Raw genomic sequence first — 129,641 nt, 5'->3', positions numbered from 1 at the left:
ATCAAAAATAAAAACTTATTTCATTTGGATCGACGTTTCGGTCCACACACGGACCTTTATCAAGATACATATAAAGTGCAAGTGTAGGCCATTTTATAGACTCACCCACCAGTGAACATGCATCAGAACACGCCCATACATCAAGTGAAAAATTTAACCCCAGAAGACCCAAAAGTCCAGCAGACGTGGATAGTATTAACTTGGTCTGAAAAACAAAGTGCATGGAACAATATAATTCAGTATATTAAACAATTTCATGATCATATATTTAAAATATTGTTAAAAATAATTGACAGTAATATTACGCTTATAAAGTGACAAGTAGTTAATAAAGTGTTAATAGTGTGCTAAAATGTTTTAAAAACAATGTAATAAATACTTGGAAAATCAGTTGTTTGCATATAGACACATTTTCGACATTTTTTGGCAGTACATAGAATAGTATAAATATTATATTTACTCATAAAAAGCAAGTAAACGAACATATTCATTAAGACCTCTGGGGGCAACAGTGTTAAGCGTTTTGATCCAATAAACCTCCTTTTGCAATAACATACGATCCCAATCACCTCCCCTAGAGGGTTCAGGAATTAGATCTATGCCCATGAACTTAAATGTTGGGAGATTGTGACCCATTTTTAGAAAATGTTGGGGTAATGGTAAATCTGATCTTCCGGTTTCAAAGGCTTTTTTAATGGATGACCTATGATTACCCATCCTCTCACGAAGGGTATTCTGCGTTTTCCCAACATATGTCAGACCACATGGGCATGTTATAATATAGATAACATGAGTGGATGTACATGAAATGCGATGTTTAATCATGATCTCTTTTCCAGTATGGGGATGTTTAAAGGATTTACCTGTCATCAACTTTTGGAACTGACATTGAAATTTAATTACTTTCGTTTTGAGAAGCAATATTATTTACATATGTTGGGAAAACGCAGAATACCCTTCGTGAGAGGATGGGTAATCATAGGTCATCCATTAAAAAAGCCTTTGAAACCGGAAGATCAGATTTACCATTACCCCAACATTTTCTAAAAATCGGCCCATTTTCCAGAGGACACCCTACCAACCGACCGGGGACCAGTGGATGTCCGCACCCCAATAAACACCAGGAGCGCCGGCAGAGACGCACGAGGCGCATCAGGAGGGGGAAGAAGCGGCCGAAGTCGTCCTCCAAAGTATCCCAAATAAATCCAATTTATAACTTGTCGCATCACACATTGACGCCAGCGGAGACCTCACTGCTCAATAAAGGTACCTCATTTGTTCCTACTGTACCATTTAACGGTTTTAAATGGGAGGTGGAGTGCTACAAAATGGGAAGGAAATTACGTCTATTAGATCAATTTGGTGAAACAAAACAGCCTGTAATAAGTGCCAAATGGAAGAATAAAAGCTCCTATGATCCAGCATTATCTAATCCTAATATTAATGTTTTCCTCCAAACTGTGTCACATGAAGTCAATACGCTTCCTTTATCCGTTTTTAAAAGCCATCCGAATCTGACGGTCCCTGAGAGACAGGCTTTGAAATCTTTAAGTAATGATAATACAATTATTATCAAACCTGCAGACAAGGGTGGTGGCATAGTCCTTATGGATTATACGGATTACCGTAAAGAAGTAATGAGTCAGCTTAACAATACTGCTGTATATACGCAATTGACCTTTAACCCTGTGAATAAATTCAAATCTGAAATTAATCTGAAGTTAGAGCATGCGGTTGAACGTAATTGGATTACACTTAGTGAGAAACAATTTCTTCTACAAGCACATCCAATCTGCCCTATCCTATATTGTTTGCCTAAAATTCACAAAGATTTGTGTAATCCTCCGGGGAGACCGATTGTCTCATCAAGGGGCAGTCTGTTACATCCCATTGGTCTATATCTGGATCACCACCTGCAGAGCACAGTCCAGGCTTTACCTTATTTTTTAAGAGATACACAGCAGCTTTTGGAGGTTTTATCAAACTTGACACTCCCAGATGCACCTATTGTATTGGCAAGCATGGACGTGTGTAGCTTATACACAATAATCCCTCACCGTGAAGGCATAGAGGCAGTGCATTGGGCGCTTTCCAACTCTACCACATACATGGGTCCCCCTATTGACTTTATTTGCCAACTTTTGGAACTGACATTGAAATTTAATTACTTTCGTTTTGAGAAGCAATATTATTTACAGAAGGAGGGTACGTCGATGGGTGCAGCAATGGCTCCTTCTTATGCCAATTGTTTTATGGCTCAATACGAACAACACAATATTATACCAATGTTTGGAGAATCCTTATTGCTGTACCTACGTTATATAGACGATATACTACTGATTTGGCGGGGGGACGTGAGTGGGTTGTTAAATATGGTTGAATATCTTAATGCCCTTAATCTTCCAGTCAAATTTACTGTCACTCATAATATGCAAAGTATCCAATTTTTGGACGTCGAAATTTTCAGACAGAACAATGGATTAGGGTATAAATTATATCGTAAGCCAACTGATAGGAATACTCTTTTATACTCCACGAGTTTTCATCCTCCTAGCTCTAAAAAAGCAGTTCCATTTTCACAATTTCTACGCACTATGCGAAATAATTCCAATCATGATATCCGAGAAAGGCAAATAGTGGAAACCGCCGATAGATTTAAACAAAGGGGTTACCACCAGCATGTAATTACTAAATCTGTTGAACGTGCCCGCGAACATTTAGCACAGACACAAGATATTCAACACATAACAGACCCGAAGGATCAGAACCGCTTTATTCTAACATCCAGCTTTACTACTGGTTCCAAGGTGGTTAAGAATATAGTTGAAAAAAACTGGCCAATTTTGAAATGTGATAAAAAGCTATCTGAATCGCTCACCCAAAAACCTTTGTGGGGCTACAAACGTGGTCCCAATTTAAGAGATCTATTAATGCAAACAGATCCAACCAGATGCTACGAATCCAGTGGCAACATTGTAAGCAAAATAAGTAAGGGTTGCTACAAATGTGCGGACTGCATTACATGTCGATACATGGTGACAGGTAAATCCTTTAAACATCCCCATACTGGAAAAGAGATCATGATTAAACATCGCATTTCATGTACATCCACTCATGTTATCTATATTATAACATGCCCATGTGGTCTGACATATGTTGGGAAAACGCAGAATACCCTTCGTGAGAGGATGGGTAATCATAGGTCATCCATTAAAAAAGCCTTTGAAACCGGAAGATCAGATTTACCATTACCCCAACATTTTCTAAAAATGGGTCACAATCTCCCAACATTTAAGTTCATGGGCATAGATCTAATTCCTGAACCCTCTAGGGGAGGTGATTGGGATCGTATGTTATTGCAAAAGGAGGTTTATTGGATCAAAACGCTTAACACTGTTGCCCCCAGAGGTCTTAATGAATATTGTTCGTTTACTTGCTTTTTATGAGTAAATATAATATTTATACTATTCTATGTACTGCCAAAAAATGTCGAAAATGTGTCTATATGCAAACAACTGATTTTCCAAGTATTTATTACATTGTTTTTAAAACATTTTAGCACACTATTAACACTTTATTAACTACTTGTCACTTTATAAGCGTAATATTACTGTCAATTATTTTTAACAATATTTTAAATATATGATCATGAAATTGTTTAATATACTGAATTATATTGTTCCATGCACTTTGTTTTTCAGACCAAGTTAATACTATCCACGTCTGCTGGACTTTTGGGTCTTCTGGGGTTAAATTTTTCACTTGATGTATGGGCGTGTTCTGATGCATGTTCACTGGTGGGTGAGTCTATAAAATGGCCTACACTTGCACTTTATATGTATCTTGATAAAGGTCCGTGTGTGGACCGAAACGTCGATCCAAATAAAATAAGTTTTTATTTTTGATAAATCCCAGTGTGCGTCAGCTTTCTGTATGGTTATATATATATATATATATATATATATATATATACAAATAGTTCCGCACTCTACCTGGGTAATCTTCAGGGTGCACGGTCAATTCTTAGACATACACTTCAATTTGGAATGAATCATCTTTGGACCAGCACTTCCCTTTGTGAAATCATTGATTTTTATTTAAATACACATATTAGTGTTCCAACATTTTGGTCCTTATTAGGACCTGATTTCACAAAGGAAAGTGCTGGTCCAGGGATGCTTCATTCCAAATTGCAGTGTATATATATATATATATATATATATATATATATATATATATATATATAATTTTCCATTCTCATGTTTTTTCTCCTTTGCTTTCCTTTCATTCCTTTTTCTGCGTATTCCATCCTTTTTTTTTCTGCTCTCCAGGTGGCTTTGTCCTCCTCTCCTTTTTATTCCACATCTGTTTTTCCTAATATCCACTTTCTTATGTCCTCCTCTGCTCTCCTCTTTTCAGTTTCTCAGTTTGTCCTCACCTCTCTCCTTTGTCCCCTTAGGGCAGTGGCTGATGGGGAGATTTGTCACCTGCGATTATTCATGCGGGACTACGAGCGACAAATCTCCCGGAAATGTGTCTCATTAGGAAATAACTCAAATCACTGGCACTAAGACCAAATCGCTGGAGGTAAAAGGCAACTTCGCCCAGAGGCAACTTGGGGCAATGTTGCGATATGTTGGTTTTACCTCCAGTGACTTCAGTTATTTCCAAAGGAGACGTATTTTCGTGAGAATTGTAGCTTGTAGTCGCGCATGAATAATCGCAGGTGACAAATCTCCCCATCGGTAATTGCCCTTACCCTTTCACTGCTCATCTCCCTTCTTTCTCCCTTTTGTTTACTTATCATTTCTAGTCATTTATATAATTGCTCTCACTATTTCTTATTCACCTTTCCCTGCCACCAAAATCATTCATCTCTCCAAAGAATTTCCCTGAATATTTTGCAGTAGAAAACCTATACTTTTACTCCACACCCTCCCTCTGTGAGACGCACTCCACAGTTTGCAAACAACATAATGAGAATAAAAAGAGCAGTTGAAATCAAAGACAAAATGGGTCAGGCTACCTGGAGAGAAATTTTCAGAAAGCTTTCTTTTTTTTCAACTGAAACTCTAATCTTTAATGATTATCAAGGGTGCAAAAACTTGCCCAGGTAGTAGGCCTGCACTACTGTGCTGGCCTCACATTAGCCTTTTACACCTGGGAAGTCACCATTGATCTTGTTCAGTAAGCTTTGATCCCCACTGGTGAGGACCTCCCTGATGTTTTATAGGTCAGGATAATGAATTATTTATGCCATCTGGCCACCAACTGCTTTCATTTGGCCAGTAAATAGAACAAAGAGATTTTCTGCTGATTTGAAATAGCATTTGGCGTTCAAGTAAACAAGAACACAAATCCTTACATCTAAGGAATGCCAGATTGATTAAAAGTTAGGGAGGAAATGTAATAAAACATAGGGTTTGAAGTGGAGTTGAAGCTAAAGAACAATTCATTCTTTTTTTACATTGATGAAGGTTCCTTAAAAAGAGGATGCAAATTTTCCTGTGGCGAAAGGCTTTCTTGAGAGATAGAATCATGAACATCAAAGGGTTTAAAAGGTGCAGCACAGACAGTCAAAGAACAAATAATGATCTGAGAACAAATTAAGATTTGAGGTAGGAGTAACAACTTTGGTTGAAGGTAAGGTATTTGTAACTGCTTAAAAATAATGACTGCCAATGGATCCTTTCTAGGACCCCTCCTTTGTATAAATTCATGCTCACCATGGCTGGAACTGACCAATGGGTACAGAGGCTTATTTACTTATTTCCACCTTCCAGTCTGTCATTCAATAGCTCTGTATTTAAAACTGTCTTAAGCAGTAACTAAATAAAACCCTTATCATCCTGTGTCCCCTGGCATGCATAAGTTGCATGTTTTAAATAAAGCTGGCCACAGACGCAAAGATCTGATTGAATGAATCAATGTACAATCGGACTTCCCCATCAAATAAAGTACAAAAGAACAGATCAGCCGATGTTCTGCCCCTGACAGCAATCGTACGAAAGTTATGTCCGACCAAAGCCAGTGAAAATCGTACGATCAGCAATACATGCATAGATATTACCCGCAGCCGACAGAAATCTTTTAACCTGTCCGATCGACCAAACGAACGATCTCCACCGGACGAAAAATGTCAGGACTCTCCACACACGGTCCGAAAGTCATACGAGTCCTCATTTCGTACAATCAGATCTTTGCGTCTATGGCCAGCTTAACACACAAGTTAATAATTGTGTTCCACCCAGTCCCCGCGTCTTCTGTATAAAGCGCTGGTGAATGTAGGTAGCTCTTCATTCATAGGGGCAGAGATACCCTAAAGGGCGAAGTGACTAACGCTAGCGAAAATTCGCCAGCGTGACGTCATTTTGGAACTTTGGCGATTCCGGGCACAGGCATCACTTTGCTAGTAAAGGCGATAGACGCTAGCGTTGCTTTGCACTCAAAGATGCCGATTATACTGAATGTTACCTCATTTGCCAGAATTGCCTTCGACCAGCTCAGACCTGGCGAAAGTGCAATGGAGTTCATAGGACTTCCTCAATTTTTAGTGCAAAATTTTTATAAGTTCGGAAAAATGCTGGCATCTTTTCCTTTATTCTGAGTGATAGCCTGCAAAGGTCGGTAACATTTTTTTTTGGGTAACCGGGTTACCCCTTTCATATTCTAACATATGGAACATAAACTATACACTGGGCTCATGTGTAGGGCATTATAATAACTCTATTTTATTAATTAATGTTCCCTGGACATGGTAATGTAATGTATTTATATATGTCCATGTAACTTTATTAGTTCCCACTGTATGCAAATTAGGCAACACTAGCGCATCTTCGCTTTGTTTGCCAAAGTAACGATAGTGAAAATTCGCCAGCGTTCGGCACCTTGGACACAACTTCACACTTTAGGTAATTGGCGTTGTCCTAGTGAATTTATGTCTGTTAGGGAATTTGTCCCATAGAGAAGAGAACCTTGAGTCACAAGAAGCAAAATGCTTTGCCTCTGTTTTGCATTTTATATCTTGCCTCAATTTCAAGTTTTCCAAAAGTTCAAAAGTGTTTTGTGCAATGGGCCTTTAACGATAAAGAAATAAAGAACCAGCTATTTTAATTGAACCCGTCAAAATCATATTCCTGCTAAATTTCACAAAAATAGATGTACTGTATATCTGCTGGAGAGAACAAACTGTCGCCCTCCTTTCTATGTTATTACTTGTTTAAAGGTAAACTTGAGAAGCCTGTTACCTTGTTGGTTTATTTAATTTTACAGAAAACAAAAACAAATTTTTGTTGCAAGTTAACTTAAAAAACATCTTGTTAAAAAAAGGTAATGAGATATATCCAATATTTCTGTTATAGTTAAATCCCAGGCCAAGCTGTTTCCCATGAAAAACAGATTATAATTGGCTCTCAGCTAAAATAGCTGCATCCAGTTCTTGAGTCATCAATGTCATAATCTGAGATGGGTTTGTAGCATAGCTGGCATCTTCCCTATAAAATAAACAGGAGAATATAATGAGCGAGCAGAGCAGAGAGTCTTAAAAGGTCCTGCTTTTTTTTTTTTACATTGGAATTAATGCTGTGACATGTTGGGCCATGGTGAGACGTGTAAGGTCAAAGCAAAATATGCTCCATCATACATAGGGGGAATTCTTACGGCATTATAGTTATGAGGTCAATACCCCCAAAAATATATAATTCTATAATATTATATTTAACAGCAACAGCTAATTGAGTAGACAAACATTATATTAAAAAATTTGGAAACACTGAAGTGTTGTGTGCAGAACCAGTTTAATTAAAGGAGAACTAAAGGTGGAATGCAAAGGTCCAAAAATAACACCACATACAGGTAAACATATATTGCTGCATCTGTGCTGAGCGGCATAAACACCTTCTTAACTATTTTTCATGGGTTAGATCATCCTGGATATCCGATCTGCACCATATTCATAAAGCAAAATCCTGACTGCCCAGTTACAAACCATTGTAAATCAGGCAGTAGTCGCAGCACTGTGTGCTGTTGGCTCAACATGGGTGCAAACTTAGTAACAAAGTAGATGCTGTTCTAGCCTGTTTTGTACTCTCTGCCAATAGGACTGCTTCTTTATAGTTATTATCATTGTTCATTCTGCAGCACTGCTTGCAAGTTCTAAAATGTGACAAGCCAATACATGAGGTAAGAGGGCCCTGACTATGAGAGCTTTCTTTCACTCTATAAAAAACACATTTCTTGCACTGTGTATCCAAAAAATCCAAGGCCATGGAGGGGTCCCAAGACAATAAGTCAGTGGGGCTCATTCATCAACACTGGGCAAATTTGCCCATGGGCACTAACCCATGCCAACCAATCAGATTGCTGCATTCATTGTTCTACTTGCAGCTGGTTTCAAAAAGCTAATCACTGATTAATAGCTATAGGTAACTGACCATGGGCAAATTTGCCCAGTGTTGATAAAGGAGCCCATGTCTTTGTCCATAACAGGTATAAGTATGCCCATGGAATCCTGACATCCACAAAGTTTGTTAAACAAATGTATGTAATGGTATTGTTTTCTTATGTTATAGTTACCATCACTTTATATAGTTATAACTACAGATATTTTTTATTCTTGGTAGAGTAGCTCCATCAATAGAAGGCTGAAATATTCTTGTCACAACCGGCACCCAATACCAGAACAAGTGCCAAGCACCCTGGTCTCGGCTCGGCTCGGCTTCACCAGTAGTGTGACCACCGTTGGGCTTCGGGAGGAGTCCTCAGCTTACTTGGGTGCCACCTGGACTTAACGAGAGGTGCAAGGCGAGATGTTCTGGCTAGCAGAGGGGCACGGCTGTTAGCAGAGTCTTTTGGGCCGAAGGTCACGGAACAAATGGAGCAGGCAACAGAATCGTCAGACAGGCTGGGTCGAGGTAGGCAGATAACAAGAATCGTCAGGCAGGCTAGGGTCAAACCGGGTTGTCAATCAAGGGGTTAAGCAGGAAGAGTTGTCGTATTCAGGCAACGGTCAGGATACAGAATGCAGAATAGTCAGGAACAGGCTGGGTCAAACACAGGTAATCAAACAGACTAGATACAGAACAGAACGGATGCACAAGACTCAGGAACCACTAGAAACAAGTTCTATCACGGGCAATTACCAACAGACAGACTGGGCTTTAAATATTTGAATTTCTGACGTCATATGTCAGCGCGCCTGCGCCTTTAAATACCACAGAGGCGCACCGCGCGCGCCCTAGAGATTCGGCGCCTGCGGCCTAACAGAACCCGCGCGACGCGGTGGGCGTCCCCGCCGAGGGGGCGGCAGGTGTCCCTGCCGTCCCCCCACTAGACCACCAGGTATGTCTCTTACAATTCTCCTCATACCTTTGATTATACTTGGAATGTTTGCTGTTGTTGTTTTATACAGATCTTTCTTGGTACAAGTAGGTTTACAAAAACTCCCCATTTCCTTTGTATTCAATATACTTATGGGGGAATGTAATATTGGTCACTAACGCAAATCACAAAGTAAAACAAATTGCCTTTGCAAACACTTTGCCCCTCATGTGACAGTAGGATAGCAATTGTGTTATGTTATAGTTTACAATAGTGCGCAGTGTATGTAATTAAATTGCACAAACGCAAATTGTATTTTGTGACAAAATATTTAACGAAAATCCAGAGCCGGTGTTAAAGGTTCACAATGCGCTATTAAGATCTCAATGCAATAAGAGCCTAACGAAGAATATCACATTGTGACATGCACATTTTTATTCACAAAGTTTTGTTCTTTGCAAATTTTATTACATTTCCCCCTTCTCTCTTCTATATTTGCAAATAGAATTCGATTAAAAATGTTTATACTTCAAAGTGGTGAAGATTTTTGTTTGCTGAATTTTGCAGGATGGTACCCAGGATTTACCTTGTTTTTCCTTGAAGGCATATTTAACATTTTAGGTTTTGATTTTTCTCCTACCGCAATGTGAATGCAATTTGTAGCAACAATGTGTAACAGGACAACTACATATATATATGTTCCTGCAAAATTGTGCTTACTAAAGGGGAAATATTGTGCTTCCTAAAGGGAAAATGTAGGGTATTTGTCTGTAAAGCTTAAATGAAATGCTAAAAAGTTTATCCAGCTATGAACACTCTACATCTCTAATAGACTGGCTATGGCTCCAATGATATGCCATGGCTCTAGGTCACAACCATTTTGATTTCTTGTATGGAATAATAATATGGAATTATAATAGCAGAAGGCTGACGGAATGTAATGAGGAAATCTGTAGTCTGTCCTCCAGTGAAGTAAGACAGTAACATCTGCATGGTACTGCAGCTTGTAAAGCATAAGCAAAACATATTAATTCAGTTCTTAATACTTCCATTTTTATGCTATTCATAAGGATAATTGCATTGTTGAGGAATATAACTATGTTTATGATACTCAATTACTGAAGTATGGTGCTTGATGCAATGCATGTAAACTATACTTTTGTAATATAGAATGCATTCTTACATTCTCCTACTGAGCTGTCCTCCAAAGATATATTCAAGGAACAAGGGTTTTCTTTTGATTATTCAGTATGAGCTATATAAACATGGCTTTGTCACAAACAGTATTCACCTTAAAATTCTTTTAACCAATTATACCTTTCTCAGTTTTCCTGTGCATCTTATAGTGAAACACTTGATTCCTGAATGATTGGATCTTAGCTTTACTTCACATAAGGCAGTGTCTACACCATTATCGCCAGTTTCCCTGTGTGCCAATGAACTCCTTACAATAATCATCAATTATATTAGCAATAGTGAAACACACTTCCTTAATGCCTGAATCCTGGCTTTATTTCACATATGGCAGTGTCCCACACCATTACCGGCAGTTTCTCTGTGTGCCAATTAACTCCTTACATTAATCATCAATTTCATTAGCATTATGACTGTGAAGATTTTCATTCATCCAGGTCATGGTATATCTAGTATAGGTAAATCTAAAAACAACTGGACTTGCTGAGTAATCAATGAAGACGTTTCATTAGCAATAGTGCATGAGAAAATAAACCTGTTGAATATGATATTGTCAGGGGCCTTGAAGCACCAGGGTTAAAGTCCAGTTCATGGTAGTGAAAGGGTTCAGAATAAGCATAGTCAGGATTCAGGCAAAAGTTCAGGAGGCAGGCAGCAAAGAATCATAGTCAAGGCAAGGGGACATAAGTCAATAATAGAAGAATTAAGGAGCACGCAGGAACACTAGTGAGTACGACCCCTGCATCCTTTTAAGTTTGAAATTTGCGCCTGATGTCACTGCACGGCCCTGGGTGCTGTCACCTTGGAAATGAACCACAACAGAGAGCTCCTGATAGTTATCAGCATTGTAATCATTAAGCCATGTACCTATACATAAAAAAAGCCACAAAATAATAAAAGCAAATATTTCTATAGACCTTTTAGATAGTATACAGTATGTTTACAAGTGGAAGCCTATTCATGCATATAATTACACTGTGATGTCTTTAATTTATGCACCAAGCAAGAATCAAAATCTACAGAAGATGTGTAACATTAATAAGGTGCGTTACTCAGTTTGTTATTTTGTTTTTCTATTCATGTTTGTAATCGTCTCGACTACAGGGTGTACTAAAATTGCTGATTATCCCACTTAGGGCTAGCTCAGGCTGGCAGTTTTAGGGCTTTGTTATTGGGATGCAGGTAAATTAATCGCATAAGCCTCTGAAGCTCTTGGAAATGTTGCAGAAATGAGTTCTGTTGCATGGGGCAGATCTATGCTCAGTGTATCCAGTGACGTGCTCCCTAAGTAGTTATAGACATTCTGGTCCAAATGGTAATGATACAAAGGGCTGTTGGGTGCTTTAATTAGTATACTTCGAAGTAATCCAAAAATGTTGGATTAAATCACCAAGACAAATGTAATGCAATGTGGTGGTAATAATTGTTTCTGTAATAGATAATACAGGTATGGGACTCGTTATCTGGAAGCTTGTTATCCAGAAAGCTCTGAAATATGGGAAGGCTATCTTCCATAGACTCCATTTTAATACAATAATTTACATTTTTTAAAGGGGTTGTTCACCTTTTTCAGTTCAATTGTTCTCAGATTGTTCACCAGAAATAAAAACTTTTTCCAATTACTTATTTGTGATTGTGATTTTTTTCCTAATATTGAATTGTTTAATTTTTTCACCTTCTTTTGTCTTTCTACAGGGGATCTGGCTCTGGGGGGATCTCCGACTCTGTAAACTCTTCTAAATTGATACATTTAGTTGATACATTTCTTATCTTTAGCCCTGCTGAACAGAATCCCTGAGTTTCATGAAAGGCAACTGTTATAATTGATACAATAGTTGTTAATATTCCACTGATGATGTTGAGAAATGTATCAATTAACGTAGTAACAGTTCAGAATCTGCACCTGAATTACTGAATTACCTTGATTCCGTGCAGCAAACAGGTGCTCAAACAGGTAAAGATTTGCCTTGACAAGGCTGCGAATGTATCTTTCTGTGTATGGTTATGGTTAGTAATTTCCATTCCATTCCATGCTGTGAATTCTCCTGTACTGTGAGTTTTCACTGCAGCGAGACAAGTTTAATCAGTGTGTTGAATGTTTAGCTTCTGATGAGTGCCCCATTAATAAGATCATTTCATTATTGGATTTGTTTGGATATAATTCACTGAAATGTATTAAAAGATAAAGGGATAAAGTATTCCCTGCTGTGCATAATAAGGAGATTGCAAGTCACAGAGGAGATGTCTGGTTATATAGCCACAAGGCTACAGACCAAATACCCTTATAACTGAACAGAAATCTGAGTTTGCTTTTATATCCTCACTGTGCACAGTAGGGGATTTTTTTGTCTATTACAGTAGATACAAAATGACCGTGAAAAATAATTATACATTTCTAAGAATTTAAATCTAGCAGTGATGATTACTAAGAAAAATGACAAAGATAGTCAAATAAGAAAATAATTTTGAGCAGAGAAAATAAGAATATATATATATATATATATGTGCGTAATGCTGTACAGTGCATAAAAGTACAATATATATAAAAGTATACATGGGGGAGACAATTCACATAATAAATATATGCAGAATCATAGGGCAAAGTGCTTTAGTGCTATGTGTTAAGAGACATAGTGGGAAGGAGGTCCCTGCCCCATAGAGCTTACAGTTATTTATATATATACAGTAGATATATATAAAATAATCTGATATATAAAACTAAAAAATATGCTTTTAACTGGGCCATCTATGGGCTGATATTGGACATTATTTCGGCTATTCCTGACCAAATTGTCATCTTTATTGGACTGTACATGTGACCAAAACAATGGCCTCCACAAACAATAACTGATTTGGCTCAGTCTGATAATGATCAAATGACCCGGCAGGTGAGGAAAACTCCTAGCAATAACTGCTTCCCTCTGCTTAGATGTGCAAATTTGCCACCCATGTGATCCCAGGGAACTGAATTATTAGGTTAGTGGGTTTTTCACCACCACTATTTCTGCAGGTATCTGTATTGCAGCAATTAGTATTATGTTAATAAGTGTGCCCCATGGCATTTATCTTGTAATTTTGTAGTGTTTATATCCTTCTGAAGGGCAGACTGAATTTTGCATGAAATTCAAATTATTTATTGGTATGTAATTTTAGATGAGCTTTAAGAAGAATGAGAGCTTGATGCCAGCCAGGGTGTAATATCCACTTACCCTGGTGGTCTAATGGTCGACGGGAACGCCTGCTGCGCCTCTGGCGGGGACGCCCACCACGTGGTTGTTGCTCCTTCTGCTACAGTTTCCCCTACGGTGCGCTCAGCGAGCACTTCCGGGTTTTATGCGCAGGCGTGGTGACGAAATACAAAGTATTTAAAGGGGCTTTGCATGAAAATTGCCCCATTGTTAGGTTCTATTTGTTAGTTTCCTGGATGTTTATTTCTTGTGAATCCTGCTTGATCTGTTGATATTGTCCCTTGCCTGCCATCTGACTATTCTTGTAATCTGCTTGTGCTGGCCAGGCCTGCCTGAACACTCTTGTCTTTATGGCCTGTCTTCCATCCAGTTTCCTTGGTGAAACGATTGTGCTCATCCAGAACCTTTAGCTTTGCTCCTCTCTAAGTAAGACCTGGCGGCATCCAATTAGCTGAGGGCTCCTCCCAAGGTAAAAGGCGGCTGTTAAAGGCAGAAGCAAGAGCTGAGTCCAGGGAGTTTAGAATTGGTTCTGGATTTTGGGTGCCGAACCTGACACAGGGCTGTCATTCTCAACATCCCATCAGTTTCTTTGGTACTGGTCCCTCAAATGTAAACCCAAATAGTACATAAGTATGATCAGCATGTGGTGTATTTGGGTTTGATCACAGATGGAGTATTAGCTGCCATTTTTCTTTACTTCATATTTCTGCCTAACTTTGGAGACCATATGATTAAATTAATGGGTACCTGTCCATCGTCAAGCTAATGGGCCCTTAAAACCTTGAAAAGATTAACTATCTTGCTGAAATTTAAATCAGTTGGGGACACAGCCCTGGTCCCTTATTGTTATGCAATTTCTATTATTTCAAACCAAAGCACAGAAACTGCAAATAGCACACATATATGCATGTTGCCTCACAAGGAAACTTTGGAAAATCGAACTGATGCCATGCTGCCCGCAAATGATATTCTTGCAGGTGGGAAGGCATTTTGGGGAGATTAGTCGCCCACAGTAGCAAATATTTGTCTGTGCTCTGCATTAAAAATCGGGTGTATGGGAGCCTTGTGCAATAAGTGTAGGCATTTGCACCTTTCACAATACTTTATAAATGAGGGCCCTTGTCTTTCTACATACAAAATAATTCCTCTAGACACCTCTGACTAGCTCTTCCCCCTACACCAAGGCAAGACATTTATACCATAGTGCAGTCTACTACCCAGTTGCTTTGTCATTATCGAATAGGTTGAACACCCTAAAGACAATATACTGTATCTAGCAATGTAGCTCCTTTTTAATATGACAGCCTGATGTCTAGGAATTTGCAACACAGGGTCAGTGTGAGCTTAATGCGGACAACACTTTGGTTTGAAGTCAAAACACACTTCCAAGCATTATATATTTGGAATTTAGCAAACAAACCCAAAAAGTTTATTAATGGACATGTACTGTATAATAGGTGTTACTCTGCCCTATAGTGGGTAAAAAAGTTTGCTCATCCCTACTGGTTTCCTTTTCTAGCATTTGTTAGTGCTTGGCTTTGCATTTATGTCATGAGCTATAAGAGGCCATTAGTTGTAGTTTACATAGATCCAATGTGAGATCTTGAATCAACCCTGTAGGCTAATGCTAGACAAGGCTGTAGGTGGAGAAAATAGCCATGTGTGGCATTAGATATATATTGGCTGCCAATAATATTTTAAAGATGTCAATAGTCTCTTTCCTATTACTACGTTCTGCTATTTGCTCTCTTTTGTACTGTTTTGGAGGCAAAGCTATCCTGTTGGCTTTATTTAACATTTAAACTAAACTATTTCTAGCAGACCTAAAGTATGGAGATCCAAATTATGGAAATATCCCTAATCTGGAAAAACCCAGGTCCCAAGCATTCTGGATAATAGTCACCTAAGGTGGACGATATCAGGCTTTAATCCTGCCTGATCAACATCTGGCTGATTTTGAACAGATATCATTATGGTAGGCCCCAGGGCCGCCATCAGGGGGGCACAGGGGGGGGGTACAAGTGTGCCTGAAGGGGGCCTGGCAGTGCTGAACTTTTCGAAAGAGCCGGGCCCCCTTGACAGTACCAAAGCCATGCCACCTCCTTCCAAAGTCCCGAGCGGCGAAATGTGGAAGTGCTGAAAAATCCGAAGAGGCGTAAAGACCTGAAGCGACGAAAATAGCCGAAATTTAAGTCCTGAAGCAATGGAAAGACGAAACCAGACGAAATTGAAGTCGTGAAGCAGCGAAAAGACCCAAAGTCACGAAACCAGCCGAAATTGAAGTCCTGAAGCCAAGAGTTCAATTCCTCTGAACACCAATATGTGTTTTTTAATTTGTTTTAATCCCCTGGCCACCAATGTATTATTTTAATATTCTATAAACCCCTGCCACCAATGTTTTTTTAAAAAAACATTCTTTTTTTTAACTTGTTAAGGGGGCCCTGGCGCCAATGTTTTTTTTAAAAAAATGTTCTTTGGTGCCCCAATGTAACTTGTATGGGGGGCCCTGGCACCCAATGCTTTTTGAAAAAAACTTTTATGGGGGGCCCTGGCGCCAATATTTTTTTTAAACTTATAGGGGGGCCCTGGTCCCCAATAGCTTCTTATAACTTGTTACCTTTTTTAGCGCTGATCTCTGTGTGGTCTTTTAAAGGGATCCTGTCATCGGAAAACACGTTTTTTTTCAAAACGCATCAGTTAATAGTGCTACTCCAGCAGAATTCTGCACTGAAATCCATTTCTCAAAAGAGCAAACAGATTTTTTATATTCAATTTTGAAATCTGACATGGGGCTAGACATTTTGTCAATTTCCCAGCTGCCCCATGTCATGTGACTTGTGCCTGCACTTTAGGAGAGAAATGCTTTCTGGCAGGCTGCTGTTTTTCCTTCTCAATATAACTGAATGTGTCTCAGTGAGACATGGGTTTTTACTATTGAGTGTTGTTCTTAGATCTGCCAGGCAGCTGTTGTCTTGTGTTAAGGAGCTGTTATCTGGTTACCTTCCCATTGTTTTTTTGTTTGGCTGGGGGGGGGAAGGGAGGGGGTGATATCACTCCAACTTGCGGTACAGCAGTAAAGAGTGATTGAAGTTTATCAGAGCACAAGTCACATGACTTGGGGCTGCTGGGAAATTGACAATATGTCGAGCCCCATGTCAGATTTCAAAATTGAATATAAAAAAATCTGTTTGCTCTTTTGAGAAATGGATTTCAGGTCAGAATCCTGCTGGAGCAGCACTATTAACTGATTCATTTTGAAACATTTTTTTCCCATGACAGTATCCCTTTAACTGTTATGTGGAGTTGGTGGGATCTGGGGCAGGGCTTGGGGTCCGGGGTTGGTGGGCCCAGGGGCCCCTGAAAATGTTGTTGTACATGGCCCCGTGATTTCTAACGACGGCCTTGGTGGGCCCATCAGAGGTCCCTATACACATGTACACACTAAAAGGGCCACCTTTAGCTGTCACTGGTATAAAATTATTTTATATATTAGTGGGTTGTTTCCTAGAAGATACATTTTAATGGGAGATATCTTGTGCCTATCTCCTTTCTTGTTATTTGACTTTTACTTCATTCATCAGACTACAGAAAACAGATGGGATAGTTATTCTGCCACAAACTGGGAATGATTGCAGTGCTAATTGGAACCAGATTCTGCTTTATAATAATTAATACAATTGCCCATTATGTTCCAACTAATCATCTGTCATAGAAAATAAATGGGTGAGACATTTATGTTTGAGAGGCGGTATTGTACAGTGATGTCTCTCTAGGCAGTAAAGAAATCTGTAGGCATCACAGATTATTATTCAGTAGCAGTGTATTGCATGTTTTGCTCCTTATTATGTGTGCAGCCACATCCAGAAAATCTACAGAAGATGTGTAACATTAATAAGGTGCGTTACTCAGTTTGTTATTTTGTTTTTCTATTCATGTTTGTAATCGTCTCGACTACAGGGTGTACTAAAATTGCTGATTATCCCACTTAGGGCTAGCTCAGGCTGGCAGTTTTAGGGCTTTGTTATTGGGATGCAGGTAAATTAATCGCATAAGCCTCTGAAGCTCTTGGAAATGTTGCAGAAATGAGTTCTGTTGCATGGGGCAGATCTATGCTCAGTGTATCCAGTGACGTGCTCCCTAAGTAGTTATAGACATTCTGGTCCAAATGGTAATGATACAAAGGGCTGTTGGGTGCTTTAATTAGTATACTTCGAAGTAATCCAAAAATGTTGGATTAAATCACCAAGACAAATGTAATGCAATGTGGTGGTAATAATTGTTTCTGTAATAGATAATACAGGTATGGGACTCGTTATCTGGAAGCTTGTTATCCAGAAAGCTCTGAAATATGGGAAGGCTATCTTCCATAGACTCCATTTTAATACAATAATTTACATTTTTTAAAGGGGTTGTTCACCTTTTTCAGTTCAATTGTTCTCAGATTGTTCACCAGAAATAAAAACTTTTTCCAATTACTTATTTGTGATTGTGATTTTTTTCCTAATATTGAATTGTTTAATTTTTTCACCTTCTTTTGTCTTTCTACAGGGGATCTGGCTCTGGGGGATCTCCGACTCTGTAAACTCTTCTAAATTGATACATTTAGTTGATACATTTCTTATCTTTAGCCCTGCTGAACAGAATCCCTGAGTTTCATGAAAGGCAACTGTTATAATTGATACAATAGTTGTTAATATTCCACTGATGATGTTGAGAAATGTATCAATTAACGTAGTAACAGTTCAGAATCTGCACCTGAATTACTGAATTACCTTGATTCCGTGCAGCAAACAGGTGCTCAAACAGGTAAAGATTTGCCTTGACAAGGCTGCGAATGTATCTTTCTGTGTATGGTTATGGTTAGTAATTTCCATTCCATTCCATGCTGTGAATTCTCCTGTACTGTGAGTTTTCACTGCAGCGAGACAAGTTTAATCAGTGTGTTGAATGTTTAGCTTCTGATGAGTGCCCCATTAATAAGATCATTTCATTATTGGATTTGTTTGGATATAATTCACTGAAATGTATTAAAAGATAAAGGGATAAAGTATTCCCTGCTGTGCATAATAAGGAGATTGCAAGTCACAGAGGAGATGTCTGGTTATATAGCCACAAGGCTACAGACCAAATACCCTTATAACTGAACAGAAATCTGAGTTTGCTTTTATATCCTCACTGTGCACAGTAGGGGATTTTTTTGTCTATTACAGTAGATACAAAATGACCGTGAAAAATAATTATACATTTCTAAGAATTTAAATCTAGCAGTGATGATTACTAAGAAAAATGACAAAGATAGTCAAATAAGAAAATAATTTTGAGCAGAGAAAATAAGAATATATATATATATATATGTGCGTAATGCTGTACAGTGCATAAAAGTACAATATATATAAAAGTATACATGGGGGAGACAATTCACATAATAAATATATGCAGAATCATAGGGCAAAGTGCTTTAGTGCTATGTGTTAAGAGACATAGTGGGAAGGAGGTCCCTGCCCCATAGAGCTTACAGTTATTTATATATATACAGTAGATATATATAAAATAATCTGATATATAAAACTAAAAAATATGCTTTTAACTGGGCCATCTATGGGCTGATATTGGACATTATTTCGGCTATTCCTGACCAAATTGTCATCTTTATTGGACTGTACATGTGACCAAAACAATGGCCTCCACAAACAATAACTGATTTGGCTCAGTCTGATAATGATCAAATGACCCGGCAGGTGAGGAAAACTCCTAGCAATAACTGCTTCCCTCTGCTTAGATGTGCAAATTTGCCACCCATGTGATCCCAGGGAACTGAATTATTAGGTTAGTGGGTTTTTCACCACCACTATTTCTGCAGGTATCTGTATTGCAGCAATTAGTATTATGTTAATAAGTGTGCCCCATGGCATTTATCTTGTAATTTTGTAGTGTTTATATCCTTCTGAAGGGCAGACTGAATTTTGCATGAAATTCAAATTATTTATTGGTATGTAATTTTAGATGAGCTTTAAGAAGAATGAGAGCTTGATGCCAGCCAGGGTGTAATATCCACTTACCCTGGTGGTCTAATGGTCGACGGGAACGCCTGCTGCGCCTCTGGCGGGGACGCCCACCACGTGGTTGTTGCTCCTTCTGCTACAGTTTCCCCTACGGTGCGCTCAGCGAGCACTTCCGGGTTTTATGCGCAGGCGTGGTGACGAAATACAAAGTATTTAAAGGGGCTTTGCATGAAAATTGCCCCATTGTTAGGTTCTATTTGTTAGTTTCCTGGATGTTTATTTCTTGTGAATCCTGCTTGATCTGTTGATATTGTCCCTTGCCTGCCATCTGACTATTCTTGTAATCTGCTTGTGCTGGCCAGGCCTGCCTGAACACTCTTGTCTTTATGGCCTGTCTTCCATCCAGTTTCCTTGGTGAAACGATTGTGCTCATCCAGAACCTTTAGCTTTGCTCCTCTCTAAGTAAGACCTGGCGGCATCCAATTAGCTGAGGGCTCCTCCCAAGGTAAAAGGCGGCTGTTAAAGGCAGAAGCAAGAGCTGAGTCCAGGGAGTTTAGAATTGGTTCTGGATTTTGGGTGCCGAACCTGACACAGGGCTGTCATTCTCAACATCCCATCAGTTTCTTTGGTACTGGTCCCTCAAATGTAAACCCAAATAGTACATAAGTATGATCAGCATGTGGTGTATTTGGGTTTGATCACAGATGGAGTATTAGCTGCCATTTTTCTTTACTTCATATTTCTGCCTAACTTTGGAGACCATATGATTAAATTAATGGGTACCTGTCCATCGTCAAGCTAATGGGCCCTTAAAACCTTGAAAAGATTAACTATCTTGCTGAAATTTAAATCAGTTGGGGACACAGCCCTGGTCCCTTATTGTTATGCAATTTCTATTATTTCAAACCAAAGCACAGAAACTGCAAATAGCACACATATATGCATGTTGCCTCACAAGGAAACTTTGGAAAATCGAACTGATGCCATGCTGCCCGCAAATGATATTCTTGCAGGTGGGAAGGCATTTTGGGGAGATTAGTCGCCCACAGTAGCAAATATTTGTCTGTGCTCTGCATTAAAAATCGGGTGTATGGGAGCCTTGTGCAATAAGTGTAGGCATTTGCACCTTTCACAATACTTTATAAATGAGGGCCCTTGTCTTTCTACATACAAAATAATTCCTCTAGACACCTCTGACTAGCTCTTCCCCCTACACCAAGGCAAGACATTTATACCATAGTGCAGTCTACTACCCAGTTGCTTTGTCATTATCGAATAGGTTGAACACCCTAAAGACAATATACTGTATCTAGCAATGTAGCTCCTTTTTAATATGACAGCCTGATGTCTAGGAATTTGCAACACAGGGTCAGTGTGAGCTTAATGCGGACAACACTTTGGTTTGAAGTCAAAACACACTTCCAAGCATTATATATTTGGAATTTAGCAAACAAACCCAAAAAGTTTATTAATGGACATGTACTGTATAATAGGTGTTACTCTGCCCTATAGTGGGTAAAAAAGTTTGCTCATCCCTACTGGTTTCCTTTTCTAGCATTTGTTAGTGCTTGGCTTTGCATTTATGTCATGAGCTATAAGAGGCCATTAGTTGTAGTTTACATAGATCCAATGTGAGATCTTGAATCAACCCTGTAGGCTAATGCTAGACAAGGCTGTAGGTGGAGAAAATAGCCATGTGTGGCATTAGATATATATTGGCTGCCAATAATATTTTAAAGATGTCAATAGTCTCTTTCCTATTACTACGTTCTGCTATTTGCTCTCTTTTGTACTGTTTTGGAGGCAAAGCTATCCTGTTGGCTTTATTTAACATTTAAACTAAACTATTTCTAGCAGACCTAAAGTATGGAGATCCAAATTATGGAAATATCCCTAATCTGGAAAAACCCAGGTCCCAAGCATTCTGGATAATAGTCACCTAAGGTGGACGATATCAGGCTTTAATCCTGCCTGATCAACATCTGGCTGATTTTGAACAGATATCATTATGGTAGGCCCCAGGGCCGCCATCAGGGGGGCACAGGGGGGGGGTACAAGTGTGCCTGAAGGGGGCCTGGCAGTGCTGAACTTTTCGAAAGAGCCGGGCCCCCTTGACAGTACCAAAGCCATGCCACCTCCTTCCAAAGTCCCGAGCGGCGAAATGTGGAAGTGCTGAAAAATCCGAAGAGGCGTAAAGACCTGAAGCGACGAAAATAGCCGAAATTTAAGTCCTGAAGCAATGGAAAGACGAAACCAGACGAAATTGAAGTCGTGAAGCAGCGAAAAGACCCAAAGTCACGAAACCAGCCGAAATTGAAGTCCTGAAGCCAAGAGTTCAATTCCTCTGAACACCAATATGTGTTTTTTAATTTGTTTTAATCCCCTGGCCACCAATGTATTATTTTAATATTCTATAAACCCCTGCCACCAATGTTTTTTTTAAAAAAACATTCTTTTTTTTAACTTGTTAAGGGGGCCCTGGCGCCAATGTTTTTTTAAAAAAATGTTCTTTGGTGCCCCAATGTAACTTGTATGGGGGGCCCTGGCACCCAATGCTTTTTGAAAAAAACTTTTATGGGGGGCCCTGGCGCCAATATTTTTTTTAAACTTATAGGGGGGCCCTGGTCCCCAATAGCTTCTTATAACTTGTTACCTTTTTTAGCGCTGATCTCTGTGTGGTCTTTTAAAGGGATCCTGTCATCGGAAAACACGTTTTTTTTCAAAACGCATCAGTTAATAGTGCTACTCCAGCAGAATTCTGCACTGAAATCCATTTCTCAAAAGAGCAAACAGATTTTTTATATTCAATTTTGAAATCTGACATGGGGCTAGACATTTTGTCAATTTCCCAGCTGCCCCATGTCATGTGACTTGTGCCTGCACTTTAGGAGAGAAATGCTTTCTGGCAGGCTGCTGTTTTTCCTTCTCAATATAACTGAATGTGTCTCAGTGAGACATGGGTTTTTACTATTGAGTGTTGTTCTTAGATCTGCCAGGCAGCTGTTGTCTTGTGTTAAGGAGCTGTTATCTGGTTACCTTCCCATTGTTTTTTTGTTTGGCTGGGGGGGGGAAGGGAGGGGGTGATATCACTCCAACTTGCGGTACAGCAGTAAAGAGTGATTGAAGTTTATCAGAGCACAAGTCACATGACTTGGGGCTGCTGGGAAATTGACAATATGTCGAGCCCCATGTCAGATTTCAAAATTGAATATAAAAAAATCTGTTTGCTCTTTTGAGAAATGGATTTCAGGTCAGAATCCTGCTGGAGCAGCACTATTAACTGATTCATTTTGAAACATTTTTTTCCCATGACAGTATCCCTTTAACTGTTATGTGGAGTTGGTGGGATCTGGGGCAGGGCTTGGGGTCCGGGGTTGGTGGGCCCAGGGGCCCCTGAAAATGTTGTTGTACATGGCCCCGTGATTTCTAACGACGGCCTTGGTGGGCCCATCAGAGGTCCCTATACACATGTACACACTAAAAGGGCCACCTTTAGCTGTCACTGGTATAAAATTATTTTATATATTAGTGGGTTGTTTCCTAGAAGATACATTTTAATGGGAGATATCTTGTGCCTATCTCCTTTCTTGTTATTTGACTTTTACTTCATTCATCAGACTACAGAAAACAGATGGGATAGTTATTCTGCCACAAACTGGGAATGATTGCAGTGCTAATTGGAACCAGATTCTGCTTTATAATAATTAATACAATTGCCCATTATGTTCCAACTAATCATCTGTCATAGAAAATAAATGGGTGAGACATTTATGTTTGAGAGGCGGTATTGTACAGTGATGTCTCTCTAGGCAGTAAAGAAATCTGTAGGCATCACAGATTATTATTCAGTAGCAGTGTATTGCATGTTTTGCTCCTTATTATGTGTGCAGCCACATCCAGAAACCTGTATTTCATTTCAACAGAGTGGCAAAAAAAATCCCCCAGTGAAAGCATTTGCCCTGCAAGAAAATATATGTAAAACTGAAAAATTGCATAAATTCTTCAAAATATTATTCAACAGTGTTGTATCTTGTACACCATGGAATTAGATCATATGAAATGTAAAAAGCTGCCATTGAAAGCAATACAATATTGCTTGCCTACAAGAAAATATCTTGAAATACAGGTATGGGACCCGTTATCCGGATACCCATTATCCACAAAGCTCCGAATTATGGAAAGGTTGTCTCCCATAGACTCCATTTTATACAAATAATCCACATTTTTAAAAATTATTTCCTTTTTCTCTGTAATAATAAAACAGTATCTTGTACTAAGATATAAGTAATCGTTATTGGAGGCAAAAAAATGATTTTCTAGTAGGCTTAAGGTATCAAGATTCAAATTACAGTGAGATCCGTTATCCGGAAAGCCCCTGGTCCCGAGTTTAGTGGATAACAGATCCCATACCTGTAATATTTATACGTTAAGATGAAGAATAACAACCCCCCCATCCTAATTTTTTCATTGCATAAAAGAATATATGTATAGTTATACTGTATAGTTAATATAAGGATATAGTTATGCCCTGGACATGATGCCTTGTCAGAAATCAAGCTTATGGAACACAAAATAATTTATTAAAAAATAAACATATACTCTTTTTCCATAGCAGCCATCTTTTCAGCTTCAGGGTGGTACCAACGCTACACATGTTCTTACCCACTGCATTCTTTGTAAGCAGCATATGAAGAGCAAACCAACAGGCACCCACATGGCAGCAGCCCACCAAGCTGTATAGACCAGGGAGAGACAAAATAACATGGGCAGCCATATACAGTGCTATTACTTACAGTTACACAAAGCATAATCTTGTTCCCGTGGTTATAGTAAAAGCTACGCTAGAATAAAAGACATGCACGATTCTTCCATGTCATGGCATGGCCAGTTTTATTTTCTTCCTTTTTTTGCACATGCTTTTGCTGGTAAAAAAAGGGGTGCAGAAGCACACAGAGCACTCTGTGCTAAATGACTGGTCAGTGGCAGGTACAGAGTTTCCTTGTGCTTATTTAATTTATTATTACTTGTATTCACCCATTTCTATCCCAAACCATACCCTAAATACAGTATTAATGTTTGTTAACAGAATCTGCATTCTGCAGAGAAGAACTCTTCATTAAAATCCTTTAAAATGGCATTGATGCAAAGACTATAATATAGCCAGCCCCTCTATCATTCCCTTCTAGACAAGCAACAATAGCTTGGAGCAGATTGCCTGCATAGATTTCTTTGGATAATGGCACACGCAGTGTTGAAATACGCTGGCAGAAAAACGCTCAATACCCCTCTGTGCTGCTTGTCATTCACATGAATAGAATAAAAAGAGAATTTGCCTGCTTGAAAAGCTGCCATCAAACCAAATACATAATTACTACTCTAAAATAACAACGCAACCATCTGAGGCCATTATTCAGAACCAGAGTAAACCACAATTTTGACTTGACCCTCTCTGCCGAAAATATTAGAATGACCATCATTTTTTTAAAGGTTAAATCTAAATTGTTTTAATCCTAAACCATTGGCCTTATCACTAATGGAAATGTCACCTGCATAAATTAATCAAAATGTATTGCGAATTGTATGGAGATCTGTTTGTACCTACTTCGTACTATGGGCTTAATCCTGACACATCACAGGTTGAAGAAATTCACTTTTGCATTGATTTCTACGAGCCTTTTGAACTTGGGAAATTAGCAATGAGCTAATTTATACAACTAGAGCTTTCTTAAAGGGTAGATTACCTTTAACTTAAGCTGTAGTGTAATGCATAGTTATATTTCAAGACAATTTTCAGCTAGCCCTCATAGCTTTAATTATTTAGCTTTTTTTGCTCAGCAGCTCTCTAGTTTTGAATTTCTGCAGATATCTAGTTGCTAGGGTCCAACTTACCCTAGCAACCAGGGAGTGTCTTTTCGTAACAGTCTGGAAAAGGGGTTGGAGAGGACCTGAATAGAAAGTTTTTTGGCTTATGGGGTCACCTACCTGATTTGAAAGCTGAAAAGAGGAGGAGGAAGAAGAAAGCAAATATGTATTGTTCTTTCCCCTGCTCCAAATTGTTCTTTCTCTGCAGTAAAGGATATAGAAATTTTTCACAGTTAATAATTTTATGCATCCACATTACTGAGCTCTGTGGTGCAGTGGCTGCACCACAGACTGGACTCTATCTGGACTGTATCTAAAAGGAGTCTGTGTTCTCCCCATGACTGTGTGGGTTTCCTCTAGATCAGTGCTGTCTAACGTCTATGGTTCAGAGGGCTGGAATTTTTCTGGTCTACATGTTGGAGGGCCGATAATGGAAGCCAGTGTTAGCCACTCCCTGTTTTTAGACCACACCCATGTTACCACAAGACCATGTCCACATTAATAGCACACCAAAAAAACCAAATGGTTAGTGCTGACAGGGATCAGGGACGGAACTAGGGATAAGCAGAGTAGTCAGCTGCCTATGGCGCCATCATTGAGGGGCACACTTTTAAGGGGATTTTTTTTTTCTTTTTTTTCAAGCATTTATTTAATAATTTGTTTTAGTAATCATGGTCACTCAGTTGGGTGGAATCCGCCTCCCTCACCTTCTACCTCTTGCCGGCAAATAATAGCTCCATCTGTGCTGTGCAGTGCGACGTGCGCACGCGCGTCAATGACATCACTGATGCGTTTGAGTGGCAGAGAGAGGCAGAGAGCTAGCGGCCTGCTTGGTGTGGCTCTCATTCGCTTCTCTCAGCCTTGGTATGGGGGGGCATTATGATGGATGGCTTTGGGCTTGCTGGTATAGGTACAAAGGGGCATGTGGCCGCGGGCTGCCAGTTGGACAGCCCTGCTCTAGATACACTTTTCTCCCACACTCAACTTACAGCAGGTAAAGTACCTCCAAATAAAACTGACCCTAGTGAATTAGAGAGATGGCAAAAAAAGAGGTGAAGATAAGGGAAAATATGATAAGGCACCATACAATAAACTCTTTTATCTTTTATTTACAAATAGGTCCTTTAAAAAACACAACGGCGTGCATGGAGGTTAAAAGAAAGGTGGTTCCTAATATCTGAAAAAGGGTCTTTTTTTTTTTACAGTGAGAAGTTTTGGATTTTTTTCACTGAAGTAGCAGTACTGGTAGATCCATATCCATTAGCTGTTTAGCAAGGATCCAAATATACTGGGTTACTGAAATTAGCCCTTATTACAAAATGGATCCAGGGACTGAACTAATTGCCATCAGGAAGTTATTTTATTCCCCCCTTTGAAGTGAAATTCAAAGGATTCAGATGGGGTGTTTTGCATTCCTCCGAATCAACCAGCAGTTTGGCAGGTTTTATTTTTTATCCTAAATTACCATGTACTGTGTCATCTCTCTGGTATCATCAGAGTGGGTGGGTCAGGCTGTGGCAGTCAATACCTTCTGAACCGTGGGCCAGGTTGGACTTGTGTTGTGAAGGTATGTTTTAGGGTGTGTGCATCATTAGCAGGTATTTATAATAGACACACTGGGCACAGTATGGGAACTAAATAAAAAATCTTTTAAAGGGGAGCACTGCCCACAAAAATGAAATTTATTTTTTCATAATGGAAAAATGGTGTATGGGTATGGCCTTCTTAATTCACCAAGCCAGGAAATTCTAACTTTAGAAATGTTTAGATTCAGCAGCACTGAACACAAGTAATATTAAAGATAACAGAAAATTACTAGACCTTGCCATCAGTGTTTTCAGACAGAAGGAAATTTTTTTTTCAGATTTTAACCCTTTAGATGCAGTAAAAAAAACCAAACAAAATAGTTCTCTTCATCCAATGTAAATTGTTGGATCTGGGACTCAAAGGCAAGAAAAAAAAACGATGTTTATTTAAGGAATGATTCATCAAAGTACTTTCGAATGAGCTAATAGATATATCGCAAAATGTACCTCTACATTACCGCAAGGGGGTATTCGAATCATATTACGATATTTATAGAATAGAATTAATCCTAACGCACAATTCACAAACATTAAGCAATAAAAGCATAACATAGTGCGATAATCACTGCGAAATGTAACATTTCCCAGGAGTAGGCGTTACTAAACAACATCAGATGGATTAATAGAGGAAAATATAGTGAGGAGCTGTAGAGCAACAATTAAAACCCTTTATGAGGAGCTGGAGCCTTACCTACAGCCACTAACACATTTTCACAGTGCCTTGGGCAGGTCCAGAATGCACTACGTTCTGTGTTGTGGAATTATATCAAGTTTTCCAGGAAACTTGAAAAAGAGCTTGAACAACTGAAAAAGAGCTTGGCTCGAAACATGTCGCGTCACAATTAAAGCACCTTAAATTGTTGCAGCAACGACCTGCGTCTGACCAATCATTTACCATAATTTTCTTGCTGAATTGGACGGAAGTGGTGGTTAAAGGTCAATAACTGACTTTTAATTCGTCTTTTGATTAACTAGAAGTTAAAGTGGCTACAGATTTAAATATCCATTAGTTTGTTGAGGTTGCAGGCAAATCTTTGACTGATTTGGCCACCTATGTCATGTGTGGCCCTTTCTCCCACCTGTTGGGAAAAGACAGCATCTACTTAATAATGTGGTCCTCCCCAATGGGATGTTTAAACATGCTGATAGATATCTGCCCAATGTTTGCTTAGTTTGGGCAGTACAAGTGTATATCACCGAGTTCCTTCTAGGTAGGCTCAGAACTGGAGCAGTACCACATGAATGTTTTGTATATATATATGGGATACCTATGTATAGAATTGTTTTTAATCTCACGTTGTAAAATAATTTATATGATTTCTGGCTATGGATGATTACATATTGTGCCATCAACAGGGACCTGGAACATATCCACATCTGGACAATAAGGGGCCAATTCACTAACTTCGAATGAAGGATTCGAAGTAAAAAAACTTTGAATTTCGAAGTGTTTTTTGGGCTACTTCGACCATCGAATGGGCTACTTCGACCTTTGACTACGACTTCGAATCGAAGGATTCGAACTAAAAATCGTTAGACTATTCAACCATTCGATAGTCGAAGTACTGTCTCTTTAAAAAAACTTCGACCCCCTAGTTCGCCATCTAAAACCTACCGAACTCAATGTTAGCCTATGAGGAAGGTCCCCATAGGCTTTCCTAAGTTTTTTTGATCGAAGGATATTCCTTCGATCGTTGGATTAAAATCCTTTGAATCGAACGATTTGAAGGATTTAATCGTTCTATCGAAGGAATAATCCTTCGATCGTTCGATCGTACTATCTGCGCTAAATCCTTCGACTTCGATATTCGAAGTCAAAGGATTTTAATTCCCAGTCGAATATCGAGGGTTAATTAACCCTCGATATTCGACCCTTGGTGAATCGACCCCCAAACATTGGCACATGAACTTCTATATTTAAAACACTCCAAGCCAAGAACAAGGACTGATTGGTTAATCGTTTTGCACTTGTTAATTGCTTTACACTTGGTAATTGGTGGATGGGACAATGTGTGTGGTGTTATAAATATCTTCACTTCACAATTGGCTGTGGAAGCACAATAAAAGCCTAATTGCAGTTAACCTGCTGTTGTGAGTGCATCCCACACTTCATAATATATTCAGTCATGCAGGTAGCCTGAGGACCACATTCATGGACCAATAAATTGTCAACTGTGTCTGGAGGGGCAGTGTCTGCACTCACTAGCTGTAGGCAGGTGTTACTGGTACACAAGGTTAACTAGCTGTACTTGTTTTTTTTTTCAACCTCTGCCATTTAAGTATATCTATGTTACAACAATACCTAAAGGCAAATGCATTTTATTGATTTGGAGGGGTGGGTGGGAAGAGTGATTCAGTATTGTGAAACACAAGATACTGGTTGTACTCCTGACCTTCAAACTGCTGATTTGACACATGCCTTTACATTTCCTAGGGTTCATTCCTGGTAAAATGCCATCCCAGGCAAGGATCTTGCAGACTGTGCTTTGCCAGTGATAATAATGAGTGGCTACTGCAGACAATTCCCATTGTATCTGACTTTGATCACAGCAAAAGTTGCAATGGCTAAAACTCTTTGGTGGCTTTATGTTCCCCTGGAGTGGCTGGGAATTTGAGATGCAAACTCAAAAATACAATTTTGCCTTATTAAATATTTTAATGGTAGGCAATGTTCCAATATTTGTACAGGGATCTGCTATCCGGAAACCATTATCCAGAAAGCTCTGAATAAGAGGAAGGCCATATTCCATAGACTCCATATTGATCTAATAATTCAAATTGTTAAAAATTATGACCTTTTTCTCTGTAGTAAGAAAATGTATTTTGTACTGGATCTCAACTAAGATTGACATAATCCTTATCGGAGGCAAAGCAATCCTATTGGGTTTAATTAATTTAATTATTTTTTAGTAGACTCATGTTATGGAGATTCAAATTACAGAAAGATCCCTTATCCGATACATCCCAGGTCCTGAGCATTCTGGATAACAGGTCCCATACCTATAGCAGTTTCCAATGGTTGCAAAGTGATTTAAAACTGCTGCATCTGTCTGTCCTTTTAATTGTCTGCCCTTGGGGTCCTACATAAAGGATTGCCTGAACTAAGACAAATATAATAGAAACTAGGGTTGGCATCCCCAAAGAGATTAGGAGAAACAAAGACAGACGGGGGTAAAATGTGTGCAGGTAGTGTCGGACTGGTCCACCAGGATACCAGGAAAACTCCTGTGGGCCCAGGTGTCAGTGGGCCTTCATGCTGCTAAATATTTGGCCTATTTCATGGCCATTTCCTATTTCTATGAGAACAAAGCGGCTAAATAGATGGAATAATAGAGTATAGTATGTAAAGAAAACAGTATAGGTAAATAGAGGTTGAGTGAGGAGAGGAAGAATAATAGTACTGAGAGTGGGCCCCTGGTCTAAGTTTTTTGGTGGGCCCCTTGTCTAAGGTTTTTGGGTGGGCCCCTGGTGTCCAAGTCCGACTCTGAGTGCAGGTGAGTGAGGGACGATGAAAGGGGCCGCAGGGGGGTGACAAGGAGCTCAGCTGGACAAGGGGAACATAATAAAAAGTACATATATATATTGGTGGGCAGACAGGGGAAATTGGAAGTGCAGTTGGGGCAGGAGAAAAGTGTTCAGCAAAAAGGTACAAAAGCGCAAGAATCTCCTGCTGGAGGAAAGGGCATAGTTGTAAGTGGGATGATAACGGGCAATGGAGCAGAGCTAGAGTAAGTGGGAAGGAATAGCTTGAGGGTGAAAGGGCACAGGTAGAGGGGAGGTAGCAGACAGAGGCATGGCATGAAGCCTGGTACAATGGGGTTCAGGTAAGACGTGGGCACAATTAAGGGATATCGAGATGGTCCCCTGGGTGAGAGTTTGGAGAAAGGAGGAAATAAGGAAGCGCCAGGGCAGAGTAGGAAAGAGGCAAAGTGAAGTGACAGTTGAAGGAGGGCAGTTGGCTCCCCTCCGGGTTACGAGCGTATTAGCGCTTTCCTCTTCCCACCCAGAGGGGAGGAGACGGCTGCTCAGACTGTGAGACAGCGCGGGACAGGGCAGAGAGACAGTCCGGAGAGACTGCAGGATAACGCCCCCGGCAGCCCGACAGAGAACGTTGAACCCACAAGTACCTTCCAGGGAGAAAGAAGCGTTTACGATAAATTCCTGGAGCCGGAGCCCGGGGCGGTGTTTCACATGGCAGTGATCAGGGAGACTAGAGAAGCGCTGTGACATCGAGCGGTGAGTATCGGCCAGTAAGCTTTGCGCTGTGCCCCCGGCCAATGCCCTAACCTGCCTCCCAGTCCCGTGTCAGCTCCTGCTCTAATCCTTGCGCTGTACTCCGAGTGTAACTGTTTATATATACTACTCCTCATATACATACTCACAGCTGCATGTACTGAGCGTCTGACAATTGCACTCTGCGCACATTGCGCTGTAACCAGTAAGGGTTTTTAGCTTTGCTGTACTTCTGCCGATAAGTAACCTGAGAGCTGGGTTACATCTGATACTTCATACCTATTTTTAATCACAACCAAATCACTGAGGGATGAATGACCAAAGTCTCCTAAGAAAGTGTCCGTGCGACTTTCCCCTGTGACGCACAGCTGGGAGATGACGTGGTGTGACGCACAGTGTCCTGCTGTTTAACCCTACTCTGCCTGATCACTCACATCTTCTTATAGGTTGTAATATAGTAGTTCCCACGGATATACCGCTACAGCACAGATACCCGCCTGATGCCCCCCCTGTTGCTGAACTATATTTTCCTCTGGGGTTCACTGGGCTTGTTTCAGCAACAGTTGGAGGGCCACAACTAGACAATCAGGCGTGGGTATGAGGGTCCAAGGAACAGTGCAGTGTGCCAGGCTCAGTGCTGGCTGGAAAACTGGCAAACTGCTGGCATCTTGGAAGGATTCCATTTTCTATATAAACCTTTTCCCAAAACATGTCTCTTTAGAACAGATGCCAATATCATTTCAAGTGTAGAAGGAACTTGTCCAGTTAGCATTGATGTCTGAATCTGTTTTAGCATGCAGTAACTTATATCATGTCATAAAAATATTTTGCACCGCTGGTCCTTCTTTGCAGCGAGTCTATGCTACAGACACAGCACTAGGAATCTTCTTGTTGATACCCAGGGTGCTGTATGATACTGTACAAGAAACATGTCATATGTTGATATATTGTAGATTTCATATTTAATGTTCAAAAATACATTTTTCTTTTGATTTCTTGCGGAAAAGCAGCTATTTGATAGGTCATTTGTGAATGATCGGTTCTTTTATGTTATGGGCCCTATAATATATTTGAATAGTTATGGAGGGGTGTTATTGCATATATAGTGTATACAGCAGTTTTCCCCAAACAGAAGCTTGTGAGCAACATGTTGCTCTCCAACCCCTTGGATGTTGCTCCCACTGGCCTCAAAGCAGGTGCTTGTTTTTGAATTCCAGGCTTGGAGGTAAGTTTTGGTTGCATTTCGGGTACTGCCAAACAAAGCCTCAATGTAGGTTGACAATCCACATAGGGGCTTTCAAATGGCCAATCATAGCACTTATTTGGCACCCCAAGAACATTTTTCATGCTAGTGTTGCTCCCTAACTCCTTTTACTTCTAAATGTTGCTCACGGGTTCAAAAGGTTGGGGATCCCTGGTATACAGTATATAATATAGTATGGACTGATTCTCCAGAAGGCTCTGGGGGGTCTTCTGGATAACAGATCTTTCTGTAATTTGGATCTTTATATCTTAAGTCAGGGGTCCCCAACCTTTTTTTCCTGTGAGCCATATTCAAAAATAAAAAGAGTTGGAGAGCAACACAAATAAGGGCTGTGATTGACTATATGATGGCCCCTATGTGGACTCGCAGAATACAGGAGGCTCTATATAGCAGTACACTTGGTTTTTATACAACCAAAACTTGCCTCCAAGCAAGGAAATCCAAACTAGGCACCTGCTTTGAGGCCAACATCCAAGGCGTTGGAGAGCAACGTGTTGCTCGCAAGCTACTGGTTGGGGATCACTGCCTTAAGTCTACTAGAAAATCGTATAAACATTAAATAAACCCAATAGGCTGGTTTTGCTTCCAATAAGGATTAATTATATCTTAATTTGGATCAAGCACAAGCTACTGTTTTATTATTACAGAGGAAAAGAAAATCATTTTTAAAATAAAATTTGGATTATTTGGATAAAATTAGGGATGCACCAAATCCAATATTTTGGATTCGGCCAAATACAGAAGAAAATCCGAATTTGCATATGCAAATTAGGGGTGGGAAGGGGAAATAGTTTTTACTTCCTTGTTTTGTGACCAAAAAGTCACGCGATTTCCCTCCCCACCCCTAATTTGCATATGCAGCTTCGGTTCGGCTGGGCAGGATTCGGCCAAATCTGAATCCTGCTTAAAAAAGGCCGAATACTGGGCAAATCTTGAACCGAATCCTGGATTCGGTGCATCCCTAGATAAAATGGAGTCTATGGAAAAAGGCCTTTAATTCGGAGCTTTCTGGATGATGGGTTTCCGGATAACAGATCCCATACCTGTACTTTGAAATATTAAAGATACACATACACACACATATATATATAAATATATATATATATATATATATATATATATATCTCATCAATTACATTTCACTATGCAGAAGTGGATTATATTCTACAGAATAAAAGCTCCTATGATGTTGTCCTAACTACTCCCCCTGAGTGTTTATGATGGCACTTCCCGAGTATTTTCTTACATCATGGTACAGAATGATATAAAATAACTTGCTGTATTGCTGTTCCTTTTTATTTGTAATAATATTGGCGTTCAAATCTGCGAAAAGTCATATTGGCTGTAAAGGACTGAGTAGCGTGAGAAGATTAAAAATGTAAAGTGACCACTCTTCATTTGTTTGCAAAGGGGAGATAATCCTGGTAAAAAAAAGCAAAGCCTAGGTGGCTGTTGTTGAGAAAAGTCTTATTAATGAATGGTTACTGTAATCGGAAATGTACCTGAAATTATCTGTCGGAACTTTCCTACGATTCTAGTTATTGCTTATTATGTAAATACTTTATGGAGCAAGAAGAGCCTGCTGCCTTCGGGTCAGTAACCAAACGAATCTTACCTTACCTGGTGAGGAGGTATTCCTGAAATTGTATCTGTTTTTGCTAGGGTGCTGTCTGTGTACACAACATACAATGCAGTCTGCTGTATATAGTACCTGGGACAGTGATTTCTTTAGACACTGCCCAATACCTGGCAAAGAATAGACCAGAAAGTAAGACACATTATGGCTCCATCTAGATGTGGTGTATGTAAAATGCAGAGTTGCGCTGCAAAGTCCTCAGCCTCCATCTTCCCCTGTCTTCTGGTGTTTCACCGACATGGATCTTGCAGAAGCAGGCACAGTTGAATTTATGTCCGGAATTAGATTCAACTTTGAATGCTTTTGCTATTCGCATTTGCGAAACTGATAGATGAGGATCTAAAGACAAGGATAGATGGTGCTTGAGAACTACTCTGTGTAACTCAGCAGTTTCATGCCAGGTCCACATGCAGGGAAACCTTTGCATGGTGGAATAGATGTTGTGGGGAAGGAACTTGGAGAGGGGACAATGAAGGGGGGCTGAGGATGGGCTAGGGTTTAGTTTAGGGATGCACCAAACTCTCTTACAGCAGGATTTGGCTGAATCCAAGTATCTAGCTGAACCAAATCCGAACTTTAAGAAAAGCACAAAAATTGTTGTGCACAATAAACAATAAATAAAAATACATATTTGTATATTTTTTTTTCAGATAATTCAGTGTTTATACATCTTTTCTATGCAAGGCCAACTGAATGAGATTAGAAAGAGGGTATATTTTCCTTTTAATAATTCAACCCTCTCTCCAACATGTCAATTAAAGGAAAACTATACCCTCCATAAAAAGATATTGCATAAAACCCTGCTTCATGTAAAGTAAAACATTTTCATAATAAGATACTTTTTAGTAGTATGTGCTATTGGGTAATTAGAAATAGAAAATTGGCATTTTAAAAAACCTCCTGGGATCCTACGATTCACGGTGCACACAAACAAACCATATATGTTAGGTCGTATGAGCCAATTAACTGACAGAGTTCTGCCTTTTGCTTCCACACTTGTTCCTGTTCCAGTTAGAGCTGTGTTATTTCTGGTCAGGTGATCTCTGAGGCAGCACACAGAACATCACTAAATGTGGTTCAAGGCTAGAGATGTAAAAGGGCAATATTTACTTAAATACATATACCAACTGGGTAAGATTCTTTAATATGCCACTTAAAATCTCTGGCTTATAGTTTTCCTTTAAGAATGTTTTATGGTGACCATTGACAGTAGAAACAGAGAACATAATTAATAGGCTGTTGACTTTCCACTATTATGGATATTTATTATTATACTTTATTCATTTGCATGGGCCCCTTGCCTTCCACTGGTTATTAGGCTCAATACCTTAGCAATTTCATATCTGCTTAAATGTCAAATTAACACAAACAAAAAACAAACAGTTAAATAGTTTGAAATTCAAAGCACACAAATAAATAGTGAAGGCCAAGTAGAAATTGGTTGCCCTAAACTCCTGCTTATAAACAAAAAATATATTCTAAATATTCTCTGTGCACAGGGTGATTCCTTGTATATTACAGAAAAAATTAGATGTTAGACATAAAGTACAGTTATGGAACCTGTTATCCAGAATGCTTGGGATCTGGGGTTTTCTGTATAACAGATTTTTCCGTAATTTGTATCTCCATACATTTAGTCTACTAGAAAATCATGTACATATTAAATAAACTTAATAGGCTGGTTTTGATTACAGTAAGGATGGATGGTATCTTTGTTGTGATCAAGTACAAGGTACTATCTTATTATCAAGAAGAAAAGGAAATCATTTTTAAAAATTTGGATTGTTTGGATAAAATGGAGTCTTATGGGAGACAGTCTTTTCGTAATTCGGGTCTTTCTGAATAACGGATCTCATACCTGTACTATAGGGTAAATTCTAGAAAATGATACATTGTTTTTGGGAGAACAGGACTTTTTTGTTAATAATAATTTTACTTTCTGCAGCTCTTTGGCTCAACTGCTGAATAGGAGTGATGAAATGTTCACGTGGAAATATATTTGTATCTCTAATGGAAAGGGGTTTGGATTGGTAAACCTGTCTCATTCAGATCAGGAATCAAGCCAACACATTACATTTCAGAGTTAGGACTGTTAATGGATTTCAATTACAGGCATGCTATTGTATATGAAAAATGTTAATTTGCCACTGCTTTTTCATTAGGCAGTACTGAATATATACATATTAATACCCTACTATGTATTTAGGGGGGGGAATAAACGGGAGCCTACCTTGCTGTATAATATGCAATATATTCTTTTAAGCTCAGTGTTGGCATGCTGCATGAAATGACTAGGAAAGGAAACATTGAGAGCACTGAGTAAATAGTGTTTTTGCTGATGTACTGATAGCACAGCTATAAATGGGTTAATCACTCTTATCCGTATGTAATCCTCACCCATTGACTTTTCTTGTGCTTTTGCGTATACATGAGATAATTAAATACAAGGCTGGGGTTCTTTTTCTTGTCATTTTGGTGTTCTTCAATGTCAGTGTAAGAAAGAATGCATGAAGTGTCATGGATGCTCTGTTCAGAGTGCAAAGTATATTGTATGAGGTGAAGATTTCATTAGACTTTCCATGCAGATATGCAGTCTTATATATTTTCGAATAGTTGATAAAAATATTTATAAATGATCCTTTAATGTCATGGTGATGCTATAGTTATAGTTTTTCCATAATTTTTTCCACAAAGACCAAAAATAAAATCTCCCTTCCTTTTCAATGATGACCTCATGACTTTTGTGATGTCACAACTTATAGAACATGTACTGTCTAACAAGCTTCTGTTGCCTAGAAACCGTGACTCACATTCTGTGGACAATGTGCCTTTTCTTATTCATTTGTGTTTTCAGCATTGAAAAAATATCTGTAAGTAAGAGAAATACACTTTCATTTAACCAAAGTCATTGAAAACATCCGGTTGATTTATCGTATTACGCTGCCGTTACAGTTACTTCATAAACCGTTTCATTTACTGGGAAAATAAAGGTAAACAGAGTTGTCTATATATAGCTCTAGCAGACATAACCCAGTGTAGACAGTACAAGAAGGCATTATGTGCAGACCCTATTAGTATAGGCGTAGTTGTTTGCACGTGTCTTTGGGAAAACATTGGGAACAGAAAGGAGTCTGTATGTCCCTGCTAACCATTCCCATACCAGGAATAGACTGCATCCCACTCCACACTGCTAACTTTGTTCATGACTAGGGGAATAAAGTATTTGCTTATCTGGGATAAATATTCAATTATGATACCTGACCTTTTTGGGGGCACTTAAGCTTTGTGATCTCTGTTTGTAAAAGCTTGCATGTGTGTGCATTTGTACATATGTGAGTAAAGGATACATACTCCACTGTAACAGACTGAAAGATTCCTGAATAACAACCCCTCCAACCTTTACTTTCGCGAGTGCTATAAAACCTTTGCCCAAGCTATGCAGAGTAGGGATGGGCGAATATGACCCGTTTCGTTTCGCAAAAAAATTGCTGCTGGCGAAATGTCGCCAACGCCCATTAAAGTCTATGGGCGTCAAAAAAATGTTCACGCACGGCAAAATTATATTGAGTGCGTCTTTTTTTTTGTCGCACAATGGCATACAAGTCTATGGGCGTCATTTCCGAGGTGAAACAAGGTGAAAAAATTTGCCCATCCCTAATGCAGAGTCCAATACCTTCAGGTCCATTTTAGAGAATGCACATTGACCATGTTGTTTTTGGTTCTCAATGTCTAGAGTCTAGGGGGTCAATTTATCAAAGAGTGAAGTTCCGCCACTAGAGTGAAATTCCGCAGCTCTCAATTCATTTCTATGGGATTTTGAAAGGCTTATTTATCAATGGGTGAAAGTTCAGTCTTTGATAAGTACGCCTATAAAAATTCCATAGAAATTAATGGAGAGTGGCGGAATTTCACTCTAGTGGCGGAACTTCACTATTAACTTCACTCTTTGATAAATATACCCCTTTGGGAAGGTGGTGTGTCTACAAGCTGAAGATAATGATCTCAAATTACATTTTCTTTCCATTTCTTTGATAATTTAACAAATTGCCACTGCCAGTCCCCCTTAGTATTAGATTTGGAAGGACAATCTAACCCTGTTTGTTGTGTAAAGGGGTGGTTCTCCTTTACATTAACTCTTAATACGTTATAAAATGGCTAATTCTAAGCAACTTTTCAGTTGGTCTTTGTTTTTATTTTATTTTTATAGTTTTTGAATTATTTGCATTTTTCTTCTGACTGACTATGAAAATTCTCATTTATCCAGGTCATGCTATACAGTATCTTGTACAATTAAATCAAAGGCGCCTGGACATTTAGAGTTTTTTCATGAGTTCAACTGAAGCCCAGTTTCCTTTGACTTAAATCTGCTAGATACTTTCTTCTGACTCTTTCAATATTTCAAATGGAGTCACTTACCCCATTTTAAAAACAAATGCTCTGTAAGGCTACAAATGTATTGTTATTGCTACTTTATTCCCTTTCTATCCAGGCCCTCTCATATTCCAGTCTCTTAAGGTATAGACACACATGCGTTTTTAAGGCGTGGTAACAGTGCGGTTTTGAAAAAGGCAGACCGCTGCGTAAATACGCCAAAACTGCAAACTGGAGAGCATCTGAATAAAAATCTAAATAACCCAATAACCACAAATAATAATAAAAAAACAATTGCAAATTGTCTTTGAATATCTCTCTAAAAGTTAATTTAAAGGTGAACAACTCATTTAAGATCCCAGCCAGTGAGAAGCCACAAAGTATGTGGTGAAGTACTGCCTAAAATATGTATGTTATAAACTTAATGAAAGGGAACATGAACAACTAGGTAGAGGAAATATTTTTAATTGCTGTTAATTAATATCATTACTATCTATTAAAACCCTAAATGTGCAGTGACTGTGCCACTATAATAATCTAGAGAAAAATAGTAAAGATAGGAAACTCTCGAATAATTTGTCACATATAATATGTAAGTATATTCACAGACTAACACTGCGGAGCTGCATTCAGAACATAATGAAGGCTATACAAATGTTTGCTAAATATAGAATTTCCGGCAATATTTACTAATCTCATATTTGCAGCACATGTTCTTGTACCTGACCTAAAACCACGTCACCATGTATCCCATTTGCAATATTAGCGCTATAGCCTAAAGTGTCCAACTTTAGCCCCCAACCAGTATTTCAAAGAAAAATATACATTAGTTGCAGCAAATGTTTTTTTGTTCATTTATTTTCCTTCAGAGGGTATGATAATACTATTGGGTAGAGTAATGATTTGCTTGTTTTACTTATATAAGTGGACTGACTTGACATATTTTGTACCACACCAAATGTTTTTTTACCTATAGATGGTGCTTTTCTATGGATCTTGGTGTAACATGCCTTTAAAGGAATTGTTCAGTGTAAAAAACTGGGGAAATAGATAGATCGGTAAATAGCCTGTGTAGAATAGAAAATGTTTTCAATACAGTTAGTTAGCCAACAATGTCATTTATAAAGGCTGGAGTGACTAGATGTTGCACATAATTATCAGATCACTACTTTTTGCTTTGCAGCTCTCTTATTGGTTACCAGGCAGTAACCAATAATTGACTTGACGGTGGGCCATATGGGTCATAACTGGTTTTTTTTTTTTTATCTGCCTGCATTCTAAGGATCAATTGCAAACTCACTGAACTGTTATGTCCCATGTGGCCCCCTTCAAGTCTCTGACTAACTACGAGTTAGAGAGATGTAAAGCAGGAAGTTGCGTTCTATTCTGTTATTATTATTATTATTATTATGTATTATTAACATGTATTTTTAGAGCCCCCAACATATTGCACAATGTTAGACATCCAGTCACTCCAGCCTTTATAGATTACATTTTTGGCTAACTAGCTACATTTCCACAGCCTATCTATTTAACCAGTATTTTTTTTACACTGATCTGTTCCTTTAAGCAAAATGTCAGCTCCATTAATATGTACATGTTAATATGTAAACAACCAGTGTTTTGTTTACTCATTTAATAGTACCCCTTGTTATTGCTATTTAGACAAAAGTATCTATTTTCCTTTATCCTTGCTTATATCAGTAGTTCACCTTAAAGTAAACTTTTGGTATGCTTTAGACCATTTATGCCCAACCTTTTGAACCCCTGAGCAACATTTAGAAGTAAAAGGAGTTGGGGAGCAACTCTAGCATGAAAAATGTTCTTGGGGTGCTGTGATTGCCCATATGGTAGCCCCTAGGTGGATTGTCAATCTATATTGAGGCCCTGTTTGGCAGTGCACCTGGTTTTTATACAACTAAAACTTCCAAGCTTGGAATTTAAAAATAAACACTTGCTTTGAGGCCACTGGGAGCAACATCCAAAGGGTTGGAGACCAACATGTTGCTCACAATGTACTGGTTGGAGATCACTGCTTTTTACCTGTTATTTGGTTGTTAGGCTTAATTACTCTAGTAACCACAATGGAAGTTAGAAAAAGTATAATAGAGGACCTGAACCGAAAAATAAATCTAAGAATAGAATTATTAGATCCGAAATTAGAATTCAATCCTTTCTTTGGTTATAAGTGTCAATGACTCTGACAATGAGATAGCATTTTCAGATGCAGGCTAGAATGAGGCAGAATATAAAGGAAGAAAAATTTAAAATGAAGGCCAATCGCAAATCTCCATGTATAACATTTTAAACATAAAATAATTATTGAATGAAATAATGTGTTGCTAGGAAAAAGAGTTTTTTTTAGTAATGAAATGCTTTAGTTAATTGTTGAATGATTCTGTATTACGTCTTCTACTCTAGTTGCCTAGAGACCATAGTGGTGTATAGCTCATTTGTGCTCATTGCTCATATGGCTTTTGAAAAACGTGAGCAGTTTACAGAGGGATTTTTAAAGAGAAATGCTGACTCCTCTCAATTTTGGGTCAGCCAGAGTTCTCCCTGGATGGGTTGCCAAACTGGTTTTTCTGTCCCAATAACCAACTGTAAGCCTGTTGTCAAAACTTCCAAGAAGTCTCCCATTTGTAATGCGATATAGTGGCCGCATTCTCTTGGGGCCCTCCAGATGCTTGGGCCAATGCGAAGGCTCACGGAAAACTGCGTCCGGAGGAGGTTGGGGGACCCAGCTGCACGGCCTGCACCCGGGCCCGACCCTCCTTAGTTACGTTACTGGTCTTATAAGATAAGACTAATGAATAATACGTTTATATAAAATAATTTACACTGTAATAACAAAATAGTACTTTGTATTTGATCCCACTTAATTCGTCCTTATTGAAGGCAAAACAAATTTATTGGGGTTAATTAATGTTTCAATTATTTTTTAGTAGACTTGAGGGGGTGGATTGCCTTCCAGACAACTTTTATTATGTTATAGAATGACTGATTCTAAGCAACTTTTCAGATGGTCTTCATTATCTTTTCATAGTTTTTGAATTGTTTGCATTCTCGATAACAGGTTCCATACCTGTATTTACATAATGTCCTTGTCCCTAGCAGCCCTGTACGAAGTAAGATAATATAAATTCAAGACTTAACAGTTTACATATTAAGACAATTATTTCACGGTCTGAATTCACGTTACATTGCATAATGTTAGTAGGCAATAGGGGAAGGTCTCTGCACTCTAGAGCTTACAATCTAAAAGTGGATTTATTAACATAGGTGATAAATTGCACAGGTGCAGTTGCCTCTAGCAACCAATCAGCAATTAGTGTTGGTTGGTCTAGTATAAGTTAAAATATGAAAACAAAGATCTGATTGGTTGCTATGGGAAACTGCATTGGTATAATTTGCCGCCTGTCTTTGAAGATCACCCCAGAGCCTTTGGGTTGCTATTTAGCATTAAGTGACTTAGAAGCAAGAAAACAAAATTTGAATTCAGGGTAAATGACTTTCGGGATTTATCATTTTGCAATCAAACATTGAATCTAAATCCCAGCTGATGTATATTTTATACATACCTGAAAAGAGTGTTTCACTAGGTGATGAGTACAAGGTGCAAGTACTTCTCTTATGTTGATGAATCTATTCTTAGTAGGAAAACCATACATTTTGTGGTATATGACGGCCAAGCATGCAGTGATAGGAGAGTGGGGGAAAGCAGCAATCAAGCAACAGAAATATAATTTCAATACATGTGTCAGATCTGTTATCCTTTATACATAAAGCTCCAAATTACAGGAAGGCCATCTCCCATAGACTCCATTTTATTCAAATAATTCCTATTTTAAAAAATGATTTCTATTTTCTCTGTAATAATAAAATAGTACTCTGTGCTTGATCCTAACTAAGATATAATGAATCCTTATTGGTGGCAAAATAATTGTGAAATTAATGTTTAAATAATTTTTTAGTATTCTTAAATGAGAACGAAACCCCCTGCAATGTTAAGTCCCCACTGGCCCCCCTCCGTTGGCCGCCCACCCTGCACAGTCTTACCCCAGAATTCTGTCCCCTCTTGAAATAGTGATATGGAGATCCAAATTACAGAAAGACCCCGTTATCCAGAAAACCCCAGGTTTCAAGCATTCTGGATAACAGATTCCATCCCATCAGGCATGTTGTGATGCTTTCTTGCCCAAACTAAGCATGTTGCTAGCTGCTTTATCTGATTGGGCCTCCACTGGGTCTCCCTTAGCCTATTAAAACCCACCCATGTGTGGCAGTGATGGAAAACAAGTAGTGACTTTGAAGTGATGAGCAAAGCACAAAAATGATCTAAACATAGTTTCAAGGTTACAGGCGATAAGAGATGGTCCCATAGATTTAGTGATTCTATGGGAGTGGTATTGGGGGAAACAGATCAATGTGTCTTTGACAAGCTGAGCCTGAAGTCTGTACATGGAAGATGCAGCTGTTATGACTGAGATAAGGAGTGCGGAGCAGCAAGATGGGGATAATCTTGGAAATTCTTCCATGTCACCTGTTGCAAGAGCCATGTTTCCATTCTGTTTATGTTTTGCTGAATCAAAAATATATAGCTTCTATCATTGGGCATCATTTTTACTAAATTACTTTATGTAATGATTACAGTAGAGAAATTGGTAGGTTCATGTAATAACAGACACAAAGATTGCACTTTGTCTGGAAACAATAACAACCTACAAGTAGCATTTACTGGTCACTGCCTCATCTCAAAATGTACTGATCAGGCCAGACATTCTATCCAATAAAACCCATCATGTTTATACTTTTAAATGGGTGGTTTCTGCATACGGTAACTGGATTGCTTAATAGAAGGGACAGACATGTCTTCTGATTATTGTTTTATACTGCTGTTTTCTGCTGGGATCCGTAAAGATATCTGAGAGGAATTGCATTTGTATTTCCTGTAGAGCAGTAATATTAAAGAAAATAATATAAATATGCATATAATAATCCCCACTTTGCGAGGGATGATATTTTTATTTGGGAAGGTTACCAATAGAAGGCTGTCCACTGGAAAACATATAATTATATAGTAATATTTAGTAGTTGGCATCTTTTTGGCAGGCTAAATCTTAATTGTTCTCCACTTATTTCATTCAGTCTTGAAATAATTTATAATTCTAAAATGCCTTATGCTGTCCAGTCCCCTTGTGAGTGGGTACTCATAGACCACTCCTGCTATCTTGTATACAATATTTCAAAGATGTTAGCCTTAGATATCCTACTTCATACTCCTTCTATGTATACTTTATCCACAATGAATTTAATATGGATCACCATGCCATGTATAAAGCATATGACTTACAATAGTATATTACCTATATAAAGCTTATGAAGATGTAAAATTGTCAGCATTCTCAAAAACCAGTGTAGTGTGGTTCAGCCTATAGATTCTGTAATGTAAGTGGTCTAGAGAAAACAAAGGCACTGTTCCTCGTGTTACGAAGGATCAGAACAAGAATCCTATCAATCTAAGCATCAACGTATTCTGCAGTACTGCACAACAGATGGGTGTATACATCGAACATACATTGAATGAGCTTACCACTGTACACGTTGGGCCCGGTCGCACACACCCCAGACCTTCAGCAAAGGGAGCAGATACCAGGAAACTTGAAAAGAGGCTGGCACAAGCCTGGACCCACAAAAAAATGACCGATTTTAGCGAAGTCCGACCAATCCTTTGAAATTACCGTGCGGTTAGTGGGATTCGAACAATCGAACATCTTACGATTTTTTCGGCCGACATCTGTCAGGAAATTGATCGGCCAGGTCAAAAAATCTTTGTCAGTCCCAGTGCAATCTATCTATGTTTGCAGGGCCAAGCAGGCAGCTCCCCTTTGTTTTCCTGGCAAATTGGTCTTTTTAGTTGATGGACAATTCGTACGAACGTTCCGAGATAATCGTGGTCTCACAATGATGATCGGATCTTTTAAAAATCTCAACATCTATGGCCAGTTTAAGTCTGAAAATCTATCACTTTACAAAGGAGCAAAGTTCAAAGGAGGGTTACATTACACAATAAGCCTAAGGGGCAGGGCCGGGTCAAGGTATTTTGGCACCCTAGGCAATTGCTTCTTTTGGTGCCCCCCCCCCAACCAGTAGTCTCACATTACCATTTTCACCTTGGCATTTTACCATTTTGGTTTTTAATAAAGAAATCTACTATGTAAATTATACAAAATATGGGCAGCAGTATACCTAATCAGACTTTACAGTGTCATAGAGGCCCATTTAGTAACATATTAGCCATATTTAGTAATTTTCATGGTTTTTTAAACCAAGAAAAAACTCAATTCAGAAAAAGAAATCATTTATGAACAACTTTGAATGAGAAAACTATGATCGGAAAACGAAATGGGAAAAATACAAATGAAAATCCAGAAATCCCAATTTTTGTTGGGAAAGAATTTGAATCATGGTTTAATGCTCCACCTGACCATTCATCCAAAAAACCATAACACATATGACACAAGAACTCCCCAACCCTTAGTCAAAGCACACATACATCCTGTAGTAACATTGGTTGAAAAATGAAACACATCCATCGAGTTCAACCTTTTATGTCCATACAGAACCTACCAAACTGTTGATCCAGAGGAAGCACCCCTCAATCATAGTACACATAATCCTAAACAATTCCAGCACTGAAACCCCCCCCCAGCACACTCACACATATCACTCCCACCCAATGCCCAGATTGTCAGATAGAAATAGTAATTGTCAATACGACACAAACAAAAAAAACACACAATCACTGACACTTGTCAGTTATGGTTGTGAATTTACTTCTACAACCTTGCTCCAGTGCAATGGAACCAGGGCCACACCAGGATCCCCTGAATTCTCTGAATCAGTGCCCCACTACCTGCCCCTATGTATCTGTGCCAGCAGCCAGCCAATACAAATTTCACCAGGTCTTCTTAGTGCCAGGCCAGCTTCAGTAAATAAGTGCCCAAGTACAGCCATATTCGCCATTAAATATTTAATTAATAGGCCCCCACAACCTTCCCCCTGTGTACCTGTGCCAGCAGCCAGCCAGTTTGCCAAATAAAATTACCAAAAATGTCTGCAATATCCAAACGTTCATCTCTTGTGAGGCGAGCTAGAAAGAGCCACATCAGCGCAAGTACCACCAACCGTCACGCGCAGCCAGCGCCATCCACTGTGCATGCGTCCGACGAAATTAAAGGAAAACTATACCCCCAAACAATGAAGTTCTCTATTAAAAGATACTGAGTAAAACAGCTCATGTGTAAAACCCTGCTTCATGTAAATGAACCATTATCATAATAATATACTTTTTTAGTAGTATGTGCCATTGGGTAATCATAAATAGAAAATTGCCATTTTAAAAAATAAGGGCCGCCCCGTGAGATCGTAAGATTCACTGTGCTCACATACAAACCACATGTAAGGTCACATGAGCCAATTAACAGACAGAGTTCTGCCTTTTGCTTCCTCACTTCTTCCTGTTACAGTTAGTGTTGTAGTATTTCTGGTCAGGTGATCTCTGAGGCAGCACAGATAGAGTCACGAAATGGTGGTTCAAGGCAAGAGATGTAAAAGGGCAATATTTATGTAAATATATATTCCAGTTTGGTAAGATTCTTTAATATGTCATTCAATTTGATATAATCTATCTGTTGCTTAAGTATTCATTTTGGGGGTATAGTTTTCCTTTAAGGAACAGGGCAGCCGGAGGGGTGAAGAGGGAGCGCAGAAATGTGAAACTGCCGCTAAGATGGTTGGGGCGGGTGGTTATTAAACACATTTATAATGGCCAAAACAGAGCACCACATAGTAAAAAAAAAAAAAGTAAAGCAAGATACAAATTTTTTTTTCTCCTAAGTGCGCACCCCAATGATTGCGCCCTAGGCAGGCACCTACCCTGCCTACCCCTAGTTCCGGCCATGGTAAGGGGTGTGGTGAATGGGTCCCAGTGTGATCTGTGGTATCCGGTATTCTGTGTAAAAAAAAATACATGTAGAGTTTATTTTTTCCCTTTATATGTATTTCATTTTATACATTTTTTATTTAAGTTTAGCAATAATGCTTGCAGAGACTATTAAAGCCAGCTTAATTAGAGCATGCCTGATAGTTTCTTCTTGACTTTTAATGTTTCAAAGACTGACTTGAGAACCGTTGTGTGTATGTTTCATATCCACATTTATGAGTCTTAGATGAAGGCCCTTCTGATTTATAATCCTTCATATTGTAATTGAAGGCATAAATGGTCTGAAGGAGAACAAAATTCTCAGACAACCCTTGTACCCCTCAAACGTCTGCCCTCATATCCTGAAGAGGGAGGGGAGGGTGCTCTGGAGGGGGCTGGGGTTGTCCTCAGGGTTTTGTTTTTGCTAGAACTTTGGATCACTATTCTAATGGAGAAATCAAAAAGACTTCTTACAATATAATTCACATGGTGGTGCCTTTGTTTGTCCATCATTTGGTTTGGCAGAGCTTCTGGACATACAAATTAGTGAACCCATGAGCTCACACTATACATATTGCTCATGCCAGGAACCGGTACAAAGCAGCTGTGCTTCTGGACTCTTGTACAGTGCAACATTAATTTATGTTTCGACTCCTGAAATATCACCAAAATGTCATACTGTCTCAGGCCTTGTATAATTCATTGTAATCAATAAACAAATTCAGGCTGTAAAGAATTTCCAGTGTAAAATGACTTACGTGCTATGTAAACGGTAGCACTTAACGCTGTTTCTATAGTTAGCATCCCGTACTGTGTCAGAATTTTGCACTCAGCGACGCAACACCATAAAATTGTTCCACTGCTTTATAATGAATGTGATTGTAAATTTGCATACTGCAGCTTTAAGTGTCAATAGTGTATTTCTATGACATTTTCTAACCTCAATAGATCTGCAATTATAATGCAATAATATAAATGCAAGTTATAAACTAAATGGCAGTGTGTTGGGAATTCCTTAAATGAGAAGGATCTAGGGGTCTTTGTAGATAACAAGTTGTCTAATTCTGGGCAGTGTCATTCTGTGGCTACTAAAGCAAATAAAGTTCTGTCTTGCATAAAAAAGGGCATTCACTCAAGGGATGAAAACATAATTATGCCTCTTTATAGGTCCCTGGTAAGGCCTCATCTGGAGTATACAGTGCAGTTTTGGACTCCAGTCCTTAAGAGGGATATAAATGAGCTGGAGAGAGTGCAGAGACGTGCAACTACATTGGTTAGAGGGATGGAAGACTTAAATTATGAGGGGAGACTGTCATGGTTGGGGTTGTTTTCTCTGGAAAAAAGGCGCTTGCGAGGGGACATGATTACACTTTACAAGTACATTAGAGGACATTATAGACAAATAGCAAGGGACCTTTTTACCCATAAAGTGGATCACCGTACCAGAGGCCACCCCTTTAGACTAGAAAAAAAGAACTTTCATTTGAAGCAACGTAGGGGGTTCTTCACAGTCAGGACAGTGAGGTTGTGGAATGCACTGCTGGGTGATGTTGTGATGCTGATTCAGTTAATGCCTTTAAGAATGGCTTGGATGATTTTTTGGACAAACAGAATATCAAAGGCTATTATGATACTAAGCTCTATAGTTAGTATAGGTATGGGTATATAGAATTTAATTAAAAGTAGGGAGGGGTGTATGTATGGATGCTGGGTTTTCATTTGGAGGGGTTGAACTTGATGGACTTTGTCTTTTTTCAACCCAATTTAACTATGTAACTATGTATTACTGAGGATTAATCTTCTAAAAACAAGGTATGGTTAGATTCCACTGTCATGTATAAAAGCAAGAAAAATACAGAGAAGAAATGTGCCACACAAGCAGTATTATAGGCTGCCTATTCTAGTGCTTGTTGGAAATGATATGATGAGCGCAACTTGTAAACAGGACATCTTTTCTCTTTAACACCTTTCACTAATGTGCGAGCCATTTTTAGGAATAAATCAAAGTACATATGGTAAATTTTGTCAGACTGGAGAAACGAAGTACTGTAAAATTTTTAATTTTTATAATGTCACTTTGCAGATAGAGTAAAAAAGTAGAAAATGGTTAAAATGAGAGTTGCTTTGATCCTAATCTAAATTGGAACATCGTAGAGAAGCAATGATCTATGAAACACAAACAGGCTTTTCTGTGACATTTCCAAATGCTCCTTGTCATGTTGTGTGTGTTTATCTGGGAATCACAACCATGCTATCGAAAGGCTTTTTCTCTTTATACTGAAATTTATTGTAAGGCTGCCATGGCAACAGAACATGACCTGTCCGTGATTTGGTTGCATTTCCGACCATACCTACTTCTATACATTGAACCTGTCCTGGAGATAAACTGCCCACATCTGCTTCACTGACAAGTCTTGCGCAAATAGAAAGCAGCTCTGTAGGTCACTGGCAGTTGCTAAATATAACTGCCTGCTATCTGAACCATCTTTGCTAATAATTACACTGCATCTTAAGCGATGCCCTATCCATCAATGAATGAAAGCTATGTATCCATATCTACACATGATACTATATGATGATTTTAACTCACCATATCTGAGTGTCCCCAGTTTCTTGTGTCACATCACTTGCGTGCGATATGGTGCACATTTTCAGGTCAATTTTGCAGGGTATAGGCTCTTTATTTAAGATAAACTGAGGGGAGTGGAGTGAGTATTGAGATCCTGGGACCTTCAAGTGGTAAGTTTACAACAATGGATAACTAGCATTTATACTACATGGTATGGGTTCAGTGAGGGCCATAGAGATACTCCATGTTCTAAACATCTCATGATGGGGCAAATATTTTACTCTTTGAGCCATTGTCTCACTGGCAGACTGTCCACAAGCACCTAATCACAATATTGTGTTTATAATTCCTTTACACACAGAGATTTTGACAGTGGACAGTGCTTTCTTGTAGTCAGGTATGGGATCCGTTATCTGGAAGCCTGTTATCCAGAAAGCTCTGAATTATGGAAAGGCTGGCTCCCATAGACTCCATTTTATCCAAATAATCCATTTTTTTTAAAAAATAATTCCCCTTTTCTCTGTAATAATAAAACAGTACATTGTACTTGATGTAATTAATCCTTATTGGAAGCAAAACCAGCATATTGGGTTTCTTTAACGTTTACATGATTTTCATACTTAAAGCTGGCCATAGACGCAAAGATCCGATCGTACGAATCGTGGATTCGTACGATTTTCGGACCGTGTGTGGAGAGTCCCGACATTTTTCGTCCGTCGGAGATCGGTCGTTTGGTCGATCGGACAAGTTAGAAAATTTCTGTCACCTGCCGATAATATCTCTGCGTGTATTGCCGATCGTACGATTTTCAGTGGGAGACTGTCACTAGTGTTGTCAGACATAAGTATCGTACGATTGCTGTCAGGGGCAGAACATTGGCTGATCTGTTCTTATTTGATCGGAATGGTAAAGACTTTGATCTGAATGGTTAGTGGAGGGTCGGGAGATGGGAAAGTCCGATCGTACGTTGATTCGTACGATCGGATCTTTGCGTCTATGGCCAGGTTAAGGTATAAAATTACGGAAAGATCCATTAGCTGGAAAACCCTAGGTCTCGAACATTCTGGATAAAAGGTTCCATACCTGTACCATAAGTCTATACCAGCATAGCTATTTCACTGTACTGCTCAAATCTCTGCTGGAAAATGGTGACACCATTTAATGAATACAAAGACAATGGGCAAAAGTTTAAATTTGGCTTATTATCACCAAAAAACTTAAAATTCGTCAAGTTTTGGCAAATTAACTTCTCATTGGTGAAAGTTCTCTTTTCTTCAAATCTTTTCCTGAGGCGATAGTTCTCTAGTGAATTTGCACCAGGTCTCAATAAGCAAATTGTAGCAAACTTTGATAAAGTTAGATGAGAAGCAAAGTCACACATTGTTTGATTAATAAGATCTCAGCTTTACCTATGTTGGAGGGTTTTCATGTATCAGTTAGATAATAGAAATATAGACGAGGCAAAGGACGGCAAAGAAAAATATAGTGGTCTCTGAAATGAGCACTGGAATACTAGGATTGAAAAAGAAAGTATATGTGTAGTTTATGATGCCTTATTCATTGTGACTGAGCACTGAAAGAAAGCCCTCAGGGACCTCCTTGTTGTTTTTAAAGCTGGTATGGATTGTAGGTAACTTGTCTCAGTTTAAGTCTTCCTGTGTCCAAAAAATATTCTTCTGTATTTCACAGATAAATGATTGCATTGTATTTGTTCTGGTTATATCACTTCTATGAAAACGTGTAAAATAAAAATAAAAGATATGTAAAGCTCGTATATTAATATATTAGAAAATTCCACTTACAAATGGCTGAGGCCAGGGTAAATATGATAAGAATATGAAGCCTGACTCAAAAATGGTTGAAGAAAAACATAACCTGGGTCAACTGCAAAGGCATTCAACCCCCCTTCTGAGCTGCACACTGTGCGCCCTAATACAGCCGTGATCACCTGTTCCCTGTGATAACAGGAGTAGTGCAGTGGAGTTGGCTGCCATCTCTGACCCCTTGACTAGGGTTGCCACCTGGCCAGGGTAAAAATGATGGTCAATCCCAATGTTATTAATAGGGAAAAAAGATAAATATATAGGAAGGCCGGTATTTTTTTCCAGAAAAGGTGGCAACCCTACCCTTGACTGCTTTTTTTTCAAATACCTCCACAGAGCCAAGGAGAGGGAGTCAAGCATCTAGAGTTAGCAGCCACCAAACCTGCTGCACTACTCCTGTTATCATGAGGTACAGGGGAGCGCATTTGGACACTGTTGTGCAGTTCTGGGAGGGGGGAGGGGAGGAAGGGACTCATATTATGTAAATGGTTTTCAGCCTTCTTTACAGGGGACCTGTCACCCACATGTAAAACGGTAAACAATAAAAGTCTTTTGCAAATTAGACAGAAACCGAAATTATTTTTTTTTCTTAAAACATCCATAACTGTTATAAATGTATTTACAAAATCTTAGCTGTCAACCATATATTGCATTTTCCTCGCTTCTGAGCGCTGATCCAGATAGAGGAGGCGTTCTAATATCAAAGTAGGCTTTTATTCAAGCACATATATTAATGCTACAGCAGTGGGGGTACAAACTAATGCGTTTTGTGCTTGTGATCTCGGCATTTTCTCAGAGTGCTATATTTTTGGCTAACAGGGAGCAGTGCTTCCATAAAACAAATGTCAAAGACCAAGTGCTGTTCAACGTTTTCCATGTATTGGTCTGATTATTGGTCGCATGTGACCCCCCCCTTGTGTGGACCCCCACATCAAAGTCAGCCTGCTGTGTCTGCTTACCATGTGTAAGCTTTAGGGCTAGTCCACACAAGGAGATTCGAGGAGATTTTTTCGCCTGGCGACAAATCTCCTCGTCTTTTGAGCGACTATCTCCCTGAACTGCCTCAGCGTTTTTCCATAGGCTACAATGAAAAGTCGCCTGCGCTAATGCACACGCGGCAATGAGTTTTCTATAGTCACCGGAAGTTGTCTCACTGAGACAACTTTTCGTGACTATTGGAAATGCATCGCCTCGTGTGGCCTTACCCTTAAGGGCAGAGACACACATGGAGATTCAGGGCGATTTAGTCGCCCGGCGAATAATCTCCCCGAATCTCCACGTGTCTCTGCTTTAAAAGGTAGAGATAAACTGACCCTGCATTGTTTAAACCTCAAATTCAGACTGTAATCCCCTGTATTGTTCACACAAGTAATCCCCCCTGCATTGTTCACACTTGTAACACCTCTATTGTTCACACTTTACTGTTCACACCTGAAACCCAGATTGAAACTGCCCACATTATTCACCTGTTCACACTCATGCAAACTCAAACTGCTGGAGGGGCACCAGCACATGTCACTGTAAGTAGTACATCTTAAGCTGGCCATAGACGCAAAGATCTGATCGTACGAATCGAGGATTCGTAAGATTTTCGGAACGTGTGGAGAGTCCCGACATTTTTCGTCCGGCGGAGATCGTCGTTTGCTCGATCGGACAGGTTAGAAAATTTCTGTCGGCTGCCGATAATATCTCTGCGTGTATTGCCGATCGTACGATTTTCAGTAGGAGACTGTCACTAGCTTTGGTTGGACATAGATATCGTACGATTGCTGTCAGGGGCAGAACATTGCTGATCTGTTCTTTAACTAATCTGACTGGTAAGACTTTGATCTGAATGGTTAGCGGCGGGTCGGGAGATGGGAAAGTCCGATCGTACGATGATTTGTAGGATCGGATCTTTGCGTCTATGGCCAGTTTTAGAGTGGTCCTGATAGGTTTCCCTGTCTCTTGCTCTGTTCTGCCTTATTAGCCATACTCTGCATTCCTTATGCTCCCTGTGTGTGTCCAGCTCTGCCTGTGGAACATAAGCATGGTATTTGTTCTGGGGGTTTGTTATCATTAACCCCCATGAAATTATTGTTAGGGGCCCCTATGGTGTAAAATCATGTGCTGGGGGGCTGTGTTATCTACAGGGGACAGTTGCGGAACTACCGTGGGAGCAGTGGGTGCAATTGTACCATGGCCGGAACCCCCTGTAAGTTGCAGGCAGTTTGCGCAAGCTAAAAAACGCTGAAAAACCTGCTTTTGGAGGGGGATGGGTGGGCCGGGCTGTACAATCTGCACCCAGGCCTGCCACCCCATAGTTACATTACTGACAGGAGGAGGAGGAGGAGGCATATGAATTTAAGGGAATGCATACCTCCCAACATTTTGGAAGTAAAAAGAGGGACAAAATTTTTCGCACGTAGAACAGCGGATTTTTTTGACCACGCCCTTTATGTGGCCATACCCCCTAATTACCATGTTCATTTTACAAAATTTGTCAGGTTATGAAAGTTTGAAAATATTTCTCCTTCTCTAAACTGTTTTTTTGTGTCTCAAAATTGTTACAAAGTATCTTATTTGCACCTTGTTAGCTGTTCTGTGCTCTCTGCTAATAGCCAGAGACTTTGAAACTTTGTTTCTTTTTCTGGCTGTTCAGTGCAGAGAAACTAGGGACTTTCCAGTACAAATGAGGGACTGCAGGTTGAGCTGTCAAAAGAGGGACTGTCCCTCCGAAAACGGGGCAGTTGGGAGGTATGGGAATGTCTTAATATGACTTTACATTTTTTCACATATGAGTGATAAGTGATATCCCTGCAGTAAACACCAACCATTTGTTGTTTTTTTTTGGTGTTATCACAATTAATGTGGACATGGTCATGTGGTAAGATCCAAAAACAGGGAGTGGCTTACACTGGGTTCCGTTATTGGCCCTCCAGCATGTAGACCAGAAAAATTCTGGCCCTCGGTAACACAGAAGTTGGACAGCACTGCACTACACCACTATTTTGTAGTGTGGATTTGAAAAAAAAGTAACATTGGAGCCCCTGGGCAGGCTAGTATAGTCATATCAGCCCCATGGGCCTCCAGATTGACAGTTTGTCTTTATAAAGAATGCCTCTTTAGAGACAAGCATAATGGCCATCCTATAGTGATGTTATTGCCCTGCACCCATCCCACCCATCTCTGATGTCACAAGGGGGCATGGTGATGCATTTTTGCACCTATAAATACAGGCTGCTGGAAGAGGAAGCAGGGCACTGTAAGGTTGCAGATGGAGCGAGTGGAAGGAAACGTTTGGCTTGAAGCATGTGTGGAAATCAGGCCAAAACTACCTGACCCGTGGGCTAAATCTCACATCACTACCACCTTACCAATTTTTTAAAAATACAGAGAAAGTTTTTTGTATACACAATCAGTCATGCTTTAAATGTTTACCACTTATGTAAAATTTGAAAGGAAGTAAAACTCTCTAAATAGGGTGTTTTTAGCTTTAACGGTAACAATATAAGTATAAGTAATATAAAAATGGTAGATTTGAACCTTTGCATCTGGGAAATGGGCTTCTGTGCAAAGAACTGTTATAGATAATGGAAAATGCATTCTCACCCCTCTCTTGTTGAAATGGACTGGCTCATCAGTTCATAATAATACGAACAGAAATAGTGTGGATTACTCACTGTATGGAATCTAGCAGAATGTGTTCTTTTTCTAAAGAACAAGCTAAAATGTCACACATATCAGTGCCATAAAAGTGGAAAGAGATTGTCTCGGCTGGTTTAGACACGTAATGTTGAAGCAAGGCAGCATACTTTCTTTCCATGTCACTTCCATGCAACCTAACATCTGGGCATTAACTAACTTTGATTACTTACCCATAAAGTTCTATTGTGTTGCTGAACTACAGCTCCCAAAATTCTTAAGCAGCCCCAATAGTTGTCTGTATAATTAGTGCATAGTATTCAGTCTGTGCAGTGTTGGACTGGGACACCAGGGGCCCACCAAAAACCATTAGACCAGGGGCCCACCCAAAAACCTTTAGACCAGGGGCCCACTCAAAGTATTATTTTCTTCCTTTACTTACTCAACCTCTATTCTCCTATTCTCTTTTCTTTACATAGTATAACCTATTATTCCATCTATTTAGCTTCTTTATTCTCATATAAATAGGGAATGGCCATGAAATAAGCCAAATATTTAGAAGCAGGAGGGCCCTCTGACACCTTGGCCCACCGGGAGTTTTCCTGGTATCCTGGTAGGCCAGTCCGACACTGAGTCTGTGCTTAATGGGACATTGCACTGACCATTTGTGAATTTAGACAATACATCATTTGCATGGCCATTCTTGTTGTATAACAAGGGTATATTACTTGTCCATAGATGCGTTATTCAATCATTATTGACCGGTATCAAGCTTTGCTATCTTGTTATTAAATTTGGCACCAAAGGGCACTATTTAATTAGAATTTTCATATAAGGTTTACTAGTTATGTCAACCCCCTAGACAATATAAACTAAAATGCCTAAAATCCTATATACTGCCCAAAGAGTCCTTAGCAGTTAAAACCTTAGTAAACCCCCATCTAACTAATCTGCATAGAAAAGCTGTACTCCATCTCTGTCAGTCAGTGGGATTTTATGAGGGCTGTGAGCACACTTGAATAAAGACCACGTACCATTCCTTAGAAATACTTGCATATATTTGCCCTTTTATGATACCATTTCATTTTTCTTCTATCTTGCATTAATAGTTGTTTTCTGCAAATGTATTTTCAGAATGTATTTTCAGAATATACCATTTTAAAATTCAGTGGATCTGTTTGCTCTGTCTCAGCTAAGCATTGTAATTAGTAAATCACCCGCAACCATATCTAAGACTTATGCCACTTCCAGCCCCTTAGCAGAGTCACAGCCAAAATGCCTTGCCTCTCATTGCCACTGATATTAAATCAGAGGCACCATGTATAAAGCACAGAAGCGATTTCCCATGTAAGTGGGTGATTTTTAACCCAGAATGCTCATTAGAGCATTTTTGGAGTCAAAAATGTCAGTGCTACTGGAGTAGGTTTTCCATTCAATTACAGCAGAAGGAAAGGCCTATTTAATTGGGATGCACCGAATCCAGGATTTGGTTCGGGATTCGGCCTTTTTCAGCAGGATTCGGATTCGGCCGAATCCTTCTGCCAGGCCAAACTGAATCCTAATTTGCATATGCAAATTAGGGGTGAGGAGGGAAATTGCGTGACTTTTTGTCACAAAACAAGAAAGTAAAAAATGTTTTCCCCTTCCCACCCCTAATTTGCATATGCAGCATATGCAAATTAGGATTCAGATTCAGTTTGGTATTCAGTCGAATCTTTCGCAAAGGATTCGGGGGAGAGAGACAAATATGTGCATTGGCGTTAGCTAAGATATTTTGTCTGAGGCAAGCTGATAATATTGTTTTTAGTACATGATGATACTTATGCAAGGTTGTCTAAGAAGAGACAGTACAGGGTCGTACAGAAAAACAAGTACAGAGGCCTACAAGGGTCGGCACATAGGCATGTTAACCCTTCACAAAATAGTGGATTCAGTGCATCCCTAAAAGAAAACAGCCCCTTGCAATTGTTTACATAAGATAAAATCAAATGCTGAATTTTCATAGTTCATGATGATGAAAGTCATTCTTTTGCTTTTTACCTTTTTAATGTTGTTACTGCTGCACCCAAAAATAAAGGTTTAGTGCAAGTATTAATTATTCCAAAAGAGCACTGAGATCAAATCCTTCAGAAAATTACATATTATTGTAGTCTGTAGCAGTTTCCATTGCATCATTTCAGTGCCTGTATGAATGGTGACTGAGCAGTCTAAAGGCAGCAGTGAATATTTGCTTTCACTTGAAGGGAAATGTGCTCAGTTTTCGGCAGTCAGAGATCCCCAGAGATGGATGGTAAGTGCTCCGTAGTTTGGCCTTGCAAGAGTAGGACCAGTTATCATTGATATGTAATGTCTGTGTTGTGCTGTAGACACTAATATTGCAGGAGTATGTGCTTTACAGTGGTGTTTTCTATACAATGGTGTATTCTATACAGCAGTGGCACTAACTTAAATTTCAATAAGCTAATGGAATTGTGTCCCATAGTGACAAAGCTGTGTCCTGTGTATTGCGCGTACTCTTCATAGCTGGCTCAAAAATAATAATTTAATTGATTAATTGGTAAGAAGTGGGGCAGCTTTCTTCAAATATGAGTTTGTCTAACAAGAAAATGCCTGAATGTATACGATTTTAAACTTACTCTGAAGCTGTGTGATACTTTACACGCAATTGCATGTGCTCCCCAGAAAGTGGCTGGACCTTTCACAGCAGAAATGAAACATTATTTTTTATATTATTATTACATAAAATGTATTTATAGATGCTACATCCTTGATTCAGACCTTGCATTACCTTTTCAAATTAAGCATGATTTTTTTTTGTTTACCATCCATACCTGTTGATAACGAATTTAAAACTCTCAGCTGTCAATCATATATTCCATGCACCTCCATGCCTTAGACATAGAGGAGGGGCAAGCAATTACTTTCACTTTCCATTCAGCACTTCCTAGATGTCACTGCCCTCCTCACATCCCCCTTCCCTCTTCTCCATTTAATAGTGTAGCCAGTGCATGGGTATGGATATCAGGTGCCCAATTCTGGAGCATAAACAAGATTTTTGGATGATGCAAAGTTTTGCCTTAACAACTGTGTCCACAAAATGGCTGCTACCTGCTTGATGTGATTGTGAATTCCAAGACTAAAAGAAACAAGATTTTAATAATTTATGTAGTGTGATTAATGTTTATTTTGCTTGAATAACATCATAAAATAGTATTTGGAATTATTTCTTCAGATGACAGGTACCCTTTAACAATGGAAAGCAACATGCACTGCTGTAAATCTGTAAATTCCATAACGTATGACAGTACAATACTAGCATTATACAATATAACTGCCTAGGGGAACAGTCCCCCAATAATACCCTCCATTAAAGGGGATCTATCGAAAAATATAAATATAAGCCTCATTTGACTGAAATAAGAAACTTTCTAAATATAATGAATTAAAAATTCTGTTTCAACCCAAAGTTACTCTTCATTGTCCCACACTGAGCAACCTTTCTCCGTTTTTCTCTTCTGCAGGAGGTGGGGGTTAGTTTTTGATTGACAGTTAGGGCTAATACATCCTTTGGGGGGGGTTCTCCTTTTGCCTAGAATACTGTATGTATTAGACCTCAGGGTGTTTGCCAGAGTCAGTTATTTTGTTACCTTTTGCTTGTGCTGGAGTTGGTTATTTGAGTTAGCTCTAAAACATGTACTGGGAAAGAGAGCCCCCCTAAAAGATGTATCTACCTGTCAATCAAAATCTGACCCAGACCTCTGCACGAAGACAGTATTTTAAGGGACTGGTTACTGAAGAGTAACTTGATTATTTCATAAATGATACATCATTTTAATTGATCATACCTAGAAAGTGTCTTATGTCAGTGAGATGAAGCTTGTATTAAAGTTTAATTTTCACAGTAGATCCCCTTTTACCCCCTTTATATTTATACGCATATGGACAATACAAAATTTTGCTGTATTCTGAAATTATTGGATTTCAGAATACCCAGTTCACTTGAAAAATCACGGACTTATATTAAAATTGGTGAAGCCAGTAACCCTTGCTTGTACAGACAGGGCCACCATCATAAATCATGAGGCCACTTGCTACATAGTTTGTATTACCCCCCAGGGTGACTGCATGCATTTCCAACAGCAGAGGGAGCTGAGGATGTAATGATTTTGTGTTTTAAATGCAAAGGAAAAAATGACCACCTAGCAAAAATGTAAAAATCTTTTACCTAAATATATACATTTTCTAAAAGGGGATGTGTCCCCACTGTCTGACATTTGTATTGTGTTGAGGTGGGATTGAGCAGGCACAATACATGTTCGTGGTCTGGAGTATGATGTCACACACAGAAGTCTATGCAGGGGCCAAATGAATGCATGGAGAGATACTGTACATGAAGGCCTCCAGTTGCTTGGATACTTATTTCAAAGAGCAGTATCTCCTATTTTTTAACATTACTTCCGGAACAGGGCTTGTGCTTACTGTATTACTTGCCTAATTAGAACACATATGTATTTTTTATTTGTCACAAAGCAGGGCAAAATCTGAAGGTAAAGACACATTCTACTTCCTGTTTATGTAAGCACAGTCAAAACAAAATCACCAGTCCACTGAGAAACCTCTGTATAATGAGGTGCAACAATGGACAAAAACTGTGTTGAGCATATTGCTTGAACAGGAAACAACACAGCACTATTTCAGTATTAATAGAAAAATAAAATGTTAGTTAGTTTAGAATGCATTATAAGCACTAGAATACTTATAAACTGGATCTTGTGTTGCCTTCACGGGTGGTTTTAAGATACTTTTTTGACTGGATTCTAGAATCTGAGGTGGGTGTTGTATAGTAGGCATTGCATCCAAGGACAATATCATTATTATATTAATCTTAAATCAATGATCCAGTGTATAATAGATTTTCCATGTTAAATTCTTTAATAATGCAAAGACCAGTTCTTCAGTGGATATCCCCCTTTAAGTGGGGCAATCCATTATTTACCTACTTGGGTTTGTATTTGCACTATTGATTTGGATAAGAAAATAAAAGAGGGCCTAAATATAAAGATGAATAATAAAGAGTAGCATTAACAATAAATATGTAGCCTTACAGAGTGTTTGTTTTTAGATTCCCCCCCCCCCCATATTTGAGAGCTGGAAAGAGTCAGAAGAAGAAGGCAAATAACTCAAAAGCTATAACAAAAAAAATGAAGTCCAATTGAAAAGTTGCTTGGCATTAGCTATTTTTTATTAACCTATTCACCTTTTTTATACTTGATTGATTCCCTGTCCTTTGTGTTCACTTAACAGATATTATTCTCCCTTCTTTTATTCCTTTCCTTCCTTATTCTGCTTTTAACCTTGCCCTGTGGGTCATTTCCTTCCCACAGTCTGCTTTCCCCCTCCCTCTTTTGTGTTCTTTTAATTTTCACTCTCTATGCCTGCATCTCTTTTGTTCTCCTACCCTCTATAACCTTCTCTTCACTTCCTCCCTTAATCATGTTTACTCTTTATTTCTCTTCACCTCTTCTACACTATACATCCTTACTCTCTCCTTTTCCCTTTACCATTCCCTCTCTTCTTCTTGTATCTTCTGTTTTTCTTCTATTCATTTTTCTCCTGTTTTCTTTTTGTAATTTCTTCTTACTCTTTAATTTTTTTCCACTTTCAAATTTCCTTGTATATATTTCTTCACATGACCCGCTTACTTTTATATTCTGCTCTTTCTCTGTCTCTTTTTCTTTTTTTTATAATTTTTACCATTGCTTTGACAATTTCATTTCCTCATAATAACCTATTCCCTTCTTCTCATCTATTTTTCATATTATTTCAAGTTCAGTGTCAAGATTTCCTATTGTTTTCTATAGTTTTTACTCCTGTCTGTATTAATCTGCTCCCTCCTTTTTGTAGCTGTTCATTTTCTAATTAAAAATAGAAGATGCCTTAGAGTTAACCTAAATATATACATATCAATAAGTTTCCTAATATGGGTCAAAAAATGTCATGGTGAAATTGTGACAATATTGTGATATTAAACATTAAGGGGGTTATGTAATAAAAGGCACTGAGTTTGCCCAGGAGAAGTGACCCATTGCAACCAATCACAAGGAAGCATTTACTGGTCAACTGTTTAAAAGCAAACATCCCATTGTTTTTTATGGGCTACTGCTCCTGGTCAAATTTAGTGCCTTTTACTTCATAACCCCCTAAAGACGGTGTGCTGGTCCTTCTGTATCAGCAAGTTTGACCATGCATTCACTGTATAATAATGTTTCCAATTAGTGTGGACAGTATGTTTTATTAATATATGTGTAGCCTTGATAAAGATCAGAACCTTTTGTAATTTACACTTTATATAGTGAATAAAGTACACCCTCTTATAAAATATAAGGATATTATAAGTTACCGAGGAGTTTCATGACCATATAAAAACACGAGGCCGAAGGCCGAGTGGTTTTATACAGGTCATGAAACTCCGAGGTAACTTCTAATATCCTCATATTTTGAAACTGGGGGTACTTTATTTATTATAATACACAAATTTTAGTGAGTCATGTGACAGAAATGACATCAGAACTCACCGTTTATAACTGATGACATCAGAACTCACCGTATATAAGGATATAATTTACAAGATATTCATGGCTTTTGTGTATTATAAACGTAAAATATGAGGATATTAGAAGTTACCTCGGTTGTAAAATATGAGGATATTAGAAGTTACCTCGGAGTTCCATGACCTGTATAAAAACAACTCGGCCTTCGGCCTCGAGTTTTTATATGGTCATGAAACTCCTCGGTAACTTATAATATCCCTATATTTTACAAAAGGGGGTACTTTATTCACTATATAATATATTATCTTTCTTCTCTTGCAGATTGTCTTAAGTTATTGGAGCCGATGGCGTACACATACACGTCTTCCCCCGCTGGCCCTGTTGGGAGTCAGTACTGTGTCTGTAGGGTGGAACTCTCAGTCTCCTGCCAAAATATTCTGGACCGAGATGTAGCTTCCAAGTCTGACCCATTCTGTGTTTTACTTCACGAAGTTAATGGAAAATGGTCTGAGGTACTGTAATTCTCACTTTTGTGTAATACATTCAGGGGGCCGTGTCCTGCCATGAGGCAAGATGAGAACCTTGTCTCAGGGGGTATGGAGCGGCCAGTTACCAGGGGAGGCAAAAAAGCCACCTCTGGTAACTTTAAGAGCCAAATTTTTGTTTTGCAACATGGAAATTCGTCTCTGCTAGTGCAGCGATTGCAATGGTGCTCACTGCACTAGTGATGAGGCCACCCTGGACTCGCTCTAACACAGCCCCTGAAAGGCTGCTGAATACATTCTTTTTATTTTGACATCTCAATATTAAAAAATATAATTGAGTGATAAGACTCATTCTTAAAGGACCATAAAGTGAAAACAATGTTTTTACATTTGGGGGCAGATTTATCACGGGTCAAATATTAAATTTGAAAAATTTCTAAATTCGAATTCAAAAAGACCAACCGAAATTAAATGGAAGGTTTTTTTGGCTGAACAGGTCCGTTTTCGATCGAATAGATCCGTTTTTTATAGAATTCGAATCATATGAATTGAAGTTTTCCCAAAAAAAAACCTTTGATTTTTCAACGTTCACCAATTGACTCCAAATAAGTTCTAGGAGGTCCCCCATAGGGTAAAACAGCAATTTGGCAGGTTTTAGATGGTGAATGGTTGAGGTCAAATTTTTAAAGAGACAGTACATGATAAATTCAAAATCGAATTTGGACTATTTCCTAGTCAAAGTACACAAAAAGTAGCTCAAAATTCAAATTGTTTTAATTCGATTTTCACTTCGACCTTTGATAAATCTGCCCCTTGAAGTTTGTATTGCACCCAGCACTGTTTACTGACAAGTTATTTACTGTTTTATATTTATGTTATCTACAGTATATCATATACGTTGTTTTTCAGAGAATCAGAAATGACATCTGACTCCTGTTTATTTTCTTGTGTAAGAATGTACTATCTTCTATGGAAATGTGTGCCCTGTAGCCCAATTTATTTTGAATGACTGCCAGCATGGCCACACAGCAGCTCATTTATATATTTATAGTGTTTCTGATGCAAACCTGCCATTTTTATATGTGCAGTGTAACAGTCTATTTACATTGAAATACATACAGTTTATTTCTAGTCCTTTAATATCTCTCAAGTTTCAGTATCCCAAGTCAGAACATATGAATAAACACACCAGGAATATCATAAAATGTGATTGATGTCAATATTAAATCAAAAAATTAATATACAAACATGTACTTAACTCACGACTGAGGATAAGCCTTGTTGACAGGGCCGCTACTGCCATGAGGCAAGGTGAGAACCTTGCCGTAGCAGGCGGCTAGTTACAAGGAACAGCAAAAAGCCACCTCTAACTTTTAGGGGGTTATTTATGAAAGGGTGAGTTTTTGAAGGTACTTCTACCTCGAATAAAGTCACAACTCAAATATTTGCTAATTTATGAAAAAACTCGAATGTAAAAAACTCGAATTAATGCGATCGGGGGGGGGGGTCTGGCGTATTCGAACTGTTTGAGTTATCGGTGAAAAAAACTTGAATTGATCAAGTTTTCACAAAACACTAAAATAAATCCCAGAAATCATGAAAGCTAAAACATCTTCAAATGGTTCAAGGGACCTCAGCCATATATGACCTTGACTGGATTGGTTTTAGCTGGATTATTTTTGGACTTGAGCTTTTTGCAGCTTCGGGGCATAATAAATCAAAAAAGGTTTTTTCTATACCTGAAAAATTTGAGTTTTTACTGAAACTACCCTGGAAAAATAGAAATTTCAGGAAACACACAACTCTACCTTTTATAAATAACCCCCTTAAGAGTTGGAAATTGGGCTCCTCTAGTGCTGCGATCGCTATATTGCTTGCTGCATTAGCATTTCTCAAGTGGCAGCAGTCGCAGTAACGTCACTGCTTTTTGAACGCAATAGTAAAAGAGCATCAGTCATCTAAATGTGCAGGGATCAGTGTCAGGGAATCTCTGCCCTCATTTTCATACCTTCCAGGAAACACACCTCTGGGAAATGTAATAAAAGTCGGCAACAGAAAAACTATTTGCAATGCGAAAAGTTATGCCTTTGCGTGAACAAATTTTGCTTTGTGCGAATTTAATATAGCTTTTGTGAACCCGGAAACTGTTTAGCGACCACTTCCGACAGTGGAAGACCGTTTGCGAATTTTATAGTTTGCGCCAATGTGCAGTCAATGTAATAAAACCTCTTACTGAAAAAGTCGTTATGTTTGCGCCAAAACATTATGACACCTTCAAGCACTTCTTAAGAATGCGCAATTAAAATTTGCAATGCGCAATTGAAATTCGCAATGCAATAACATCTTAAGGAACAATATTACATTGCGAGATGTGGATTTTTATTCTTATTGGTGCGAATTGTTTTTCTCTTTGCGACTTTAATTACATTCCAGTTTTACTTCTGGTTAAGAAAACATAATTTTGTTTGAGAAAACGAATCATTATTTGATCAGTTGCTCAGAAGAACTAAGCAGTTTGTATCTGTAAACTATGTACATTTTAGAAGTGTATGAATGCCTTCTGTTTCTGTCCATCATTTCAGGATGCATCAAGATAAATAAAAGAAGAAATCAGCTTTTTTTGATAGTTTCCCATATTTTGATGACACAAGCAGTATTTTAAAGGAACAGTGACATTAAAAAATGAAAGTATTTTTAAAGCAATTAAAATATAATGCACTCAGTGTCAGACTGGGATACCATGGCCCACCAGAGAATATCACTGCTCTTAGGCCCCCCTTTGCCATACACTTTAGCCATAATTACCCAGACACGCTAGTAGGATCACTAGAGAAAATGTTCAACTAGCACTCCATTAACCCCAGGCATGCCAGTAAGATCATGGCAGAAATGGGCAATGGACATTTTATTAATCCCCTGACTGGATGGAAAGACCACTGCAGACAGTGGATGAGCATATTAATCCCAGACATGCTGGTAAGATTACTGAAAAGACAAAATGAAAGGTAGAGTTACAGTAAATGATCAATGGTGAAAGTGGCAGAACCATAAGGAAGAATGGCTGATGTGAAGACAGCAAGGAGAGCAGTGGATAGTAAGACATTGGGGCAGAAAGTAAAATTTTTTTCCTTTTTTTTAAAGAAGGATTTAGAAGTGGGTATATATAGTTTGTGTCAGCTACTACAAGACTACACACTGGACTACTGCATGCACACCTAATCACCATCCTTTCAAGGCAAAGTCACTCACCAGCAAACAGTCCTACTTTTACCAGTCTACACTGGTAAAACTGGCGTGTTTGCTTCAGAAACACATATAAACTAAACTAGTGTTTAGCAAAAGCAAAACAGTTTCATTAGTGCAGGGTAACAGTACATTATATTTTAATTACTTTAAAACACTTTTTTTTTGGTGTTACTGTTCCATTAAATGATGGCAAAAATTCCTAGGGAATTCTGTGTCACATATTTCTTATATTTTTGTTTCATTCGATTTATTTTTAAAAAAACGAACGCTTCATTTGCTGTTTCAGGAGAGATTACTTTTTTATGCAATAGATTTGGTTTCCTGTGCTTAGTAAAAACAAGTCTATGCTGCGGTGGTGCAAACAACAGAAACACATTGGGGGAAATTTACTAAAGGGCGAAGTGGCTAGCGCTGGCGAAAATTCGTCAACGTGATTCGTACAGGGTGATAGGCTGAAAAAGATCGAAAATTTTATTTTGGGGTACCCTCCTTCCACACTACATTTGATAACATATGGCACCTATTAAGACATATTGTTTGTGGGGATCTCAATAAAACTACAACTATTTAGCACGAATGCTTTAGTGTGTGCCATCTGATTTTCTATGAATATAATTACATATGGCACCTCCTATGTGAGGTCAGATTATGAACCCAAGGACAACTCTCTGGGTGTATCCATACATTGCATTCTCTCTGCTCAGAATAGTAATAATGCTGCAGAGGCTATATAAAGCCACTGAGTGTTACAAATAAAAAATATGAGATAATTATAATTTTTTCTGTTGAGCTGCTGAATCAAGATTGACATATCTTGTCATCTACATCCTAATCATTTCACATGCCTAGTTACTGGCAGATTTACTTCATAAACAGCACAATATGTAGTAGTAGCAAGCAAGTGTAGGCTTCTGTGTATTTACAGTATGTATGTATATGTATTTATATATAAACACACATACATATAAAAAATAGAAAAGCACTCCAGGGGCATAGGAAATTCAGCAATCAATGTGCTCTATTATTATGAAGTCCCTGTAGTGCTGGTCTCTATTTTCCTGACAGTCTGGAAATGTTTAGCGATTAGCACATTTATCAGGCTCTGTACTAGGTCCCTTGCTTTTCAACTTGTTTATTAATGACCTGGATGTGGGCATTGAAAGTACTGTTTCTATTTTTGCAGATGATACTAAATTGTGCAGAACTATAGGTTCCCTGCAGGATACTGCCACTTTGCATAGGGATTTGTCTAAACTGGAAAACTGGGAAGCAAACTGGAAAATGAGGTTCAATGTTGATAAATGCAAGGTTATGCACTTTGGCAAAAATAATATAAATGCAAGTTATACACTAAATGGCAGTGTGTTGGGAGTTTCCTTAAATGAGAAGGATCTAGGGGTCTTTGTAGATAACACGTTGTCTTATTCTGGGCAGTGTCATTCTGTGGCTACTAAAGCAAATAAAGTTCTGTCTTGCATAAAAAAGGGCATTAACTCAAGGGATGAAAACATAAGTATGCCTCTTTATAGGTCCCTGGTAAGGCCTCATCTGGAGTATGCAGTGCAGTTTTGGACTCCAGTCCTTAAGAGGGATATAAATGAGCTGGATAGAGTGCAGAGACGTGCAACTAAATTGATTAGAGGGACGGAAGATTTAAATTATGAGGGTAGACTGTCAAGGTTGGGGTTGTTTTCTCTGGAAAAAAGGCGCTTGCGAGGGGACATGATTACACTTTACAAGTACATTAGAGGACATTATAGACAAATAGCAGGGGACCTTTTTACCCATAAAGTGGATCACTGTACCAGAGGCCACCCCTTTAGACTAGAAGAAAATAACTTTCATTTGAAGCAACGTAGGGGGTTCTTCACAGTCAGGACAGTGAGGTTGTGGAATAAACTGCCGGGTGATGTTGTGATGGCTGATTCAGTTAATGCCTTTAAGAATGGCTTGGATGATTTTTTGGACAGACATAATATCAAAGGCTATTGTGATACTAAGCTCTATAGTTAGTATAGGTATGGGTATATAGAATCTAATTAAAAGTAGGGAGGGGTGTATGTATGGATGCTGGGTTTTCATTTGGAGGGGTTGAACTTGATGGACTTTGTCTTTTTTCAACCCAATTTAACTATGTAACTATGTAACTATCAGTGTGTCAGTTCAACTGCTTTGAGCTATGCAGTGCAGACAGTGTTGACTTTCCGTGTTATTTGGTGAATCTTCCTGGCCTGTTATATAGAGTTAAATTTGCTCCTGCAACAGCAAGTAGAAATAAAAACAATGCGCATAACTGTTTCAAAATCAGTTATGTGGTTGCAAAGGGGATTCTGCAACTTAAAAGTGCTGGCTTAGAGGCAGCGTTGAGCTCTGACAGGGCACTGAATAGTTAAGTCCAAATATTAAGCAGAGTGCAGCTGAAAATGAACACAAAGCAAATTCATGGGAGCTCATTGATTTGATAAAAGTAATTCTCTATTTTGCTACTGGTTCAAAAATGATTTGTAAAGTTGCTTGTTCTATTTTTTTCTGTATGCAGGAACTGTTGTTACATTTTATTAAATGTGGCTGGGTATTTTGTCAGCAAATGACAGTCAAATCACCTCCCATTATAATCAGTGGTAATCACCTTTCAGTATGGCTTATCAGCTGAAATGCTTCAGCCCACATTTCTGGGTGTCCGTGAGTTTTTCATAAATTATTTACAAAATTTCACAGGGAATTCTTTTCCTAGACCTGGCAACATGCAAGATCAGCATAGTCTGCCGTGTTTTATCTTGTAATTAAATGGAACATTTGCTATACAATTTCACAATGGACTAAACCATTACAATTAACATAAAGTAGAAGTATCTGTTTTTATTTTTGTAGATATAGATTTAAAAATAAGAAAACAGTACTCAATCCACTCCTTTTACATACTTCCAGTCCAAGACTCCCATCTCCTTTAGGTGCTGCTGGCACTTCCAAAGCGAGAGGCTACACTGCATCCACTTAGGCAGGCAAACATGGTAGATGCTCTTACTGATATAATTTTGGTGCCTTGAATTTCTTTTTTCCTTGTTGTCTCTTATCCCAATCTCCTCCATGCTGCTTTCCCTATCTCCTCTTCCCTGCTAACCCTGATCTCCTCTCCACTGCTTTCCCTTATGGCATCCCCACTGCCTTCCCTATCACCGCCCTGCTGACTTCATCCATCACCTCCACCTGTCTTCCCCATCTCCGCCCTGTTACATTCCCCACTAATGTCCCTGATGTCTTTACCGCTGTCTTTCTCGATACTGCCTGCATCTCATCTACAATGCTTTCCCGCATTTCATCCCCGCTGCCTTCCCCAATTACCTCTCACTGTCTTCAATTGTGTGATCCATAGCACAATAGTAATAGTACAGAGTATAGTAATCCATAGCAGTGATAAATCGTAAGTCTATTGCTTTAAAAAACTCTGATTATTGGTTTAAAGGTAGTGCTATGTGTATAATATGAGGCATGTGAATGCCTACAGCATTCAGAAGGCATTATACTGCATTTCACTCAATGATTTACAAATGTATATTGAAAAAAAACTTAGACAAAATATGTTGGAGAACTGGGGTCATATAAAGAGAAAACAATATCTTTCCTCATGAAATCACCCAATACCCATGTGCTGCAAACGAAAAATATGCATTCTAAAAATGTATGGTCCTGTGGTGGTTAAAATTATGGAAAGAACTAAATGTTCTCTTTTTTGTTTCCTTTTCTTTCCATTGGTTTAATGTGGCCAGAGAGCAGCCTGATAATCTTCTGTGTGGGCAGTTTTCCCTGCACAAAAAAGTACAGTAAATGAAGGCAGCAGGACTATTTACCATAAAATAAGTCCAGCTGTGAGAGTAATGCCACAAAGGTTTGTGCATGGCTGCAAGCATCGCAAATAGTGACCTTTAAATCGGGCTCTAATGGAACCTACTGGAGCTTTCGTGCCTTCTGTAAAAGTATTTTTCTCTTTAAAAGAAGGTAGTGCTTGTACTTGGGAGAATGAGTGCTGTATAATAATAGCTCTTATATATATATTAGTAGTATATTGTCTGTGTGACTAGGATTTGTCATAGGCTTACAGTGTCGGGCTGGGATGCCTGGGGCCCACCAGAAAACCTTTAGCCACAGGCCCACTCTCCAAAATATTTTTTCTTTTTTTGTCATTCACTTTCTTTATTTTTTCAAAAACTGTTCCTCAAATATTATTATCAGTCTCTACCTCCATTTCTTCTCTTTACTCTTATATAGAAATGGGGCAACTGCTGTTTTATATGCATACAAGGTGAGTAGAAGGGCCCACTGACACCTGGGCCAACCGGGAGTTTTCCTGGTATCCCGGGGGGCCAGTCCGACACTGTAGGCTTAATCCCCTTCCTTTGTTAAAGGAGAAGGAAAGGTTAAAACTAAGTAAGCCTTATCAGAAAGGTCCACCTAAATATATCAGTAAACCCTCAAAGTAGTGCTGCTCTGAGTCCTCTGTCAAAAGAAACACTGCATTACTTTCCTTCTATTGTGTACACATGGGCTTCTGTATCAGACTTCCTGCCTTCATCTTAAACCTCCTGGGCGTGAGCACGCTCAGTTTGCTCCCCCCCTCCCATTTCTGCTGTAATCTGAGCCCAGAGCTATTAGAGAGCAGGGAGAGACTCAGGCAGGAAGTGATGTCACACCAAACTAATACTGCAGCTGTTATCCTAAACAAACAGAGAGCTTCTTGTAAGGAAGGCTTACCAGCATGGCTGCATTCCGTCCCAAGATGGCGGCGCCTCTTCCTTCCATGCGGATCGTCCTGGGCGCAGTTCAGTGACGTCATCATCTAGATGCCAGCACAAAGACGCCAGTGCCGGATTGGACGCCAGTACCAGATGGACGCCTGTGCAAAGACGCCAGCGCCGGGTTGGACACCAGCGCAAAGACACCAGCACAAAGACGCCAGCATGATGACGTCAAAACGTACGTTTTTGGCGCCAATGAAGGGCTATTTAAGGTGCCAGAGCACTCCAGACTTTGCCCTACAATAGGTTCCACTTAGTGAGTTCCTGGGTGTGCTATATTCTTCTGTTATCTGATCCTGATCTTGACCTTGCCTGTTTATACTGTGTATTGAACCTTTGCCGCCTGTACCGACCTTATTGCCTGGACCTGACTTTGCCTTCTCTTAACCCCTTGGATACCTCGATCTGGTGAGACTGTGCTTCCTCCTTGGTCCGCTATCTCTGTCTGAGCCTTCGGGCCCCTTACACTTCTAGAGCATTTTAATCAGGTATGGTAAATATTGTAAACATTCTGCAGAATAAACATAGCATTCTAGCTTGTACTATTGCAACTAATCTATTGGCAATAAAATGCCTCTGGAGCTTTCCTTCTCCTTTAATTGACATGTCTATAATGCTAATTCTTCTCTGTCGAATGTTCTGCAACCAGAATTTTCTGATTAGAATATTATTATTTTTGAAATGCCAACCTATTCCGCAGAACTGTGTGGTCATGTGTGTGTGAGAGGGGTATTAAATACAAGTATAAATGCCATACAAGTAATCTGGAATAGTATCTGCTTACATTTGTTTTCTCGATTAGTGACAGACTTTGTTGTGTTCTCAGTTACATAACTACAAATTTTATATCCTCACTGCTTTTAGGCTCTTCCAATCCCTTGAGGACTATATGTGTTTTGTAGACATATTTTGAAACCCCAAGAGGGCTTCTGTGTATTGATGGACCCGAGCAGCCTTTGTACCTTTTGCTGTCTCTATTATAACACCCCTGGGTCATCTATTAGATTATCAGATATGTTTAAATAAAAACTAATTTATCTTCTATGTATCATTTTGTAAAAGCACAATATAGCCCACCCAAAGTATTATTTGTGCATTATATATATATCAATGGTAATGTAAAAAAAAATCTTTTTATGACTTTACTCCAGTAGAATATCAACAATTTTTGTAGACTGTTAACTTAGTTGATCATTCACATTGCTGCTTTGCCTGGTCCTTCCACTTTGTAGATTATTTGTCTCCCTTTACCTCATGCTCCCTGACATCCATGTGGAAAAAAGACACTTATTAGGACAACATAGAAGACAATAAGTTAACAACAATTATTTATTGCAAGCAAGAATTGGCAGAATTGTGACACAGCCGCAATGTACATGCCACGCATAAGTGGAACTTAATGCAGGAGAGTAGAGTCTCCTGTATCTCACCATAGTTGAACAGTGCCCTAAAGGGAGAAACAGGGCTGGATGCAGTGGGAGCAAGTCACGGCAGGTTTATTTAGACTTCTGGTCACAAAATTGCTGATGCCTTTTCTCAGGCTGTAGCAGAAGTTTATAAAAGTTATTTTACTAAACAAACTGACAATGCATCCTTTGGCTCTCAAAGAAATCCACCTCATGGACAGGTCTCTAAACCAGCCAATGCATATATCAGTAGTGAAATTGTGGAGACACAACCTTTCATAGCTTCCTAGGTGGCATCTGAATATTGCAGGCTCATATACGCCCTGTGAGAGGTGGAAGGTAGTACAAGCATTCTGGGGTTCATTTGGAGGGGTTAAACTTGATGGAGAATACTCAGAGATCAACTGACGGATCATTTCTTTCCTTAAAGGAGACGGAAAGTTTTTTTGCACTTGGGGTTGCCAAATGTTAGGCGTCCACACGTGATTGTATTTACTTACCCGAAACCCTGGGTCGGTGCTCCAATCAGCAGAAAACTGCACCGGTCTGGAGATATTCCAGCAGGCACCACGGAGCAATCCTCTCCCGGCTCGTTCTTTCTTAAAATTTCCCGGGGCAGACGCCTGCGCAGTAGAACGAAATAGCCAACTTTTTAGTTAAAGTTCGGCTTTTCACTCTACTGCGCATTCACAGCCACGCAAAGAAAGGAAGACGGAAGAGGATTGCTTCGTGGTGCTCACTGGAAAAACCCTGGGCCTGTGCAGTTTTCTGCTGATAGGAGCACCGGCCCTATCACTTGGGGGTGGACCGTGTGGGGTCAGTATGTATCGAATTTTTTAATGCAACTTTAAATAAATATTTTGTTTTTACTAATGAAAAGCCTGGGGACACATATCTTTGGATAGAACCATTTGGCAGCCCCAAGTGGTAGAACACTTTCCTTCTCCTTTAATTCCTATTACACACAGGAAAAAAACAGTAATGTCCCTTTATGGGATACAGATGTATATCTAGTAGAAGTGAATCTAGAGCAACTGTACTTCCTATAGATCAGTGATCCCCAACCAGTAGCTCGTGAGCAACATGTTGCTCTCCAACCCCTTGGATGTTGCAGGTGCTTATTTTTGAATTCCAGGCTTGGAGGCAAGTTTTAATTGAATAAAAACTAAGTATAGTGCCAAGTAGAGTCTCCTGTAGGCTGCCAGTCCACATAGGGGCTGCCACATAGGCAATCACAGCCCTTATTTGGCACCCCAAGGAACTTTTTCATGCTTGTGTTGCTCCCTAACCCTTTTTACATTTGAATGTGGCTCACAGGTGACAAAGGTTGGGGACACCTGCTATAGATACAGATGTATGTCTTCCATAAATCCCTGCCATTGCACTCTTGAACTCTCAAAGTAGAAAGCGGAAAAATAATTACAGATGCTCTGATAAAAATCCAGCTTACCAGGTTTAGGTCAGTCGTTTTGCTCTTATCTAACACAGCAAGATAATTGTGCAATGTCGGTTTTTTGATAAAGGACTTCAATCAAACATCAGAAAGGCAGACAGACAGCTGCTAAGGTGTTTGATGCTTGTAAAAATGTAGACAGCTATCCCAGTGTGGACAGAGCAGTCAGGACGATGAGCTCTCATTAAAGAAAAATGTAAGCCTAAGTGATTCTAAGCCCTAACTTGTGACCATGACCTATTGCTTTTTTTAATGCACTGGCCTGGGGTTCAGTCTGCAGAGTGAGCCACCTACATTTTAAATATGTTTCCCATGACCCTCTGGGCTGTCCTGGGCAAGCACATATTCAGTACATAAATCCTCTAGTGTTTCCAAAAGGTCGATATGCCCTGCACTCTGGTGGGAAAAGAACACACCACATAGTGGGAAAAGAACACACCACTGGTTTACAAGAACTGCGGCGGCTTGAGCTCTTTCCACTTTAAGACAGTAAAACATGTGTAAGTGTGTTCTCAGCAGTGGACCTCTCTTGATGAGTTGTTGCTTCCAGGGTTACCTTAGCATGTTGAGCCTGCATACACAACTGGCTTGCACTTGTTTGCTCTTGTGCTAAAACCATTACTGACAACAAGTGCATCAGAATACCAGAAGTTGTCTTTTGTGCAATGGTTGCTAAGAAAAACTATTTGTGACTTGTGCTCAATTTACCAATGTAGATGCAAATATGTGCCTATGGCATATAAACCTCCCTCAAATCAAGTTACTTTTGCAACAGCCTTCTATGGGGCAAATTCACTAACAGGTGAAAATTTGCCAGTGATGGCTTCGCGCACATCGCAACACTTCGCCAGGCGTAAATTCACCTGGACAATGCTAATTCACGAAGATCCGAAGTTGCGCACAGGATACCGAACGCTGGCGAAATTACGCTCAGCAGTTTGAAGTTACGCTAGCGTTGGCTAATTAGCATACGGCGTGCAGTTAAAGTACAATGGCCGTATATGCTGCAGCAAATACATTACACTACACAAGGCCAGGGAACCTTAATAAAATTATATAAAGTTGTTATAATGCCCTACACATGTGCCCACAGTATAGTTTAGGTGCCATATGTTAGCAAATGTAGGGGGGTAGGAGGATACCCGGAAAAAAAAATGTAAAATCTTTTTCAGTCTATCACCCTTTAAATAGGAAAAAACGCCAGCGTTTTTTGGGACTTAGAAAAATTTTAGACTTTTTTTTGAGGAACTCCTATCTACTCTATTGCACTTCGCATGGTCTGAGGTGGCGAAGGTAAGTCTGGCGATAGAGGTAAGGGTCAGTAAAATCAAAAACTTAGTGAATTTGCGTAGTAACGATCTTTCGACAGACCGTAAATTCGCCTGGTGTTAGAGTGCGAAGTTGCTCCAGCTACCGTTAGTAAATTGGCGAAGTGCCGCAATGACGTCACACTGGCGAATTTTCGCCAGCGTTAGTCACTTCGCCCTTTTGTGAATCTGCCCCTATGTGCTATATGCCTTATCAGCTTCATCCTTTAATAATGGTTTTATGTAACACTTTCTTTTTTGTATTATTAGATCGACAGAACCGAAACAACCGTAAACAACCTAAATCCTGTGTTTGCCAAAAAGTTTACCATCAACTATCACTTTGAAGAGGCGCAGAAATTAAAGTTTGCCTTATTTGACCAGGACAAGTCAAGCACGCAGCTCTACGAGCATGACTTCCTGGGGGAATTCTCATGCACACTTGGAATGGTGAGTAGGGAACACCCTATGTTCAGAATTGCTGCACAGACTTTTGGAAACCCTGGGTACATGAGTTCAAACTTTGGGCCTTTGATTCAGCATTGCTAAGGTAAGTTGGCGGGGGAGGATTTAGCACAGAATTTGAAACCAAGGCACAGGAGATGTTTACATAAAGAATTGGTACTACACAGAGAGGTAATCTTCCTTTTTTACTATGATTAGAGATAAATAAGTTAGGGACCACCATGTGGGGTTTTACCTTGACGTGGTATGGTGGCTTATCAATATTATGATCATAACTTTGTAACAAAAAACCCTGTTTCAAAATTACATGCACTTGCATATTTACTTGAATCATTTAGACAGGGCTTTAAACTTTTTGAAATTGGCCTCAGGTGTGCATCCACAACCCCCCATAGTTTTATACATCTTTGCAAGACAAGACTGTGCACATGCTCAGTGTTGTCTCGGCTGCTTAGGGATCGTCATAAATTATCAAAACAGCCCAAGTCAAATAATATCTGTCAGAAGCCAATACAGCAAGACTGATTAATAATCAGAATAGACAGACTGCACTGGTTCCTGTGTTGTCATGTAATCTAATGTGGATTTTTATAGTTTTTGTATACAGAATCCCAGTTTATCTGTTCAAATCTGGCTCCATGATCTTTGACCCAGCAGATGGAGTTGGAAACAGTAAAGGGGATGTAAAGGCAAAAATAAAATCCAATACAAATCTCTACACAGTCGGCGACTGCTCTACAGGGAAACAAACAAATCTACTTGAGTTCTGCATGGCTGGAAAGTAAAGCTGGCCATAGACGCAAAGATCCGATTGTACGAATCGAGGATTCGTACGATTTTCAGACCGTTTGTGGAGAGTCCCAACATTTTTCGTCCGGCGGAGATCGGTCGTTTGGTCGATCGGACAGGATAGAAAATTTCTGTCGGCTGCCGATAATATCTCCGCGTGTATTGCAGATCGTACAATTTTTAGTGGGAGACTGTCACTAGCTTTGTCAGACATAACTATCGTACGATTGCTGTTAGGGGCAGGACATTGGCTGATCTGTTGTTTTGTACTTTATTTGATCTGAATGGTAAGACTTTGATCTTAATGGTTAGTGGCAGGTCGGGAGATGGGAATGTCCGATCGTACGTTGATTCGTACGATCGGATCTTTGCGTCTGTGGCCAGCTTTAGGTGGGGGGCTCTACCTGCTGTTTATAAGTATGATTGTTTCCCTGCAGAGCAGTTAAGGAACGTCTGATAATTCCTATCCACAGCAGTAAATGAAGGGAGAATTTCACTGCATACAGTCAGGTTTCTTGTAAAAACAGTACACATTAATAATTAAAATATATTGGAGATATTGGTTTATTTTTCATTAAAGAAAGTAAAAATGGGATTTTATTTATTCATTTATTTATTAATGAACACTTCCTCCCTCCTAGTCCTAACTGATGAGCACTGTGGTGTAAGGTTCTTAGTGGGGTCCCTCAGGGCTCAGTATTGGGTCCACTTTTATTTAACTTGTTCATTAATGACTTAGGGGAGGGTATTGTAAGTAATGTATCAGTGTTTGCAGATGACACAAAACTATCCAGCCCAATTAATTCCATCCAGGATGTGACATCCTTGCAACATGATCTTGACAAACTGGCAATCTGGGCAGCTAAGTGGCAAATGAGATTCAATGTTGATAAATGTAAAGTCATGCACCTGGGATGTAAGAATATCCAAGCCACTTATACCCTTAATGGGACTGCACTAGGCAAATCCATTAGGGAAAAGGACCTTGGAGTCCTTGTAGATGATAAACTTGGCTGTAGCAAGCAATGCCAGTCAGCAGCATCAAGGGCAAATAAAAGGGGCATAGAGTCACGTGAGGAGGGGGTCATTCTTCCACTGTATAGAGCACTTGTAAGGCCCCATCTAGAATATGCCATACAGTTTTGGTCTCCATCAATCAAACAGGACATTATTGTATTAGAGAGGGTACAGAGAAGGGCAACTAAGCTGGTAAAAGGTATGGAAAATCTTTTTTGATATGATAACTATGTATAAATATATAAGGGGATCCTATATAATAAAGTTGAAGTGTCTCTGCGTCCAGTCCCTGTGTCCGTGGGATTGCGCTACTGCACATGTGCCCCACGGACCGTTTCTGGCAAAGTGGTGCGAGATCACGCGGCAGCATGCTATTAGCTAAGCACCTGCTCAGTAGCTCCAATCGCAATAACTTCCTGGGCACAGAATGCTGATCACGCGGCACAATGGCTTCTAATATGGATTAACAGTGACCGGGTTCACTTCCCCTTTACCCGGGTCCTTGCGGTTTCTGCACCAGCGGAGGCAGCACTTCCACTTCGCTTTCGGGTGGCGCTGGGATGTGACGTGTCCGGTTGGAGGAGAGGCTTCCAAAAAGGTACACTGGCACACAGGGCAATTGAAAAAGCAGGGTTACCCCTTGCTACTTTTATTTAAGCGGACGTGCGACGTTTCGGGGTTCCTACCCCTTTCTCATGCTTGAGAAAGGGGTAGGAACCCCGAAACGTCGCACGTCCGCTTAAATAAAAGTAGCAAGGGGTAACCCTGCTTTTTCAATTGCCCTGTGTGCCAGTGTACCTTTTTGGAAGCCTTTACCGAGGGGGTTGCCGAGCCCTCTACCCTGAGCACCGGGCGTCATTGATTACACTGAGGAGTGTGCTCTGCTTCACCACCTATTTTAGCGGTTGGAGGAGAGGTCACACTGTGGTGACGTGTTGTTGTGGCAGGAGGCGAATTTCAGTACAGCTGAGGGAAGAGGTAGTGAAGATGAGCTGTGTGTGTGCGCGCGCGTGGGTTGGCAGTGTGTATGGAATGGGGTTCGCTGACTGTGTACAATTGCGTGAGTTGGCAGTGTGTGTCTATAATGGGATGAGCTGGCAGTTTTCTGTATAATGGGATGAGCTGGCAGTTTTGTTTCTGGACAGTGGGATGAGGGGTGTGTGTGTGTGTCTATATATATATATATATATATATATATATATATATATATATATATATATATTGTGGGGGATAGCTCAAAGCAGCGGGTAGGGCTCAGGTAAAACAGTTCTTACAGAGGAGACAGGAGACTTAGGTTTGCAACAAAAATGAAACAGGCTCCTGCCTGGGGTTTTATTGTTCAAACCGGACAACTTAAACAGGCACAAGTTCCGTGCTATAACAGTCAAATAAGGAAAAACCTCACCGGTTTGCAGTGTTACAGTCCATAGGAAAGTTCCTTGCAGGGGTAACAAAACAGTTGCTCTTTTGAGTTGCAGTTAAATTCACAGTTTGTTCACAAACACTTCACAGCGTGTGTTCAGAGGTTCTCTCTCTGACTCCCAGTACAACACACTCCCACTCCCCGCCAGGCTCCCTTAAACAGCCCCACCTGCGGACTAATTGGGCAGCATACTGAACTATCCTTGCTCCAGGGTCCTAACCTGTCTTACCCTGGAGATTTAAAGGAGCCAATACCTCAGGCTGGGTGCTATATACTGTACCTCCCATCATATACAGGCAGCCTATTGGGACATAGCTCTTTGTCACATACCTCCCCCCTCTGTTCGAACCCGGGGTTTCGGACACCATTAGCCACCATACAGTAGACCCTTGACAAGGCATCTGCATTACCCTGCAGTTTGCCTGGTCGGTGTTCCACTGTAAAATTGAAATTCTGCAAGGAAAGGAACCAACGGGTGACCCTTGCATTTCTTTCTTTTGCCTGTGACATCCAGGTTAAGGGAGAGTGGTCCGTAATGAGTACAAACTGGCGGCCCAGAAGATAGTATCGCAAAGCTTCCAGTGCCCATTTAATTGCTAAGCACTCCCGTTCAACAATACTATAATTTTTCTCTGCAGGGGTCAACTTCCTGCTCAAGTAGACCACTGGATGCTCTTCTCCCCCAACTAACTGTGACAATACCGCACCTAATCCAACACCAGAGGCATCAGTTTGCACAACAAATCTCTCTTTGAAATCGGGTGCGACCAACACTGGATCTTGGCATAAAACCACTTTCAAATCTTGGAATGCCTCCTCTGCCTCAGGACCCCACTTAATCATTGTGTACCCTTTCCCTTTGGTCAGGTCGGTCAAAGGAGCAGCCCTACTTGCAAAATTTGGAATGAACCTGCGATAATAGCCCACCATACCAAGAAAAGTACGGACCTGCTTTTTAGTGAGCGGCTGGGGCCAGTCTTTAATTGCCTCGACCTTGTTCACTTGAGGCTTGATAACACCTCTCCCTATAGTGTACCCCAGATAACGGGCTTCTTCCAAACCTAGGGCACATTTCTTGGGATTTGCCGTCAGGCCTGCTTCTCTAATGGAATTTAGGACGGCCTGTACTCTGGGGAGGTGGCTTTGCCAATCCCTGCTAAAAATGACCACGTCATCCAAATAAGCAGAGGCAAAATGTTGATGAGGTCTAAGAATTTGGTCCATCATTCTTTGAAACGTGGCTGGGGCCCCCTGGAGGCCGAATGGCATACGAACATACTGGAAGAGCCCTTGTGGGGTAGAAAAGGCTGTTTTCTCCCTAGCTGTTTCTGACATTGGTACCTGCCAATACCCTCTAGTTAGGTCAAGAGTTGTTATGTACCTAGCAGGACCTAGTCGTTCAATCAACTCGTCAACCCTTGGCATAGGGTAAGCATCAAACTTTGAGACTTCATTTACCTTCCTGAAGTCATTGCAAAATCGTATAGACCCATCTGGTTTAGGAACAAGCACAATGGGACTATTCCACTCACTTACAGACTTCTCAATTACCCCCAAATCCAGCATCCTCTGCACTTCCTCGTCCACTGCCTGTCTACGGGCCTCTGGGATCCGATAGGGCTTAAGGCGGACCCGAACCTGAGGATCAGTAATGAAATCATGCTTTATCAAATTTGTACAACCTGGTATGTCAGAAAACACCTCAGTGTTTCTTTGCAGAAACTCCCTGACCTCTTGCTTTTGTGGCTCTGACAAGGTTTCAGCTATTTTCACCTTTTGTATACCCTCCTGGGTAGGAGGAAGGGGTTGAACTATAGCCGTAAGGACTTCTCTGTCCTTCCAGGGTTTTATTAAGTTTACGTGGTAAAGCTGTTCTTTCTACCTTTTATTTGGTTGGTAAACTTTATAGTTCACCTCACCTATTTTCTCGATTATTTCATACGGGCCCTGCCACTTAGCCAGGAACTTGCTCTCAACTGTTGGGACAAGAACCAACACTCGGTCCCCAGGGTTGAAAGTTCAAACCTTAGCCGAACGGTTGTAAACCCGACTCTGGGCCTCCTGTGCTTGCTGCATGTGTTCCCTGACTATGGGTATGACTGCAGCAATTCTATCCTGCATGAGGGTAACATGTTCCACCACACTCTTATGGGGTGTTACCTCTTGCTCCCAGGTCTCTTTTGCTACATCCAAGAGACCCCTGGGGTGACGACCATACAATAGCTCGAAGGGCGAAAAGCCTGTGGATGACTGGGGCACCTCTCTAATGGCGAACATAAGGTATGGCAGGAGACAGTCTCAATCCCTCCCATCCTTATCTACCACCTTCTTTAACATGTTTTTCAGGGTTTTGTTAAAGCGCTCTACCAACCCATCAGTCTGGGGGTGATAAACAGAAGTTCTTAACTGTTTAATTTTCAATAGCTTACATAGTTCCTTCATAACCCGAGACATAAAGGGTGTACCCTGGTCTGTGAGGACTTCTTTAGGGATGCCAGTGCGGGTAAACATATAGAACAGCTCTTTAGCAATATTTTTGGAGGCTGTGTTTCTTAAAGGGACTGCCTCAGGATACCGCGTAGCATAATCCATAACTACAAGAATATACTGATGGCCCCGAGCTGACTTAACTAGTGGCCCTACCAAGTCCATTGCAATTCTTTCAAATGGGACCTCAATGATAGGCAACGGCACTAGAGGACTACGGAAATGAGGTAACGGGGCAGACAGTTGGCATTCCGGGCAAGATTCACAATACCCCTTCACCTCAGCAAATATACCGGGCCAATAAAACCTTTGTAAAATTCGCTGTTGGGTTTTCTCCTGACGTAGGTGACCACCCAGAGGGTGAGTGTGAGCCAGGTCCAAGACCATTCGCCTATAGGACTGGGGCACTAACAACTGCTCTACCACCTCCCCTTGGATTTTGTCAACCCGATACAGTAAATCTTGACTGACAGAAAAATGGGGAAAGACACTCTCAGCACCAGGTTCCTGAGGTTCACCATTAATTACCTTAACATTTTCCCAGGCCCTATTTAGTGTAGGGTCCCTCATTTGGGCTGTTCCAAAGTTAACCCGAGAGACCTCCAAATCTGGAATATCGGATGCTTCAGAGGGCTCCAAGGGCAACTCTGTTTCACCTGCTAGTACCTCTAGGGGAAAATGATCTGCTTCAAGCATGGTCTCCCCTTCAGTAAATACCTCTGAGTTAGGTTCACAAACCCCTGGTGCATCCTTAGGAATCCCTTTCTCAGACCCCTGTGGAGAACCTTCCTTTCCCCAGAGCTCCCAAAAGAGGGGAAAGTCTCGTCCCAAAATTACACTATGCATCAAAACAGAGGAAACACCCACTTCATGACATGCAGTACCAGTAACAGTTTCAAATGTCACTATAGCAGTGGGATAACTTTTACAGTCTCCATGAATACAGAGCACCCCAAGATTACGTTCATTAACCTGGTCTGGGCTTACCAAACTGGCATCCACCATTGTCACTAAGCTCCCGGAATCCAACAGAGCTTGAACAGACTTTCCACCCACCTTTACAACCGCCATATGCAAGTCAGTGTCTGCGGTGCACACAGGGTGAGCAAACAATGACACCTGCTGAGCCGAGTGACAATCCATGGGCTCTGCAGGTAGTGGGCACCTGGCAGCAACATGACCCCACTCATTACATCGCCAGCATTGCACTTGGCCTCGACCCTTGGTTGGAGGGGACAGCTGGGTTTTGTCAGCTCCTTTAGACCATTCTATAGCCTTTTGGTCAGCCCTGGTATCCTGAGGCAACGACTCACTGGCTTTTCCTGGGGACCTTGCAGATGGATGTTTTGTGGCTGGCTTTGGTCAAATCAAAGTATGCCTTTTTGGGAATCTCCAGTCAGAAAAGGCGCTACCAGACCTGCCCACTGGGACTTGGGCCAAGACTCCCTCTCGGCAGTCCTTTCAAAAGTATGCAGATATGCCTCAACATCATCATGTGGCGTCATCTTTTGCAGAAAACGACTGGCCTTAATGGAGCTATCTGTGTTAGGGGCCCCCCTTGACACATTGGACCCCAGTGTAGCCATCTGCTGTACCACATCCGTCAAGAGTTGTCGATCAGCCTCAACCGCCTTTGCTAATGCTGCCAGCTGAGCTGCAAGCAAACGATTAGTCTCTTGCTGGGTGGCCATACTCTGCCTCTGGATGGCATTGGTCTCTTGCTGGGCAGCATTTGCCTCCTGCTGACAAGCATTGACTTTGGCCAGCTGCAACACAAGTTCCTCCATGTTGTTGAACTACAACTCCCACAGTCTGCAGCAGATAGCACTGGCCTTTTAACAATGGCTGTCCTATTATGCTCACTGTCTCTCTGTTGCCCGCATCCGAAACACCATTTGTGGGGGATAGCTCAAAGCAGCGGGTAGGGCTCAGGTAAAACAGTTCTTACAGAGGAGACAGGAGACTTAGGTTTGCAACAAAAATGAAACAGGCTCCTGCCTGGGGTTTTATTGTTCAAACCGGACAACTTAAACAGGCACAAGTTCCGTGCTATAACAGTCAAATAAGGAAAAACCTCACCGGTTTGCAGTGTTACAGTCCATAGAAAAGTTCCTTGCAGGGGTAACAAAACAGTTGCTCTTTTGAGTTGCAGTTAAATTCACAGTTTGTTCACAAACACTTCACAGCGTGTGTTCAGAGGTTCTCTCTCTGACTCCCAGTACAACACACTCCCACTCCCCGCCAGGCTCCCTTAAACAGCCCCACCTGCGGACTAATTGGGCAGCATACTGAACTATCCTTGCTCCAGGGTCCTAACCTGTCTTACCCTGGAGATTTAAAGGAGCCAATACCTCAGGCTGGGTGCTATATACCTCCCATCATATACAGGCAGCCTATTGGGACATAGCTCTTTGTCACAATATATATGATGGGATAATCTGAGAGTAGAATGGAGAGAGCTGACTGTGTGTGTAGAATGGACGATCTCCAAGTACAGAAAATAAAGTGCTAGAATCCTCAAAAATTCATTGAGGAGGGGGATTTAACAGAAAGAATAAAATATAGTATAGTATTTTTTTTTAAAAAATTTTTTTTGTTTTTTGTTTTTTTTTTTAAAAAATTGTTAACACCCACCGTGATTATTAACAGTGATAATAGTGTTCTTTTATTTAACTTAGAAGAAGAGAGCCCAAAAAAGTGAAAGTTGTGGATTTTAGATGAAAAATAACAAAAAAGAATAAAAAATAAAAAATAAAAAATAAAAAATAAAAATTAAAAATTAAAAAAAGTGAACAAGTGAATAATTCAGTGAATTAATAGATACCAACGATTTCTCTCCAAGTGATAGTGAATGCAGTGTTATTTGTTACTTAAAACACATTCAATTGTGCAATAGGTGAATATTAATGTAATTAAGGAATATTTAGTGTGGGTTCAACTTCCCCTTAGATTTTTCCCGTTTAAGATCCACACTCTATGGATTAGAGGAAAGGTAACATAGAATACTTTGCCACAATTCCGGTACAACCGGTTGTGCAGCTCACTCACCAAATGTGAGTTAAGGGAGAGCGTCTGATAGGTCCTGTTCGCGCTGTTTCCACTCTTTTTCTACTATCCAAAAAAATTTAAAAAAAAAAAAAAAATACTATACTATATTTTATTCTTTCTGTTAAATCCCCCTCCTCAATGAATTTTTGAGGATTCTAGCACTTTATTTTCTGTACTTGGAGATCGTCTCAAACAGGTGGAGGAGGACCTGCAAGTGCTGAACTGTGGGGAAACCAAAGTTTGTCCTTGGATACAACCTGATATATTTGGATTTTGTTCTCTCCTCAGTAACCTTGGACTTTGGTGAAATACAGAATGTTTGCATTTAGATCACATAAGAATTATGACTTTAATGATATTTTTGGGGATTTGGACAATGAGTCAGAAGATGAGCCGGAACACTTGGTTGATATTGAAATGGTGGACATTTTATATAAAATAGAAGGTGCAATGAAAAAAGAATTAAAGATATGGTGGGATAAAACAACATTACAGAAATATTTAGAATGTGGTAGAATCCCACGAGGTTTAAGATTACACAAAAACCCCACGTTTGGTTTAGAAGACACAGATTTCACAAATAGTTGGAATAAAATATTAGAAGAGTGTAGTAATAACCTAATGAAACTGATTATACAAAAACACGGGAAAGAGTTGGATGACTTAGGTAAAGAGATAGGTGAATATCGTAAGGAAATTGAACCTTTTAAAGAATTCGAGGAGTTTAAAACCTTCGAATTAAAAGTAACTGAAAGACTCAATACATTAGAACGAGAAGTGATTGATATTAAGAAAAAGAAATTCGGAAGAGACAAAGAAGACTATAGGAGAGGAAATGGAGGAAGCAATAAGAAAAAGTTCAGCTCCCAGAAATTAGACAATGGAGGTTCGAAAAATATCAGAAATATCCATGATATAGAAAATAGAAACTACCAAAAACCCTCAGAGAAAACGAAGGGAGCAAAATTTGGGTCCCCAAAACAAATACATTACACAACTCAAAATAAATATACAATAGATAATGGAAGGCAAGAAAAAGAAACACATATGTATGGAAATAAGTATTTTTTAGGGGGAGGTCACCGAACACACAACAAAGAGAAGTTTTGGGAAAGAACAAATCACTTAGAAAAAGAGAGAGAAAAACAATGGACACAGAAAGAACAATACCGAATGGGAGGGGGGAATTGGACATATGTGAAACACAAAGGTCAGAAAGAAAGAGACAGATGGGAACACTAAGGCCAAATAAAGACAAGCAAAAAGGAAGAACAAATAAAGAAAAAGAGAATAATGTAGAAGAAATTACAACAAAGGAAAGAACAAACGGGATATTTAATCTTAGTACAACAAAATTAACAAAAGCACAAGAAAAAGTATTAGAGAAAGGACTGAATTTCGCACCTACAAATAAAACTAACAGTTTCAACTTATTCATAGATGCACAGAAATTTATTCGTAAGTTGACACTTAAAAAATATTTTTTAAATAGAAATGCAGAAACAAGAAACTATGAAAATGAGGCAAAAGGAAAAAATATAACAGTCAAAAAGAAATCCACTTTTATACCATCCCAAGAAAAAGGTAAAGCAATAGAGATGTATGAAAAATTAATCTTAAGGGACCTAGAAAAACTAGGAGAGGAGAAAAAAAGAATTTCTAATACTAATATATCGAAACAAGAAAGACTAGCCCTAAAAGAATTATCAGAAAACAAACTAATAACAATAAAACCAGCGGATAAAGGGGGGGGGACTGTGATTATGAATACAGAAGACTATAATAAAGAATGCCTGAAATTATTAAATGACACTAGTACATATAGAAAATTGGAAAATAATCCCGGTGAAATTTTTCAAAAAAAATTGGAAAAACTTATAGAGAAAGCTGAAACAGAAGGAATAATAAATAGAACAGAAAAGGAATATATTATAAGTAAATATCCGGTAACTCCTGTTTTTTACATTCTTCCAAAAATTCACAAGAATCCAATTACACCACCAGGAAGACCCATTATTTCAGGCATAAATTCCCTAACCAGCAACCTTTCCCACTACATTGATACAAAACTTCAACCGTTTGTAAACCAATTACCCTCCTATTTAAAGGATTCAACACAAATACTCAATTTATTGACAAATCAAAAATGGGAGAAAAATTGGCTGCTAGTAACTTTAGATGTTAAAGCACTTTATACTAGTATACGACATGAGCAGGGAATACGAGCAATACAACATTACCTAAATAGTGATGAGGAAATAAGTCCAGAATCGAAGGAATTTATTTTAAATAGTATACAATTTATTCTACAGCATAACTATTTTTGGTATGAGGGAAGGTATTATTTACAAACCTGCGGGACAGCAATGGGTACGAGGTTCGCGCCCAGTTATGCAAATCTTTTTATGGGATTCTGGGAGGAGATGTTTTTGGGACCTGAGACAAAGGACGCGGACCTCGTACTCTGGAAACGCTATATAGATGATATTATACTAATCTGGACCAAGGGTGAAGTGGAACTAATGCACTTTATAGAAAGGATCAATAAGAATGATTTTAACTTGGACTTCACATTAAAATTTAGTCCAGAGGAAATAGAATTCTTGGATCTACATAGAAGATGAAAAAATACACACCAAAACCTTTTTTAAAGAAGTAGACACGAATACTTACATTTTGGCATCTAGTAACCACAACCCACAATGGATAAAAAATATTCCAAAAGGACAATTTAGAAGAGTGAGGAAGAACTGCAGCAATTTAAGAGACTATGATAAACAGTGTAATATTCTCAAAGAAAGATTCACAGAAAGAGGCTACAAAGAAAAGGATATAGAAGAATCATATGAAAAGATAAGACAGGAAAATAGAGAGGAAATGCTTGAATATAAAAAAGACAAAGAAATAAAAAAGAAAGAAAACGAGAAAAATTCCCTTAATATGTGCTTTGTTACACAATACAATACAAAAGCCAGGGAAATAAATAAAATAATTGAAAGACACTGGAATGTATTAAGCACAGATAAAGAACTGCAATCGGTCCTTCCAACAAAACCAAAAGTCATATTTCAAAGGGCCCCAAATATCAGACAGAAACTAGTTCGTACAGGAAATACAGATATTACCACAAAAGCAAAATATCCAGGTTTTTTCCCCTGTGGCCTATGCAAAGCATGCAGACACACTACAAAATATAAGACATTTATCAGTAAAGTAACAAATGAAACATTTGAAATAAAGGATTTGATTAAATGTGAAACAGCGAATATTATGGTTTAGAATGTCCCTGCGGACTCCAATATGTAGGGAAAACAAATAGAAAGATAAAGGAAAGGATAGGAGAACACATAAATAATATAAAAAAAGGAAATATGAAGCATTCCGTATCTAAACACTTTACAGAAAAACATAACAAAAATCCGTCAGGCTTGAAATGGTGGGGTATAGAACAAGTTAAAAAGAATTGGAGAGGAGGGAACCTGGTGACCAAAACCCTACAAAGAGAAAGCTGGTGGATACATAGGATAAAATCCCTTACCCCTTTGGGGTTAAATATAGATTTTAACCTTAAAGCGTTTTTAGACAAATAAACAAGTAATATAGTCACAAGAATCCTGAATGTAACTATATTCTACTGATAACACTATGGGGATTGAAACTGTTACTTTCGTAATGATAATTGACACTTCCCTTAGACAATTCTAGATAAGGAAATAGCTACTCTTTTCAGGTCTTATCAGAAGACAGAAATAGATACTTTGAATTGTAATTTTAAAAAAATACAGAGCGGTGCCATACAGGTTATATTCAAGAGTGTGACAAACACTGAATGTGACAATTATCGCTTAAACTAATGTTGGAGTCCAAGTGTTTAAATTGTTTTTAAATTGTTATCTAAATTGTTTTTTAAAAAAAAGTTTTTTTAAAATTATGGATGTTTAATGCTGTAGAATTGTTGAATACATATGTTTAATCGTTTTATATGTATAAATAAGTGCACTAAATCCCTTCTGGGTGTAGAAACAATAGGGCAGGATTTTTTTGAAGTTATAATACGCACTAGCTGTATAAAGAACAGTGCCTAAATGCACTGAAACACTTGTAAATAAAGTTGTTGTAAGTTTGGTTGAGAGCGCACAGAGAATAAAGGGGCAAGAAAGTATGTGGACGTCATCGCTCAGGAAGAAGCCAGCCAGGCGAAACGCGTAAGCGAAAAGGACCACGCTAACCTTTTGCAGGAGTACCCGATCCAGAGAGACGTCTGTATCTTCCGAGGGACGCCAAGGAGACACAGCGACTTTCGCGGGACTTTTACCAATCCTTTTGCAGTTTTACCGATCGTGTTTGTGAGTGTATTTTTATTCTATTAAACTGTTTTAAAGTGATCCCTGCACATGCCCCTCTCTATTTTTATCCCTCTTACAACAACCTGGATAGTAGAAAAAGAGTGGAAACAGCGCGAACAGGACCTATCAGACGCTCTCCCTTAACTCACATTTGGTGAGTGAGCTGCACAACCGGTTGTACCGGAATTGTGGCAAAGTATTCTATGTTACCTTTCCTCTAATCCATAGAGTGTGGATCTTAAACGGGAAAAATCTAAGGGGAAGTTGAACCCACACTAAATATTCCTTAATTACATTAATATTCACCTATTGCACAATTGAATGTGTTTTAAGTAACAAATAACACTGCATTCACTATCACTTGGAGAGAAATCGTTGGTATCTATTAATTCACTGAATTATTCACTTGTTCACTTTTTTTAATTTTTTATTTTTATTTTTTATTTTTTATTTTTTATTCTTTTTTTGTTATTTTTCATCTAAAATCCACAACTTTCACTTTTTTGGGCTCTCTTCTTCTAAGTTAAATAAAAGAACACTATTATCACTGTTAATAATCACGGTGGGTGTTAACAATTTTTTTAAAAAAAAAAAACAAAAAACAAAAAATTTTTTTTTAAAAAAAAAATACTATACTATATTTTATTCTTTCTGTTAAATCCCCCTCCTCAATGAATTTTTGAGGATTCTAGCACTTTATTTTCTGTACTTGGAGATCGTCTCAAACAGGTGGAGGAGGACCTGCAAGTGCTGAACTGTGGGGAAACCAAAGTTTGTCCTTGGATACAACCTGATATATTTGGTGTGTAGAATGGAGATAGTTGGTAGTGTGTTTGTATATCCTTATATCCTATCCTATATAATAAAGTTGAAGTGTCTCTGCGTCCAGTCCCTGTGTCCGTAGGATTGCGCTACTGCGCATGTGCCCCACAGACCGTCTCTGGCAAATTCGTCCAGTCCCTGTGTCCGTCTGATTTTATAAATGTTTGACTACATATGTTCTAGCGCCCGTTAATTTAACGGGCTTAATGTCTAGTCATATAATAATCTCTCTAATGCTTTATTTACCAGTAGGTCTTTCCAGCTGACACAAGGCCACCCATTCCGATTAGAAGAAAAGAGGTTCCGCCTAAATATTTGGAAGGGGTTTTTTACAGTGAGAGCTGTGAAGATGTGGATTTTTTTCCCTGAATCAGTTGTAAAGGCTGATACATTAGATAGCTTTAAGAAGGGGTTGGATTGCTTTTTAGCAAGTGAGGGAATACAGGGTTATGGGAAATAGCTCATAGTACAAGTTGATCCAGGGACTGGTCCGATTGCCATTTTGGAGCCAGGAAGGAATTTTTCCCCATCCGAGGCAAATTGGAGAGGCTTCAGATGGGTTTTTTGCCTTCCTCTGGATCAACTGGCAGTTAGGCAGATAAAAACTAAAAGGTTGAACTTGATGGACCTGTGTCTTTTTTCAACCTTACTTACTATGTATAGTATAGTAATACTACTGTAATGACCTAGATCTACTTTGTGGGTCAGGCCTTTTGGCTGTTTGTGGGCAGCATCAAAGAGGAAGTTGTAAAAACTGGGCCAGCAGAGAGCAGTCAGGGATTTTCACTAAAATTGAAAAGCAGGTTTAATGTTATTTTGAAGGTGCTCCACATCACGTAAAGCTGAAAAGACTCTTTGTCTTCTTAAATATTTGCCCACTGAAAGCTAAATTAAACTGCTCTATTTACATTAGTAAAGGTAGTTATTTATAAAAAAATTTTGTTCACATCTACTAAGCCATAGCAGCCAATCACATATCTGTTTTTAAACCGCTTGCCTGTAAATGTGACCTTTTGATTGGTTGCTATGGGTTATTAGACAATTAGTTGTCTTAACAAGATTTATTACCTTGTCTCCTTAATGTTTGCAACATAACAGGCCAATTTAATGTGTAACCAGTGTCCAGCCTCCCTACATGGTTTGTTTTATCTCATACACTGATGCTTTTATATGAGTGGAGATCTCTGGAGATTTTCTTGGCATGCCTGTTGGTAAAAAAAATATTCATCCAGGGAGTACAGAACCTTAGGCATACAGTGGTACCGAAAAGAGCTAATTAGTTCTATTTGCACCCACTGCCGTTTAACCTTATAATAGATTGTGGCATCTTAGGTTTTCTGGTCTTAGGTTTTCTGGACTGATTGAGTACAGCTCACCATTGTGAGTGACCAAGGGGGTTATTTATTAAAGCTTGAATGTTTCTGTCAGGTTTTTAAAGGGGAACACTTGAATTGAAGGAAAAAAAATGGAATTTTTTGAGATTTAGTATACCCCAAGCTGCTAAAAGTCTGAATTCGAAAATACTCCCATCTCAAACGTGTCGAGGCACTGTAGAATTCAAAGGCAGATGTCCCTTTTCCAATCTGAAGATGTCGTGGTCTGCTTTGGGTTTCATATGACAATCTTAAAAATTCTGGGTTTTCAGGCGATAACTTGAAAAAAAAGAACGATTCAGTAGCCAAATCCAGAAATTTTGTATGATTCAAGTTTTCGCTCTATTATATTGAGACTTTTCCTGAACCAAATTTTTCAAGTTTTCTTATTAATAAATAAGGTAAAATTGCGGATGGGCGTTTGGTCGAGTTTATTTTATTGAAATTATGAGAAAAATTTGAAGAGAGACGAGGAGACTTATTTCAATGAGAAAAAGGTCTGTCAGACACCATCAGACTTGTCGGATGCAGAAGTGTTGTGATGAATGGCAAAGTTCCCATATAGTTTATACATCAGATTTTCCATTCAGTCCCATTATTTGTCCAATGTTGACCAATGCAACTACACCCTACTTGAATGATGTAATCTGTCAATCAAAGACCAGCTTACAAAATCTAGTTTAGCTCTTAGGGTAAGGGCACACGCTAAGATTCGGGGGGAGTTTTAGTTGCCCGCCGACAAATCACCTCTTCTTCGGCCTATTAATCTCCCCGAAAAGCTAGAATCTAAATTATCGGCGGTATGGCACTCGGAGTACTTAGTTTTATGAAGTCACCTGGAGAAGAGGCGATTTGTCGCCGGACAACTAAATCTACCCGAATCTTAGCGTGTGCTCTTACCCTTAATGTCTAGATGTAATGCAAACAAGTATTAATCCTAACTGGTCTTAAGGTTGAAGGGTAGTTTATTTTTAAAGAAAAAATATACCCCCCAAACAATGTAGGTCTCTATAAAAAGATTTTGCAAAAAACAGCTCATACGTAAAACCCTGCTTCATGTTAATAAACCATTTTCATAATAATATACTTTTTTAGCAGTACCGTATAAGCCACAGTGCTATTTGGTAATCATAAATAGAAAATTGCCATTTTCAAAAATAAGTCCACCCCCTGGGATTGTACGGTTCACAGTGCACACACCAAATAAACCATACATGTTAGGCCACATGAGCCAATTAACAGACAGAGTTCTGTATTTTGCTTCCACAATTCTTCCTGTTACAGTTAGAGCTGTGTTATTTCTGGTCAGATGATCTCTGAGGCAGCACAGAGACCATCACAAAATGGTGGTTTAAGGCAAGAGATGTAAAAGGGCAAGATTTACTTTAATATATATTCCAGTTTGATAAGATTCTTTATCTATGCCACTTAATTTGATATAAATTATCTGTTGCTCAAGTATTAAATTGGGGGTATAGTTTATGTTATAGCATAATTTACTCTTTGTAACTTTTCAATTTGTCTTCATTTTTATAGATTTTGAATTAATTGCCTCCCCTTTAGCCTCTTTTCAGCTTTCAAATGGGGGGGTCACTGACCCTTGTAGGTCAATACCCATAAAAATTACATATCTTTCTATCTAGGTCTCTCCTGTTCATATTCCATTCTCTTATTAAAACCACTGCCTGGTTGCTAGGGTAAGCTGAGGAACAAAAAGTCAAGCAATTTAAAAACCACAAAAATAAAAAATGAAGAACATATGCAAATTGTTTTAAAATATTGCTGTCTTTAGTAACAGTTAAGTGGAGTTTATAATCCTGACTATTATTATTATTTTCGTATGACTGTATTAACCATGGAATTTATCTTTTGTACCTCCAAACTCCTTTAAGATTTTTATTATTGTATAACAGTTCAAAATCAAGAGAAATACTTATGTAGTCTATTGCCATTAATGTACTGACCATAACACGAAATCTGCCTGTAAAATGAAGGTACGTATTGAATATCAGCAAGGAGCAAGCATGGCATTATATATATAAAATACCTGCATTTATGTACATAATGTGCATAATACGCTTTAGATGTACTGTACAGTGTTCTCCATGTAAGCAGTATTTAATACGAATGTGTAATATGTACCATATCATCATATAACAAATGGTCTTAAAATATTATAATTGCCTCCCATTTAAAGCGATTGTTGTCTTTAATTTCTCCAGATTGTATCCAGCAAGAAGATAACACGACCTCTGATTCTGGGGAACGGAAAGCCAGCAGGGAAGGGAGTCATAACGGTATAGCGGCTTTCTTTTTCTGTACTGCTTGTGTCATTTTTAAAAGCTATTTGAACCTCACACTGCGATAATAGGTTGATTATTCCAGTGGTAGCAATCATTCTGTTTCTAGTAAAAGGCAAAAATCTGCATCGTAGCAACAGTAACGTAGCAACAAGATAACAGAGCGTCAGGATAACAATATGCTGCAGGTCCCTCTATGCATGAGACAGACACGAGTGCACTGATTCTTTCATTATGTCATCAGTGTTGTAAACAACGTGAGCATTGTAAGATGTAATGACTCTGTGCAGAAGAGTTTCATTTCATCCCTTCCCTGCCAGTAGGGTTGGCAAAGAATAATACAATTGGGATAATTTTGTTCTTAATAACAAAAATGGTGTCATTTTATTTAATATGAAATCTGCAAACCCCGGAACACTGGCATCTGTCAGTCAGTAGATACTCATATATAGGACACAAACACTTGGTGCTTATATCAAGCACAGATTAATTTACTAGTACTCCTTTTTTTGTCTAGGGCATTGATTCTTATCCTAATTTGGAAATTGTAGGTTTCATATACCAGTTTAAGGTAATTTGTGTTCAGAAGAAGTTAATAGGCTTTATGTATAATATCTACAAATGGCATAGAAAGCCAGTTTGATGCATGCTGTGCATGTCTTACATGTTTCTGCTCTGTTAATGGACGTGCTAAAAAGTCTTTATATCCATGCAACTGATTTATCTGTTTTTCAGGTAATTGCCCAGGAACTATCTGACAACAGGGTGATAACACTGTGCATGGCTGGGAGGAAGCTGGACAAAAAGGTGTGGGCATCATCAGCGCTTTCTGCCATGTTTTAGTCATAGTCATAGTAAGTTAGGCGGAAAAAAGACACACGTCCACCAAGTTCAACTTTCTATATATAATCTGTTTAACTGCTAGTTGATCCAGAGGAAGGCAAAAAAACACCTGTTTGAAGCCTCTTCAATTTACCTCAGAGGGTGCAAAACTCTTTTTCTGACTCCCAAGATAGCAATCGGACCAGTACCTGGATCAACTTGTTCTATGAGCTATCTTTCATAATCCTGTATTTCCTCATTTGCTAAAAAGCTCTACAACCTCTTCTAAAAGCTATCTAGTGTATCAGCCTGTATGACTGATTCAGGGAGAGAATTCCAAATCTTCACAGCTCTCATGTAAAAAATACCTTCCGAATATTTAGCCAGAACCTCCTTTCTTGTAATCAGAATGGATGCCCTCTTGTCAGCTGGAAACACAACCTAGTAAATAAAGTATTAGAGAGGTTATTGTACCATTCCCTTATATATTTATACATCATATCCCCCTTTAAGCACCTCTTCTCCAGAGTGAACAACCCCAACTTGGCCAGTCTTTCCTCATATCTAAGAGTTTCCATACCTTTTACCAGCTTAGTTGCCCTTCTTTGTACCCTCTCTAATTCAATAATGTCCCGTTTGAGCACTGGAGACCAAAACTGCATGGCATATTCTAGATGGGGACTTACCAGTGTTCTGTACAGCCAATCTATGCCCCTTTTAATACAGCTCAAGACCTGGTTTGCCCTTGATGCTGCTGACTGGCATTGCTTGCTACAGCCAAGTTTATTATCTACAAAGGACACTAAGGTCCTTTTACATTATGGATTTGCTTAGTGCAGTCCCATTAAGAGTATGTGTCTTGCATATTTTTACATCCCAGGTGCATGACTGTACATTTATCAACATTAAATCTCAACTGCCACTTTGTCGCCCAGATTGCCAGTTTGTCAACATCCTGTTGCAAGGATGTCGCATACTGGATGGAATTAATTGAGCTTGCACAGTTTTATGTCATCTGCAAACAGTGATACATTACTTACAATACCCTCCCCATAGTCATTAATGAATAAGTTAAATAAAAGTGGGCCCAATACAGAGCCCTGAGGGACCCCACTAAGAACCAAGTAGAGAATGTACCATTAACAACCACCTTCTGTAGCCATTTTCCTATCCATGTTCAAATGATTTCATTAAGCCCAACAGCCCCAATTAGATCTCATCTACTGTTCCCCTGCTGTCCAGCATCTTACTTACCTCATCATAAAAGCAATCAGATTCGTCTTGACATGACCTATGCTTTATAAAGCCATGCTGATTGTTGCTCATCATGCCATTCACTAGGACAATATTTTGAATGTGATCCCTTAAAAAGCCTATAATTGCCAGGCTGAGATCATAATCCCTTTTTAAATATAGGAATTACATCAGTTTTCCTCCAATCCATAGGTACCACACCAGATAAAAGTGAGTCTGAGAAAATCAGACATAAAGGTCGGTCTAAAACTGAACTAAACTCTCTTAGAACCCAAAGGGGTATTCTATCTGGCCCTGTTCACATTACTTTTTAGTAAAGCTTTATGAACCATATCCTGAGTCAGCCACAGACTAGACTGAGCTGAACCATCAGTGCAGCTATGAGGTGGGTCTGGGAAATCTGACTCCTCTATTGTATACACTGCAGAGAAGAACTGATTTAGCACATTTGCCTTTTCGTTATCTGTTACAACCATACTGGTACAGTTATTTAAAGGAGCCACATTTTCAACCCCCATAATATGATTGAAAAACCTTTTTGGGTGGTTAGCCTCTGCCGCAATGTGATTTTCATTTCCAAAATTTTGCCTTCCAGATTGTTGTTTTTTTCCCAACATTTATTGTAGTGTTCATATTTGTTAAATGCAGCTTCTGTATATTAAAATCTTATGGTTGTTTGTCCTCATACAGTCAGTACATAATGTCCTTTCTATTCATTTACTAGTCACACTGTCAGTGAATCATCTTACACCTATTCTTGTTGGTACCTTCTACAGGATCTCTTTGGAAAGTCTGATCCATTTTTAGAGTTTTATAAGCAAGGGGACGATGGAAAATGGATGTTGGTCCACAGGACAGAGGTAATTTAGACTGATACTTTATGGTTTATTATTTTCATAAAAGGCTGATGCTTCAGGATCTTCAAATGTGGTAAGAGAACAGACCTTATGGCTGTGAATTTTGACTTAAAATAATGATTTGATCATGTACATTTCTGGGTCAGCTAATGACACCTTGTATAAATTTAGAAAGGGTCAGTTATTAACAAAATCAAATGCTGCGATGCTCAGCATTTTCACAGATAATTGTACAGGTATGGGATCCATTATCCAGAAAGCTCCAAATTACAGGAAAGCATCTCCAATTGACTCAATTTTAATCAAAGAATTCACATTTTAAAACAATATTTCCTTTCACTGTAAAAATACCTTGTACTTCATTCTAACTAAGATACAGTTCATCCTTATTGGAGGCAGAGCCAAATTTGGGATTGGCGATCCAAATTACAGATCCCTTATCCAGAAAACACCAGGTCCCAGATCCGAGCAATCTGAATGGGTAATAATATACACTTAAAAGGGGCATTATCGTATTATTTCAGTATGCTTCTGAATCTATTATCTATTAAGAAACAAAAAAAAAAGAATCAAGAGCAAGGATTCTCTTTAGTTTGGGACTCATCTATCAATACTATGCAGATTTGCATCTGCCAGTGATTAGCTTTTTATCAGCCAGCTGCAGCAGTGATTATGATTATGTTTTCTGCTTTCTCTATAGCTCATTATACAAAGACAGATCAACCAGTTTGGTCAGCAGCAACATTAACAAAATTGGACAATACAAGCCCAAATGTGATCTTTTAGCGGGTACCCAAAAGACCAAATAAATTGGATGGCAAACATACACCAGTACTATTGTTCTCTAAAAAGACTTACCTGTATATACAAGAAGAACAAGAGAAAAATGTAGCAAAGTAGAAAATAAAAAGGAAAAGAGAGAAAAGAAGAGAGCCCCAGAAAAAGGGAGAGCTTTAGAGAAGATGAAGAGGGCCAGGGTGTAAAGTGGAGTAAAGGACAACGGCAAAATATGAAAAAAAGAAAATTTCAGTGAAAAGATAGATAATGTTAGGAATGCACACAATAAGGGAAAATTAAAAAAACAGAGAAAAGGTAAAGGGGGAGAGAGGTGGGAAGAAGAAGAGAAAAACAAAGTATGAAACAATTAGAGATATTAAGGCCAAAGTATAACCTTCCAAGGTATAAATTAATATTCTAAATTGTTGATTTAAAATAAATATAAATAGTTACATTTTTTATTCATGGGTAGGAATTCAAAACACAACAAAAATATTGCCTGATTTGTGCATAGTACAAGGATATAAGTATGCTGTTATAATCTGTATGACAGATATAATCTGTATAGATACCTACCATAAAACAACACTTGGGGGTTATTGCTGAATCTGTGCCTGTTCCAGAAGGTTTTCAAAAGCCTTGTTCCTAGTGAAATTATTCCAACTTCCTTGGCTGCTTGGCCATGCCCCCTGCTGGGTTCTTCTAATGGTCTTATGGGGCTACACAGGAGAGTTGTAAGAGTTGATCCAAATGCCATGTGTGTTGTTAGCATTAATATTTTACTTACACTTATAAAAAGGGGAAAAAATGAATTAATCATTGCCATTGAAGGCATTTGTGAGTCAAACAGACCTGCCTGATGAAGGGATCTAAATACATGAATTGGATATTACTTTACGCATTTGAGTGGATACATATTCTTTGGGGGAGTGACTGCACACAGATAAGTAGCTACATCTTACATTAATCATGCACAATTAGCAAGCACTGGATTTCCTGTAATTACACAATAGCGATGTGTTTGCATTATGCGCACAGACATGTAAAATCTAAAGTGTTTTCATTTGCAGTCAGCATGAGCATTTTTCTTTTACTTCAAGGTTATAAAATACACTCTGGACCCAGTATGGAAGCCATTTACAGTTCCCTTACAGTCTTTGTGTAATGGAGACATTGAGAAGCCTATAAAGGTAAATAAAGGACAAAAAGTAACAATAATTCAACCTTGTAAATAACAAAAAAAAAAGTATATATTTTGAGTTTTGGAGATTTGAGAAATCCTTTATTATGCTTTGTGGTCTAGTTGATATAATGCTACTTAGTAGACATTAAAGGGCAATATAACTTCTGCAGCATATAATTACAGGGAGTTTTTAGATCAATGACAGGGTTAGAAATCAGAACAAGCCAGATAATTGGTCTGCTCTATCCTGTTACCAATGCACTGCTAATATTAGCATTTTTAAATAGATCTGTGTTCATCATCCAAATGACACAGGAACATCAAACTGTTTGTGAAAAGAAAACCAGACTAACTGAGTGACTGGTGGGCAGATTTAGTGCGTGAGGCTTTGATCTTGACTCCATCATGTACAGCGGCTGCTGCTGCTAAAAGGTTTAAATAATGATAATTTTACATATATATATATATATATATATATATATATATATATATATATATATATATATATATATATATATATATATATATATATATATATATATATATTTAAAGGCATATTCAGTAATATTATAATATAAGATGAATCACTCAGTATTAGAGGTCAATAGTGCTTCATGCTAATACTGTATACTGTACAGATATTAATTCCCTGCAATAATCCTGCTGTAGTCTAGCAATGAAAATATAAATCTGAGACTTGTGCAATATTCCATTTGGAAAAAAAATATTTTCTCACTGAACTTGCTGCAGCCCCACTGGCTTAATATTAAAGGATGTTCCTGACTGAGCAGAGGTTGATAAATGAGAATAACTAAACCAGTAATTAACCAGGCAGGGGAATCTCCACATGCTGCTCTGCTAACAAACCTTAGTAACTGTAGCTAAGGCCCTTGTATAAAGAAACTGTTTGATTTTCCTTCCAAGGTCGTGTGCTTTGACTATGATAATGACGGAGGACATGATTTTATTGGAGAATTTCAGACCACTGCGATCAAAATGTGTGAGGCTCGTGATTTCCAACCTGTAAGTACATACATCCCTAGCCTGGAAACTTGTATTGGGCTGAATTGAGTTTTGCTAAATATTTCTTGTTTTCAACGGGAAGCTGATGCATCTGAGTTTGCTGGTTATTTCATAACAAGAAAAATGAAGGACCTCCAAGCCCTATACTGTGTGCTGTTACTGGAAAAAGGTTACTCAATAAAGGTACTTGCACTTCCATAGATATATTGCATTATGTGCCAATACCTTCCTCTTGCCTTCCAATCCAAATTAAGGTGGTTCCCCTTTAAGTTAACATTTAGTATGTTATATTTTTTTATATATATTTTTTAATTATTTGCTTTCTTCTTTCTCTTTCCAGGTTTTAAATGGGGGTCACTGACCCCATCTAAAAAACAAATGCTCTGTAAGGGTTCAAATATATTGTTTTTAGCGACGCACCAAATTCAGCCTTTTTCAGCAGGATTCGGACAAATCCAAGTGCCTGGCCAAACCAAACCTAACCAGAATCCTTAGGGTCTGGGCACATGCTCAGATCTGGGGAGATTAGTCACCCGGCGGCAAATCTCCTCTTCTTCAGGGCGACTAATCTCCCCGAATTGCCTCCCGCCGTCTAGAATGTAAATTGCCAGCGGGATGGCACTTGGATCAATTCGTTTCCCGAAGTTGTCTGAAGTTGCCGGGAGACTAATCTCCCAGAATCTGAGCGTGTGCCCTGACCTTTAAAATACGTGACTTTTTGTCACACAAGTAGAAAAATTTTTAACCACGCTGTGTTCACAGTTCTCTTTTAGCCTTCATAATGCTAATTTGGAATATGCAGAGGTAGCTATAGGGTTCCTAGTGTGGAATGAGTTAATAGGCTTGCACACACGTAGGAAAATGGGATATTGTGCTGCAGGTAATTCATTTTTTGACAATACAGTTAATGTATGACCACAAGTGCAGTATACAAAATGCAATTTCATGTTTTTACCCACAATGCAGCTTCTCCATATTATGAGGGGGGGAAACACTGCATTTTGGGTAAAATAACGATTAAGTTCAAAATAGCACTTTGCACCCTGTGCTACAGTTGTAAATTACCCCTATGGTCATATAATTAGCTCAATTTACCCTTCTCCAATAGACATCATACATCATTCCCACCATTCTGTGCTTCAGTGAAGCTTACACTATAATGTTTCTGTCTCATTAGCATACATTATGGTCAGTTAAATCAGGAGCCAATTAACCTGTTTGTAACCAGAGTATGTGGCGGAAAACCACATTTAATTATTTTAAAGGAGATCATAAGAGGTTATCATCCCCTTGTTTGATCATTTTCTTTTCTTTTCCCCCCCTGTAACAGGTAGAGTTTGAATGTATCAATCCAAAAAAACAGAAGAAAAAACGAAGCTATAAAAATTCAGGAGTAATAATTATTAAATCTTGCAAGGTAAAACAGCTCTAAATTACTTGTTAACTTTTGAAAGGAACATTTTTTTTATTCTTATATGAAAGAGTGTTTTTAGGCAGGCATTGCTACTTTTCAGGATTATATATCCATATACATATAAAAGAAAAACTCATCCAGAGGAGGTGCAGAGATGCTGGAGTGCAGTCAGTGCATAATTCCTATAGGGATAGTCCCTGATTAAGGACAAGCTTTATCAAAATGTGAGATTATTCCTATGGAATTTTTAGGAGTGTTTTGATCAAATGATGAACTGTAACTTTCACCCATTGATAAATACACTTCTAAAAATCCCATGGAAATGAATCGAAACGAGTGAGTTTTTCTGTAGTGAGCTGTAATTACACATTTTGATTAATTGATCTCATAAGTGTGCAGCTGCAATTTTTGGTTTGCCCAGAGCAGCAATTGCCTGAATTTACTATTTGTTTTATATTATCAAGGGCATTAGCACACCTGCCTCTATCAAGCTGCTCTGCGCTGTCATTTCTTGATACTTAAATTTCTATGTAAGTCACATAGGGGCAGATTTATCAAGGGTTGAATTTCGAAGTGTAAAAAACGTCGAAATTCAACCATCTAATTGCATTACTTCGATATTCGAAGTCGAAGTATTTTTTAATCGAATATGGCCGTTTTCGGTAGAAGTAAAATCGTTGATTGTACGATTTGACTTCGACTTCTAAAACCTTAGCCAAATGTTGGCTATAGGTTCTAGGAGGTCCCCATAGGCTAACATAGCAATTTGGCAGGTTTAAGGTGGCAAAGTGTCGAAGTCGAACTTTTTTGAAGAGACAGTACTTCGATTTTCAAAGTCAAACTTTTTTTTACTTGGAATCGAAGTCGAATTCAGGCCTATTCGATGGTCGAAGTACCCAAAAAATAGTTCGAAATTCAAGGTTTTTAACTTCGAAAATTCACTTCACTTCGACCCTTAGTAAATCTGCCCCTATAGAGTTTTTGTAAGTTACGCAATTTATGTAAATTTGCACTACCCAGTGGGGCCCTATATCTCTAGTCAAAATATAACCAGCCCAGGAGGCTTGTCTTTGCTGTCAGAAGCTTTTTACCCAGCTGTGCTAGTGTCTTGAAAAGCATAGCACTGCTTACAGTTCCATTCAGTTCCTCTGACTCTGCTTTTCTGACTACTCTGGGGTTACTGCCTCAGTCCAGCTTACTCATGTGCCCAGTATCATTTTTCCATTGGCCAGTGATCAGTAACCATTTACTATGAGTGAGAAATCTATGTCTCAACATAAACCTAAAAACACCTTTGCTTAAAATGAACTCATACATTCTGCCTATTCTTTCAATTTAAAAAAAATCCATGTTTTCTATTTTTTGCCAAAGCACTGACTTGAATTTTTTTTTCACTGAACGTCCTCCTTCTCTCCCATTATAAAGAGGGCAATTTGTTCAGCACTGTTTTTATAAACCCCTCCTTTCCCTAAACTACAAGCTTTGAGCAGCTCATTATCAGAGGACTTCTTCTTGGTGGACTGGTAATTAATTGTATTAGCTTCTCCACTCATTGGAACCAGGAAGTTACAGGAAGAGCTATAGTGAAACAAAATACATTTTCTTCTTTAGTGCCAGTTATAACAACAACCATAGATATTTCTTAATTATAACAATTAGAATAAAATATGTTCAGCAGAAACCCTATTTAATAAACCCATGTTGAAAAAGGGGGTTTACTGTCCCTTTGAGTCACATATCAAAAATGTATAGAGCTCATACGTCAAGACCTAAACTTTGATCTTCAGGTACCGTACTAGGAATGATGGGCGTTGCAATTGGATAAAGATGAATAAATAAAAAGTCCAGGTCTTGTAGTCAATAGTAACTAACTAGCTAGTAAGATTTTACAGTTTTACATTATTGGAAAGTAAACATCAGATTTTGGCATATCTGATTATTGATTAAGATTGCCTTATTCTCCATATTCATCCCCCACAGAGCTAGACATAGCATAGAGACATGGCATAGCTTCCAAGTGTAACCATATTATACTGTACATTTTTCCTGGGTTTGTTATATTACAGCATTACTAGATTCATTTAATTCAGTTACCGGTACTGTTCCTTGTGAAAAGCCACTTGCCACTTTATTCTCTTTGTACATTCCCTTTATTAAGTTTTACATATTATTCTTTCAGATAACAAGAGATTACTCATTTCTTGATTATATACTTGGAGGATGTCAGCTAATGTTTACAGTAAGTCAAGTCCCTATGTGATACCACTGTTATTTCTAGTGTGCAAAACTACAGGTATGGGATCCGTTTTATGGAAACCTGTTATCCAGAAAGCTCCAAATTACAGGAAGGCATTCTCCCACATGTTTTATGCAAATAATTAAAAAATTTTTTAAATGATTTCCTTATTCTCTGTAATAATAAAACAGTACAATTTACCTGATCCCAACTAAGATTTGATTAATCCATTTTGGAGACATAACAAGCCTACTGTGTTTAATTAATGTTTAAATGATTTTTAGTAGACTTAAGGTATAGAAATCTAAATTAAGAAAGATTCATTATCCAGAAAACCCAAGGTCCTGAGCATTCTGGATAACAGGTCCCATACCTGTACTGAATAACTAAGCTGATGGAGAAAAGATGGACAATGTAGTGCCTTTGTTGTCCGGTGGTCTGTAATATTCTGGAAAGTTTCCATAAACGTAAAAACTGTTTTTAAACTTAGGTTGGAATTGATTTCACTGCATCAAATGGAAACCCTCGAGATTCATCATCTCTGCATCACATTAACCCCATGGGAACTAATGAATACCTGTCTGCACTATGGTCTGTTGGACAGATTATTCAAGATTACGATTCGTAAGTAGAGAATTATCGGATGACGCTAGTTTTTAACACTAATTGCATATTTATTAACCACTTGTAGTTTTGTATTGCCAATATGGGCTTACATAACAAAAACCTGGCCACCCCAGGCTGAGTCAGCAGTTTATGGTCTGTGTATGGAGCCAGAATGACAACCTGCCTGACCGATTTCTGGTCAGCCATTAGTCAGATATTCATCAGGTAGGTCATGCAGTACTTGATAGGTCTGAATTAGGTCAAACCATTCTTGGCGTGGGGGTCAAATTATCAAATCAGCTCAGTCTGGCCTACCACCTATGCCTCTTTCTGGCTATATACAGTTGTGATTATAAGTTTACATACCCTGGCAGAATTTATGATTTCTTAACCATTTTTCAGAGAATATGAATGATAACACAAAAACTTTTCTTTCACTCATGGTTAGTGGTTGGCTGAAGCCATTTATTGTCAAACAACTGTGTATACTCTTTTTAACCCTTTAAGTGCCAGCAGAATTTCACATTTTGGTTACGCGAAATGCCAGCCGTTTTTGAAACATTTTGTGCTCTCTCACTTTAGGGGCATTTTCTGAGGGGAAACCTATAGTTTACCTAGGAAAACTATACATTGTTTTTTTCGGTAGAAACTGAGCTTTCTAAATCTGCCTGAGTTTTCATGTATTTCCACCTGTGCAAAAAAATTTATAGTGCTAAATACCAAAAAAAAATGAAAAATTACCATTTTTCATCGTATATCAATTTATACCAGAAAAATATTTCATTTTACGGATGAAAATCCAACTGATTTGGAAAGCCTTATGTCTCTCGAACGTGCCAATACCAGATATGTATAGTTTTAGGGAGATTTAGGACTTCTGTACCTCAAAAACTCCCGGCAGTATATTGCCGAATTTTGAAAGCACTAAGGCAGAAAACGGCATGCTTTAGATTCCAAGGCAAAAACTCCTGAAACCGTAGGTTTACCCCAGAAAACCATGCATTTTTGAAAAGTACACATTCTGCCGATTACAAAATGGGTAACTATGTCTCTCTAATCCCAACTACCAAACATAAAAGCTTGTCTGAACATAGCGGTTTTTCAAAAAAAAATTCAAAATTCTGAAAAATCATTGCAAAGGTTTTATTTTGCTGCTCCGCATATCCCAAACTATATTAGGTACCAAGAAAAAGCACCTGAAATATGATTGCCAGGGGTCCACTGAACAGTTTGATACCCATTATGCATAGGTTTACCAAAGTATCTGGCATTTAGAGACACCAATATGAAGTTAGCACATCCAAATTGATCAGGACTTTACTTCAGCTACTGAGAAATCAACACATTGACTGCATTTTTTGTGGGGTAAAAACACAGAAATATATGTTTACCCCCCAAACCCATATATTTTTGGAAAGTACACATTCTACAGAATCTAAAATGGGTACCCATGCCTTTCTGCTCCAAACTACTGAGTCGCAAGGCTTTCCCAAAATTGTCGGTTTTGGTGAAATATGTGAAAATTGCCTCAAACCTTCAACTTCCCAGCACCATATCACCCATGTATCATTATGTACTAAGAAAAAGCACCCTAAATATGATTGCCAGGGTTCCTCTGAACATTTTGGTGGCCATTGTTCATAGGTTTACCAAAGTATCTGGCATTTAGAGGCCCCAAAATGAAGTTAGCGCATACAAACAGTCCCGTGGGTAACTTCAGCTAATGAAAAATCAAACACATTGACTGCATTTTTGTGGGGTAAAAACACAGAAATATATGTTTACCCCCAAAACCCATATATTTTTGGAAAGTACACATTCTACTGAATCTAAAATGGGTACCCATGCCTTTCTGCTCCAAACTACTGAGTCGCAAGGCTTTCCCACAATTGTCAGTTTTGGTGAAATATGTGAAAATTGCCTCAAACCTTCAACTTCTCAGCACCATATCACCCATGTATCGTTACACACCAAGAAAAAGCACCCTAAATATGATTGCCAGGGTTCCTCCAAACAGTTTGGTGGCCATTGTTCATAGGTTTACCAAAGTATCTGGCATTTAGAGGCCCCAAAATGAAGTTAGCGCATACAAACAGTCCCGTGGGTAACTTCAGCTAATGAAAAATCAACACATTGACTGCATTTTTGTGGGGTAAAAACACAGAAATATATGTTTACCCCCAAACCCATATATTTTTGGAAAGTACACATTCTACCGAATCTAAAATGGGTACCCATGCCTTTCTGCTCCAAACTACTGAGTCGCAAGGCTTTCCCACAATTGTCGGTTTTGGTGAAATATCTGAAAATTGCCTCAAAGCTTCAACTTCTCAGCACCATATCACCCATGTATCGTTACGCACCAAGAAAAAGCACCCTAAATATGATTGCCAGGGTTCCTCCAAACAGTTTGGTGGCCATTGTTCATAGGTTTACCAAAGTATCTGGCATTTAGAGGCCCCAAAATGAAGTTAGCGCATACAAACAGTCCCGTGGGTAACTTCAGCTAATGAAAAATCAACACATTGACTGCATTTTTGTGGGGTAAAAACACAGAAATATATGTTTACCCCCAAAACCCATATATTTTTGGAAAGTACACATTCTACCGAATCTAAAATGGGTCCCCATGCCTTTCTGCTCCAAACTACTGAGTCGCAAGGCTTTCCCAAAGTTGTCGGTTTTGGTGAAATATCTGAAAATTGCCTCAAAGCTTCAACTTCCCAGCACCATATCACCCATGTATCATTACGTACTAAGAAAAAGCACCCTAAATATGATTGCCAGGGTTCCTCTGAACATTTTGGTGGCCATTGTTCATAAGTTTACCAAAGTATCTGGCATTTAGAGGCCCCAAAATGAAGTTAGCGCATACAAACAGTTCTGTGGGTAACTTCAGCTAATGAAAAATCAACACATTGACTGCATTTTTGCGGGGTAAAAACACAGAAATATATGTTTGCCCCCCAAAACCCATATAGTTTTGGAAAGTACACATTCTACCGAATCTAAAATGGGTACCCATGCCTTTCTGCTCCAAACTACTGAGTCGCAAGGCTTTCCCACAATTGTCGGTTTTGGTGAAATATCTGAAAATTGCCTCAAACCTTCAACTTCTCAGCACCATATCACCCATGTATCGTTATGCACCAAGAAAAAGCACCCTAAATATGATTGCCAGGGTTCCTCCGAACAGTTTGGTGGCCATTGTTCATAGGTTTACCAAAGTATCTGGCATTTAGAGGCCTCAAAATGAAGTTAGTGCATACAAATAGTCCTGTGGGTAACTTCAGCTAATGAAAGATCAACACATTAACTGCATTTTTTGTGGGGTAAAAACACAGAAATATATGTTTACCCCCCAAACCCATACATTTTTGGAAAGTACACATTCTACAGAATCTAAAATGGGTACCCATGCCTTATTGCTCCAAACTACTGAGTCGCAAGGCTTTCCCAAAGTTGTCGGTTTTGGTGAAATATCTGAAAACTGCCTCAATGCTTCAACTATCCAGCATCATATCACCCATGTATCATTACGTATCACAAAAAAGCACCCAAATTGTGATTGCCAGGGTTCCTCCAAACAGTTTGGTGCCCACTGTGCATAGGTTTACCAAAGTATATGGCATTTAGAGGCCCCAAAATGAAGTTAGCACATACAAATTGTCCTGTGGGTAACGTCAGCTAATGAAAAATCAGCACATTGTCTGCATTTTTGTGGGGTAAAAACACAGAAATATATGTTTACCCCCCAAACCCATACATTTTTGGAAAGTACACATTCTACAGAATCTAAAATGGGTACCCATGCCTTTCTGCTCCAAACTACTGAGTCGCAAGGCTTTGCCAAATTTGGCGGTTTTGGTGAAATATCTGAAAATTGCCTCAAAGCTTCAACTTTCCAGCAACGTATTGTCCATGTATCATTACCAGCATAAAGCATCCTAAATATAAACATAGGGGTCTACTAAATAGTTTGATGCCCAATGTGCATAGATATACCAAACTATGTGGCGCACAGAGACCCCCAAATGACAATATGTATAGACATTTTCACGGCTGACGCGCTGGCTGCTGCAACATAACCACCCGGTGTGTGTATTATGCGACATTAGACCACCTAACAGTACAGAGACCCCAGAAATCCATATATTTTCAGAAAGTACACATTCTGACGAATCCAATATGGGTAAATAAGTGTTTCTACTACAAACTGCCAAACTGCAAAGCAATGCTGAACATAACGTTTTTTATCAAATTTCTGAAAATCGTCACAAAGCTTGATTTTTACCCCATTATATGCCCCACATTTCGTAACTTATCAGCATAAAACATCCTAAATATGAACGCCAGGGGTCTACTGAACACTTTGATGCCCAATATGCATAGATATACCAAACTATGTGGCGCACAGAGACCCCCAAATGACAATACTGTATATACATTTTCACGGCTGACGCGCTGGCTGCTGCAATATAAGCACCTGGTGTGTGTATTATGCGACATTAGACCCCCCTAACAGTACAGAGACCCCAGAAAACCATATATTTTCAGAAAGTACACATTCTGACGAATCCAATATGGGTAAATAAGTGTTTCTACTACAAACTGCCAAACTGCAAAGCAATGCTGAACATAACGTTTTTTATCAAATTTCTGAAAATCGTCACAAAGCTTTAATTTTACCCCATTATATGCCCCACATTTCGTAACTTATCAGCATAAAACATCCTAAATATGAACGCCAGGGGTCTACTGAACACTTTGATGCCCAATATGCATAGATATACCAAACTATGTGGCGCACAGAGACCCCCAAATGACAATACTGTATATACATTTTCACGGCTGACGCGCTGGCTGCTGCAATATAAGCACCTGGTGTGTGTATTATGCGACATTAGACCCCCCTAACAGTACAGAGACCCCAGAAAACCATATATTTTCAGAAAGTACACATTCTGACGAATCCAATATGGGTAAATAAGTGTTTCTACTACAAACTGCCAAACTGCAAAGCAATGCTGAACATAACGGTTTTTATCAAATTTCTGAAAATCATCACAAAGCTTGAATTTTACCCCATTATATGCTCCACGTTTCGTAACGTATCAGCATAAAACATCCTAAATATGAACGCCAGGGGTCTACTGAACACTTTGATGCCCAATATGCATAGATATACCAAACTATGTGGCGCACAGAGACCCCCAAATGACAATAGTGTATATACATTTTCACGGCTGACGCGCTGGCTGCTGCAATATAAGCACCTGGTGTGTGTATTATGCGACATTAGACCCCCCTAACAGTACAGAGACCCCAGAAAACCATATATTTTCAGAAAGTACACATTCTGACGAATCCAATATGGGTAAATAAGTGTTTCTACTGCAAACTGCCAAACTGCAAAGCAATGCTGAACATAACGGTTTTTATCAAATTTCTGAAAATCGTCACAAAGCTTGAATTTTACCCCATTATATGCCCCACATTTCGTAACTTATCAGCATAAAACATCCTAAATATGAACGCCAGGGGTCTACTGAACACTTTGATGCCCAATATGCATAGATATACCAAACTATGTGGCGCACAGAGACCCCCAAATGACAATACTGTATATACATTTTCACAGCTGACGCGCTGGCTGCTGCAATATAAGCACCTGGTGTGTGTATTATGCGACATTAGACCCCCCTAACAGTACAGAAACCCCAGAAAACCATATATTTTTAGAAAGTACACATTCTGACAAATCCAATATGGGTAAATATGTGTTTCTACTGCATACTGCCAAACTGCAAAGCAATGCTGAACATAACGGTTTTTATCAAATTTCTGAAAATCGTCAGAAAGCTTGAATTTTACCCCATTATATGCCCCACATTTCGTAACGTATCAGCATAAAACATCCTAAATATGAACGCCAGGGGTCTACTGAATACTTTGATGCCCAATATGTATAGATATACCAAACTATGTGGCGCACAGAGACCCCCAAATGAATCTATAGCAGACAAAATTTCCATGGGCAAAACGAAGTAACATAGAACTGAGCCAAATGGTATAAAATCAGTAAAATCCAACAAAACCACAAAAATCAATGGCTTTTTTTTTTTAGCCTAATGTAATTAACGGTCAGAATCAAAGTTTGATTATTTTAGCATAGCTAAATAGGTTTTACAGATAGAAATAAGCGAACAACACCTACGCAAAGCTGAAAATGAAATAAAATGGCTAAACATGCAATAAAATGGCTAAAAATGTACAAATATCACTGAAATTGCAATATAATCACCGAAATAACATACAAAAGGTATTGCGCGGTGCAATTAGCAAATACGCTATTCGCAATGGCAATAAAACAGTTTTTACAGGCAAAAATACAGACGATGCGATAAAAGAAAATAAAAACACACAAAATAGCGTATGTGTGTGTACAACAGGCAAATTGTGTGTTGTATGCGTGTTGTTTGCATGTGCAAGTGTGTGCAAGCATGTGTAAGGGCTGTGAATATATGTGACCCCCCCTGATCCCCCAAAATTGAATGTATGTGTGTGTAAGTGTGAATATAAGTGGGAATGTAAGTGTATTAGTACAATAGGTGTGTGTGGGTGTGTGTTTGTGTGTATGTGTGTGTGGGGGGGGGCACTAACCTGGGGTGGCAGGCTGTAGGTTGTCCAGGAGGGCTGCATGATGAGCTGGAATCGTCTTCATTGCTGGATCTGGTGAGTGGGCGGTGCTGTAGGGCTAGGAAGCACAGGCAGCAGCAGGGCACCTAGATTTCATTGTGCCTGCTGCTGCCTTGGGGCCCCTGGGCGATCGCGCCTCAGGGGCCACTCGTTCCCCGCTTCTGCTCGTTGCCTAGGGGCTGGGGGACGAGTATGAACGGAGCGAGCGGCTTTTTTAGCCGCTCCTCCGTTCAAAAAAAGCAGGCAGCAGGCAAACAGCAGCAGAGCACGTTTATTTTGCGTGCCTGCTGCTGCATTGGGGCCCCTGGGCGATCGCGACCCAGGGGCCCATTTTCCCTACGTAGGCTCGTTGCCTAGGGGAAGGGTAAGCTGGCAGGGACACTAAGAACGGAGCGAGCGGCTTGTAAAGCCGCTCCTCCGTTCTGAAAGTGCAGGCAGCAGCAGGGCACATATGCTGCACGTGCCTGCTGCTGCCTTGGGGCCCCTGGGCGATCGCGACCCAGGGGCCACTTGTTCCCCGCCTAGGCTCGTTGCCTAGGGGCTGGGGAACAAGCAGGAACGGAGCGAGCGGCTTTACAAACCGCTCCTCCGTTCCCAAATCTGCAAATGCTGCAGAACGTAGAATCTACGTTCTGTGGCATTTCAAGTTACTTTGCTACAGAACGTAGATTCTACGTTCTGTGGCATTTAAAGGGTTAAATCATAATCACTACACAAACTACCCAAATGACCCTGATCAAAAGTTTACATACCCCAGTTCTTAATACCGTGTATTGCCCCCTTTAACATCAATGACAGCTTAAAGTCTTTTGTGGTAGTTGTGGATGAGGCTCTTTATCTTCGGTAAAGCTGCCCATTCTTCCTGGCAAAAAACCTCCAGTTCCTGCATGAACTGCACGTTTGAGGTCTCCCCAGAGTGGCTCAATGATATTGAAGTCAGGAGACTGAGATGGCCACTCTAGAACCTTCACTTTATTTTGATGTAGCCAATGACATGTCGTCTTGGCCTTGTGTTTTGGATCATTGTCATGTTGGAATGTCCAAGTACGTCCCATGCGCAGCTTCCGGGCTGATGAGTGCAAATTTTCCTCCAGTATTTTTTGATAACTTACTGCATTCATTTTGCCATCAATTCTGACCAAATTTCCTGTGCCTTTGTAGCTCACACACAGGGCCGCCATCAGGGGGGGACAGGGGGGACAAGCGTACCGGGCCCGGGCATGAAGGGGGGCCCGGCAGCGCTGCATTTTTTTGAAGATCCGGGCCCCCCTTACGAGCGCCCGAGCCGTACGTCTTGCCTCTTCAGTGCCGAATGCGGAAGTGCCGAAAAGCCGAAGCCGATGCGACGAAAAGACCCGAAGTCACGGAAAAAGCCGAAGTCACGAAGCGCCGAAAAGACCCGAAGTCACGAAAACAGCCGAAGCCGAAGTCCTGAAGCAGCGCAAAGACCCGAAGTCACGAAAACAGCCGAAGCCGAAGTCCTGAAGCGGTGAAAAGACCCGAAGTCACGAAAGGAGGCGAAGTTGAAGTACTGAAGCCATGAGTTCAATTCTACTGAACACCAGTTTGTGTTTTTTTTTTTTTTTAATCCCCTGGCCACCAATGTATTATTTTAATATTCTATAGGCCCCTGCCACCAATCTTTTTTTTAAAACTTTTGTTTTTGGGGCCCCAATTTTTTTTTTAACTCGTAAGGGGCCCCTGGCCACTTTTTTTTTTTTTTGGGTTTTTTTTTAAAAAAAAAATTAATTTTCTTTTTGGTGGCCCCAAATTTTTTTAACTTGTAAGGGGGCCCCTGCCACCATTTTTTTTTTTTTCAAAAAAATTTTTTTTTCTCCAAATTTTTTTTTTGGGGCCCCAATTTGTTTTTAACTTATAAGGGGGCCCCTGCCGCCAATGTTTTTTTTTTTTTCAAAAAAAAATTAATTTTTTTTCAAATTTTTTTTTGGGGCCCCAATTTGTTTTTAACTTATAAGGGGGCCCCTGCCGCCAATGTTTTTTTTTTTTTCAAAAAAAAATTAATTTTTTTTCAAATTTTTTTTGGGGCCCCAATTTGTTTTTAACTTAGAAGGGGGCCCCTGCCACCAATGTTTGTTTATTTTTTAGTTTTTTTTACATTTTTTTTTGTTGGGGCCCCAAGTTTTTTTTAACAGGGGGCCCCTGCCACCAATGTTTTTAAAAAAAAAAAAAATTTAATTTTTTTTTTTTTGGGGCCCCAATTTTTTTTATAAGGGGGCCCTGACCATCAATAGCTTTTTACAACTTGTGTGGGGGGGGGTTACTTTTTAGCGCTGATGTCTGTGTGGTCTTTTAACTGCGATGTGGGCGGGATATGGGGCGGAGCTTGGTCGTCAGTGTGGGCGGGGCCCAGGGGGCCCCAAAAATTTTGTTGTACGGGGCCCCGTGATTTCTAATGGCGGCCCTGCTCACACATCCCCAAAACATCAGCGATCCACCACCATGTTTCACAGTAGGAATGGTGTACCTTTCATCATAGACCTTGTTGACTCCTCTCCAAATGTAGCGTTTATGGTTGTGGCCAAAAAGTTCAATTTTAGTCTCATCACTCCAAACGACTTTGTGCAAGAAGGTTTGAGGCTTGTGTCTGTGCTGTTTGACATAGTGTAAGCGGGATACTTTGTGGCATTTGCGTAGTAATGGCTTTCTTCTGGCAACTCGATTTTGAAGCCCATCTTTCTTCAAGTGCCTCCTTATTGTGCATCTTGAAGCAGCCACACCACATCTTTTCAGAGTCCTGTATTTCACCTGAAGTTATTTGTGGGTTTTTCCTTGCATCCCGTACAATGTATCTGGCAGTTGTGGCTGAAATTTTAGTTTGTCTACCTGACCTGTGGTTTGGTTTCAACAGAACCCCTCATTTTCCACTTCTTAATTAGAGTTTGAACACTGCTGATTGGCATTCTCAATTCCTTTGATATTTTCTTATATCCCTTTCCTGTTTTATAGAGTTCAACTACCCTTTCCCGCAGATTCTTTGACAATTCTTTTGCTTTCCCCATGACTTAGAATCCAAAAAACATCAGTGTAGCACTGGATGAAAGATGCAAGGGTTTGTCAGGAGTCCAGAATGTCATTGACCTTTTATACACACCCACTAATTACATGCAAACAGATCACAGGTGAAGATGGTTACCTTTATTAGCCATTCTAACCCTTTTGTGTCAAGTTGTGTGCATGTTATCAGGCCAAATCACCAGGGTATGTAAACTTTTGATCAGGGTCATTTGGATAGTTTGTGTAGTGATTATGATTTAAAAAGAGTAAACACAGTTGTTTGACAATAAATGGCTTCAGCAAACCACTAACCATGAGTGGAAGAAAAGTGGAGAGAGAGAGAGATAGAGAGATATATAGATATATATAGATATAGACAAAACAAGAGTCCTCTGCACTCAACCCATTATCAATATATTTAAGACAGAGACATTTTGTGCATACTGCTTCTAAAAAATGCCTTACCCTTTAAACAAAACAGGGATTGTTTGTCCATATATTGCAATATATTTAAGCTGGCCAACTACGTCAAAGTCATCCCATATCTGGCCAGTCCTATGCTAAATTTTATCTGATTCATTAAGAATTCTATTGCTTCATTATACATTTTACAAAGGGACTAAGTTTTACCTGCAACTTACTAGCTGCTTTCAAAGTAAAACTCCCAAACTTGACTGCCCTTTTATTAGACACCAGTGGGATCACCTGACTATAGTTGGGAAGGGTGGGAGCTACAACATGGAGCTGGTCACTGCTCCTGTATAACTATAACAAACAAGGGAAAGTTGTTCTCACGTACAAGAGGGGGGTTGTGGGTGCACTCCTAAGGCCATATAAAAAATATTTAAATACAATAATCCCCTGTCTAAAAAGAGAAAAACAGGGTTTTTTGTTACAAAGTTATGATCATAAAATTGGTAAGCCGCCATACCACGTCAAGGTAAACCCCATACGGCGGTCTCTAACCTGTTTACCTGTGATCAAAATTTAAAACCTTGGTTTCAATCTGGACTAGATCCTCCCCCACCACCTGCATATGCGGCTTTTGATGGGGAGACTGCCCAGACCAACGCCCATTTAAAAAAAAAATGTGATTGTGAAGAGACTATAATGAAGGAAAAGTAAAGTTGTATATATAAGTGCACACTTGTATGTGTGTGAGTATAAGTATAAGTACAGGTGTGAGTATAGATTTAGAGGGAGATGAAAAAGGAAAAGCTAAATGTGGAGTGTGATAGGTGTAATGTGTGTGGGTCTGTGCAAGTGTTACCTAGTGATAAGTGCAGCAAATATAATGAGTGTCTCACAGGCGTTGGTAATAAAAAGGCCAAAGCCTCCCCAGCCGCTAGCATTTGTGGCTTTTAAGGGAGAAAAATTGCCCAAACCAAGGATTAATCAAAAAAACCCTGTTTTTCTCTTTTTAGACAGGGGATTATTGTATTTAAATATTTTTTATATGGCCTTAGGAGTGCACCCACAACCCCCCTCTTGTACCTAAAGTTGTGCTCACCACTAATTTTTAAAACCATTAGGCGGGGGTGCAATGAGGCTGCGACCACAAAATACATATAGACAAATACAAGAGTCCTCTGCACTCAACCCATTATCAATATATTTAAGAGAGAGACATTTTGCAATGAGGCTGTGACCACAACTGTGTATATATATATATATATATATATTGAATAAAGTACCCCTCTTGTAAAATATAAAGATATTGTAAGTTACAGAGGAATTCCAGGTCATGAAACTCTGAGGTGACTTCTAATATCCTCATATTTTGCAAAAGGAGGTATGTTATTTACTATAATGCAAAAGATATATATAGTATCTTGGAATAAATAATTCCCGAACCAGCACTCGCTTTGTGATGTGGTGTTTTTCAAGGTCCTAATAAGGACTGAAATGTCAGAGTTCTGTATTATGTGTGTATAATAAAAAGCACCACATCACAAAGGAAGTGCTGGTCCAGGAATTATTTATTCCAAGATACAATTATATGTCAAAGATAGATTGGAGTGCTCACTGTGGGTTGCTAACTTTGTATAGAAAAAAACAAGTCATAAAAAGTAGAAATAACAATATATTTGTAGCCTTATAGAGCATTTGTTGTTTAACCGGGGGTCAGATACCCCCAATTGAAAGTTGGAAAGAGGCAGAAGAAGAAGGCAAGTAATGAAGTAAAATGAAGACAAATTGAAAAGTTGCTTAGAAGTAGCCATTCTAAAACATACTGAAAGTTAACTTGAAGGTGAGGCGCCTGTTTATACATATACATACAGTTTATATGTCCTTTTCTATTGTAATGTGTGAACAGCTAAAACTGCTTGATCTTCAAGACAAAATTGCCTTAAAGTCCCAGTTTACATCGCCCTTAATTATGGCTCAACAAGTTACTCTGTCCTTTTCTTTTTCCTCTAGTGATAAATTGTTTCCTGCTTTGGGCTTTGGTGCACAACTTCCACCTGACTGGAAGGTAACAAAAATGATATATAAGATATAAACGAAAGCTACAACATTGTGTGTTTCTCAGAGGCCTTACCTGGTAGTGCCGGGCCCCCCTCAAAAAAACTACTGAGGGGGCCTGAAGCAAACAGTCCTCTCCCCCTGGTTCCCCCTCCCGATCTGCTCATGCCGCACCTCCTGGTCCGGCACTGCAAAGCTATTTTAAAGGTAAAGGTCGGGGTGGGGGTCTATGATGCAGCAGACTCCACGGACCAGGACCCCCCACAGCCGCCCTGTCTAGGTAATTACGCCAGTGGTGTTTCTCACTGTGTGCATAATGATATATATAAAATATAAAGGGTTATGTGGTAACATCAGCTGAATTTCCACTGACCTAGTAACCCATAACAAATAATCTGACATGTTTTCACTGAACTGCTAACAAGGAAGGACAAATTCACTGGGGATGGGGGTGCCAGTATCTTGGGCACCCCCATGTGAATTCAGTCTGCTTGATGATGCTACTGGCTTATTGTGTTATGTATGGGGCCAAAGCAGCAGCATCATCCTCAGCCAATAATGGACCATAGCTCAGCCTTATATGGATTAGGCTGCCTGGAAAATTCTTTTGGTAGAGGTCATCATTGGGTCATGGTTGGACCTCTCCAGGCACTGTGGAGTGCGGTGGCCCCTTTGTAAAATCAAGGGCCCCAGAGCTAATGCAGCACCACAGAGAGCAGTCCTGGCTCAGCAAGCCCAATGGTTTTTTTTATGTGTCCTGTTGGCCCAGTACAACTCAGCCCTTTTTTCCAAGAGAGACCACATATATAGCCAGCTGTAGACTTTAGTGGAATATTGACTGACTATTGCACTTTTTGCACTTTATAATAGTAATGGCTATATTATAAAATATTATTTTAGTAATATTCAAGTGATATAGAACATTTGCAGAGGCTGGGGCCACATTCAGTTGAAAAAGTTATGTAAACTAAGATAGAGAGAGCCACATGAAGCCCCCAAAACACTTGCTTGATATGGCTGTTAGCATGAAACCAATTAGCATGCAGCCTTCTAAAAAAGATCCTGAGCAGGTTATAAGAGATGTGAGGAATGTTTCTCAACAGTGGCTGCAGTAATGACACCGCTGGTAGCTTCATACTGATTGGCACCTTCTATAAGTATCTCAGTTCAGCAGGCCTGCTGGGCATATAAGGATGACAGTAACTTTTCTGGTGTCTGGATGGTACAACGTAGAGACTAAGCAGTAGGTTACGGTCATTGATTAAAGGCAGGTAGGGTTTTCAGACAAGTTTCTAAACACACATTAACTTCCCATAATCACAGAAGAAACAATAATCAGTTGTGGGACTTTCCAAAACAATAGTAACTTATGTGGTTTTGTAATTACAGTGGTTAAACCAAGCATTTTTTATATTAATATCATAAAAACAACAGCTTTCCTGAGTTACACAGTGATTGTGGATATTATTTTCATTTCAGCATTTCTTTTCCAGGTGTCTCATGAATTTGCCATTAACTTTAATCCTACAAGTCCTTTCTGTTCAGGTTGGTTTACAGTCGCCTTTTTTTTCTTTTCTTTTTTTATAGCATTTTTTTTTTGAGTATTGTCAGGTTACATGGTAAATGATTACAATTATGTCTTAATTCACCTTAATACATTTATTGCATGAAATGTTTTACTGCACATTTTAATTTCAATTACATTGTATTATATAAAGTAATATAAAGTTTTTTTGAGTATTGTCAGGTTACATGGTAAATGATTACAATTATGTCTTAATTCACCTTAATACATTTATTGCATGAAATGTTTTACTGCACATTTTAATTTCAATTACATTGTATTATATAAAGTCATGTACAGTAATCCAAGTTTTATACTCTTTTTTTTTTTTTTTTCCTATTAACTTTTTTGTAAAATTTTGGTTTTTCCAGATTGGTAACCAGCCTTATCTGGTTGCTCATTATGTCATAATATAACCAAGTTATATCTGCATTATGGGTATATAAGTATTTTTGGGAAGTAAACAAACCATAACAGATTATAACAACAAATAATTTAATATTATATGATATAGATTGCTGGCTAAGGCATCAAGTGTTGCAGGGTATATGTGGTTTACAGTATATCAGTCGTAAGTGGGGTTAATACCTTTATAATGACAAAGTCGTGTGGTTAAATCCTTGAGGGGATTGGTATTTGATCCATGGGTCACACACGTTATAAGTACAAAGTATCCACGGCACACAGCTTAGTGTAAGCAAGGATCTCCTTGCACGTTTATTGCGGTAGTGAGCAACGTTTCGGGGTCACACCCCTTTGTCAAGCCTGCGGCCATTAGTGCAATCAAACATAAATAGTCATACAATTACAATGATTAGTGCAACAATTAGTGTATAAAATACAATGATTGGTGTAATAAATACATAAAATTTTCATAGAGTTCAATATAAAATTTACATAGAAAATATTGCACAAGGTGAAACCATTCCTAATAAACCAAAGTCCAAAAAATCCTGAAAAGAAGTGAAAAATCCTGAAAAAAAGTGAAAAAATTTTTTAAAAAAATTGAAAAACTTGAAAATGAAAAATAGGAAAATGTCCTACATTGATAATAATTATTAAAAAATCCATGAATCTTACCCTACATGATGAAAAGCGCGGTGTTCATTACCTTTCCCTGTATTATATGGGAGGAAATTATCTGTAAAAGGGGGAAAATAGCAAGATTAGTTATAAAAAGCAGGCAAGATTATATTCTTCATTTAACCCTTTAGGCTGTCTAGACTGCAAGAGCCAAATCCAGTAACACTCTCTTTGATGTAACAACTTCTTAATATCCTGTCCCTGCTTATTCTCCACTCTCTCCAGTATTTGCCAACGCAATTGCGCCACCCTGTGTCCATGAGCTGAAAAGTGTCTTGCCAGCAACATTTCTTTCTTCTCTTTTTTATCTTTTTTATCACTTCTCTCACCTTCCTTTTTAGCTAATTCAGTCACATTGCTTATAGGTTTAAAATTTCTTATTAGTGACTTGTGCTCGTTTAGACGAATTTTAATCGGTCTAGTGGTTTGGCCTACATAGGCCAAGCCACATGGGCATTTCAAGCAGTATATGACGTTAGAGGAGTCACAAGTAAAGAAACCTTTTGTCTTATGTTTAGACCCTAGTGAAGGATGTGTTACTACATCACCTGGAATAATGCCATTGCAATGGCCACAATTACGACAGGGAAAGGTACCTTTAGATTTCACAGACTGATACTTATCCCTTTCAAATTTTGGTTTAGGTTTAATTAAATCACCTATACTTCTTCCTCTTTTATACGAAAAGAGGGGTGGTGACTGAAAAAGGTGTCCGAATTTCGGGTCAGCCTTCAAGATACCCAATATTTGAGAATGATCTTTCTGCATAATCTGGAATTAGAATCGTATGTGGAAATAAAGGGAATACGAGTTAATGTAGATTGATTCATAGTTTTACGTTTAAGGGTCTCTTCTCTAGGAATAACCTTAACCTCCTCCCTTACTGCACATAAATCACAAACTATGAATCAATCTACATTAACTCGTATTCCCTTTATTTCCACATACGATTCTAATTCCAGATTATGCAGAAAGATCATTCTCAAATATTGGGGTATCTTGAAGGCTGACCCGAAATTCGGACACCTTTTTCAGTCACCACCCCTCTTTTCGTATAAAAGAGGAAGAAGTATAGGTGATTTAATTAAACCTAAACCAAAATTTGAAAGGGATAAGTATCAGTCTGTGAAATCTAAAGGTACCTTTCCCTGTCGTAATTGTGGCCATTGCAATGGCATTATTCCAGGTGATGTAGTAACACATCCTTCACTAGGGTCTAAACATAAGACAAAAGGTTTCTTTACTTGTGACTCCTCTAACGTCATATACTGCTTGAAATGCCCATGTGGCTTGGCCTATGTAGGCCAAACCACTAGACCGATTAAAATTCGTCTAAACGAGCACAAGTCACTAATAAGAAATTTTAAACCTATAAGCAATGTGACTGAATTAGCTAAAAAGGAAGGTGAGAGAAGTGATAAAAAAGATAAAAAAGAGAAGAAAGAAATGTTGCTGGCAAGACACTTTTCAGCTCATGGACACAGGGTGGCGCAATTGCGTTGGCAAATACTGGAGAGAGTGGAGAATAAGCAGGGACAGGATATTAAGAAGTTGTTACATCAAAGAGAGTGTTACTGGATTTGGCTCTTGCAGTCTAGACAGCCTAAAGGGTTAAATGAAGAATATAATCTTGCCTGCTTTTTATAACTAATCTTGCTATTTTCCCCCTTTTACAGATAATTTCCTCCCATATAATACAGGGAAAGGTAATGAACACCGCGCTTTTCATCATGTAGGGTAAGATTCATGGATTTTTTAATAATTATTATCAATGTAGGACATTTTCCTATTTTTCATTTTCAAGTTTTTCAATTTTTTTAAAAAATTTTTTCACTTTTTTTCAGGATTTTTCACTTCTTTTCAGGATTTTTTGGACTTTGGTTTATTAGGAATGGTTTCACCTTGTGCAATATTTTCTATGTAAATTTTATATTGAACTCTATGAAAATTTTATGTATTTATTACACCAATCATTGTATTTTATACACTAATTGTTGCACCAATCATTGTAATTGTATGACTATTTATGTTTGATTGCACTAATGGCCGCAGGCTTGACAAAGGGGTGTGACCCCGAAACGTTGCTCACTACCGCAATAAACGTGCAAGGAGATCCTTGCTTACACTAAGCTGTGTGCCGTGGATACTTTGTACTTCTAACAGATTGTGAGGTTGCCGAACCTCTACCACAGAGCACCAGATATCTAATTGAATTGTGGTGTGCGAGAGCTGGATATATTTTGTCACACACGTTATAAAACATTTTTTGTTTATTTTGCAGTACACTGGTTAGTTTTTCCAGTGTGACGATTGTGTTAATTCTTGCTTTTAAATTTCCCAATTGTAACGATGGCGATAGCCACGCTTTGGCAATGACTTGTTTTGCTGCTGTGAATATATGAGCTATTAAAGTATGTGCTATTGTTGGAATACCTTCTATTTTGCTTTTAAGCAAAGCTTGTGCTGTATGTTTACGTAAATTTATATTGAGTACTGAGTATATTAGTTGGTATACTCTACCCCAAAATTTCTGTGCTTTTGCATAGGACCACCAGATATGACTCATGGTGCCCATATCAGAGCAGTCTCTAAAGCAATGTGGATTGGTATTGAGATCCCATTGTGCTTTACGGACGGGAACCATATACCATCTACTTAGTACATTGTAGTTGGTTTCCTTGGCGTATATATATTAATAGAGCTATTAGTGGTTCATTCTATTGTTTCTATCCAGTTAGCTTCTTCCATATCTAGTTGGAGTTCCTGTGTCCAATCATGGATATATTTAAGGTATGGTATTGGTTTGGTAGATATACAATAGTTCAATCAATCTCCGAGATGAGGGATATTTTAAACAGTATGTTTCATGTAGTGTGTTGGATCGTGTAAAAAGGTCCTTGTCCAGTGACTTTAGATAGTGACCTATTCGGCAGAATCGAAATCGTTCTGTATCCAGAACCTGGTGTTTTTGGTGAAAGGTATGCCAGTCAGTAAAGTTGCCTTGCATTAGATGATAGATTTTAGTAAATCCATTGTCTATCCATCATTTAAATTGTAATGCAGACATACCTGGTGGAAATTTAGGATTGCAGAAATGTGGAGAAGCTGGGATATGTGGCGATATAATTTTATGTTTATATGTAATCTTGTCCAAGGATTTTAGAGAGAATTGTATTACCGGTGAATTCGTAGCGGGTCGGGAATTTTTGTCCATCAATAAAACATGTTGTAGGCTTAGTGATGAATGAAGTGCATTTTCTATCTCCACCCACACTGGAGGATTTTTCAGTATGTGCCGTTTAGTTAGTTGTGCAAGTACTGTGGCGTGGAAGTAAATGATGTCATTTGGGACGCCCAGTCCTCCTTGTGTTCGATGGCGAAAATACACAATCCGTGGTTTGATTTTACTTACTAATTTGTAAACTTATATAATACAGTACTGTTAGCACTTGGTGTGACCAAAATATCTTGTTGGGGTTCCCCCATTATTTTTCCGGACTTTAATTCAATGTTAGTAGTTACAGCAAATATAGGGGGGTTTTTTTCAAACTGATAAAGGAGCTAGATATAAGAAGAGACAAAGAGAGACAAGTGAAGAACAGGATATAAAAAGCAAGAAAAAACCTGGGGTATCAACAGAGTAACAGCTCCTTTAAATCTAAAGACAACACTCCATGTGTTTGCTTACAGTTTTTTTCAAGACATCTAGATGTTATTTCAAGTTACCTATGACACTATTGATGCTATTTCCATACATTTTAGAGTTGCTCTGGCCAAGCAATGATTGTGATTTTTGAATCAAGAATAGTGGCGGATATAGAAAAAAGCTTCAGTTCTGAAATAGCATAAACTCTAAAACATACCACATTTTTTGACATAAGCTCATCCAGAAATACTTGGATCCCCTCTGCTTTTTAGAGAATCTGTGCACCACTAAAAAGGATCTTCAAGTTCCCCATAATGGGACAATGGAAGGGGTGCATTACACAGAGGCTAAATGATTGTTTCCTTATAATTTATGAAATCAGGTATGTCTGTAAAAAAAACATTTATTTTAAAATCTGGAGGTACACCTTTTTATATAAGCCCCACTGAATGAACTCATGTCCAAAAGGGGGTACGTTTTTCATTTAAAGGGGACCTATAACTTATGGATGTTCAGTATGCTCTTTTTAGAACTTTTGCAGGGATCTCTTTAAAGACCTAATTTCTTTGACTACTTCTATCTGCCACTGAGAACATGCTTCCACCCTCTGTATTGTGAGTGTTTTCTGTGTGTGTGTTATCATTTTAGCCAAATGTTTGTACTGTTTGCTAGGCCTTCAAGAAAGCATCAAAATCAGAATATTTAAAAAAAAAAAAAATCCCACAAATTAACAATTGGGAGAAGAAGTAAAAAATATTTACCACTAAACATCGGCAAAAATAGCTAAGTACACCACCAAAAGCTATTAAAGAGGTGATAGCTAACACTCTATTGCCTTAAAGGAGAAACAAACCCGTACTAGAAAAAAAACCTCCCCCCCTTCCCTGCGTAGACCAACCTCCCCCACAGCCTAACTGCCCCCCAGGCAAATGCCCCTAATTTTTTACTTACCCCTCCATGCAAATCTGGCCTCGGGAGTTCACAGACGCCATCTTCTTTTTTCTATCTTCTTTGGGCTGTGGGAGAGGAGGGAGGTTGGTCTACGCAGGGTAGGGTTTTTTTCTAGTACGGGTTTGTTTCTCCTTTAATGAAAATATATACTGAAACCTCAATGCTGGAGAGATGGCACAGAAATAGAGACTTTTCTACATATATTTTGGCAATGCAATCTCATCCAACAAAGGCAAATGCATAACTAGCCTCATAGATCAGTTATTGCCATCATCTGGAAATGGCAAATATACCACCATAGCAAACCTGAAATGAATACTTAAAATGAAATATTATTACCACTCAAAAAACAAATTACAACAGGATATCACTGATGTCTATGTGTTTAGAGGAAACAGCATGTTGCTGGAGAAGCTAACATGCAAACTTCCTAACTTTTTAATGTTTATGTCTGTGATGGCCTTTTTCCTGTCAAAGTGATATTTTCTCCTAAGTATCAAGCATAGACACTTTCTTCTTTTTCAGGAGTTGAAGGAATTATAGAGGCCTACTCAGCTTGTTTACCTAACATACGGTTTTATGGACCAACAAACTTCTCTCCAATAATCAACCATGTTGCACGATTTGCAGCCCAAGCAACACAGCAAGAATCTGCAGCGGTGAGTAGCAAACACAGCTCTGGTCTGCTTTATTTAAAAGATCATGACTTGATTTATTGTCTGAAGTCTCATAATGTTTTCAATATAGGCTCAGACTATCTCTTCTTTCACTCATGAGTAGGAGGTTCAGCATTAGTAACAAAGGTTTTTCTGTATTTAGCTCTGAAATATTTCTAGCAGTGTAAATAATGTCCACAAAACTCAAGAATGTAGTTAATCAGGGGCGTAACTACAGAGGAAGCAGACCCTGCGCCTGCAGGGGGGCCCAGGAGGTATAAGGGGCCCCATGAGGCGCTAATTAATAAACCATTACAATATATATTGGTAAAACAGGGCAACCTCTCAATATGTTGTGGGCCCTAAAATTAATTTGCTGTGGGGCCCAGTAACATCTAGTTACGACACTGTAGTTAATTCAACACACACCGGCCATTCAACAGTAAGCTGCACTGGTGGTGCAGGATGTCCATTTGGCCGACCTCTACGTCCCTGAAGTATTGAAGAGGTTTTTTTTAACTGAGACACACACGCACTTATATGCAGTTGTGGAGCTTACCCCATTTATTCAACCACCAAAAGCTCCCCAGCTGCATATAAGTGCATGTGTGCGGCTCCATTAAAAACTCCATTAAAGAGCCAGTCAGTTGCTTGGTTTATTGGAGCAGACCATAATGTCATGTCCTCTAATGATGTGAATGGAGTTGTCATGAAGTTTAACATGTCCAAAGGCAGCCAAACACACCAAGAAATGATCATATAATTGTAATAAAACTGACAATGTTATACAGAACTATGATTGTAGGTGAAATCCTACAGCAGACCAGCCATTCATGAAACGACTCCAGTAGGGAACAACTCGGGAACATCATACTTTGCCATGTTGTTTATTTCATTTGGGTCAACTGATTATGTACAAACAGTCAAATGGTTGGTTTGGTTTAGATAAATGAGACAAATCAACCATAGACATCCAGGTATGGGATCCATTATCAGGAAACCCGTTATCCAGAAATCTCTGAATTACAGGAAGGCCATCTCCCATAGACTCCTTTTTAAGCCAATAATTCTAATTTTTAAAAATGATTTCCTTTTTCGCTGTAATAATAAAACAGTAGTACCTTGTACTTTATCCCAACTAAGCTGTAAGTAATCTTTACTGGAAGCAAAACAATCTTACTGGTTTTAATTAATGTTTCAACGATTTTTTTTGGAGACTGGGAGCCATTTATCAAAGTCCGAATTTATCTCAATATTTTCTGAAAAAAACTCAGACCAAATACGCACAGGTTTTTTTTTTTACCATTATTTATTAATTTTGTTTGCAGGAAAAGAAACGTGAAAAAATTGTGAAAAATACGAATCGTACAAATTTTTCTGATTTTCCACCTTAAAATCCAGATTTTTGCCTGAAAACCCTGAAATCTTCAGATTATTGCATGAAACCCAGCGCAGATCAAAAAGATGTGCACATGCTTACCTAAACATTTAATTGATGTGTTGTTCACTTAGGGACAGATAGATTACGCAGCCAATCACATGCAAGCATTCTGCACAGATGTTGCTGAAATATTAGCTAATAGGATACCTGTAACTGTTACCATAACACTATGCTTATTTTATTCCACATTTGTGAGAAAAACCAAGCTCATCTGAATCCTGTATTCTTTTGCAGCAATATTTTATCCTCCTCATTATAACAGATGGTGTCATAAGTGACATGGATGAAACCCGACATGCTATTGTCCAAGCCTCCAAGCTGCCCATGTCCATTATTATCATTGGGGTAGGAAACGCAGACTTTTCTGCCATGGAGTTCTTAGATGGAGACAACCGAGTTCTGAGATCCAACACCGGCGAAGAGGCATCACGTGATATTGTACAGTTTGTGCCATTCCGGGAATTTCGCAATGTAAGTAAAGGACTTCTAAAGTAATAATATATCATTTTGCTAAAATATTGCTAAAATGCCCTTTTTACCAGGGACAGACTGTGTACTGGTGTCCTTTTCCTGCACTATTATTTACACCAGACTGAACATAAGAACCAGTCCTGTCCTGCCCTCTGGGATATTTTAGTAAATTTTCACTATTATCTAACAAAGCAGTATTGGCATGACATAGTATTCTGACTCATACAAAAAGAACAATACAGAGAGATGTACTAAAATAACAGAACTATTAGAACATTGTGGGGGTGATCTTTTTATGTAGCTTGTTCTTGCCTCTTTAGTCATTATTCCCTACATTTTTCATTTTTAGCAAACACACAAATATTAAAGGACCAGTAACATCAATTTCTTTGTAAAACAATTGTTAGTATACAACGAAAAAAAAACCACAAGGACAAATTAAACGTTGAAATAACTGTCTTTATTAAGAAATAACTTACCGAAACTCCGCTTGCACTCCTCTTCAGAAAAGGCGATCCATCCTGCAGCACTCTATTTCTCCTCCTTGCCTTCCTTATAGGAGATAGCTGGGGAGGAGAAAGCGAGCGCCACATGATGGATCGTCGCCCTGTCGCCTATCTGAAGAGGAGCGCAAGCGGAGTTTCGGTACGTTATTTCTTTTGTCTTTTGTCATTTCTTTTGTCTTTGTGGTTTTTTCGTTGTATAATAACGAATTAAAAAAAATTTGATGTCGCTGGTTCTTTAATGCAACTTAAAGGGGTTGTTCACCTTCAAACCCGTTTTTGTAATATTGAAGTGTAAAGTGTCATTTTTCACCTTCTAAAGCAGCTCTGGGAGGGGGGGTCGCCGACCCTGTTAACGGTTATAAATTGATACATTAAATTGATACATTTCTTATCTGTGTCCCTGCTGAGCAGAATTTCTGGGTTTCATTAAAGGCAGCTGTTAGAATTGATACAATAGTTGCTAATACTCCAGAGATGCTGCTGAGAAATGTATCAACTAAATGTTGGAAAATTGTAGCTGTTTGTCTGCACCTGAATTACTGAGCTGCCAGACTGAAACACCAGAGACAGGAACATTCAACTTTAAACTTAGATTTTGCAAAAAAATTTTTAAAATAAATAATGGAAAGTAATTGCAAAAAAGTTTTTATTTCTGGGGAACAATCTGAAAACAACTGAGTTGTTTGGAAGGTGAACCACCCCTTTAAGGTTTTGTTTTCCACCATCTTCCCACAAACCAAATTAAAAGTAGTTTTTCATTTACTTTGCTTAGGCACTTTGAAATGAACAAGGATTTTGCAATTCTGTATCTTAATTCCATGATCATGAAATGATGTAATACTCTTTTTTTCTGTATCTTTCAGGCACCCAAGGAAACTCTGGCTAAAGCGGTTCTAGCAGAACTTCCACAGCAAGTGGTAGACTATTTCAAGAACCATAATCTGCCTCCAATTAAGTCTGACAGTGTATAGCTATGACTTAAAACTGCCCACAAGCAATGAGATCTGTGTACATTATTTGTATTTACCCACCCTGACAATATGTAGAAGTACCTCATTGCTTGCCACATTGTGAGGGCATCATCCTCAGATTGGAAATCTGCAAGTGTGTTTGCCAGTTTTGTATGGGGGGGGGGTTGGAAGGATATTATCCTATTTTATTGTCAGTTGTTGAGTTAACAAGGAGGTTCAATGCAAAATCATTAAGAGCCACAGTTGTATGTATTTTTTACTTAAAATTATGGTGTTCATTTAGTTAATTAGTTATTTGCCTGGTTTTCAAAGCACCTGGACCCCACCTTTCCCTCACCCCACAGCCATATTTTTCCTCAATAACAATTTCCATCAAGAAAAACAAAGGCCTTCTTATCTATATTATTAGATATTACTAATGTTGTATTTTCCCTAAAAACGTGATACCTTAGAAATAATAACACCAAACCAACAGTACCGACCAGAGTTTGCCATGGAGGGCTCAGGGATTAGCAATGGTCACAGGTTATGTTAACAATGTTAAATGTTTTAAATATATTTTAAAAATAAAATACATATCATTTTACAGTGCCATTAGCTGTTCAATGGGAAATTAGACTTAAAGGGGCAAATTCACTAAGAGCCGAAAATGCACTAGAGACGGCTTCGCATCACTTCACCACACTTCGCCAGGTGTAGTTTCGCCAGGGCTGCTCAAATTCACTAAAATCCGAATTTGCGCCCAGGGAGGTGAAAGGTAGCGAAGCCTAATTTGCATATGGCGCCAAGTTAAAATACAATGGACGTATATGCAGCATTAACTACACAAACCTAGAAAACATTCATTAAATAAAATAGAAGTCTTATATTGCCCTACACATATGCCCACTATATAGTTTAGGTGCCATATGTTAGGAAATGTAGGGGGGAGGAGGGTACCCCAAAAAAAAATTCCAATCTTTTTCAGCACCCGTTAGTAAATTGGCAAAGTGCCAAAATGACGTCACGCTGGTGAATTTTCGCTAGCGTTAGCCACTTCGCCCCTTTAGTAAATTTCCCCCAAAGCCTTTCTTTGTTATAGAGACCAGCAATTCATCAGCCACTGGAGTTTTAACAACAGTTGCTTATGCCCAGAGAAAACTGAGTAGTTACTTGGTTTTACAGTGTATAACAGTGGTTCATTTTCAGCCTCCTTGGAGGTCCAACCTTTAGCCAGGGTCCTCCCTTAGAACATAAAATGGTAACATACAGTATATACACTATAGGAAAACATTTGTGTATCATTCAGCCATCGTTCCTAGACTATCTAGCATAGTATCTACCCTAGGACTCCTCCTTATTGTCCATCTTTCACATGTGTCTACAAGAACAAATCTCACCCTAACTGGCTTTCAGGCTGAGCCTCACTGCTCCAGATTCCTCACAGGGAGCCACTTTTCTGTAGTCTTATTTATATACAACTACACTACACTTAGCTGATTATTACCAAGATCTCCATGGTTTTAAGAGTGGTGCAACTCTGTCCCTGCTGTCTACAGAAGTAAAATAGCAAGAGTACGAATGTCTGAACAAAGTCGTGTTTTAGGCAGCAAGTGTTTATTTTATACTCCATTTGATAAAATAGGACCTTCTTTCTGAATAATGATGCTTCCTTGCCAAATATAACCGCTCTGTGCTGCTAACATAAATGGAAGAAAAAGAACACAATAAATAATTTTTTTTCTGTGGGTTACACAAATACTAAAGAGTCAGTAGCTTACCAATAGACACCAAAGGGGGCAGTTTACAAAGCAGCTAAATAGTAACTCTTATTATACCAATGTGACATGCAACATGCATTTTAGATATTTAGCACATCTCATTTATAAACTTTGGCTTAAAGGGGTAGTCGACCTTTAAGTTAACCTTTAGTATGTTATAGAATGACCAATTGGTCTTCATTATTTATTTTTTATAGTGTATAGTGAATTATTTGCCTTCTTCTTCTGACTCTTTCCAGCTTTTCAAATAATGCATTTTTATATAACTTTTTATACATTTAATTATAATATTAGAGGCTTGAAATGAAGCCTCTTAGATCATCATTTTATAACCTGCCAAACTGTGACAAAGTAAAGTTTGGGGTCAATCCTAGTTCAATATACTGCACACACGCAATATTAATTCCTGTGTAACTGAATTGTTCTTGCTTTATCACTAGTTCTGCCCTTTAGCTTGCAATCTTAAAGGAGCAATAAACCCTAGCCCCCTCCACTGCCGCTCCATTGCCCCCCCCACAGCATCAATTTTTTTAAGTTTTCCTGCATCTTGACTTGCTATAAACCTGCAGAGATGCGCAGTGGAGTTCAAAGGGGCAATCTTCTGTCTTCTGATCCTCCCTTGTCAAATGCTGATATGGATCTTGCAGGAGCATGTGCAGTAGAAGGTTATTCAGGACATAGATTCAACTGTGCATGCTCCTCTAAGATTCGTTTTGCCATTCTTACAGCAGAGGATCAGAGACAGACAGAAGATGGCAACTTCGAACTCTGCAGATTTATAGCAGATCAGGAGACAGGCAAACGTTTAAAAGGAATAGATGCTACGGGCAGGGAGCTTAGAGGGGGGGGGGCATTGCACCGGGCAGTAGAGGTGGGCTAGGGTTTAGTTCTCCTTTAAGGTTGGTAATGTAATGACTAATGTTTTATTATGAGGTTGTGGGGAATAAGTCCTTGTGAAGAATATAAAACTGCTTCGTTGTTCTATCCTTCTATAGCTACTTTTGCTAACAGTTATTATAATTATTCTGAGGCTTTTGCTTTGTAAGTTTTCTGTACATTTAGGAAACCTCCTAAATGTTGTCACCATTCCATACAAGTGTATTTACTTACAATGAAATAAAAGCAATTCTTTACATGCCAAAGTTGTGGGGAAATGCCAACGGTGAATTGCACAGGTGGTAGTAAAAGAGATGGAGACTGATATATGGGCATTTTATGTATAGTTCTGTATATAGATTTTGTGCCGGGCTTTCTGAAATGGAGGATGCCCTAACCCATCCTACAGCTTTGCACCAGAGTAAAAACATTGCAGTTGTTTGTTGCTGCCTGTCCAGGCAGTGCAAGATTTGATAGCTCCTCCTATAGGCGGTACAATGACATTTTGTATGTTTTCTCTATTGTATTTTGCAAATCTGATTTCTGCTTCTTTGTGAAAGCTTTGATATTCGTGTATTTATTCATTGTTAATTATCTATGTTGGAGTGATATTTTGCACAATGAATATTTAACAAAAATTATGTTGCAGAATAAATTCTTTAACAAATTTTATTTTAACTGTGTTGTTTTTTTTTTTTTGTTTTTTTTAATGTATACCCGACCTCCGTTTGCTTACCTTGTATGTATCTTCCGTTACAGAATATGTAAATATTATAATTGCTGGGGTCCACGGGAAAATCCCAACCCCTACCCTGTGAAAAGGGTGTTCAATCTAAGGGGTTGGGTAAGCATTTAAATTCACTACTGTTTATACACCCCGCAAGCCAGCCGGCATAGTATACCCCTTTGGTTGAACACCAAATACCCTCAGACAGGGACCCACCCTCCCAGGGACCCCAAAATTATATTTATCTCCTACCCCACTGCGCATGAAGCAAAGGAAGGAGGGTCAAGGCATGACCACATTAGTTAGAATAGAGTATAGGGACACCCCCATTTGATGTATTTATTTTGTTACCTATAACCTTATTTTGTTTCCTTATTTTTGTTTGTAGGGTGCTCAATCTAGGGAGTTGGGATTATTATCATTTAAATCCACTGCTGTTTCTATACTCCCCAAGACAGTCTGCATAGTATACCCCATAGGCCTTAGCATATTTTTAAGGAAATGGAAGTACCAAAGAGCTTTTGTGGTATTGAAACAGATGGCCAGGCATTTGTGGTAGATGGTGGTTGATCCTCACACTCTAGGTTTTGTGTGTGCAAACAGCATTCCTATATAGCCATTTTAAGTTGTACCCATTTAAAGGAGAACTAAACCCCCCATTGTGATAAGTCC

The 129,641-nt window shown here is 39.0% G+C and overlaps 1 protein-coding gene across 1 annotated transcript; it reads left to right on the top strand.

The window, feature by feature from the left end:
- The first annotated feature begins 30,916 nt into the window (after nucleotides 1–30,916).
- On the top strand, nucleotides 30,917–126,518 carry LOC108713497 (copine-2-like). Its single transcript, XM_018257063.2, has 16 exons — nucleotides 30,917–31,386; nucleotides 61,527–61,717; nucleotides 74,166–74,345; nucleotides 91,888–91,962; nucleotides 92,701–92,772; nucleotides 94,818–94,901; nucleotides 96,776–96,865; nucleotides 97,783–97,881; nucleotides 99,212–99,298; nucleotides 101,475–101,534; nucleotides 102,022–102,155; nucleotides 114,273–114,327; nucleotides 115,811–115,862; nucleotides 122,087–122,220; nucleotides 123,893–124,129; nucleotides 125,499–126,518. The coding sequence occupies exons 2-16, from the start codon at nucleotides 61,550–61,552 to the stop codon at nucleotides 125,604–125,606; spliced, it is 1,635 nt and encodes a 544-aa protein (XP_018112552.2). The 5' UTR covers nucleotides 30,917–31,386; nucleotides 61,527–61,549; the 3' UTR covers nucleotides 125,607–126,518.
- Nucleotides 126,519–129,641: the final 3,123 nt, after the last annotated feature.

This window comes from Xenopus laevis, chromosome 4L (assembly GCF_017654675.1).
Source record: "Xenopus laevis strain J_2021 chromosome 4L, Xenopus_laevis_v10.1, whole genome shotgun sequence".
In the NCBI taxonomy this organism is placed as follows: Eukaryota; Metazoa; Chordata; class Amphibia; order Anura; family Pipidae; genus Xenopus; species Xenopus laevis.
Note: the sequence above shows the minus strand (reverse complement) of the source record. Positions and strands in the feature narration are given on the sequence as shown.

What these genes read in the sequence shown, in the direction of transcription:
- LOC108713497 (XM_018257063.2), top strand. Translation starts at nt 61,550, where the DNA reads ATGGCGTACACATACACGTCTTCCCCCGCTGGCCCTGTTGGGAGTCAG. An exon ending in CAGGGAAGGGAGTCATAACG is followed by an intron (nt 91,963 to 92,700) that starts GTATAGCGGCTT and finishes TCTGTTTTTCAG; the next exon opens with GTAATTGCCCAGGAACTATC. An exon ending in AACTTCCACCTGACTGGAAG is followed by an intron (nt 114,328 to 115,810) that starts GTAACAAAAATG and finishes TTTCTTTTCCAG; the next exon opens with GTGTCTCATGAATTTGCCAT.